This window comes from Mustela lutreola, chromosome 8 (genome assembly GCF_030435805.1).
Source record: "Mustela lutreola isolate mMusLut2 chromosome 8, mMusLut2.pri, whole genome shotgun sequence".
Taxonomy (NCBI): Eukaryota; Metazoa; Chordata; class Mammalia; order Carnivora; family Mustelidae; genus Mustela; species Mustela lutreola.
Window position 1 is genome coordinate 104255380 of NC_081297.1, and position 142822 is coordinate 104398201.

General features: G+C 38.4%; 1 long non-coding RNA gene across 1 annotated transcript; it reads right to left on the bottom strand.

Moving 5' to 3' along the window:
• Positions 1 to 3214: 3214 nt before the first annotated feature.
• Positions 3215 to 93743, bottom strand: LOC131839158 (uncharacterized). Its single transcript, XR_009356831.1, has 6 exons — positions 92750 to 93743; positions 28061 to 28160; positions 27032 to 27121; positions 24069 to 24284; positions 6320 to 6422; positions 3215 to 4435 (listed from the first exon to the last, which is right to left on the bottom strand). It is a non-coding gene; the product is annotated as an uncharacterized LOC131839158 (long non-coding RNA).
• Between the last annotated feature and the right edge of the window lie 49079 nt (positions 93744 to 142822).

The following is a 142822-nucleotide window of genomic DNA, read 5'->3' on the forward strand; positions in this document are numbered from 1 at the left end:
GGCTCTGCCTCACTGGTCTGAGCTGGTTCCCAACAGCTTTATAGAGAAGAGGGAGCAGCATCCCAGGAAACCTGTGCCTGAGGTGGCCAGGGAAGGTATTTGCACAGACGGGTTTAGGCGTTGCTGACCTGATGCAGCCATCTCCAGCTCCTCCTCCAGGGGAGCTCCTGGTGCCCCCACCGGCTACCACCACCACCATCACATTGTCTTGACTAACCCTTGCTCATCTTCCAAGGTTTAGTTTGAGCATCATGTTCTTAGGGAGGCCCGCCCTAAACACTGACCCTCTTTTCATCTCGCCATTCATTCAGCGAATATTTCCAAGGGCCAACTCGATGTCAGGCACTCTTCTAGAAGCTGGAGCACAGTATTGAAACTCCTTGTCCCTGTGATGTTTTCATTCTTGTTTAGATAAGCGTTCCCCACCGCATCCTAAAATTTTCGTTTATAACCTTGTGTGCTTGTGGTTATTTACTTGGAAGAATTTAAATCAATACCATTCATGACCCCAGAGTCCTGGGATCAAGTCCCCCATCAGGCTCCTTGCAAGGCAGGGGCCTACTTCTCCCTCTGCCTGCTGCTCCCCCTACTGGCGCCCCCCCTCTCTCTGAGAAATAATTAATAAATAAAATCTTTAAAAAAGAATTTAAATCAATTCCATTCTTTTCCATTAATTTCCAAATACAAAAAAAGTACAGATTACACGAGATTTTCTCCATTAGTTACGGAGCTTTGCACATAGTGGGTACTCAATAAATATTTGCTAAATGACTGATTTGCAATAGCCACATTAATTCGTCTTTTTTCCAGGAAGCAGTAGCAATGGGCATTCTCAGTACCAATTCCCAGCAGCTCTTTGGGGGCCTTGAGCTCAGGCATCCAGTCTAGGAGCAAGACACAAAGGGTCCATAGTCTAAAAGGGAAGGGCTCCATATTGTGACCTACTTCTTGAAAATGATCCCTCCCCTAGGGATGTGGAGACAGAGGAGTTTTCACACAATGCTAATGCACATATAGATTGGGACAACCATTCTGGCAAGCAATCTTGCAGAATTTGGTCAAATTAAGTATACATACAACCAGGGTTCCAACAATATAGTTCCTGGGTATCCCTCGGATACTCTCACACAGGTCTGTGAGAAGACATATGCAATAATGTTAACTGCAACATTATTTGTGGGTGTCTGTCCATCACTGGAAAGCAAATGGGTAACGTGTTGTGGAGGCAAAGGATTGGCACCTTAGGCAGCAGTCAGGAACAATGATATACACAGAGCAATATGGAATCCAGCAACACACAGCCATACTCATGTTTGGTGGAATAGCCAGAAAACAGAATGAGATGCTTAACATAACCATTTATTAAGTTAGAAATCCATGAACACAAAACATTGCACGTTTTGCAAAAATGCTTGCAATGAAAATATCCACAGTAAATACATTAACATGATTGCCTATAATGAAAGCAGCATGGAAGTTGGGGGAGTAGGGATAAATGGAAATTAATTTGTGTAATTATGGAGTTTATTACATAAATTAATGTATACATCAAATGCATGGACTATCAATGTCACTTGAATAGAAGATTCAAAAGCAAACAAAAAATGTTTTTCAGGGACACCTGGGTGGTTCAGTCGGTTAAGCGTCTGCCTTTGGCTCAGGTCATGATCCCAGGGTCCTGGGATCAATCCCCATATCAGGCTCCTTGTTCAGTGGGGAGTCTGCTTTTCCCTCTGCCTGCTGCTCCCCCTGCTGTGGTCTCTCTCTTTCTCTCTCTGATAAAATGAATAAATAAAAATCTTTTTAAATAAATGTTTTTCAGAGCCTCTGCCCTGTTTATGGCACCACTTGCCAGACTTCTTGTCTGTTGTGTTCATTCCTGATGCCACCTGTAGGTCTTTCAGCTTGCAGAAATACTTTGCTGTGTTTTAAATTTGTTTCTTCTTCTGTGATGGTCACCCTTGCTCAGTTTTCACCGTGGAAGCTGCTTGAGGTCTCTGAGTACCCCGTGAATGCTTCTGTCTGGCTCACAGAGGAATTCGGCACAAGCAGCTTCATGGTAGGAGACTCAGCTGGTTCTCTCCAGAAGTCACTGTGAGAATGACCCATCTCTGTCTTGCTGAAGATGCAAAACCTAGCCTGCTCAGTCATCCAGATGCAGCATCTGGGCAGGGCCTGGTCTCCCTGTCATATAGAAAGGTTGACAAGACTCCCACATTTAGTCTGGATCTTGATGTCATGTTAGTGCACCTATGGTTCTTGGGTTGTATCTGGAGTTTCCTGGACACAGACAGGTGTCTAACGTTCCTTCGTCCACCCCTAGTGCTGTAGTTCCCCATCATGGACATTGTTGTCCTGCCACAGCCCCCAAATCACTATTTCCAGAACTTTGGTTCTCCAGGGCGCAGAGAAGCCGCAGCACGGCATTCTGCTGTTGGGCCCTCCCCGTACCGCACCAGGCAGCCAGGCTTCTCAGGGGCCACACTCGCCAGTGCAAAAGCTGTTGGGTTGAAATAGCCCAGGGAGCACCTAGACTATATATGGGGAGCTCTAAGCCCAGAGCTTGAGAGTACAGCCTGGAAAAGCCAGACTGAGAGAAATGTGGGCTGGATAGAAGGGAGCACGCCATTGTACTGAGTCAGTCTAGCTTGGAACAGAGACAGAGCTCCTTATAGCGGTATCAGGAAGACCCGATGACCCCAGGCACACATTCCCAAATGGCCTCAAATTATGATTTTGGATATTTTGATTTCTGGTATTATCTCCAAAGGTGTACACAGCCAGGCAGTTGGAAGAGGAGGAACTTCACGATACCACTTTAAAGCTCTGGCCAACTGTACTCTACTCTCTACTGTACTGTATTCTCTACTCTGGGATAGTCTGTATACAGGGAGAGTAGACCTTCCCCATGAATCCTGTTTGTTATATACAATTATATAGAATGCTCTTCTTGATGAGAAAAGCAGTAATTTGTTACATGTAAACAATTCTAATAGACTACAAATTTTGGAACCCTCTTTAGTTATTTCTTTTTTAAAAAACATATACATATGGGGCACCTGGGTGGCTCAGCAGGTTAAGCCTCTGCCTTCGGCTCAGGTCATGATCTCAGGGTCCTGGGATCGAGTCCCACGTTGGGCTCTCTGCTCAGCAGGGAGCCTGCTTCCCCCTCTCTCTCTGCCTCCCTCTCTGCCTACTTGTGATCTGTCTGTAAAATAAATAAATAAAAATCTTAAAAAAATATATACATATATGCTAAGAGCTTCAAAAAAAAAATGGAGGTAACTGAACACCTCAACCTCTGAGAAGCCTATGGTAGAGGACCCATCACAGCAGATGTCATGAAGAAAAAAGTGATATCAAAAAAGAAAGAAAGAAAGAAAGAAAGAAAGAAAGAAAGAAAGAAAGAAAGAAAAGAAAAAAGTAGTATCAGAATTAACCAGAGGGTTAAAACTAAAGGAAGAAGATATCCAGCTCTCATTAGCTAGTTCTTGGAGAATTTTTGTTAATGTAAATTATTTTCTGATTAAGAAAATAATACATACTCATTCCTAGAAATTCAGAAAGTACAGAGATATATAAAGATTAAAATTAAGCTGACACCACTCAAAAATTATTTCTGTAAAAATTGTGCTGTTCAGATTTGCTCTATGTGCATGCTTACACACACACACACACACACACACACACACACATGCACTCACACACAAAGCCTACGTATGCACACACGTCTCCCACCGCTATAGAATCAAAGGTCACATAGTCTTTTTCCACTTACTAGTCTATAAACATCTCTTTTCCATGTCTACAAATATATAGCGTATCATTCTAATTCATGGTGTCATACTTCTCATTGTGTAGATATGCCATAATCATTGAATAAAATTCCTATTGATAAATGTTCAGTTCAAATTTATCAGTACTGCAAACTCTCTGGTAATTGACATCCTGTTTGCTTATGTTAACACATTAGTCCAACTATTTCCTTAGGGCAAATTTCTAGGGGTGGGACTTCTACATCAAAGACTTTGGTTTTTATTTTTTAATTTATTTTTTAACTTAAATTCAATTAATTAACATATAATGTATTATTTGTGTCAGGATACAGGTCTGTGGTTCTTCACTCTTAAATAATACCCCATGCTCATTACAACACATGACCCTCTCCAATGTCCATCACCAGTTACCCCATCCTTCCACCCCTTTCTCCAGCCAAGACTTTTAAAAAAGGCTTTTCTACATGTTGCCAAAGTTTTCCTCCAAGAAGTATCCTTCCCCCAGCAAGTTTGCACCGATTTACACAACCATCCGAAGTTCCCCAAACTTTCACCAGTGCTAGAGTATCAGTCTTCTCAATGATCAGTCTTCTTGATCCTTCCCACTCTGCAATCTGCTTCTTCTTTGGAAGCCTGGGCTCCATCACAGGTAGCTTGACCTTTTTCAAGGTTAAGCAGAGCATGGCACTTTATTATTTAAAGAGCTAGCTTCCCAAAGGGACAAATCAACTTTCTCTGTAAGCCAGTAAATGTTCATCCCGGTCTTCAAGGTTGAACTAAATTTTCCTTTAAATGTGTGCCTGGATTTCTGAGTTTTACTGGCAAGGATAGATTAGGCTTATTTCAAAGCTGAGTAAAATTAATGGCCAAGTGAAAGATCATCTGTGGTCAGGGCTGACCTAAACTGGAAAATCATTGTCAGAACACCACTCAATTGCACCCAGGTCACTATCCCTCTGATTTATCTTAGAACTCAAGATATACAAAGTTATTTATGCTCTTGAAAATCTGTCTATAGTTCAGTCACACTATTTATTTTAGGCATTTATCATTTTTTTTGTTAATAATAAAACATCTCACTTAGAGCTAGCAATATTAATAAGTTTCATCAGTTTTTTTATTAAAGTAGTAGTAAGATAATTACAGAAATTATGACATTTAATTTCCCAGAAATAATTTAACCTTATAATTTGTGTTTTTTTCTTCCATTGCTGAATATTCTGAACTATACCTCCACACACACACACAAATACACAACCTAAATACATTTTTTTCTTCCAGGAGTCACTGTCCTCTCTAGAGTTAATTTTGTGTGTCTCATTTTAAAAATGGTTAAAGCAGAGCTCCTAGCTTTGTCCTGCCAGCTCCTGAGACAGAGAAGACATTCCTTAGCTTGGACTTGTCCTATGTCCCTCAAGGATGGTGTCCAGTCCAGGGCTCCGCTGTTCCTCCTGGGACCCAGGTCCCTCTCCTTAGGCTGATTTTTGGCAATAAATTGCAAGTTCTATTCAAACTACTAGTGCTACTGCACATTTTATGGAGTTCCTTAAAAAAGATAAAGTAAATGTGGCCTTGCCCATCCTAGGGTGAGTCTGCTGGATGCCTCGCAGGGCCCGTGCATTGGGGGAAGAAAGGGGGAAAATGGACTGACTGTATGTGATGGCCGAAGGAGGATAAACACGGGAGTTGGTGTTCAGGATTATTTCCTGCACACAAGACCCAGAATTTCAAATGAGGGTCTTAGAGGCTAAGGGCATAGACTTTTGAATTAGGCAAAAATGAATCCAGATCTTAGCAAGCTCTGCCATGTTCCCGCTGTGTGACCTTGACCACGTTATTTTTCTTTTCCAAATCTTAATAATATTATTTACTTTTGGATCATTTTAAGGATTAAATGAGGAAATGTATATAAAGTTCTCAGGATAGCACTCAGTGCAAAAACTTCCCAGTAATGAGAATGTTATCGCTGTTCACTGGGGCGGGGTCATGTTTCCCATCTACTCAATGTGTTATACTTTGAGATAGCGCTGGGCAAAATGTAAGCCCACAGGCCAAGTCCAGTCCATGGTCTGATTTTGTACAGCTTGTGAGCTCAGCATGGTTTTTACATCCAGAAATGCCCGGGAAAAGATCAAAAGAAGAATAATATTTAGTGACATGTAAAAGTGATAAGAAATTCAAATTTCAGTGTCCATAAATGAAATTGTGTCAGAATACAGCCCCAGCAAAGGGTTACATATTATCTAGGGTTACTTCTGTGCTATAAAGTAGACTTATATAGTAGCAATAGTGACCAGAAGGCCTGCAAAGCTGAAAATACTGACTCCCTGGCCCTTTACAGAAAGTTTGCCAGCCCCTCCTTTAGGGAGTAGTTGAGCATATAGCATGTGAGGACTTTTGTCCCTGAGGGGGGCCAAAGAGGGTACCCGTCATCCCCTTACATATGTTTTGTCTCACTCTTGCTAATGGAACCATTTGGTCGAAGCTCTTCCCTGCAACCCAGACGGATCATCCTTAGTGATGGTGTGCTAGTAAATACTTACCAGCCAGCTTTATAGAAGGAGAGGAGCCCTGATATGTACCACTGGCTGATCTGGTTTCAGTAATCACACTGAGGCTGACTTTAAGCTACCAACATGTCATCAGCTGGTGAGAAAAAAAAAAAGAAAGAAAGAAAGAGGGGGGAGGAGTCAAGATGGCGGAGAAGTAGCAGGCCAAGACAGCTTCAGCTAGCAGGAGATCAGATAGATAGCTTATCTAAAGATTGCAAACACCTGAAAATCCATCGGCAGATCGAAGAGAAGAAGAACAGCAATTCTGGAAACAGAAAAACAACCACTTTCTGAAAGGTAGGACCGGCGGAGAAGTGAATCCAAAGCGACGGGAAGATAGACCCCGGGGAGAGGGGCCGGCTCCCGGCAAGCGGCGGAGCAACCGCGCACAAAATCGGGACTTTTAAAAGTCTGTTCCGCTGAGGGACATCGCTCCAGAGGCTAAACCGGGGCGAAGCCCACGCGGGGTCAGCGTGGCCTCAGGTCCCGCAGGGTCACAGAAGGATGGGGGGGTGTCTGAGAGTCGCAGAGCTTGCGGGTATTGGAACGGGAAAGCCAGCTACAGAGACAGAGCCGACAGTAAGCTCGCAGCTTGGGGTGACCTTGAACCGGTCACAGGCTCGGTGAGCTTGGAGCGTGGCCAAGGTCAGGCAGATGGGAGTAACTGGGCGCTGTTCTCTGAGGGTGCACTGAGGAGTGGGGCCCTGGGCTCTCGGCTCCTCCGGGCCGGAGACCAGGAGGCCGCCATTTGTATTCCCGTCCTCCGGAACTCTACGGAAAGCGCTCAGGGAACAAAAGCTCCTGAAAGCAAACCCGAGCGGATTACTCACCCTGGCCCCGGGTAAGGGCGGTGTAATTCCACCTGGGGCAAAGACACTTGAGAATCACTACAACAGGCCCCTCCCCCAGAAGATCAACAAGAAATCCAGCCGAGACCAAGTTCACCTACCAAGGAGTGCGGTTTCAATACCAAGGAGAGCAGCAGAATTCCAGAGGAGGAGAAAGCCAAGTACGGAACTCATGGCTTTTTCCCTGTGATTTTTTTTAGTCTTGCAGTTAATTTAATTTTTTTCTTTTTCATTTTTTTTTTTCTCGCCTTTGGGTAAAATTTTTTTTTAACTGTTACCTTTTTCTTTTTTAACGATTTTTTACTAGTTTATCTAATATATATGTTTCTTCTTTTTTACATTTTTCTTAGGTGTTTTCTTTTTTTTTTAAATTCTTTTCTTTTCTTTTTTCTTTTTTCTTTTTTCTTTTTTTCTTTCTTCCTTTTTGAACCTCTTTTTATCCCCTTTCTCCCCCCTCACGATTTTGGATCTCTTCTAATTTGGTTAAAGCATATTTTCCTGGGGTTGTTGCCACCCTTTTAGTATTTTACTTGCCCCTTCATATACTCTTATCTGGACAAAATGACAAGACGGAAAAATTCAACACAAAAAAAAGAACAAGAGGCAGTACCGAAGGCTAGGGACCTAATCAATACAGACATCGGTAATACGTCAGATCTAGAGTTCAGAATGACAATTCTCAAGGTTCTAGCCGGGCTCGAAAAAGGCATGGAAGATATTAGAGAAACCCTCTTGAGAGATATAAAAGCCCTTTCTGGAGAAATAAAAGAACTAAAATCTAACCAAGTTGAAATCAAAAAAGCTATTAATGAGGTGCAATCAAAAATGGAGGCTCTCACTGCTAGGATAAATGAGGCAGAAGAAAGAATTAGTGATATAGAAGACCAAATGACAGAGAATAAAGAAGCTGAGCAAAAGAGGGACAAACAGCTACTGGACCACGAGGGGAGAATTCGAGAGATAAGTGACACCATAAGATGAAACAACATTAGAATAATTGGGATTCCAGAAGAAGAAGAAAGAGAGAGGGGAGCAGAAGGTATACTAGAGAGAATTATTGGGGAGAATTTCCCCAATATGGCAAAGGGAACGAGCATCAAAATTCAGGAGGTTCAGAGAACGCCCCTCAAAATCAATAAGAATAGGCCCACACCCCGTCACCTAATAGTAAAATTTACAAGTCTCAGTGACAAAGAGAAAATCCTGAAAGCAGCCCGGGAAAAGAAGTCTGTAACATACAATGGTAAAAATATTAGATTGGCAGCTGACTTATCCACAGAGACCTAGCAGGCCAGAAAGAGCTGGCATGATATTTTCAGAGCACTAAACGAGAAAAACATGCAGCCAAGAATACTATATCCAGCTAGGCTATCATTGAAAATAGAAGGAGAGATTAAAAGCTTCCAGGACATACAAAAACTGAAAGAATTTGCAAATACCAAACCAGCTCTACAGGAAATATTGAAAGGGGTCCTCTAAGCAAAGAGAGAGCCTACAAGTGGTAGATCAGAAAGGAACAGAGACCATATACAGTAACAGTCACCTTACAGGCAATACAATGGCACTAAATTCATATCTCTCAATAGTTACCCTGAATGTTAATGGGCTAAATGCCCCTGTCAAAAGACACAGGGTATCAGAATGGATAAAGAAACAAAATCCTTCTATATGTTGCCTCCAAGAAACTCATTTTAAGCCCGAAGACACCTCCAGATTTAAAGTGAGGGGGTGGAAAAGAATTTACCATGCTAATGGACATCAGAAGAAAGCAGGAGTGGCAATCCTTATATCAGATCAATTAGATTTTAAGCTAAAGACTATAATAAGAGATGAGGAAGGACACTATATCATACTCAAAGGGTCTGTCCAACAAGAAGATTTAACAATTTTAAATATCTATGCCCGCAACGTGGGAGCAGCCAACTATATAAACCAATTAATAACAAAATCAAAGAAACACATCAACAATAATACAATAATAGTAGGGGACTTTAACACTCCCCTCACTGAAATGGACAGGCCATCCAAGCAAAAGATCAGCAAGGAAATAAAGGCCTTAAACGACACACTGGACCAGATGGACATCACAGATATATTCAGAATATTTCATCCCAAAGCAACAGAATACACATTCTTCTCTAGTGCACATGGAACATTCTCCAGAATAGATCACATCCTCGGTCCTAAATCAGGACTCAACCTGTATCAAAAGATTGGGATCATTCCCTGCATATTTTCAGACCACAATGCTCTAAAGCTAGAACTCAACCACAAAAGGAAGTTTGCAAAGAAACCAAATACATGGAGACTAAACAGCATCCTTCTAAAGAATGAATGGGTCAACCAGGAAATTAAAGAAGAATTGAAAAAAATCATGGAAACAAATGATAATGAAAATACAATGGTTCAAAATCTGTGGGACACAACAAAGGCAGTCCTGAGAGGAAAATATATAGCAGTACAAGCCTTTCTCAAGAAACAAGAAAGGTCTCAGGTACACAACCTAACCCTACACCTAAAGGAGCTGGAGAAAGAACAAGAAAGAAACCCTAAGCCCAGCAGGAGAAGAGAAGAGAAATCATAAAGATCAGAGCAGAAATCAATGAAATAGAAACCAAAAAATCAATAGAACAAATCAATGAAACTAGGAGCTGGTTCTTTGAAAGAATTAATAAAATTGATAAACCCCTGGCCCGACTTATCAAAAAGAAAAGAGAAAGGACCCAAATAAATAAAATCATGAATGAAAGAGTAGAGATCACAACTAAGACCAAAGAAATACAAACTATTATAAGAACATACTATGAGCAACTCTACGCCAATAAATTTGACAATCTGGAAGAAATGGATGCATTCCTAGAAACATATAAACTACCACAACTGAACCAGGAAGAAATAGAAAGCCTGAACAGACCCATAACCAGTAAGGAGATTGAAACAGTCATTAAAAATCTCCAAACAAACAAAAGCCCAGGGCCAGACGGCTTCCCGGGGGAATTCTACCAAACATTTAAAGAAGAACTAATTCCTATTCTCCTGAAACTGTTCCAAAAAATAGAAATGGAAGGAAAACTTCCAAACTCATTTTATGAGGCCAGCATCACCTTGATCCCAAAACCAGACAAGGATCCCACCAAAAAAGAGAGCTATAGACCGATATCCTTGATGAACACAGATGCGAAAATACTCAACAAAATACTAGCCAATAGGATTCAACAGTACATTAAAAAGATTATTCACCACGACCAAGTGGGATTTATTCCAGGGCTGCAAGGTTGGTTCAACATCCGCAAATCAGTCAATGTGATACAACACATCAATAAAAGAAAGAACAAGAACCATATGATACTCTCAATAGATGCTGAAAAAGCATTTGACAAAGTACAGCATCCCTTCCTGATCAAAACTCTTCAAAGTGTAGGGATAGAGGGCACATACCTCAATATCATCAAAGCCATCTATGAAAAACCCACCGCAAATATCATTCTCAATGGAGAAAAACTGAAAGCTTTTCCGCTAAGGTCAGGAACACGGCAGGGATGTCCATTATCACCACTGCTATTCAACATAGTACTAGAGGTCCTAGCCTCAGCAATCAGACAACAAAAGGAAATTAAAGGCATCCAAATCGGCAAAGAAGAAGTCAAATTATCACTCTTCGCAGATGATATGATACTATATGTGGAAAACCCAAAAGACTCCACTCCAAAACTGCTACAACTTATACAGGAATTCAGTAAAGTGTCAGGATATAAAATCAATGCACAGAAATCAGTTGCATTTCTCTACACCAACAGCAAGACAGAAGAAAGAGAAATTAAGGAGTCAATCCCATTTACAATTGCACCCAAAACCATAAGATACCTAGGAATAAACCTAACCAAAGAGGCACAGAATCTATACTCAGAAAACTATAAAGTACTCATGAAAGAAATTGAGGAAGACACAAAGAAATGGAAAAATGTTCCATGCTCCTGGATTGGAAGAATAAATATTGTGAAAATGTCTATGCTACCTAAAGCAATCTACACATTTAATGCAATTCCTATCAAAGTACCATCCATCTTTTTCAAAGAAATGGAACAAATAATGCTAAAATTTATATGGAACCAGAAAAGACCTCGAATAGTCAAAGGGATATTGAAAAAGAAAGCCAACGTTGGTGGCATCACAATTCCGGACTTCAAGCTCTATTACAAAGCTGTCATCATCAAGACAGCATGGTACTGGCACAAAAACAGACACATAGATCAATGGAACAGAATAGAGAGCCCAGAAATAGACACTCAACTCTATGGTCAACTAATCTTCGACAAAGCAGGAAAGAATGTCCAATGGAAAAAAGACAGCCTCTTCAATAAATGGTGCTGGGAAAATTGGACAGCCACATGCAGAAAAATGAAATTGGACCATTTCCTTATACCACACACAAAAATAGACTCAAAATGGATGAAGGACCTCAATGTGCGAAAGGAATCCATCCAAATCCTTGAGGAGAACACAGGCAGCAACCTCTTCGACCTCTGCCGCAGCAACATCTTCCTAGGAACAATGCAAAAGGCAAGGGAAGCAAGGGAAAAAATGAACTATTGGGATTTCATCAAGATCAAAAGCTTTTGCACAGCAAAGGAAACAGTTAACAAAATCAAAAGACAACTGACAGAATGGGAGAAGATATTTGCAAACGACATATCAGATAAAGGACTAGTGTCCAGAATCTATAAAGAACTTAGCAAACTCAACACCCAAAGAACAAATAATCCAATCAAGAAATGGGCAGAGGACATGAACAGACATTTCTGCAAAGAAGACATCCAGATGGCCAACAGACACATGAAAAAGTGCTCCATATCCCTCGGCATCAGGGAAATACAAATCAAAACCACAATGAGATATCACCTCACACCAGTCAGAATGGCTAAAATCAACAAGTCAGGAAATGACAGATGCTGGCGAGGATGCAGAGAAAGGGGAACCCTCCTACACTGTTGGTGGGAATGCAAGCTGGTGCAGCCACTCTGGAAAACAGCATGGAGGTTCCTCAAAATGTTGAAAATAGAACTGCCCTATGACCCAGCAATTGCACTATTGGGTATTTACCCTAAAGATACAAACGTAGTGATCCAAAGGGGCACGTGCACCCGAATGTTTATAGCAGCAATGTCCACAATAGCCAAACTATGGAAAGAACCTAGATGTCCATCAACAGATGAATGGATCAAGAAGATGTGGTATATATACACAACGGAATACTATGCAGCCATCAAAAGAAATGAAATCTTGCCGTTTGCAACAACATGGATGGAACTAGAGCGTATCATGCTTAGCGAAATAAGTCAAGCAGAGAAAGACAACTATCATATGATCTCCCTGATATGAGGAAGTGGTGATGCAACATGGGGGCTTAAGTGGGTAGGAGAAGAATAAATGAAACAAGATGGGATTGGGAGGGAGACAAACCGTAAGTGACTCTTAATCTCACAAAACAAACTGAGGGTTGCTGGGGGGAGGGTGTTTGGGAGAAGGGGGTGGGATTATGGACATTGGGGAGGATATGTGCTTTGGTGAGTGCTGTGAAGTGTGTAAACCTGGTGATTCACAGACCTATACCCCTGGGGATAAAAATATATGTTTATAAAAAATAAAAAATTAATAAAAAAAAAAAGAAAGAAAAGAAAAGAAAATTATTTATTTTTAGAGGAAGGAAGAGTGCACAGTGGGAAGGGGCTGAAGGAAAGAGAGTCTCAAGTAGATGCCATGTTGAGCACAGACCTGATGTGGGGCTTGATCTCACGACCCTGAGATCATGACCTGAGTTAAAACCAAGAGTCCTCCGCTTAAACAACTGTGCCACCCAGGGACTCCTGGTTTGCAAAATTTTTAAGACTCAAAACGAATGGGTCTCATGAGGCATGCCAGCCAGCAATAGCATAGCGCTGCCCTTGACCTCCGCTGCAGCTGCAGCCTGGAGTTCCAGGGGGCCATGTCTTTGCTGCACAGGGGGACTTGGATTGTTTACTTAGTAACCCCAGAAGAGGGCGTGACTTAGGTTTCTGTGAGGGGCTTATCCCAGAATACATGTGATTCAGAAATACGGATCATCTATGAGAGATCTGGTGCAGAGAAAAGCTGACACGCATGTGAACAAAGTGCTGTGGGTAAAGTTGGCAAGTAATATGGTAAGAGATTGGGTACATATGGTTTGATTGGAAGATCTCAGGGATGATACAAACCCTATAGATCCATCTATCTTACCTTCCTCTCCCTGATGCTGGCTTTTTCTGAGCATGGCTGAGGGACTCAGCCACAAGGATACCTCAGCAGAGAGCTCCAGCCAAAGGAGAATAGCAAGTGCAAAGGTCCTGGGGCAAACACCTCTTAATGTACTTCCTTCTCTATTATTTCTGTGGACCCTGAGCCTTCAACTCAGCTTTTACTTTGGGGAAGTATTGGGTTGATTGTTTTCGCACTGACTAGATGTGAACTTCTAGAGGCCAGAACTCTCGTATTTGTCTTTGTAGCCCTAGCGCCTCCCACAATGCTTGTTATTTAGGGTGTGCAATAAACAGGGCACATGATACAACACCTGATTAATCTGACTCCCTCTGTACGCCTAGTCTCTGTGTTCTTCCCAGCAACCTGTTTATGGTTTCTGAGACTAACCTCCGTGAAGAAAGCACTTCCACAGTCCCATGAAACCCATTCATTAGGCAGCCCATATCTTCCTTTTTACAATGTTCTTACATGTTGGGACTGAACTGTCCTCTTCACAGAGCCCAGGCACAGGTGTGGGAGTTAAGACGGAAGCTCGCCCAGGGTTATTAAACGAGTGTTTGCCAACAAGTGTGCAGAGCTAGAAGAGGCTTGAGGCTCTCTGGCAGTCTTCCACTTTCAGATCAAGTCAGAGGACGGAGGGTGCAAAAGGACAGGCTGCAATTTCCCCCTATTTGACCAGTGGGTGAAAATTCAAGAAGGCAACCCTGGCCAATGAAACCCATCTGAAGTGCCAAGCCATCTCACACTCATCTTTCTCTCTTGCTCCTGCCCCTCACTCTCTCCCTCTGGCCCATCGATTCATCACTTTCTTGTGGTCACTGACTAGATAGAGAGACAGGCAGCCTGGAGGGTGTGTGATGTGGCATCAGGCCCGGGCTGTTTCCCCCATGTTGATCAGGGCCGTGTAGGGCCAGCTATAGTAAGAACTTATTTGGGGCAGGAAATACATTGACTCACAAAGAGTTATTTTTGCAGTCCTTGTTTTTCTGATTATAACCATATTCCAAAACATACTTGGATTGAAGCTTTAAAAAGCTTGATGCATAAAAGCCCACAGAGTGTTCTGAAGGCAGGATAATTTTAGCTCAGACCACCGGTCATGCTAATAAGCAAGGGCACTTTCCACTTGAGGTTCCCATTCCTTCTCAGTCTGAATGGAAAGCAAACTTCTGATTTGCCTGTGGTTTGTGTGCTTGCTTATTTTGCTCAGAATACTCTGGAAGGCTTTGCCAGGTGAGGGAGGTGAGCCCTGGGGTAAAATGGGCAGGCCACACCAAATCAAAGATTTATTTCTTTGGAGCTGGATTCCAATTGTTGACTTTCTCAGGGACTCTTGAATAAGGATCTATACTGGGCCAGGAAATGTTTTTCTTCATCTTCACTTTTCCTAAGTGTGTGTGTGTATGTGTATATTTTTAGTGTTGGTGCTATAGAGAAGGGATAAAGAATGACTATAGATCCATCAAGCATTACCTAAAATTCACCATGGTTCAGTGTAAATGCTATATTTCACCAGTTCAAAGGCATATATTTCTTTTTTAAAAAAAAATATTTTATTTATTTATTTGTCAGAGAGAGAGAGAGAGCACAAGCAGACAGAGGCAGAGAGAAAAGCAGACTCCCCACCAAGCAAGGAGCCTGATGTGGGACTTGATCCCAGGACTCTGGGATCATGACCTGAGCAGAAGAGAGCGGCTTAACCAACTGAGCCACTCAGAGTCCCAAAGGCATATATTTCTTCACACTTTAATATTTCTAATATCAGAATGAGCCTCACAATCTATGATATACCATAGTTTAATCAGTAGTGATTAGTAATTTTCTTAGTAATACACAGAATTAACGGTACGTGTGGCAATCAGTGGTGTCTTAGACTCAATGGCATATGGTCTCTGACTTAGATACGTTCTCTGTGCCTGTGCCTGGAAAAGGCAGAGCACAGCCGTCAAAGTCTTCAAAAGTCATAAAGTCCATGTTCTTCACAAAAGCCCGTTTGTATCATCTCCGGCATTACTGGTCGAATGTTCCACTGTGTCTCTCTACATTATAAAGCTCACAGTTACGGTGTTCCTACCGCCGTCAGGCAATATTTGGAGCACATTAGATATCTAGCCTCGCAATTCCGTGAAGCAGGCGTTATGATCCTGTTTCAGTCGGGGTCTAGGCAGAGAAGGAAACCAAACTAGTTATTCAAACAGAGAAAATGGTGGACACCTGGGCGGCTCAGGTGGTTAAGTGTCTGACTCTTGATTTCTGTTCAGGTCATGATCTCAGGGTCGAGGGATCGAGCCCGGCACCCGGCTCTGCGCTAGGCATAGAGCCTGCTTGGGATCCTCTTTTGCTCTCTTTCTGCCCTTCCCTCCCCTCTCTCTGTGTGTCTAAAAATAAATAAACCAATAAATAAAATAGAGAAGATGGAATTGAAAGTCTTGCTGACTGGGTATAAAGCTGATAATTAGGGCACCTGGGTGGCTCAGTGGTTTAAAGCCTCGAGCCCCGCATCGGGCTCTCTGCTCAGCGGGGAGCCTGCTTCACTTCCTCTCTCTCTGCCTGCCTCTCTGCCTACTTGTGATCTCTGTCTGTCAAATAAATAAATAAATAATCTTAAAAAAAAATAAATAAAGCTGATAATTAGGAACTAAAAGGGTAAAAAGAGGACTCTCGGGTATCAAGGAGGCAGCAGCTATGGGAAGCAGGCACCACCCCACGACTGGGGCAACAGAGGGAAGAGGCTGGAATCCTCAAACTTCAGACCCAAATGTCAGGCCTCTGCTGCTGCTGAGATGTCCGAAGGGGGGCCCAGGGGTGCTGGAAAAACTGCAAACTGGGTTTCATGGCTGCAATAGGAAAAGAACCGCCTGTGGCTTGGTGAAGAAGCTTTGAGGAGAATGAGCCTCTCAGGAAGAAGCCCCTTCCTCCTCCAGCCGGCCAGCAGAGGTGCCATGTGGTCACAGCCCCAGCGTCATGGAAGAGTACGGAGGGCTGTTTGAAGAGAAAAATAGCTAAATATCCGGAACCTAGTCTTACTTTTACATACAAAGAACTGAGAGACCCAAAAATATTGAAAGTAGTGAGCACCTTACTCCAGATCGCATAAATCTAAAGCTAGAAAGCCACGATCTGAACCCAGATCCGCCTGCTTCCAAACTCTACAGACTTCCTTCCTTTCTCTGTGTTTCTCTGCCTTTTTCATTTATTTGGACAACAGCTATTTCTCGAGTCTACTCCCTGTCGGGCCCTGTGCTTGGCTCTAGGGAAGCTAATAGCCAACAAATCAGATGCAGTCCTTGTCCTCAGGGAGCTGACAATGTAGCTCGATTTCTGTGGGTAGTATTTTATTTTCTTATGGTGCGTGCTCTCTCTCTTAGCGTCAGTGCATCTCATGTGCAAGTGTATATTCCTTTCTTTTGCATCATTTAATATCTGCCTTCTCTGCCTTGCTGTCTCCATCTCTTTATATTTGTTTTAATCTGTCCTGGTCCCTTTTCCTTCTAATGCTATCATGCTTTTTCCTCCCTCATATTTCTCTTCCTATTAATGGCCACAAAACAGACCAAACGTAGGTTCTGTTTGTGTTTCCTCTTTTCACAATATTCACAAGCTCTATTGCTAAAATTTTTTAAGGGAATGCTTTTGCTTTTCAGCCTTTCATTTTCTTATGTGGCTAGCTTCTCCAAGGGAATCAGTCATGAAGAGACTAATGCAATAGATCAAAGAAAGTATGACATTTATAATAGTTTTTACAAGCAGGACTTCTAACCCACCAGTCATGCCAACAAATTCCTTTCTGTTTAAAGAGTGACCCTGTGCGTAGTGGTTAAGCCTGGGGAACCAGGCTACCTGGAATCTGGACCACAGGTCTTCCATTTCCTAGCTGGATAACATCAGACAAGTTACTCAGTCTCTGTGCCTTGATTTTCCTCGCCTGCAAAATGGGGACAATAATATTAGCACCTACCTCAGTGGGTTTTGGGGAGGATTAAGTGAATTAGTACATAAAGACATTCAGAAGAAAGGTGTAATAGATGTAATTAGCTAGATTATTAATTACAATGCCAATTATACTATGGAAATAATGGCCCCTATTCCCACAATCCTTTTATTCTGTTTCTCTATGTTCTAGAGTACTGTTCTTTAGCATGTTTGACTTATAAGCTCTCCTTTCTGTGGTTCTACTCCCATAAGTATGAGGAAATACATAATGCCAAACAACTACTAAGTTGGTCAATTCATTCTGGTTGTATATGACAGAAAACCAACTGGCCTCAGCTTAGCCCCAAAGGGTTACGTAACTGGGAAGTCTGGAAATAGAACTAGTAACCTCAAGTAGTTTCAGGGCCTCCAAGAAGATCATCAGGAGGCTCACCCCAAGGTAGTCTCTCATTGTAGTTTCCATTGGCTTCATTCCCTCCTACTGCAGCCAAGCTTTTGCCATGTGGTGAACATGATGTCCTCCAGCAACCTATGCTTTTCATCTTTCTAGTGGCCCTGTGATGTCACACTCAAAAGCAGTCCTCTAAGACAATCTAGGACTGAGGCCTCTCCTGGCGAATCCATGCTCTCCTGGTTAACTCTCTACCCCTGGGGATTGGGGCAGCCTTGGTCTCTTCTGTTTATCTGGGATGTTAATCCCAGTGTCCTGGCCCAGATAGCAAATGTCTCCTTCACTATTTTTTTTCTTTTTCAGATGGGCTTGGGTATCATCATATATAGAGAACTCCTGGTGGCTGTTCATGATGACCCAGTATTCCCATGATTGGCCAGTGTATTAGGTCTCAGTGTGGCCTGCCTGCACAACACTGATACTGTGCTTGCCTAGTGATGGGCTGCACTTTACAGATGGCCCTATATAGCAGCACTGGACAGGAATAAAGTGTAGGTAGGGAATCAATTTGTAAGCACTGGGGCATTTTATGCCAATTCAAATATTAGTGTCATCAAACATCATATCTCATTTCTGCCCATTTCTTTCCTCTCCTCATATCTCGGATCTGTCATTTTGCCTTTTTTTTTTTTTTAATAGACTCTTTTCTAGTTAAGCAGATGCTAGATGGCTGGTGAACATATTTTCCAAAGATCTAATCTCTGAGCCTCTTTAGTCACTGAATTCAGCTATATAAACAATTATATTAAATGCCAAATTCTCTAAAAATGTATAGAGCCTTGCCATGTGTTTAGATGGTTTCCATTGTTTATTTTAAAAAGTAGTTATTAAAGGGGGCAAGGGTTAGAATGTAAGTATCTAGTCACACAGTTCTTAGTTCTCAAAAATATCTGAAAAAGTTAGTGACCACCACTGTGTTTCTAATCCTAGAGGGCTGCTTGGACTTTGGGGACATGTGACCCTTTCCTGTTCGTGTCTTCACTGACACAGCCTGATCCCAAGACATGAGCTCCGGCCCAGCGGTTCTCAGTGTGCAGATCTCTAGCCAAGCGAAGAGGCTGGATTCCTCAGAGTGGGCCCGAGCCCTGAGAAACTGGGTGGAACCCAAGGAGCCTGTGAACCTCCAGTTTCTGGGGCTCTGGGAGCGGAGGGGGAATGGCTGAACTAGCTAGCAGGAGAGCTGGGTTATGGACAGCAGCATCTGGTCTCTGAAAGGCAGAAGCCTTGGCCAGCAAAGGCCAGGAGTTCCGCAAAGGCCCCTGGCTCAAGGAAGAGGAGCTGGGTGGCCGGCTGCGGGGAGCACTGAAAAGACAGGCCTTGCCAAGGACTTCCTGGAGAGCCGCACTGGACATGCAGGCCGAGGCTCCTGGGTGGCCCCCTGTGACACTAGCTGATCTGCTCCGTGACCCTGCGCTGATGCTTTGTGGAGTCCATCACTGCAGTGACCCCTGGAGTTTATTTCCGGTGGGAGTGGAGACTGACAGAGGCCCCTTGTACCCAGGGGGTGACCCTTCAGGAAGTCGGGACGCTGGAAGCTGGCCGTGGAGGAGGAGGACGGAGGACTAGGAGGCCCTGTTTTCCGAGCCAACTTGGCCAGGCAAGCTGGGGCAGTGTCTACGAAGTGGGCCTGTGTAGGAGGAGAACGCCTGGCTCTCTTGTCACTTCACAGGAGGTTGCAACGGTGCCTGAGGGAAGTCATGTTTCATTTCTGACAAAACTTGGTCAAGGGCCACGAGAGTAATTCATTTGGGGGATCTTTTTGGAAGGAAGAAATACAAAATGTTCTAATTCATCTGCTTTAAAATTAAAAGCAGGGACCATATGAGTGTCCAGGAAAAACAACAATTAATAAAAAACACATATAGCCGTTCCCCATATACTAAACTTTGGACAGGGATGACATGTCAAAAATTTTTTTAAAAGAAACAATTTAAATGTTCTAGAACACTTTTCTTTTAACTTCTACAAACAGGTATTTCTCTGACTGCTGAACCAGAGTATATGGAGTACTCTGGAGTATTTGAATCATATTTGGTGAATTGCCATTTATCGACATCACCTGCTCTCAGACTCCTACTTTTCCTAATTCTCTTGCCCTCATCTCTGTTGGTCTTTCACTTACTGCTGCCATGAGTGTTTTCTTCTACAAGCAGACTACATTCCTTCTTTTTTGTTGTTGTTTTTTTTTGTTTTCAGTTTTTTTGTTCCTACTGTAGGTGGGAAATTGTATGAGCTTATTGGAATTTTATCTAAAATAAAGGGTTAAGCAAACCATAACAGACTCTTAATAGGGGACAAACTGAGGGTTGCTGGAGGGAGAGGTTCAGGTGGGCTAGCTGGGGATGGGGATGGGTTGTAAAGAGGACACTTGTTCTGATGAGTCCTGGGATAAAAGACGAATCCTTAAACTCTACTCCTGAAACCACTCTTAGACTATATGCTAACTAACTTGAATTTAAATAAAACTTTGGAAAATAAACAAATAAAATAAAATTTTAATTTAAATTAAAAAGGGCTGGGGCACCTGAGTGGCTCAGTGGGTTAAAGCCTCTGCCTTTGGCTCAGGTCATAATCCCAGGGTCCTGGGATCGAGCCCCACATCGGGCTCTCTGCTCAGTGCGGAGCCTGCTTCCCTTCCTCTCTCTCTGCCTGCCTCTCTGACTCCTTGTGATCTCTGTCAAATAAATAAATAAAATCTACAAAAAAAAAAAAACTTCATAAAAAGGGCTAAGCAGGATGACCCCTGGAGTCACCAGACCCTGACTTCTAGATATAGGCACAGAGACAGACACCCACGGATATGCATTTTCTTTACAAATGAAATTTAGATTAATGCATTACATATTTATACACATCTTTTTGTATCCAGACACAGGAGGTCAAAAGGAGTTATCTTTGACTCAGTATCTTTCCTTGAAACACATACAGTTCATGGGGTGCTCCTGACAAAATAATCAAGTGCTGTACGAGAGTGCCAAAGAAATACTAGCAGACTATCAAGGAGGGCCCTTCGCCAGATGTGAACCTCTGGGGAGAGCCTCGTGGGTAAGTACTCCTCAGATCAAGTCTCAAAAGATTATAGGGACTAGAGGCCCTCCTTATTTTCCCTCCCCTACTAGAGCAATTTAGTTTAAATGTTTATAATGGGGTTTTCTCCCTTTTGCCCCGAAATTAGTTGAAGGCTGTATTAAATTAAAAGCAAGCTAATGTATTTTTAATACAACTTGACAGTTTGAGTTCAGGTGCAAATGCCATGTTTAAAAACTAAGAGGGTAATTGGCGTTTAATGAGGCAGAAGGAAGTCATGGCCCTTATAGAGAATGGTTAATGAGTAAGGGGCAGGGTGCTCCCATGGAAGAAACCCACCGAATCCTTAAAAATCACATTGTCGAAAGACAACTATCATATGATCTCTCTGATATGAGGAAGTGGTGATGCAACATGGGGGCTTAAGTGGGTAGGAGAAGAATCAATGAAACAAGATGGGATTGGGAGGGAGACAAACCATAAGTGACTCTCAATCTCACAAAACAAACTGAGGGTTGCTGGGGGGAGGGGGGTGGGGCTATGGACATTGTGGGGGGGTGTGTGCTTTGGTGAGTGCTGTGGGGTGTGTGGACCTGGCGATTCACGGACCTGTACCCCTGGGGATAAAAATATATGTTTATAAAAAATAAAAAATTTTTAAAAAATAAAAAAAAAAATCACATTGTCAAGTATCAGTTCCTTTCTCTTCCAGCCTGGTTGTTCTAATTCTTTACTTGATTCAGTGATCCACTCAATATGCATATAATTACATACAATTAAAAACAAAACAAATAGAAATCAATCCAGTCATACCATGCCCTCTTTTTTAAATTGCCAAAAGATAACAATCAAATATTCACAGAAGAATTACAAGTAATCCACAGGTATATTAGAAGTAATCGGTATTACTAAAAGTGAAAGGAATGCTTTTCCTAGGAACAAGGGTATCTTCCTTAATCATAAATGCTACGATAAATTCAGGAAATTCAATACTGATTTAATATTATTTATCTAAAAGACATTCTGCGTTTAATTCTGCCAGTAGTCCCAGTAACATTTTTAGAGCATCCTTTCCCCTCTAATCCAGTATCACACATTTACATTTCTTTGTCCTGTGTCTTCAGCCTCCTTTTATCTGGAACATGTCCTCAGCTTTTGTCTTTCATGACATTGATATTTTTTAAAAGTATATTTCAATTGTCTTGAAGGTTATCCCTCAAGTTGGTTTATTTTCTTTTTGTTCGATTCAAGCTCTCATTTTTTTAAAAAGATTTTTTTCATTTATTTGACGGAGAGAGAGCACAAGCGGGGGGAGTGGGAGAGGAAGAAGCAGACTCCCTGCTAAGCAGGGAGCCTGATGCGGGACTAGATCCCAGGACCCCAGGATCATGACCCGAGCCGAAGGCAGACACTTAACCGACTAAGCCACTCAGGTGCCCTTCAAGTTCTCATTTTTGATAGGAATGGGTTTTATGCATTTTTTTTTAAGATTTTATTTATTTATTTGACAGAGAGAGATCACAAGTAAGCAGAGAGGCAGGCAGAGAGAGAGGAGGAAACAGGCTCCCTGCTGAGCAGAGAGCCCGATGCGGGACTCGATCCCAGGACCCTGAGATCATGACCTGAGCCGAAGGCAGAGGCTTAACCCACTGAGCCACCCAGGCGCCCCTATGCATTTTTTTGAAGGTGAAAATCTGTGTCCTCTATCTTCACCCAACACCATGGGCTCTGGAGCCCATGAGACTTGGTTTGAAATCCTGCCTCTGCCGTTTCTTGCCTGTACCATTTTGGGCAGGTTACATACCTCAGCCAGCATCTATATTTTCATCAGTAAGAAGGATAAAGATAATACCGATGCCTGAAGGCTATAGTAAAGATTAAGATTTAATGAATTTAAAGAACCTGAACCAATGCCTACCCCCTAAAAAGTGCTTGATCAGTTTCATTTTAAATATCAAATGACCATGCAATAGACTATTATCGCAAAAATTGAGTGGCTTTGAAGAATTGTTTTGGGCAATGGTAGCGTTTTGAGGTAGTGTCCTCACCTAATATGGGAGACTAGTCATGAAGCCATCTACTAAGCCTTTCCTGAGAATCTCATATATCTTAATAGACAGATCCCTGGGACTCTATCCAATACACAATCTCAAGCTGATAGGCACAAGGCCCTACTGAAGATGTTGGTAGATTCCAGACAGGCAGAGTGGCTAAATGAGGTGACCTTGTCATTCAAAAGGAATGAAGGTAATTGGGAATAATCTGGTGTGGTACTTGAATGTGTGCAACCTTGCTTTTCATGGATAATGCATGAGGTCTTGATGGAAAAATTTTTAAAATAATAATAAGAAGAAAAACAGACATAGTAAGAAAAGGTATATAAATAGTTGTAAAAAACAGAAAAACTATCTGTAAAAAAAAAAATCATTCATCACCCATTTTTATTTATGATTCCTATGCCCTATGTGCCAGAAACTTAGAAGACATATAAGATACCAGGATATCAAGAGACATATACAAGACATATAAAGAAACATACAAGAAATCAGAATTAAGCTATATGTTTATCAGTGTATAAATGGACAAGTAAATTAAAATTTACCCAACAAAGAAATATCATCACATCATTAGATTGTTGACTAAAGAAGCTTTTTGCAAAAAACATCCAAAGTATGAGTGCGTTCATGTAAACTTTAAAAATGTAACCAATGTCATACATATTTATTGGACTACACAACTGCAGTAAGAGAATAAAAAATATAAACAGAGGGAAACACAGCAACCTCAGAAGAATAGTGATCTCTGGAAAAAAGTCAGGGGAATAGAATTAGGGAGAAATATAAGGGCTTACAACTCCACACGTAGTCTTTATTTCCTTATTATTATTATTATTTTTTAAAGAGATGAAGTAAATAGGCCAACATGTTTAACAATCACTGAATCTAGGTGGTCTGAATAAAGATATTTTCTCAACCGGCTCTTTACTGCTCCAAATGCTTCATAATAAAATAGAAAGCTCGAGGGGAACAAAAAAAGCCTTTCTATTCAAATGTAAGACTGTCCTCCTCCGAGTACCAGGGTCCTGGAACCTGTCCATATATTTCACTCAGCTGAGCTGTTGCTACAATGTGGGAAGCACTGCTATTTATATGTGTCTGGCTTTTTGGTAGGTTTATTTATGCCTGGACCATCTCTTCTCACTCACCCACTGTAACCCTCCGAAAGTAGGAAGCAGCGTGGTTCTGCACACAGTGGACTGGCTCCTTCAGAGCAGGTCCCCTCCTGGCTGCCAGAACTAGCAGTATCCTGGTCCCAGTTGGAGTTCAATAAAGCTCTGCTGGATGAGTGAGTTCAAGCCAACTTTCCCAGAGCTCTGCTATGGCAGGTTCATGCTGAGGGCTGCCTTCACGGAGTTTACAGACTAGAAAGGAGATAGAGACAAGGACCTCAATAGACGGGACAAGAGGATGCACAGCCGGAGCACAGCCCAGGTTATTCATTTTGATCAAGACGGCAGAACGGCCGACTGTGGATTTCCCACAGTCTGGTGTCTCTCTCTGGGGTGAGAGATGGCTTGCCCTGGAGGCTTGGCTAAAATAAGAATGTCTTTCCTGGGGGCAGTGACTCATCAAGCCCTCACCCCTCATCATCACATTGGCAGGCTGACTTTATCAGACTGGCCCCAAGACTTAGGTAGACCAAGAAAAGTCAGACTAATAGTGCCAAAGATTGGCTTCAGAGACAAGGGTAAAGTCTGGATATTCAAATGGAAGCTGGGAAGAATGGTTAGGGGGCAGGCTTTGGGGGGTCTTGGCTGAAAGGCACCATGAGGACACCAAGTAGGAAAAAGGAGGGAAAGAAATAAGGTAGACAATAACAAGAAGGTGGGACAAGGCCACAGCTGTAGGGCACAGTGCAGGGAAGACAGATGTTGGCTGGTTCGCCCATCAGAGGTTACACAACCTGTCCCTGTACAAAGGCCTCCATAACTTACAGGGTAAATTCTTTGTAAATGCCCACACATTGCCTGGAAGACAATGCTGCCCCCAGGAATCCTCTTGGTTTCTTCATTACCCCCAGTAATGGAGACAGCTGCCCCCAAGTTGGCCTTGGCAACTGTCTGTGCTGTCCCATGGTTGTTTAGGCTCAGACCGACCACACACTCTAATTGTGCCTCCAGTTGTCCACAATCCCCTCTAAGATGCCTTGCTTTACAGCTGTCTTGCCCACGTGGTGGATAGAAACAGTTTTGTTGAGGAGCTAGAATGGGTTTATAATCCTGCTCACACTTCGCAGAATACCTCACGCACACTCAGCATCCTTCCTTTCCTTCTGTTAGCTTATTCTTGGAGAGCTGTGTCACCTTCTCAAGGAAATCTTTGCCATGCTCCCTTCCTTCTTCCTGGATCAGCGTAGGAGGCCCCTACCCGGGGCTCCCACAAAACCTCTTTGTATGGCTATCCTTCCAATTACAACACAATATAGTATTTGTCTCTTTATGTGTCTCCTTATTCAGTCCCCCCGCTCCGTTCAGTTCCATCTAAGCTGTGTGTAGTACATGGGACAATGCTTATAATATTAGTTCAGTGGGAATCAAGCTAATGATAAGCTAGAGATTCCTGCTCTCTATTTGCTACACTCTGGCCCACTAGTTTTCTTTTTTCTGTTTTGTTTTGCTGTGTTAGGTACATAAGCAATACTTGAAAGCATTTTCCTTGTAGAAATTCAAGAGAAAGTTACAGGGCAAAAGGCACAAGTCTAAATGCATTTCCCGTACTCCATTCCCAACTCCCACTCTCTTCCCCAAAGGCTGCCACTGTTATCATCTGGGTTTGTAGTTCCTCAGAAGCTCTCGGTGCATTTCCCTAGGCATCTGCAAAGATACGCATAAATGAAGAAATGTGCCATTTTGTTTGTGATACTGCATTCTGTTTTTTTCACATAACAATGTTTTAGGTATTTCATGTCAGTGGGTTTAACCTATTGAATTCTTTTTAACTGCTACAGAGCAATCCAAAGAGACTGGGTAAGGGACTAGGACTGGTTTAAATAAGAAGGAACATATCACAAGATATTAGCCAGTTCACAGAATTTGTGGGAGGACGGGAGAGCTAGAGCCCGAAGCCACACAACAAGGAAAGACCCACCATACTCTATGTGTGCGTGTTTGTAGGATGCAGTGAAGACCCCCATTGCCACCACTTTCCAGTCGCCACGGTAACTCTGGGCCAGACTTCCAGAGCCCCTCCAATGCCACACTGAAGGACCCAGATGCCTCTACCCCACACTTGCTAGAAAATTGCTCCCCCAACCCTCAAAGAACGTCCTCCTCTAGCACCAGCATGGTCACCTTTCTATCCTCAAAGGGACTGGGAAATAGAGTGATCTTTAAGAGAAGATCAAACCTTGGGTTGCCCAAACGAGCCATGAAACTACAGTGGTATACATCAGCAGTAAAGAGTTAACCGTTACACAGAAAAATAGATCTCACGCACAATAGCAGGAAAAACTGAAAATATGTAGGAACAAGCCATGTAATTTAATCAGAATCCTGGCTTTCAATATTCAGGTCCCATATGGAAGCAGAGGGGGTAAAGTCACTGACCACAGAGTTTGTCTTTTTTTTTTTCCAAGTTTGTCCTTTGTTACCATGCCAGGGAAAATGGAACATAAGTCCATGTTAGCACCTCTCATAAGCAGTAAAACTTGTTGATAGAATCATAATTAAAATGACAGGTGTGTTCTGGGATTAACTGAATGCTCACTTTTATGGAGGATATACTACAACGTAGACCTTATTTTACTGTCTAACTATATTCATCCTTAGTATCCCTCTATTAACTAACCTCCACCCCATTTACACACACACACACACACACACACACACACACACACACGGGGGTGGGATGGGGGAGACAGACTCGCATATGGCTCTTACAGTATGACAGCATGAATAAAAGCTCAATTTTAAGAAGCATTTTGATAACTTCCAATGATCATAATACATTTACAGTGATCATATTTCCTGAACCCTAACTCAAATGCCCACTTTCAGAAAAAAAATTTCAGTACTTCTTAGTTTCATTGGTTTTCCTCTCCCATAGCCCTGAGTTCAGTAGTTTGGTGACAATTACTCGTACTGAGACTATTTTGCTGTGATATACATACCCTTTGAATTATGTTCACTCAAAGAACATCTGTTCCGAGTTGGGTGTGGACCTTGGACAATTCCTTTGGAATCTCCGAGTCTCTTGAAGACTAAAGAAATTACACACACCAAGCACAATGAGAGAACTGAGTGAGGTAATATATAAGAAAACATTTTGGGAGAGAGGGAGCTAAGCTGTCTGTGTGTGCAAAATTTCTTTCTTTAGGCAGAGCTCCTGGAGGCCTGGAGGACGGTTTTGTTATGATCATATCTGGTGGCTTGTCCCATGGCCTCACCCAGAACCTGGTACAGAAGCAAAACTGAGCAATAGTGCCACAGCAGAAGGCCGCCACCTGTCACACCCTCACACCCTCTTTTCATTTGTGGCACTGGGCTAGCTGTATGCATTGTCTCACTTGAAACCCTCAAAAATTCTTTTGTGTAGATATTATAATCTGCATTGTATAAGCTTAAAAATGATTTATTTATTAAATTAAAATTCTAAACACACAGAGTACCTCTCCCTACAAATCCCTCCAAAGAGAGTCTCATGGTACTGATGTCTGAAATTACACAACTAGAGAGGGTTTGGTTGACCTGAAGCTTTGATTGTTGTCTCTTCAGATGCAAATGCTTTGAGAAAGGAATGGACTGTGCCTCTCCCTAGGGCAAGCTGGTTTGTCAGAGCGGCTGGGAACCAGGTTTGACGCAGAAGGGCAGAGACGGTAAGAGAACCCTTTGCAGTAGGGGAGAGGGATTGCTTTGGAGGAATTTGGGGGGGGGGGGTTGATGGATAAATGGACTTTTTCTCAGAACTCCTTAATCAAATAACCAAGCCCACTGGTAGAAACAAAATGGGAGAATGGGAAGGGGGACTGGAAAGCAGACCAGATGTTGAAATGGCCTATGGGATAGAGGTAAGAAGTCATCCATACAAGGATAGAGACCCAGAGACAGCCTCTGTGCAAGTCTAGAGACACACAGCATGTATACAATTTCATCTCTGAGGTACAAAACCCATCAGTCTTTAGATCCGAGTCTGCACTCACTCAACCTGTTAGGGACTTAGGTCTTCATTTCCTGCTCGCAGACAAATATTTTCCTCTTCTCCCATTCCTACTATCTTCCATCTTCTGTCCCGTAGCCAGCCTGAAAACAGGATGGAGGTAGTAGGTCAAGTTCTACATTGGAGTTTTATCTACTCATGCACTAGGCCACCCGCAGGCCACTGATCTGCCTAATGAGGGAAGCACAGTTAAAACAAGTTCTCACAGGAGTAAGAAATGAGCAGTCTCACCTTGCTCAACACATTACTCAAGAGTCCAGCTGGATGGGAGGAACTTCTCTTGGACCCAACCTTCCCATGCAAAAGGCTTCCATTTCCTGTTATGGCCACACGTTCAATCTGAAGGTGCCACTGTCAGATTTGAAGGGGAAGGGATTGCTCATCACACACTTTAAAATGGGACGACTGGGCACCTGGGTGGCTCAGTGGGTTAAGCCGCTGCCTTCGGCTCAGGTCATGATCTCGGGGTCCCGGGATCGAGTCCCGCATCGGGCTCTCTGCTCAGCGGAGAGCCTGCTTCCTCCTCTCTCTCTCTCTCTCTGCCTGCCTCTCCATCTACTTGTGATTTCTCTCTGTCAAATAAATAAATAAAATCTTAAAAAAAATAAATAAATAAAATGGGACGACTCCACCATAGGCATTAATTTTTTAAAAACTAAAATCTAGAACTTTCTCACGGAGGACACAATCCCATTGCTCCTTTTTATGATGTTAAAAGCTTTATTTGTTACATGTAAACTGTTACAATATGCCACACTATGAAAAATCTCTTTGGGGGATTTTTCAATTTTTTATACCGAGAGTCTCTGAGAAGCCCAGCACCATACTTCGGCTGACTTCACTGTCCACTTTAAAATTAGGAAAGTGAGGGGGGGGGTGTCCATTTGTTTGTTTACTATTGTTATCATTTAATTTTTTTTACAACTCTTCTTTTTTCAAATTCTACAATTATTTCTTTATTTTCCTTTTCCCACCTACAGCTGTTCCAAGCCATTTTCACATCCCACCTAGTCCAGGCCTTTTCTTGGTTGTTAGCCAGAATATATGTATTTCACTGACTTTGTGATACTTCTCCAAATCTTTCTGAGGCATGGAGTCTTCAAGGGTCTTAAGCTCTCCCTCCAGAGATGGGCTAGCGTTCTCCATCTCTCTCCCCTACCGCCTTCTTGAAGCCCTACCGGCCTTCCTCCTTTAGACCCAGAGTTGATGTTGATGAGAATGTTACTGAACTGTGCTTTTACTGTTTGCTCTGCCAGTTGAACAATTACACAATGCTCAAAAGCAGAAGTTCTGTCCAATATTTCGAAGCCATTACATCACTCTTCCAGGAGGAGTAAGCTGAGTAAGTTAACTAGCAACAGCTGTTACTGAACTGAGTGTGGGCACAAACATCCTCTGTGGAAGGGCAGTTCAGGGCCCCTAGAGGAGGAAGGACTGGGAGAGGGAGTTAGACCCCAGGCAGCCTAGGAAGTGAGGGTGGAAGGGGAGAGATCCTAACTATCCCAGAAAGATTTGCAGGACTACTATAAAGCTACATACCTGTGTTTCTAATTTGTCATTGAAGATAAGATAGACTAGGTAGGGATGAAAGGTAGGGAGGGATGAAAATGGCCTGGGGCAGCCCCTCGTGGGAGAAGGTAAGTAATACAATAGTTGAAGGTCTTGATAGAAGAGATGTTACAAGTTAAATAAAAGCAGTATACAAACAAATCCTAGTTCTCCCTGCGGTCCTCAATACAGAGACAATGGAGACAACTGGACAATGGAATTATCCAAAGTATGTGGGGCTTCCCAGAGAAGCTCTTTGTAGAACAAAGTCAAATAATGGGAAAATAGGATCACAAGAGGTGTGGCCATATTGTAATTGTTGACACTTAACAAATGCAAACTCAAACAGGATGACTACCTGCTTAAAACAAGATTAAAGAGGAAGCAGAGTCTCTCAACATGATACTCCAAACTCCAGAATATAACTGAAATCACTTGTCATACAAAGAACCGAGAAAATCTCAACTTGAATGAGGAAAGACAAATTGACAATTGCCAAAAAGAAGATGAGACAGAGCTCGGAGTTACTGGACAGGATTTTCAAAAGCCATCATAAAAATATTTTAACAAGCACTTGTGAACATACCTGAAACAAATAAATAGAGGTAGAAAATCTCAGAAAAGAAATGTAACAAAGAATTAAATGGAAACTTTAGAACTAAGAAACACAATAGTTGGGTGTGTGTGTGTGCACACGCCCACGCGTGTATGTGTAAATAAAACTAATATAGTAGGCCTATTTTTTTTTTTTTTAAACTGGGGATGTGGAGAATTCATGAATATACAAAATACTAAGAGATAATGGGGGAAATAACAAGATGTACCAAAGCAATTCAGAGACTTACAAGGAAATGCTTTGGCTAGTACAAGGCTTGGATAAAACAAATTAGTTCCAAGGAAAATACAAGTTACCTAGGTTTTCTCTTAAAAAGAGATAGAAACTGGGGCACTTGGGTGACTCAGTCAAGTCAGACTCTTCATTTCAGCTCAGGCTGTGATCTCGGGGTCTTGAGATTGAGCCCTATGTGGGGCTCTGTGCTCAGTGGGGCTCTGCTTAAGATTCTTTCACTCCCTCTCCCTCTGCCCCTACTCCCCACCCCCGGCCCACATTCTCTCTCTCTCTTTTTCTCTCAAAAAAAAAAAAAAAAAAAAAACAAGACACAAAACAAAAAGAGATAGAAGAGATAGAAACTAGACCAATAACCTCAGAAAAAAGAATTGGCAATGATTTCAGATCCAAAAAAATGTTCAGATATCAAGAAAAAATGGACAATTAGCTTTAGAATGTGCAACAGGTGAACTGTTTTTAACCTTCAAGGAACAGATGCCACTTTATGCTCTACATCATTTTAACTATTCCAGAATATAAGGAATGCTATAAATACTTCCAGACTTCTGGGGTGCCTGGATAGCTCAGTTGTAGAGCGTGCCACTCTCAATCTTGGGGTGTGAATTCAAGCCCCATGTTGGGAATAGAGCTTACTTGAAAAAAAAGAAAATACTTCCAAATGTTTTACTGTGGTAAAAAATACATAATGTAAAATCCATCATATTGAAGTGTACAGTCCAATGGCATTAAGAACACACACCCTGTTGTGCAATCGTCACCACCATCCATCTCCAGAACTTGTTCATCTTCCCAAACTGAAGCTGTACCCATTAAACAGTGACTTCTTATTACCACCCCCCACACCACACCCCCCACACCTCTTGGCCCAGTAATCACTATTCTACTTTCTGTCTCTGCGAATTTGACTATTCTGGATACTTCATAGAAGTCGAATATCACACAATATTTGTCTTTCTATGTGTGCCTCGTTCCCTTAGCTTTTTGTCTTTGAGGTTTGACCTCATCGTACCATATGCCAGAATTTCATTCCTTCTTAAAGCTGAATAATACTCCACTGTATGTATTACTACGTTTCCTTTATCCATTCATCCATCGGTGGACATTTGCGTCATTTCTACTTTTTGACTCCTGTGAGTAATCCTGCTATGAACATTGATGTTTAAATACGCATGAGTCCCTACTTTTATTTATTTATTTATTTATTTGACAGACAGAAATCACAAGTAGGCAGAGAGGCAGATAGAGAGAGGGGGAAAACAGGCTCCTTGTTGAGCAGAGAGCCTGATGCGGGCCTCAATCCCAGACCCTGGCATCATGACCTGAGCTGAAGGCAGAGGCTTTAACCCACTGAGCCACCCAGGTGCCCGAGTCCCTACTTTCAATTCTTTTGAGTCTGTACCCTCCAGATTAGTTTTTAATATATTTTAAATTGACCTTCACGCAAAATATCTGAAGAATTCCTATGAAAGCTGGAGCAACACAGGGTGGCCACAGTCAAACATAAACATTGTTATTGTTTTGGAAGGCCCAGACAAGGCATATGGACCAAAACAGAAAAGAAGTATTAATGCTGAAAAAGAAGAAGTTGGCAAAATTGTTCATATGTGTGATGTTAATTTATAACTGAAAAACCTCAAATTGATTCAACTGAAATTATTTCAGGAAAAAAACAGATTTTCAGTGTATCCCAGCGGTAATAGAATATGAAATGAAGAAAAGTAAGCTGTGGACAATACCGGGGAGCAAACCTGACATATACTTAAGAAGAGGGTGATTTACAGGTTAACAGGTAAAAATTCTTGACTGAATGATTATATAACAGCCACTTTAAGACTTGTGCCTGTCTTGACTAGGTGGTGAACTGTGTTCCTGCACCACTCAGCTACCCTCTACTAGTGCAAAACCTATGGCACCAAAGTTATTTACAGGTTTGTGTCCTCCAATAGTCTGGGAACTCCATGGATAGGGATGGAATCGTATTTCTATTTGAACTGCCTGAATCCAAGAGTTTCAAACTGACTGAAGGGCCAGATTTGCTTACCAGTGTTTTGTTTGGCCTGCCCGCTCACTTGTTTTACATTTAAATTTACATTTCTTTGGGTAAGGTATGCATTCTGCATTTCACCATCGGATTGATCACTCTCTATTACAGCCTGATTCAGTCTTTTATATAATCAGCCTTATTTATACTACTTATTTATACTAGGATTTTATTTCTCCACCACTGCAGGAATCCATTGCACTTTCATATACAGTATACATGTTCAAAAAATGTTTTATACATTAATAATCACTGTTTTCAAACAGAACGCCTCACAGATGAATTCTGGCACTTAAATATGTAAATTAGACTTGGAGTTCTGGAAGGGATTATTTCCAAATCAGATTTCTTTTTTGCATTACCAAAAATTATGGAATTTTTGTTTTTATGTGGCCTTTTCCAGGTTACATTGGTGGGGACCAAACACCAAACTAAATGGACTACAACACAGTCTTAATCCTACTCCCTTTGGGCTCTACTAACTCTTTTTTTAAATTACATTTATCATGACACTTAATATACATAACTTTAACATGATTGAACTCTCATACAAATCTCCATGGAGTATATATATCTGTTCATGTAGCTGTCCTTCTGTCAAACTTTGATATAAAAAGTTAATTGTGAGATTGCTAAACTCAAGAGGATGTAGGAATTTGTCTTTTTGGGAGACGTTTCCGGCTCCTCTGGCCAAAGAAAATCACCCCCTCTGCTGAGTTCCCAAAACAATCTGCACGTATCTTTATACAACTTATACTACTATAATTATTTTCTAAGTCAGTCTTCCCCATAATGACCTTTCTTTTGCTTCCTAGTATCTAATATAGTGCTTGACACCTAATAAACACATGGTATCTGTTCAAGGAATAAATGAAGGAATTTAATGGATGAAGGGAAAAAAAGGTCTTTTAGACATGAGAAAAAAAAGGTGATAGTGCTTTTCTCATTTTATGATCTAGTCATATCTGTAAGGGCTGAGATTGCCTAGATGTTTGTTACAGGTGAAAGTTTGTCAAACTGAAAAGGCGATGGAGTCATAAACCCTCTTAACAAACATGAGATTCTTAAAAAGCTGGTAGATCTGAGTCCTGTCTGAATTCATAGCAGAGAGTCTGCTATTATTTTAGAAATAGGTTACTGTCACACAAGTGCATTGAGACAAACATCTTTATTAAACTGAACTCAGTGGGAATTTATCATAGTGAAAACAGCTTCAGATGATCCCTATGTTATTAATGAAAAAGGTCACTGTTAGATTTGACAGGACCCATTCAGTAAGGCTATGAGAACATACTAGCAAATATGAAGTTCGTGAGCCTCAGCTGTTGCTGGGAACAATGTATGGTCGTTTTACAAAGATGTGGGTATTGGGTTTCAAAAACAGCGAGAAAGGGAAAACCAAACCATATGAAAATGGCTCTTGAATCCCTTAAACCACCCTTGATCTGGGGTAAATAATCCTCTACCCATTATGTATGTGTGTGTGTGTGTGTGTACACATAGTTACCTACATGCTGGGATTTGGGGGGATAATAACATATCTTTTCCTTTACTGACTTCAGAGCCTATTGAGATACAAACATTAGATGAAGATCAAACACCACCTTATTATTGAAGTGATATTTGAAAACACAGGTGTATGGTTACAATGGACTTCCTCATATTCCTAATGAGTCCTAATTCAGGGGATTCTCCTGAATTAGACAATGTATACACCTAGTCAGAAGCAGGATGGACAGCCTACCCCCCACAGAGATAAGCCCCTAAATATGAGGCAGAGGAAAGATGAATGCAGCCTGCCTCTTGTGGCCAGGCTGGATGCAAATAAAGAGATGCTAGAACGTGAGGAGCTGAGCATGCTCAGTTTTTACTCATAAAATTCAGTCACATCATCTTCCTCCAAAGGGTAGGAATAAACAAGAAGTGAGAAGAGAGGCCAGGAGTATTATTCTAGGGAATGTTCTCTAAACAGGAAAATTAAGCCGGGAGAGAGTTGTTTAACCTCATAATACCACAGTATATAACTGCACAGATAGATTTTTTTAAAATTATATCTTCAGGGCACCTGGGTGGCTCAGTTGGCTGAGCCTTTGGCTCAGGTCATAATCCCAGTGTCCTGGGATGGAGTCCCGCATCAGGCTCTCTGCAGAGCTTCTCCCTCTCCATCTGTAGCTCCCCCTACTTATGCTTCCTCTCTCTCTCTCTCTCTCTCTCTGTCAGATAAATAAATAAATAATAAAATAAATAACAATTAAATAAAAATTAAATTACCAAGGTATTTGATATTTAGACCACTTTAGGAAATGTATTAATATCCTAACTTACTGATGCTACCCTTTCACAGTGATCAGTGTTATTACCTAGAGACAATTTAATAAGTTCTCCAACTTGTCCTTAGTTGATGTTGCCCTCTAGTATTCAATTAATAATTAAAAAATGTCTCACTCGGACACATAATACAGTATGATACAGTACTAAAGGAACTGGAGTTTCCAGATCAAAAGGTTTAGCTGAATGCATAGTGCAGGCGTAAAAAAGGTCACAGAGCAATGAGCATCTTTATGAGGAGGGTAAATTGGAAGACAGAAGAAGAATAGCCTAAATTTTTTTTTCATAAAGGTTTTATTTATTTTTTGACCGAGAGAGAGAGATCACAAGTAGACAGAGAGGCAGGAAGGGAAGCAGGCTCCCCAGTGAGCAGAGAGCCTGACGCGGGGCTCCATCCCAGGACCCTGGGTTCATGACCTGAGCTGAAGGCAGAGGCTTTAACCCACTGAGCCACCCAGGCACCCTAAAATTTCTGACTGAAAATTATTTCTAAGCTAGAATTCTACATGTAATGTGATGTCAAGGTATGGCAAGACATTTTCAGACAGCAAAGATTCAGTATGTACGTTTCATGCATCATTTTTCAAGAGGCTGATCAGAGCATGTGCTCCAACATAAAGATGAGATCAACTAAAAAATTAGAAAACATGGCATCCAGAACACAGGAATCCCAAACAGAAGAGAACCCATGATGTTAGCTGTGTGGCAGACTTGGAGGGTGAGTAGTGCAGTAGAGCAGAGAGAGGGAGACCTGGGGTGTTAGAGGGGAATGGAAGATATTTTCCAGCATGTTTGAGCATTTGAAATATTAAGTATTCAAGTAAGCAATTCCAGAAAAAGCAAAAGAATTTATAAAAATTTATTAACTTCCAGAAAAATTGAAACTTGTACCCAAAGTAACATCTTGCTTGATCCAAATGCAAGTAATATTTACATTGTCACTGTGAAGATAAGAGGAGGAGATTTGGGGAACAAAAGGAAGAAAGTTAAATCTTCACATCCCACAGTAGGAAGCAAGTACCTAATGTCTAATACCAACAAAGCCAAAGTGGCAATAAACTTCACATTTAGAAATGTCAAGTTAAGCAGCTGGAAGAGTTCACTGGGATTACTTTGAAAATAAAACAGCTGGGGAAAAAAAATACAGTGAAGGACAACACCTCGCAGGCCCAACAGAACACTTAACAGAATTAGTTAACCTGAGATCTACCATTTGGGACTCAATCCTCTTGCAACCTTCACACCAAGGCTTCCACTGAAACGTTCAGATGCTGTTCCAGGTGAGGGAGCAGGGGGTAAGGAACACGGAGCAGACAGGGCTCCAGACTCTTTACCTGCATCAACCAGAGCAATAACCTTTCCATCTAGTTTACCTCTTGGGCCACCGTGTAAGATTATATTTGAAGAGAGTCTTATGCTACCTTAACCAACAAATCTCTGAAAATGATTGGCCCAGAAATGTGGCACCGGAGGACACTTCCAAAGCAAATATACAAACCAATAAACCACCCAGTTTTTATTGCTGCTTTCTGGAGTGCAGCCGTAAGATTGGCTGGGGATACCGTGAGGAGAAAATATCTGCTCCTGACAGATAGAGGCAATAGCTGGCCCAGGATGTGAGGCTCTGGTGAGATACTATGCTGGCCCTCAGAGTTATCCCTGGCCAGGTTTAGGACTCTGGCTACAGCAACATTGCAGAGCCTTACGTCCTGCAGTGCACATTTTAAAAAAATGCAAAATCTACACACAAAAGGAGATTAAGCATCTGCTGCATCCAGGTAAAAAACTCATAAGGGAACCTATGGGAAAAAAGAACGATCTTTGAAATTCTAAAATGCAAGGGCACTGGGAAATATTTATAACCGTGGTATAAATAAAAATATTTAATGTAGTCAAAAGTATAAAAGGTGATGATCCATGAGAGACTGTGGACTGAGAAACAAACTGAGCGTTTTGGAGGGGAGGGGTAGGGGATGGGTGAGCCTGGTGGTGGGTATTAAGGAGGGCATGTATTGCATGGAGCACTGGGTGTGGTGCATAAACTATGAATCGTGGAACACTGAAAAAAATAAAATAAAAGTTTTTTAAAAAGTGTAAAAGGCCAATGTATACATGGAAGTTAAACCAGGACTTAATTAAAAGAGCATTATTTCAAACGTAAGTTAGAAGTTTGGAAATTTCCCGGGATAGTCCCAATATCATGGAACTTACTCTTTCTAGCAAAGGGGGTTTATTGAAAGTGCAATAACATGACTTAATTTTTATGCCTTTATATGATTTTTATGTAAACAGATCCATAAATTTGAAGGAAAATCCTTTTGTCAGACTAAGACTTGGAAGTTGGGGAAAATGTGGTTCTTTGAATTACTTCTTTTAGGGGCGACAGCAGCCAGAACTCAAATATACAGGAAGAAATTTTCATATCCTCTATATACAATAAAGATAATCCTTTTAGCATTAACACTTTCATGAGTGGTTAGGATGGCACTGGCAATTTGAGTTGGAGTACAAAGACAAGCAGCAGGTAAAATTGTCAAGGAAGAAAAGTCTGCAAGAGAAGTATTTATATAAGATGGTCAAAATGTGTAAATTTCCCGTTATAAGATAAATAAGTTCTGGGGACGTAATGTCCAGCATAATAACTATAATTAACAACAACGTGTTGTGTATTTAAAAGTTGCTTAAAGAGTACATCTTAAAAGTTCTTATCATAAGAAAAAGACTACAACTACTGTGTGGTGATGGATGTCAGTCAAACTTATTGTGATAATCATTTTGCAATATATACATATGACAAATCTTTATGTTGTACATCTAAAATGTACACGATGTTCTATGCCCGTTATATCTCAATAAAACTGGAAAAATATTTAAACTAAAATGCACAATCATCACACATTAAATACGTGTTGTTACTATACACTTTTTGAAAGGATTTTCAAAATATTTATAATTTTGGGGGGTTATGGACATTGGGGAGGGTATGTGCTATGGTGAGTGCTATGAAGAGTGTAAACCTGGCAATTCACAGACCTGTAACCCCGGGGATAAAAATACATTATATGTTTATTAAAAAAATAAAAACTTTAACTTAAAAAAAACAAAAAAAATTTATAATTTTTAATTTTGCTCAGAATAAATTATTCAGTATATTCTTCTGCAAAGAAAAAAAGAGAATTTATAGAATTAATGTGACAAAGAATAAACTCTATAACCAGCTCTATGGTTGTGGAAATGCAGAAAGTTCAAAGTACTACTTCTAAAAAGCTCTCCTTTTAGATAATTTTGTAATAGCTTCATATTCTTCACACAAACTATGAATCCACTCTAGAACTCTTCCAGATGCATCATAAGTTAGGTCAGTTAGAGATTGCATGTTGTGAGAACTTACTGATTTTTTTTAAAGAGAGTATATAGAATTTGTGTTGTGATAAACACATTTTTAAAACCTTAGTCCTGAAAATGCCATTTAGATTCCTAATGCCTAAGGGACATAATTTTTCAATATTAAAAACTATATTGATATAATTCAGTCTATTAAATGGTTAAAGGAGAAATGATATGACTATCTCAATAAATAATTTGACCAGATCTTATACATATTCTATTAAAATGTTAATAATAGTATTTCATATGTATATTCTTTCTTAACATATTTTTAAAATCTCTACCTCAAACCAACAGCTATCATGCTTAATGATGAAACTTAAGGGGCAATTTACTATTATTACTATAATTATAGTCTATGATGAAGAGAAATAATAGAAAAGAATAAAAATACATCAAGAACCTACTATGTGTCAAGTATTCCATTAAGATCTTTTTATGGATTACTTATCTCATTGAATCTTCACACCTTTATGAAATAGATGCTATTGAACACCAAGTTACTGATGAAAAAGGAATCTGAAACTAAGAAAATTTAACTCAGAGATCAGGTAATATAGCGAACAAGTAGCAGTCAGAATTCAAACCCAGCCAGTCTGACTCCAAAGCCTGCTTTGCACTATTAATTTAATCGACAAATGTATATTAAATGCCTACCACATGTCAGGCCTGTGGGTACTAGAGCTATAATAGTACATAAAAGAGACAAAAATCCCTGCCCTTGTGGAGCCTACAATATATAAATAATAATTTAAAAGATTGATATTGGAAAGAAAGGCAAAATTTGTTATTTTAAGTGGATGATGTAAAGAAAATCTAAAAATTTCAAATGCATAATTTCAAGAAGCAAGAACTCTTGGTCACTGAATAGTTTCAAATTAAAATACAAGCTAGGGATGCCTGAGTGGCTCAGTTGATTAAACACCTGACTCTTGATTTCAGCTCAGATCTTGATCTCAGGGTTGTGAGCTCAAGTCCTGTACTGGGCTCCAAGCAGGTTGTAGAGCCTACTTAAAAAAAAAAAAAAAGTGGGAGGGCTCCTGGGGGGCTCAGTGGGTTAAAGCCTCTACCTTGGGCTTAGGTCATGATCTCAGGGTCATGGGATTGAGCCGGCATCAGGATCTCTGCTCAGCAGGGAGTTGGCTTCCCCCCTCTCTCTCAGCCTGCCTCTCTGCCTGCTTGTGATCCCTGTCTGTCAGGTAAATAAATGGAAATCTTAAAAAAAAAATTTATATGTATACTTATAAGCCAATTTATCTCCGACATTCAAGAAGCAATATACTGGAAAAATAGAACACTAATTTCTATTTATAATAGCAAAAATGACAAACTGTTCATGTAGATTATTCATGTAGAACTTTCCAAGGACTTACATAAAGAAAATTTTAAATGAATGAGGTACATCAGAGAAGATAAATAAATGGAAATTTTCTTCTAAATTTTCTGTGAATTTTTTTCTAAATTTAGATTGAAAAGTAATTTTTGATTAATTTGATTGTCCCAATCAAAATACTAATAGTAAACTTTTTGTTATATGTCAAAATTGTATAAAACTTCATGTGAAATTCAAAAATTGGCAGAGGCATCCTAAAAAACAAGAGACATGGGAGTACTAGCTTTACCATATAGTAAATGTATCATAAAACTACTCTAATAAACCATTTTGGAACTGGTAAATGAATAATAGGAGATTCTTAAAACATAATAAAAAAAATTAAGAAATAGGCCTACAAAAGAAAATTGAATGTTTGATAGAAGTAACAATTCAAACGAGTAGAAAAACGATAGATTCATCAAAAATCTTGGGGTAGCTGGTCAGCTGTTAGAGTTGTGTACTGATACATAACAAACTACCCTAAAACCAATAGCTGAAACATCACCATTTTGTTATATCTTGTGATTCTGAGGGTCAAGAATTCAAGTAGGATTTGGCTGGGTGATGATTTCGCTGCATACAACAATGACTATGTCACTTAGTGGTTCTCAGCCAGCCGCTGAGCCCATCTAGAGTGTCTGGCACTCCAGCAGAGATAACTAAAAGACTACCAGATTTAGCAAATAAAAACAGAGAATGCCCAGTTAAATTTGAATTTCAGATAATCAACAAGTAAGTTTGTAGATGTTCCAAGTATATTTTATCTGGCAACCCTAACTACAGGAGACAAAACTGAAAAATGACCAGAGCTTGCACTTGGCTGGGAGACGTTCAGGTTCTAATTAACTTAGGAGGAGAGATGGGGGGATGTCTAGAGACTTCCGTCAAGACTCCAGAATACTCACTGCTTAAGGACAATTACCTTGGTCAATCTAGACCCATGCTAACAAAGCGTAGAGAAGCTGTATGAGAAATATAGTCCAAGGTAATAAATGTAGATTTAAAAAAAAGGAGAAGAGGCCCACAGATTGAGTCAAGGATCTTCCAGTGTTCTAAAGTCTAGGCAAAAAGATAGAACCAGTAAAGGACAATAAGAAGTGACTAGTGAAGTGTGAAGAAAACCAAGAGTAGGTAGTATCCCAGAAGTTAGGTGAAGAAGGTGCCGTCAGGGAGAAGAATGAGAATAACTCTGCCAAATGCTCCCGAGACTGACCACTGAATTAAACCATGTAAAAGTCATTGGCGAAATTGATAAAATCAGGCCCAGTGGCAACACCTGGGTGGCTCAGTCTATTAAGCATTTGCCTTCGCTTCAGGTCATGATCCTGGGGTCCTAGGATCAAGCCCTGCACTGGGTTCCTTGCTCAGCTGGGAGCCTGCTTCTCCCTCTCCCTCTGCCTGCTGCTCCCTCTGCTTGTGCTCTCTCTCTCGCGCGCGCTCTCTGTCAAATAAAAAATTTAAAAAAAAAAAACACACTTTTTAAAAAGATTAGATCCAATGAAGTCATGGAGTCAAAAGTCTGACTGCTTTCGGTTATTCAAGACAGAACGAGTAGAAAAAAACCTGGAGAGAACAGGTATAAATACCTCTTTTGAGAAATTTTGCTGCTGAAGTAACAAAGAAATGGGACAGTAGCTGTAGGACATGAGACGAAGAAAGTTGTTTTTTTGTTTTTTTTTTTTTTTTTAGTGGGAGAAATATAATGCTATAGGAGAAGGAAAGAAATTAACAGGAGTGATGTCTTTGCATATGTGTGAAAGGGACTGGAAGTGCTGGCCTCAGGTGCGTGGATAGTTCATCTCCAGTAAGAGATACATGAATACATGTGCAGATCCTGCTACAGGGTACATGTGTAGCCGGGCACTGAAGAAATTCTCTCACGAGTGCTTCAGTTTTCTTTTTTTAAAGATTTTATTTATTTATCTGTCAGAGAGAGAGCAAGCGAGAGCGAGCACAGGCAGACAGAGTGGAAGGCAGAGTCAGAGGGAGAAGCAGGCTCCCTGCGGAGCAAGGAGCCCGATGTGGGACTCGATCCCAGGACGCTGGGATCATGACCTGAGCCGAAGGCAGCTGCTTAACCAACTGAGCCACCCAGGCGTCCCAGTGCTTCAGTTTTCTTAAGGAAGTAGGAAAGGTCTACGGCCATACCACCCTGAACGCGCCCGATCTCATCTGATCTCGGAAGCTAAGCAGGGTCGGGCCTGGTTAGTACTTGGATGGGAGGAAGTAGGAAAGAAGGTGATCATTTGAGGGCAAGGATGGAGGAGGAAGTTTGTTAGGGAAAGTGGACAGAGTTGTATAGGAAAGTCGGACGGATGCACGGATGTGTACCTGATGAGAGTGGTGGTCTTAGACTTTAAGAGGGGAAGGCATGGGGGCCAAGGGTGGAGAAGGACAGGGAAAATGTACCAGGATCAACGGACTAGAAATCCCGATGAAGTTAAAGAATTGTTGAAGGTGAACTTTAGAGGAAGTGAATGGGAATGATGAGAAGTGTGCATATTAAATTCAGATAATAAATAAGTGAGAATTCTTGGTAATAATAGGATTTACAATGTGATTGTGGGAGTGAGCGGCTGAGGTAGGATAAAGGACAGTATCAGTGGAGAAAAAAACCTCAGAGGAACTGAGCAGTCAGGCTACTGGAAGCGTCACCTTTGTTTATAATCAAACCACCAAGAATTTAGACAGAAGCATTGGAGAGAACAACTCTGAGCTGTGAAATAAAGACTTTTGACTTGATCAATTTCTTTTGATCGGTAGGATGACAATATGAGTACTATGGGCCAAGATATTCGATACGTTGGCAAGGACCCACCCAAACACATTCTGATAAGATGTTCTCAATTCCAGCTGGTCCTTAGAGGTCTTCAGGTTTATGCTGCAGGGAGAAGTAAAGGTTAATTTATCTGAGACTAGCCCCTGGACGGCCTCCCAGAAGGAGGGAGGCTTCCTGCAGGGCGGGACTGTTTGGCAAGCATCCTGTGAGAGAGCTGGGGTGGAGGAGCCGGCCAGGAAGCCAAGGCTCCATGCATTGGAAACCTGAAACTGCAAGACTTGTGTCCGAGCTCCTGTACACGCCAGAGAGGGTCTGGTATGGCTGTAAACATGAGTGGCGAGAAGGTATGACAAAGGGAGTCCAAGGCTGGGACTCTAGGCCTTCCTCATACCACAGCGGATGCTGATCTTCTTTGCATGCGGCTTATTAGCTTAGAGTTTAGACTGCAGTCTTGCTAGAGCACTTTGCACTGTCTTAGAGAGCAACAGGCAAAGGAGAGACTGCACACCTGCTTCTTCTGTAGGTTTCTCTGAATAAATGCTATTCCAGGTCTACTGTGCATGGTGTGAGGTCACCCCTCCCATGCATACTCTATCAGCCACCATTATCAAACGCCCCTCTTTTCTTCTTCCTTCCTTTGTGTTTCAAAAACAAAAAGAAAGAAGATTTGTTTTTTCCCTAAGATACATCCAATATCATGTATTACAATGACCTGTTTTGTAAGGGTTGGAAGAACTAGACCAGGAAGTCTAATAGAAGAAGGAAACACAATGTACACTGTGTGGCAGGGAGGGCAGGTATAAATTTCCCCATGTGTCCATCATACTCCAAGGTCATGGCAGATGTCAAGGCACTTTGTTCTGTTGATTCCTTCCCAGAAGAATTTTTGCACAATACTCCCAAGATCCACGTGGTTAGTTGTAGTTAGCACCAAACATCTTCATACGTGCCTTCTGTGATAAGGAAGGTGTTGACCATACTCAAAGAGGAAGGATCCGAGCATCAAAGACTAGCTGGGGGCTGGTGCAACATATCTGAAATCTTTTTTTAAAACAACAACAACAACAACAACAGGCTGGCCCAGTTGGTAGAGCACAGGATTCTTGATCTCACGGTTATAAGTTTGAGCCCCATGTTGGGTGGAGAGATTACTCAAAAGGAAAATCTTTCAAAACCAACAATAACAAAAACCAAGTTTTTGAAGAGCTACTGGCTTCCCCCAATAAATCCACAAATCAGTAGGATCTAACACCCTTTTTGCTTCTACTTCATTGCCACCAGTCACAAATTAGAGGTCTTGATCAATTACTGTTGATATTTAAAGCTGAATATAATTCATTCCCTAGTTTTGTAATGCTTAATTCCACTCTGAAACTGAGCTATTATGAGATTATTGACAAAAAAGGAAATACTGTATTATAGCACAATATTATGAATGTAAAAGTCAAACAGATGTGAACTTGTATCACATTACTCTCTTTGACCTTCAGTAAGTGCCCCAATACTCCCAAACCTTCATTTCCCTTCTACAAAAGGAGAAAACAAAACTAACAACCTTGAGGGTGATTTTGATTTATCATGAAAATTTATTGTTATTTGTAAAGTAACTAGTATGGATACTAGAACAGCATTGGTTCCTAATTAATGATAACTATTATTATAAATATGTAAGCCATGTGCGATTTTCCTGTAACAAGGGTAGACTTCTCCACTCACTATAGTTAGCCAAAAAAAAAAAAAAAAAAAGAAAGGGAGAGAAAGGGAGAGAGAGAAAATTCAGGCAGCTGCTTCCATGTGGATTTCTGATTTTGTGAGTCACTGTTAAAAACCTTGGCTGCCCTGACCAAAACTTTAATGGCTTCGCAAGCTGTTCCAGAAATGGGTTACAGGATTCTGCCCCCCGCCCCTTCTTTTTAGTGGGAAAATGGACGGGGCTTTAATCTGTGAATGCTGCAATTTGTTAGCCTTGCTATTTCTTATAAACTTACAACCTTCTAGAAGGAAGCAATAGGTTGATTGTAATCACCCCTTGCCCTGTGGACAAGTAGATGCCACGAAACTGTAAGGATTGTGTCCCTGACCAATTACCTTAGTTCCAAAATAAAGGACGGGGGTTATTACTAAGTTTTACTCAAAGCCAAAAAACTCTAAAGCCACGGAGAAGATATCACCACTGCTGGAGAGGCTCTCTTGAACCAGAAAAAAAAGAGACAGAAATATGCTAGCTTCTCCCTGTTGCCTCCCTTCCAATCTACCAGTTCCTTCTGCGGGCCCTGTTTAGTAGAGCCATAAGACAAGACAGCCTGACATCTGCAGGGATGAGGTCCGTGTACCACGTGCCCGGACTTAGGGGCATGGGCAGGGGCCGGGTCCTTAACCAGGAGGAAGACAGCACATTGTTTTTTCAGTTCCGTAGAAAGGCCAAGGTGTTTCCAATGCCAAGGTAGCTATGTATTCTGTGGCCTCTGCCTATACCTCTTTCCCTAGCACTATTCACCTGACTCTTTCTTTCTCATTCATTAGGTCCCAGCTTAAATACCATTTTTTTCAAGGAGGTTTTCCCTGATTATCAATCTAGAGTAGGTCTCCCCTCTTACTCTTTCTTTAAAATCCTTTCTTCTTACCAACCTTTATAATTATATACATATCTCTGTAATTATCTGTTTAATATCTACCTACTTGGGCGAGACATACCTGTTTTGCTTCCTGCTGCATTACCAGAAGCTAGCACAATGGCCAGGGTATAGTCAGCACTCAGTAAGAAAAGCATTATTACCTATTATTTTTTAACAATAAGCAAATATTCAGACGGCAATATCAGCCTTTCCTGGAGTACATGGCAATTTTTTTCTGATACTTTTTTTCCTTCCTAGTATTTAGTTAACACAAGTTGTTTCAGTTCCATGAATACTTTTAAACATTGCCTAAAATTTCTACAGGGAGAGGCTTCAAAGGCCATTAAGGAAAGTTGATACATCCCTTGGACTGTCAAAACAAAAACCATGTTGGCAAACTTGGAATAAACAAATCTTTTTCATTAAATGATCTGTAACTGAAAAGAGAAAAATGTGTCTAGGAGAGCAATTTATCATCTGCAAAATCTGTTTGTGTTTCACACATTCCTGGTTTGGATCTTTGGATTTTTGCCCTTTTAAACTACTGAATGATACATTTTCCTTGACACTTCCTGCGAGATCTTTATTATTTTTCTTCTACAATATATTTTTTTCCTCAATAAAATTCAGCTCTCTTTTCTTTCTTAGCATTTTATCCTGTTAGCTTCATGTTAAGTAGAGAAACTTCGCATCCTTTGTAGATCAAATAAATCTGGATTCTACATAAGGAAGGGCTGTTTTGTCTTCAGAGAGTTTGTCTCTAATGTTTGTTCCCAGGCTTCCCGACTCCATCTGCCACACTCCCCCCATGTTATCAGATACGGAAAAAAAAATGCCTGCCAGCCCAGGAAGTGAGAAGTTAAGAAGCTCAACAAGCTGGCAGGGGGAGGGGGAGTACTCAGGTGACCATCTAGGGGCAGGTAGCATGTATGGAGCTACAGAGTCCACTTCCAGATTCTATTTTGCTGTCACTCTTAAGATGACTGAATGCCTACTGTGCATGAGGCACTACGCCAAAGCTAGAGATTCAATTATGAATTAGCTGTGGTTCCTGTTCTCCAGCTCACTGCAAAGACAGGCAAACAGAGAGACAGACAAGCAACAAAAAAGCATCATTCATTGCCAAGTGCTCTGAGAAAGGTAAACACAAAACACTGTGGGAAAAGGTCCTTAACCCAATCTTAGACAAGTGTTAAGTGGGAATGCTACATTCCTGAAGAAAGTGATGCTTGAGCTGAAAACTGGAATTTTGAGGGGGGAGTAGGAATTGCTCTAACGAAGAGTAGAAGAATATTCTAGAAAAAGAGAAGCAGTATACTTGCAGAAGTCCACAGCAATGTGTTATGGGGGAGTTATAAGTAATTTAGGGCCAAGTCGAGGAGAGAGAAAGGAGTGGAGATGAGGTGAAGAGGTAAGCACAGGACAGGGTGTTGACATCCTTTCCACCAGGTGTGAACCTGTTCTCGATGATCGGGTCCTTCTGAATCAACTCTGGCTAAGAGGAACACATGAGAGACAGTGGAAAGAAGCCAGAAAACTTGGGTTTGAAACTTGATCCTGTCACTAGTTTGTGACCTTGGGCAAACTTACTTAGCCTCTCTACTCTGTTTGTTTCGCCAATGGAATTCAAATAAGATCTGCTCTAAAGGTTTATTATTGAGTCAAAAACAATATAATATATGTAGTATCCAGTACATTTCATGCTGTCGTGTTAAACCTCAAATATTATAGAATAAACTGCTGTAATCAAGAATATTTACGCAAAGCCTTGAGTCACATAGTTAAGTGAACGTGAAGCAGACTCTGGGTTTGTCTCTAGTTGTCAGAGACCCAGTTAGCCTGCCTGGACTTGTTTGGATACTTTTGTTTAGTCTCTTTGGCTCTTTTATTTTAATGGTAACAGACTTATTTCACAATTTGGTGTTATTTCACTACCTAATAAATGAGTTGTTTGGAAGTGAATTATCATGTCCTCAGACTCATTTCATTTTCTTCATGCCACAGAATTTTTGAGGTAAAAGAGACTGTACAACTCATCTGTAGAAGTGGGGAACAGAGAACCACATCGGAAGAGAAACATGGGCTCCCAACAAACAAACTAAATATGGGTCAGCAGGGGAGTGGCTAAAGAAGCTTGTATCTCTTTGCAGAGAGAGTCAATTATCATATGGTTTCACTTATTTGTGGAGCATAACAAAAAGCATGGAGGACATGGGGAGTTAGAGAGAAGGGGGTTGGGGTAAATTGGAAGGGGAGGTGAATCATGAGAGACTATGGACTCTGAAAAACAATCTGAGGGTTTTGAAGTGGCGGGGTGTGGGGGGTGGGGGGGGAGGTCGAGGTACCAGGTGGTGGGTATTAGAGAGGGCACGGATTGCATGAAGCACTGGGTGTGGTGAAAAAATAATGATACTGTTATGCTGAAAATAAATAAATTAAAAAAGAAAGAAAGAAAGAAAGAAAGAAAGAAAGACTCCGCAGCAGCTAGAAGGAATGAGCTCTTTATGTACTAGCATAGCTAGAGTTGCAAGACCTATTGTTAAATGAAAAGCAAGCTGTCAAAAGATATTTGGAGAATGATACTATCATTTTTTTTGAAGAAAAGTACACACACGTATAAACACATTACATGCTTTCTATGGTTGTATGCATAGTGTATAAATGCACAGAAAAACTCTGGAAAGATACACACTAAAATGCTTTGAGTGGTTATATATGGTGACATGAGGAGGTATGTCCAGATGGAGCAGGGTGGGGTTGGGGAGGGACGATAGTCTAAGGAGACAAGAGTCTTTTTATTTATTATTTTTTTTAAAAGTAATGCTCTTATTATTTCTTATTCAAATGTTTTCAAAACAGAAATGAAGAAAGAACAAGGCCTTTGAAACTGGATGAAACTGACTCAAATCCTGACTCAGCAATTTGTTAATTCTATGATGGGGGGGAGGAAGACTGGCCACTTTGTCTCAGTTTCTTCATCAACAAAATGTCTTACAGCCTTTTGTAAAGGCTGAAAGCAAAACTCCTTGTACATTGCCAGTACTCCCATGGGTTAGTTTTCTTTCCCCTATTTTTAATCCCTTGGCTTTTTCTCCCTTCCCTCCCTTCCACTCTCCTCCCCTTCATTCCCCTTCCTTCCTTCCTTCCCTCTCCTTTCCACATTAGTCAACCAAACACAAAGTAGTGAAGTTACTTCCTCAAGATCACACAGTTGGTTAATATTGGTTAATGAAAGCAAGGGCTATAGCTCAAGTCTTCTCTATCATAATAAATCAGCATTAACTCTACTGGAGAAGTGGATAACGATGTGTGATGGAGTTGTTTCTGCTAGTGGTTCCAATTTTCAGATCCCATGTACAGACTTGACACGCAAACCATCATATTCCAAGCTTGAGCAGCTATGGGCCCCAACCAAACCAAGAAGTCCAGACAAAGGGTGCCAGGTAAACCTGCAAAATTATTTCTGTCGTGTCTCTTTTTTTGACTGTGCTATCAAGGAGGTTTAGCGGTAAATCTCAAGGACATACGTACAAGGAGAACATTGGTACCAGGCAAAGAATCCATTAACAGGAAAGGGGAAAGGGAGCAAAAATGGATATCTGACTTCTTGGCTACCTAGAATCTGAATCTTCTCCCTATGTTTGGGTAGTTCTACCAATTTGTGAGGCAGAGATTACTACCCACTATATTAGTTAAAAATGACAGATGTTTTCCCAGTTGCCCTTGCACTTAGGGTTCAGTCAGGTGGCTTATGCTCTAAAAAAAAAAAAGAAGACCTTCCTTATCAGGGTCCACTTTCCTTAGAACGATAGAGATTAGTTCCGGCCTATGGAGAGCTATCTACTTTTATCACTAAAGGCCTTGAATTTTAATTTTAAGTGAAATTAATCTTAACTGTCATTGACTCTAGGTGGGCTTGTGGCTGTCAGTATCTTGCTGAGTCCAAAACAAAGGGGATTTTGTTTTCTGAAACCATTGCATAGGAGCAAGACATTTTATCAGACTCTGCAGATCAGGGAGCTATACAATGGCACTTAATGCAGTTCGATGGTCTTAATCCAGATGGTCCAACCAAGATGAACTCACACTTAGGTGGCTGCACTTCTCACTCCAGGAAAGAGGGTATATTCCTCGGGAAACTTGAAAACTGACTGTACCCCACCCCTAACCCCAGTTAATTTTATAGAAAGAATCAATGACTAAGTGGATATTTTCATATCCCTCTCCTCCACTTTTGGCCATTTTCATGCTTTGTACCTGCTGTTGTCCAACATGCCTCAAGACTGCTTTGCAGCGTAGGGCAAGAGAATTTACTTCAATGTCTACATGAGACTCCAAGCTAGCTTTCTGCCTCCTAGTTATTAATAAGCATCCCCAAACCACTTATAACACTCTAGAACTGAGTTGCTTCTTTCTATCCTGCAGGGAACAAAAAAAGACACAGAGGTCTCAGATACCTCTGAGGCAACACTTCAGATCTTCTTAGCCACATCCCACTCTTGTTTCAGTAGCAGCAATTCTATATGGGTTCCTGCTGAGAGTCTCACTCAGGCTGCACCATGTGCCTCTCATCTCCCACCCCCGGGAGATTAGGTTAATGCCAAGATACAGAATGCCACAGGATTCTCTTTAGGACTCCTATGTGAATCACTGAAATATAGGAAGTGAATGCCCCATGAGGCAAACATTTGACGAAAGGAAACAGCTAGTAGATAAAACCTCCCCCCTTTCTCCCTCCAGATGGACTTTTTGAGATGCAGTTTATATATCTTCCTGGAGGACGATCCTGTGCATTTGAAAAATCTAGTCTCACTTGGCGGCTGCCTACTTGATCATCTTGTCTCACAGTGGCTTCTCTTTTTCTGTTTTATGCCCCTCATCCCTCACACCTGGAAATGCACTCCCTAATCGAGTAGACATACCACAAGCTCCTTGCCTCAGGCTCTGCTTTCTGGGTAACCCAGACTAAGACAACACCACAGAGTTCATAGACAAAATTATGCCAATTTCACTGTTACTGATCACTTTTTCTCACTTGGGAGTCTTCTCCGGCTCTTTATTCAGTTCTATACTCAGCGTGTGACTTTGCAAGTTACTTAATCTCTGTGAGTTTCATATTATTTAACACAATACGGAGCTAATAATAAATGATGCCTATCTCATCAAGAGTTAGAGGAAGTGAGAGAAAAAATGATTGTAATCAGTAAATACAGTGCTTGGCATGTGGTCAAAATGCAGTAACTGTCAGTTGTTAATATTATTACTATAAAAATTAGTTTTACTTGCAGCATAATGGATGTCTAGAGGAGATGGAAAAAAGAAAAGGAGTTCACCTACAGATACTTTGTGGAGGTTGGAGAGATATGTTCACATGCCTAAGAGCACATATCATAACACTATACAATAAATCGTCCAGGTTCCATTCTATTATCCCCCCAAAATCGATTAAGAAATCGAGCCATAACTCCTTCCAGAGTTAGGCTTTTGCAGCCATAGTGAAATGATCATTTTGAGCATTTGAGCATTTTAAAAGGCTCGGTAAGTTGTGGCCCGAGGTTTTTTTTGACATTTTCATCTGTGGCTTCCTTCTCAAGGGGCCGCCACAGCCAAGGGATGGCCCACGCTTCTCTCATCTGAAGCTCTCTGTTCATCGATTCTGAGCCGTGCCTGGGACTTCTGACAGGAGATGGCCTGCTTCTCACATCTTGACATTCTTTGATCCCAGAGTCTCAACTGTGTTGTTTTTGGCTTTTATATGCTGATGAAGAGATGTATGTGGACTTAATTTTCTTTAGTCTCTGGCTGCCAAAGATTTTGGTGTTTGTAATTGCACAGGGAACTATGATCAACTACAGCCTTTTTTTTTTTTTGCTGGGTGTAGGTTTTCACAGTAGCGGGAAGTCAGAAGTGATTTGTAGGTTACTAAATCTTAGGCTTTGTTTAACATATAATTTTTATGGTCAGCGAGAGTGAATAAGGTCCTAATATTTCAGAACTTCATATAGGACGTAAGCCAGTATGAAAAATTACACTGTCTACCAACAAAGCTAGCTATTGCGTAATGTATCTTCTCAAAAAACTAATCCTGACCTCTCCTCCCATCTTGTCTTTGTCCTCCAAGTCCAGAATTCTTATTAAATGAAGGCCTGGTGCTTGTTTTTCTTTGGTAATACAGCAGATACAAAACGTCCCTCACACCGCATGCAAATTTACAAAGCGGATGCAGCTTCCTTGTGTCCCTCTTAACTGATGTTCTCTCCCAGAGGATCCCTTAGCCAGCTAGATAATGGAAAGTTAAAAGCCCAGTTGTAATATAAATATGGAACCTTAGTCTGAACCAGTTATTTAAAATCTCTCTAGGTTTTTCAATCTCTGGTCTCTTAACTCTGGTAAATCCTAAATGCTTCAGTGTTCTTTTGCTCAACTCCAGGCAGCTGGATGTGAAGAATAATATAGGCTGGTTAGGTGGCAAGACGGGGGTCCCCAAGTCTATGCTGGTCTCAGACGCCTCCTAGTCTCAGAAATCCAGTGGCTGGAAGAAATGTTTCCTCAAATGGCATTCACCAAGAGGCTACTGGCCCCATTTGTCTGCAAATGCCTTTCTATCCACCACTCTCTCAGTACTCAGACTCAGCCTTTCTGGGGCTAATAGTATTTCAGAGGCCTTCAGGTAAGGGGAGTTAGGAACTTTGCCTCACCCTCACTGTGGTAGACATAAGGAGCACTGCCCAGGTCCCCCTTCAAGCCTTGGTAGCTGAGAGAGTGATCAGCACATGGTCTCTGTCCTACAGCGCCTTCAGGATCTGCTTCAGCTACAGAAAGACATCTTGCCAGTGGCCACACCCTTCCCAGAGTGACCCTCATCTTACGATTGACTAACTCTGGGGGTATGAAGGCCTGGCCCATTTAGCAGTTTGCCATTCAACACTGACTGGTAGTTCTCGTTCCAGAGTTTCCCTTTGGGTTGGCTGAGATTCTGTTGGTCTCATCACAATCTCACCAATTTCTCTCTCAGCCCAATCCTGCTCCTTCCCTCCCTTTTTCACAGGGGTTAATCCCTAATAAACATCTTGCACCCCAAATTCTGTCTCAGCATCTGCTTTCAGAGAAGCCAACTAATACCACTGATCTATTTACCTGCCTTCTGCCACTACCTTCATGCCGTCATAAGTGGAAATTAACTTTGTGGAGGCTCTTTCCAAAGGTTCTCAGTCTCCTTCTGTACAAAGGATATCCAGCAGTAAGCCCAGTGCTCCTGGACTTCCATAAAGACTCCTGTCTTCAGATACTTCTAAAGACAGTCCCTAACCTCTGCTTGAAGCCTGGTGTTCACAGAGGACAGGACAAGGTCTTGGGTCTCTCAGCTTCTTGATTCTATCTCTCTTTCTTATTATTCACAAAATTACTCAAGTCAGAAGGAGTAGCCTTTTGGCTTCTCTTTATCTCTTTCTTCCATCCTGGATATAGAGTAAAATTCTATGATCTGGTTCACCAAGTCTGTCTCTTAATATGATAAAGGTAGGTGTTAAATTTAGGAAATCTTTTTATTTCTTTACTATTATTAACATATAGTGTATTATTTGTTTCAGGGGTACATGTCTGTGATTCATCGGCCTTATACAATTCACACCGCTCACCATGGCACATACCCTCTCCAATATCCATCACCCGGCCACCCCATCCTTCCCACCCCCTCCACTCCAGCAACCTCAGTTTGTTTCCTGAGATTAGGAGTCTCTTATGGTTTGTCTCCTTCTCAGGTTTCCTCTGATTTCATTAGTCTTTTTATTTCTTAAAAAAAAAAAAAAAAAAAGGTCTGACTTTCAAATCTACTCTTTTGTTGCATATTCAAAGAACCTATTTTGAAGGCCAGATTCTATATACTCTTTCTTTCTCTCTGCATTTCCATATGACAATCAAATTTAATTCCTCCTGTCTTCGTTTCCTCATAGATTCATGGATCTGCCCTCAAGACAAATTTTAATTCTAATTTTAATAGGGACCATAACCAGTCCTTGGTGTAAACACAGGCTATACTCTGTTTTGTTTTGTTTTTTTAAGATTTTTATTTATTTATTTGACAGACAGAGATCACAGGTAGGCAGAGAGACAGGCAGAGAGAGGGGAGGAAGCAGGATCCCTGCTGAGCAGGGCTTGATCCCAGGACCCTGAGATCATGACCTGAGCGGAAGGCAGAGGCTTTAACCCACTGAGCCACCTATTCTCTGGTAGGCACCCCTATTCTCTGGTTTTTAAGCATCCCACATGGACTCTTGTAATACGAAGCCAGATATGTAAAGAAACTGTACTTCATTATTTCCTGTATCTTATCTGTTCCACCTCTGAGGCCCTACCCACCGAGTAGCAGAAGAAAATATACTATATTTTGGTACAATCCAGTAATGTCATCTGACCTATCATTTGATGTCTACAATCTCTGCATGGATGCCCCAGGAAAATATTCAGTCTTTTGGAATTCTGCTCTTTCCTTTGCTCCTTTTCTAGCTGGCACTAAGAGAAAAGGGGAGGTAGGGTCTACTGGCTTACTTTAGGCTGTGGGGTCACTATCACAGTGTGTAAGGAGACGTACCAGTATTCACTACTGAGATCCATGTTTTCCATTCCTAGTTAGGGAAGTCCCTGCTCTCCACTCTAACCTTAGGCTTCTGCTGATCTCTGGCTACTTTAGTGCTTCTGCTTGCTTTCTTGCCTGTGTTCACCACCTCTGAGCTCCAGGGAACCACAAGTTCTGCTATTTGTTGACGTGGCCTTCTCTTACCATCACCTCCATACCCTCGCTACCACACCATATGGATGTAGCAGTTAACTTCAAATTGGACTTCCCATATTATGCCTAGACGGGGGAAGCAGGCCATTAGCCTTGATGTTTTTGGAGGCTTCCTACCTTACTGGGTGTTTCTGAAAGTGCTTCTTTCTACCTGCTCTCTTGAGATGCTTTCTGGTGCTCCCAATCCTAAGGAGAAAGGGCTGTTTAAAGGACCCTGCTAGCTGACTTTCTTAATCTCCTTTTGCTATGCTTCTTCCTCTAATCCGTGCTTCCTCTATGCTATATCCTTATCCTAGTCTAGACAGAAAGCCAGTGGAGAGAGACTCCAAAGAAAGAAATTTGTATTTTAGACATTCAGGCTTAATTCTCTGTATGTTAATAAAGCTAAAAGAAATTTAAAAATCATTTCTTTCTTAGCAAAACTTGGTTTTGGAGTCTCAATTCAGTCTCACACAAATAGATAAACAATGATCTTCTTGTTTTAATAGGTATTTATCCTTTTCCTGAAGCATTTAAACCCTTTCTTTATAGTGTGAGAAGTTGCCAGCTAACAAGATTTATCAGACATGGAAAAGTATATGACTAATATTCAAATGAATATTATGTCTGTTGTATAAAAATAATAAATACTTGTTACCTACGCAGCAGCGATTCTGCTTTGCATGTATTATCTCACTTAATTTTCACAATAACCCTGGGGGAAAGTATTATTATCCCAATTTTGAAAATGATTAATGAGGCCCAAGAGGGCTAAACAACTTGTCTAAGGTCACATAATTAATAAGGGTTGGACTGGTACACAAATTCAGGTCTGATTCCAGACCTTGCTCTAACCACTAGAATTTCTCCATTAGAAAAAGTCATGTTTGATCACAAAACACAATCATAATTTTGATCTCAGACAATTCTCATTTGGTGGCTTAATTTTTCTATTTAGTGAGCAACAACAGGCTTTGAAGATGATCTGTGTTTCTCTGCTTCTTCACCAGTAAAGTGGAGGTTATGCTACCGTTAACCCACAAGATTGTGCGAGGTTTAAGTTAATTAATATATGACCAGCTTTTGGCACAGTGCTTGGCACGTAAGAGGCTTCAGTAACTGTTAGCTATTGCTGTTACGAGAGTCTCAGGATTGCCCTGTCTTTATCTTCAGGCTGAAGATTTCAAAATCAAACGTTAAAAAAAAAAAAAAAAAAAAAAGGAGGTTTTAATTTCTGACATTCATAAGTATTTAAATTGGGTTCTGTTTTTTCTTTTCTCCCTTTATCGCTTAGAAATTAACCTCTATTCAACTGTAGGAAGGAAAATCCTGCTGTGAATGTTTAGGGAAAATGGAGTCACCCTGTCAGAAATATCACCTATTGCTTTGTTTGTTGTGTTGCTCTGTGCGAGAAGGAGCAGTTGCTTTAATGAAACATTTCCATGAGTTATTGTTGTTGTTATTATTATTATAATTACCATTATTATGAATATTGTGCCTTTGCAGAGAGTCCAGGAGGGAGTAGAGGAAAGTGTGCAGGCTTTGCAGTCAAACATACCCAAGCCTGCATCCAGTTTCTAACTGATCCTTGGAGAGTGACTTAATTGAGTTTCAGCTTTTGTCATTTGTGCCTACCTCCCTGATATAACTGATATCAGATAAAATGATATAATACGCTTCAGATGCCTAATATTAATTGCCACAATCCAAGAGCTCAGTGAAAGTTATTTTACTTTCTTATCTCTTGCCTTTTGTCCTTTCCCACTGCCTTTAATTTAGAAAGTTAGCCCTACGTGTATGGGGGGCGGGGGCAGGATTAGAATTTTGGAGATCTTATTATATAGTAAATGGTACGGGTTAAACTACAGCCTCCACCAGTTCACTTGTTGATGTCCTATACACTGGAATGTGACTTTATTTGGAAAACAGAGTTGTTGCAAATGTAATTAGTTATGATGAATTCATGTTGGAGTAAGCGGGACCCTAATTAATATGATGAGTGCCCTAATATAAAGGGAAAATCTGGACACAGACATGCACACAGAGAAAGCACTATGCAGAGACTGGGATAATGCTTCTACCAGCTGAGGAATGCCAGAGATTGTGAGCAAACCACGGGAAGCTAGGTGAGAAGCATCAAACAGGTTCTAACAGCTCTTGGAAAGAATCAACCCCTGACAACACCTTGATTTTAGACTTTTAGCCTCCAGAATTGAGACATTGCATTTCTCTTGTTAAGGCCACCCAGTTTATCAGGCTGGGTTATGGCAGCCCTAGCAACCTAATAAGAAAACAATGATGACTAGAGCCTAAATTAGAGACGTTTAGCTTAGAAATTCTAAACGTTGGCTTATTAAACTTTTACTCATTTAAAAAATTAAATTCTTCATTCAAAATCGAGAAGTCAACTGTTTATCCAGAGAAGAAGTTACTAAAAATGAAGAATGACAGATAAATCCCCCAAGGGATTTCATAGAACGCTACTATAAAAAATTTAAGAGTTAACATTTGTAAATGGCTTCTGATGAAACTTTTACCAATTCCCATTAAAATAATTAGAAATGATATGGGAAGAAATGTGACAATTACAATAATACAAAAATTGAAGACTCGCAATCAACCTTTTGCCAAAATTTAGTATACATATAAACCACAAGTGGGGCGCCTGGGTGGCTCAGTGGGTTAAGCCGCTGCCTTCGGCTCAGGTCATGATCTCAGAGTCCTGGGATCGAGTCCCGCATCGGGATCTCTGCTCAGCAGAGAGCCTGTTTCCCTCTCTCTCTCTGCCTGCCTCTCCATCTACTTGTGATTTCTCTCTGTCAAATAAATAAATAAAATCTTTTAAAAAAATAAATAAATAAACCACAAGTAGATGGAACTGGCCTGTAAATACGTACTGCGGAAACTGTCGGCCTGAAGGACAGTGAGAAGACCCTTCGTTTCTCTCCCACGCCCATCTCTAGGCTATGTTGTTCAGGGTCTTGGCCCTAAGAAAAATGCACAGCCATAGGGTATGATTTTTGATATGTCTGGATTATTACTCAGCATTCTCCTATCCCAGTTAGTGTCTAACTTTCCATATCTGTTCAGAAAGTGGATTTCTTGAACCTAAGAGTGCAAAAACTAGGTGATGGGAATGGCTCATGATCTCAGGAAACACTTTATTTACATTTACCAATTTATTACCAAGGATACAATTCAGGAACAGCCAAATGAAAGAGATGCTTAGGGCAAGGTATGGGGGGAGGGATGTGGAGCTTCCAAACTCTCTCCAGAGAACCTCAGAGTGTGAACTAGCCCCAAACTCATCAAACCTCCTTGTTAAAGAGTTGCTGTAGAGCTTCATCTCCAGCTCAGCCTTCCTCTCCTGCCCTGAAGTTAGGAATGAGGCTGAAATTTTAACCCTCTAATCACTTGGTCTTTCTGGTCACTGGCCTCATCCTGAGGCATGTAAGAGACTCGCCCACCCCCCCAGCCCCCAGCCTTAATCATCTCATTAGCATAAACTCAGGTCTAATCTTAAGAGGCTTGTTATGAATAACAAAAGATATTCCTATCACTCAGGAAATTCCCAGGGTTTTAGGAGCTCTGTGCCAGGAATCTGGGATAAAAACCAAATATATTTATTATTATTATACCACACCCCTCCATAAAGACTGTACTGTTTTGCATTCCTACCAATATTGTATGAGAGTACCCTTTCCTCTCAGCTTGCTAAACTTGTAAATTTTTGCCAATCTGACATTTGGGTATAGTATTTCAGTTTCTTTTCAGTCTATATTTCTCTTATTATAATAAAATTGGACACTATTTAAGGGCTATGTACACATACACATATATACATAGAAATTGTTTATATCTCATGTCCATTTTTTTTTCTGTAGGAATTTTGGTCTTTTTCACTTCAATCTTTACAAGTTTTTGATATATTAGGGAAATTAGTGCTTTATCTGTGATTTATGTTGCAAATATATACTCTCAGTTTGTTGTTTGTCCTCTAACTTTGCTTATTGTGGGCTTTTTTTTTTTTTTGTCTTTTTGGCCATTAAAATAGTTTTAATTTTTATATAATCAATTTATCAACTTTCTGAACTGTATCTGAATTCTAAGTCATCCTTAGATTCTTTTCCCTCCACCTAGACTATAAAAAAAAAGATTCATGTTTTCTTCTGGCATTGCAGAGGTCAATTTTTTCACATTTAGATCTCTGGTTCACTTGAAGTTTATTTTTGTGTGTGGCTGATGAACTGGTAAGATTTTACGTTTAAAATAATTTTCAAAGATGTGGCAAAATATACCTAGTAATGATTTAAAAAAAAAAAAAGGAAGATACAAAACTGCATGTTCAATACGGCCTCCACATACATAGAAAACACACTAGAACAAAATACACCAAAATGTTACAAATGGTTACATCTGGTTAACAATGTTATGGGAAATTTAAAATGTTCTCTTCTAAAATACGCTTTCACACTTTCTATAATAAACATGTCATACTTCAAAAGGAGAAAGAAAAGAAGTATGTGGTTTTTCATTTTAAAAAAACAAATAAGTAAATAACACTTGGCCCTGCTAGTTTTTTGGTAGTCTGAAACAGAGAAGTAGAAAATACATATTTAGTTGAAACGGAGAACAGGGGAGCAATATATACTTCCCTCTCTCCTCTTTCACATCTCTCTGCGCTTCTTCGCATTTTTTTCTCTCCCATTTTCTCACTCTCCAAGTCTTCGTAGCAGTAAAACACAGGCAGAAAATGAGCAAGGCTTCTGTAGCATATTATTTTATTTCTGCGAAAGCTACTTGGGGTGAATGCTTTCATAAAACACGTCGCAGGTTATGACAAGAACTCGGAGAGACCACAGTGCTAATGGAAAATGTAAAGCCTGTGGCATACAAATCTCCCCTCCCCACTCAGCTCACAGTCTTGCAACCAGGAACCAAGGGGGAAACCTACTATACAAGGCTTTCTGTGTTATCCTAGAGGGTGTAAAATACCAGGTCCCTTCATTTTAGCAGTTGGATGGTCAGAGGAGAATTATGGCTTCCTTTATTTTATGGCACTAGTGATGTGCAGCTTGTTCCCAGGACGTGCAGCTGAAAAATCAATGCCAGATGGCTCAGTAGGAGACAGGGCTAATGGTCTGTGCTGTTCTCAGTCGCCCCAAGAGGAAAGCTATGCAGTGGGGGTACTCAGCATTATCACATCCAGTGGTTAACGATGACATTTGTTGAGTGTTCATCATGTGCTGAAGTCTGTTTTACGTGCATTGTCTCATGAAATCATCATGCAACTGTGCAAGGAAGCCATTCCTATTAAGGCATATATATATATACGTCTCACAGGTGTAAATAAATAACTTTCCCTAAATCAGACAGCCTGGGGATGGCAGAACCAGAATTTGAAAATTTGAACCCTTGCCTGTTAGGCTCCAAAGTCAATGCTTCTAAAGTCATTGGGGGAAGGGTCAGTACCAAGAAGCAATAGCTTAACATATCTTTATCATATATTTATCAATGAAACTTGTAACACATCCAGATAGCACAAGACTTTCTTGGAAGACATTTTCTAACAGCCTTTCTCCATGCAGGTTCCACAAGAAAATTAAACTCTACCAAAAAATGAGTTGAATATTATCTTTCCATTTCCAAGAATGGTGGCACATAGTAGCATTCCAGTTGCAAAGAAAAGTTAATTCATTACACAAAATGGTGACTTAGGACATTAGGTCTTATTTCTCTCTCCCCTTCTTCTCTCTTCCCATCTCTCTCTCTTTCTCTGTCCTTCTATCCCTCTTTGTGTGTGTATGTAGGTGTTTCCCTCTCTAAAGAAAGGTTGCAAGGGAGAGAGTTGCCTGGCTAACTAAGTCTGAGGGGCATGCGACTCTTGATCTTCTGGCCATGGGTTCAAGCCCCACGTTGGGTGTAGAGATTACTTAAATAAAGAAAAACTTAAAAAAGAAAGAAAGAAAGAAAGAAAGGTTGCAAAGATAATAGACCTACAGTACAATTTACAGCAGAATTCTCCCCAGTTATGAATTCTCCATTATATATGAATTCTCCATTAACAGTGTCTCTGAAGGGGGTCTTTTACTCAGGATTTTATATTGATTACAAAAGGATAAATGCTATATTGCATAGTAGTACTCCACTATCAATCTAAGCAATCATTCATAGCACAACACTACAAATAATACACTGGGTGCTTCTGATACTTGCTCAAACCCTTGTTGAGGGATAGGTGAATCCTGAGCTTGGAGGATCAAAGAAAGAATCCCTGCCCTCCCCTGTCTAGGTCTCCTTTGTTTGTCTTATTCTTCTTTGCTTGGACCCTCTTTGGAGTTGCCCACTCCCTACTGGACTGGGATTTACACACTACTATTTATGTTAATACAATTGCTTAGAGTTCAAACTCTAATCACAAAATTTTTATCAATAGTATTTTATACCTCTAACCAGTGTTGCTTCTAATTTGAAATGATGACACCATGGCACTTGGAATAGTTTGTTTCACTGGTGTATATTCTTTATATAACAACCAGAATTTCTTTTTCCTCTTTCTCTTTCTTACTGTCCTTAAACCTTGCCTTTTCTTTTTCAAAAGAGATTAACATTCAGATTCAGTACTAGCTGAAAAGTATCTTTCCTTTTGGTACTGATGTTCCCATAATTTATTGAATCTCATGGTTCAATAAATGGCAGTTTGGTGGCTTCATAGTGGCTTTCATTTAAGCAAAACCAGAATTGTTAGCTATCAATGATTGTTTGATGTTCCAGAAAATATCCTCATGTTGGATGTTCGATGCCAAAGAACATCTTTTTTCAAACATAAATGAAATGTTTCAGCAATGTTTGCCTTTTTGTGGGAAAGAAAAAAAGCATAACATTCTTGAAATGTTTTGAGGGAAATTGTAGATGTCTTGTAGACTACAGCTTGGGCTGAGTGATCTAAATACCAGCAACACTGGTGACAACATGAGAAATGTCACAATGTGTCATAAGTTCTCTTGTTTTTCACTCTTGGATAGCTGAGAATATAGAATGGTGCCAGAATTCCTGAACTCTTTCTTTGGTTCACCCTCTCTTAAACCTCCAGCCATGGGGGGATGGTGATTAATAAAAGTAAGGGTGTACAGTAAAAGCTCCTCTATTCCTAGGTAATACTATTGCCATGGGGTGCTGGGAAGACAGAGGAAGAAAGGGACCACTTAGCACAGTGCCTGTACAAAGACATATTAATAATCACTCTAGTTACCATCATAACTGACATTTACTGAATGCTCAGTAAGTGCCAGGTATTACATTAATAATTTCTATGGATTTTTTTCATTACCACTCACAACCACCCACCAACGTAGGTACTATTATAATTATTTCATTTTATACGTGAGAAAACTATGGTGAAGAGAGGCTGAATAATTTGTCTAAGGTCACATAGCCCATGTGATGGAGCCTGGATTAAAACTCAGGCAACTCGATTACACTGCACTACATTGATCTGATAAATAAATGCTAAATATTAGCAAAATGTGATGCTTCCTGTGTGATTCTTTCAAACAGCCTAAAGCGCTGGCTATTCAAGGAGAAATTCCTAACTTAAAGAATTAAACTCAGAAGATTTTTAATGGTGCTACATGTTGGGGCTACAGGAATATCATCCATAATCACTTGCCACTATCCTTGGGAAGGTAAAATATGACAAAAAAAATTTCCACCAAAAGCAGCAATGAGTTCATTGAATTCATTCATTGTCTGTGTATTGGAATTGAAAATTTATACATTGCATCTCAGATGTGCGAAAACGCCACTTTACATTTCCGTACCTAGATGACATCTCCCTTCTTATACTCACAGATGGCTCTAGGAAACTTCTGGATGTCTTCTATGTCAAAGAGGCGCTCATGAAAGTTTGGTAGTGCTAGCCCAATCTCTCTGTCTCTGCCTGATCTATGAGATTTGGAATTGTGAACTACTTAAATCCCCATTCAAGGACTCTAAAACTCCTCCATACTCCCCAATTTCTTTCTTCTTAAGATGGCATCTGATTGCAAAGGGCCTTTAACATCCTAATGGTATTGAGTCCACATACCAATGTTCTATATGTGGCCCTCTATGTTTTAAAATGTTCTAGGATTTGTTCTAATCAGGTATGGTAAGACTTGCAAACATGGAAATGATTGTCAACAAGGAATAAGTTTATATTCACAGATCCCTCGACATAAGAGGCATGGATACCATATAGGGCCAAATGCAGAAGCACCAGGGTCAGTAAGGAATCAGAGGGAGCAAGAGGAAGGCATGGGTAAGAACTTTTATTGTGGTTTTTGTGGGAAGGAATGGGCCAGGCCAGGGTAAACAAAGACATGCCTAGCATTGGCTAGTTTGAAAAATGTTGGTGGGTTCTAAGACGTAGGAACTGCCCCTACTTGTCTGATGCCTGCCCTGGGATGATTAAGGCAGGGTTATGGTGGCTTGGCCCAGTAAGGAGATGGTTGCTGATATGGGCTCTGGATTGGTTGACTTGCATTTAAAGATTATGCTCTCAGGTGAATGTTTGCTATCTCTAGAAGTTATCTTATCCTGAGAGGGATAATCTCTACCTATTAAGGCCCTGAGATATCATAGCATCATAAAATACAAAAAATAAAAAATATTATTAATATACTCTAGTTGAAGTGTCTCATCATATTTGTCTCAGATATTGCCCTTGGTCTTACTAATTCTACTCAAGTGTCTATAACTCATGGAGCCTAGGCCTCGTCCAAGCAAGAGAAGTTGCTTCAGGTAAGTCAGCTTTCTCTTTGAGTAGGCCTCTCTGTTCTCCTTTGCACCAATGATTCTTTTAGTTTTAATTGCAACTTCTGTGCAGTCCCAAGCTTATGCAGGTGGTCAGCAAAGGGCTTGAGAGCAATGGCAAAAAGAAGGCAGCTTGTGCCCTTGTAGGATCACTAAAGAGCCATCTTGCAGAATGCTTTCATGCCAATAGCACTCAGCTGCTGAGTAGAGTCAAAATGGCGGCATGGTGTGGTCAGGCAGAGACAGAGAGATTGGGCTAGCCCTACCAAACTTTCACGAGCGCCTCTTTGACATAGAAGACATCCAGAAGTTTCCTAGAGCCATCTGTGAGTATAAGAAGGGAGATGTCATCTAGGTACGGAAATGTAAAGTGGCGTTTTCGCACATCTGAGATGCAATGTATAAATTGTCAATTCCAATACACAGAGTGTATTTGGTAATAATATTGAGAATAATAACAAAATAGACAAACTTATAGGTAGACTAATCAAAACAAAAAGTTACCTTAAGTAATGGTCACTTTGCAAATGCAATCATTTTAAAAATAATTAAGCATTGTAAATAACTGTATACTGATGAACTCGAAAATTTCAATGAAATAGACAAAATTTCTAGGGAAGAAATTGCCAAATTATTCTTTAAATATGTCAGCAGTGTCCCTACTTTAGAATCGCCTAACTTCTGTTTCTTCTGCTTGGAATATTCTTTACCAGTTAACTGTCTAGTGAGGTCTTCTCCTTTCCTACAGGCCTTTCCTCAGATACACATTTTTATGAAGACTTTCTTAGATGCTCAATTTAAAGTCCAACCCTTCACACACATTTCACATCCCTTTTATTTTTTTATTCTTTTCTTTAATAGCAATTGCTATCTAACATGCTATATATTTTACATACCAATCTTGTTCATTGACTGCTTTCGTAAATGTAATCTATGAGGGGAAGGGTTTTTTTTGTTTTTTTTAAATTTATTTTGTTCACTACTGTACTCTGTTGCCTAGGTGCCTGGCACATGGAAGTACTCAGTGAATATTTGTTAAACGAAAGATATAATTAACTAAAAAGTTCCCAAATTGCCATATGGAATTGAATGCATAGATAGACAGATAGATAGATAGGTAATGATCAAATACATGAAGACTGAAAAGGCAAATATAATTTAACAGGAGAAAAATTCTTCAAATTAAATCATAGCATTTACTGCATTAAGAGATTAATAAGGAAATGCCATATGTTCCTCCCAATAAAGCAGAAAAAAAAAACTAAAAAAGATGTGCATAGAAGGCAATTTCTCCTACCTAATCAAGTAAATCTATCAAAAACTAACAACAAACATCAGTCTAAATGCTGAAATATTTTTAAAGATTTTATTTATTTATTTGTCAGAGAGAGAAAGCGAGAGAGAGCAATAGTGCACAAGCACGCAGAGTGGCAGTCAGAGGCAGAGAGAGAAGCAGGCTCCCTGCCAAGCAAGGAGCCCCATGTGGGACTCAATTCCAGGACTCTGGGATCATGACCTGAGCCGAAGGCAGCGGCTTAACCCACTGAGCCATACAGGCGTCCTTGAAGTTGTTTTTTTTTTTTCCCTAAATATTTATTTATTTATTTATTTGACAGACAGAGATCACAAGTAGGCAGAGTCAGGCAGAGAGAGAGGAGGAAGCAGTCTCCCTGCTGAGCAGAGAGCCCGAAGCGGGGCTCTATCCCAGGACCCTGAGATCATGACCTAAGCCGAAAGCAGACGCATAACGACTGAGCCACCCAGGCGCCTCTAAACGGTGAAATTTTAGAAGCACTCCAAGTAAAATAAGAAATAAGACAAGGATGCCTAAAATCATCCTACTATACAACATTGAACTGAAGTTCCTAACCAAAGATATAATACAAGATAAAAGAGGTTAAGAACTGGAAAAGAAAAGACCAAAATTTTATCTGTAGAATATATGATTATCTTCCTAGAAAATGCAAAAGAAACCTCAGATAACTTGTAAAATTAAGAGAATTCAGGAGATTATCCAACCTAAGATTGTTGGACAATAAAAAACAAAACAAAACATATTTAAATACTAACAATAAAGATTAGAAAATATAATTAAAAAACTTTAAATCAGGCAAGACACTTAAGGAGAATATTACATAACTCTGTTAAAGAACATAAAAAAATATAACACAAAAACAAAAATGTAATTGGGATACATACACCAGATGATGCTAACTTTGGAAAGGGAAGATAATGGGCCTGGCAGAGAAAATGTAGATATTTTAATGCTTTACTTAAAAAAGAAAAAATAACTGAAAGGAATAAAATGTAATACTTGTTCATTTTAGTGGCAAATATTTATCATAGATGTTTATTATATTTTCTATGTTTTGGGCCCCCCTGTCCCCAAACATAAATAAAGGCAGAGAGGGATCTCACTAATCTGAAAAAAGAATTTTTAAAAAAAATATTTAATTTATTTATTTGACAGAGAGAGAGAGCACAAGCAGGTCAGGGTTAGGGTTAGGCCAGAGATAGAGGGAGAGGAAGAAGCAGACTTCCCACTGAGCAGGGAGCCCCATGTGGGACTCAATCCCAGGACTCCAGGATCATGACCTGAGCCAAAGGCAGACGCTTAACCGACTGAGCCACCCAGGTACCCCTGAAAAAAGGATTTTATTAAAAAAATAATAATAATAACAAAGATGTCTTCATTGGTTATTGAATCTATTAGCATCAAGTGTGCTTGGTTTTTTATAAATATTTTTAGAAATATAATATCTTTAAAAACCCTATCTTGGGCTTTTTAGACATGCATGATACACTTCCTGGACTTCAAAAGCATTTGCGACCAGATAGTATAAACTACTGCAGTGATTCCTGGGCTTTATTCTAATAGATTTGAAAACGTTACTCTCAGGTGGGTTTTTTGCAGAATCTGCACCCTGGTTTTGAAGCTACAAGTAGAGCATGAATATTCAATGGCCAAGCAGGACTTGGCACGCTTGGACATGTAGGGAGAGCTTCCAAAGCTTGCATTTTCTGCTTCTGCTGACCTATTTGGCAAGAGAGCTATACCAAATATTAAAGAAATACTTTTACTGGAAGAGATTAAAAATTCTATGGCATAGTGAGGCGATCTCATGTGTTTTCAGAATCTTGTGTTCTTTCTCCATTCTGAATTACGGTAAATTCTAGTGTGTGCGGAGGTTTTATTTTATCTAATTGTTCCAGAGTTTACACACTGTTCAGAATATAATTTATAAGTTAATTTCTATGTTAATGACAACCACCCAAAGGGCAAATTTGATATACAAATTATTAAATCATTCTGTCTGCATATTCTCTTCTTTTGGACAATTACTTTTTCCAAATAATACCAGCCAATTGTACAACTATAATTACTTTGTGCTCTGCTAATAGAAGTCTGGTAGAGAGCTAGCAGTTAAAGAAATTCTTATCTGTAGCTACAAAAAAGATGGGTCCTTGGAATGCTTATAGACACATGTCCCATTTAAATACTGAAAAAATTACTGGGTTTCTTCATCAGAGTAGTATAAACGTTTTGACCTAAAATGCAAACATTTTGGTTTATTTTGAATTCACTGATCTACCTTGGAACAACTCTAAGCATGAAACTGGAAATTGCTTCTGTGCATGCAGAAAGCAGGCAAACGCAGATGTGATCACAAAGAAAAAGCATTCCAAGCAAGCATCAAAGTGGGGAGGGGAATAAATTCAGGGTGTTTCTCCCTAATCCTCTACTAAAGGGTTTAGCTCTGAAACAGAGCCGCTGTTTGGCAAAACTATGAGACAAACCGATCCGGATTTGGTGCCCTTTTCGTCTCTTCTCTTCCCTTGTAGTCCTGATTCTCACAGCAGCTGGCCTGCCCTTCACAGTGTGCTATATAGACCTAGGTCGATATAGACCAGGGCCTCAAAATGATCTTACCTCTTCCGCCATATCAAAATCCTATTTCTGCAGTGCTATGCTCTGAGATAATAGCTCCAGAATAAAGCAATTCCTTACTAAATTGCTAGTGATGGGGTATGACTATATGGGTCTGCATATAGAGGGCTACTCTATCTATAATAGCTGCCTAAGGGTCCTCTGCCTGCTCTGCTACCTCTCCTGGTAATCAGGTCACTTTAGGGACCCACAAGACTGCAGGTTTATGAAGCAAATTCAGGACCAGACTCAGACCTAAGAGCCTGCTCGTATGATGGTTACCCCTAAGTAACAGACCTCAATATGGGAGCCCCAAATATTGAGAATGGGTACATGTTACTGTCAGAGTTACAAAGGGCCAGCCAAGCCATGTTTGTCTAAAGCCACACATTTCTTTGGTGTCTCTCATGGTAAGTGGTACAAAGGGGAAAGTGTATTATTCACTTTTCAGATCCAAAAGGTGTCTTCTCAGAACAAAACAAAAAGTACCCAAGAATAAGCCATGCTGACTTTGTCTTCCTGAGTATTTTAGAGGACATGGCAGTAAAAAGATTACAGATAAATTATAATCTTGAAAAATACTTTCTGTGGCTCAGAGCCCTGAGAGCACTCTGAATGTCAAAATAAATCTATAAATTCTTTCAAGCATCCAGAGGGGATTATCCTAGGATTTGAGGGAGGGAGACACAGCACAGTTACTGACTATGCAAGAAGTCACTCTATGGAAATAACATTAGAAAAATAATTCCAAAATTTGTAAGCATCTAACAGTCACAAGGAATGCCGATAATATTTTTTAAAGTGGACATTGGAAGATGAGATGGTTCTTCTTAAAATTTAAATCATGGGGAGGAGTCATCTCCTTAGAATTCAGAATAGAGCAGGAGTAGTCTATTTGTATTTTAGGTTTTCAGTGGTGGTGGTGGTAGTGTTGGTTGTGTGTATGTGTGTGGGTTTTTTTTCCCCTCCTTCAGTTAAAGACTTTAGAGTCTATCTTTGAGAACTAAATCCGAAGTAAATCCAGTAGGAGGATTATGTGGTAAATATACAGATGTTTGTAATAAGGACTTTTTTTTTTTTGTCTTTAAAAGTAATTATGTACAGGAAAGAGGATTGGCCAGCAAAAGGACATGGTTTTGACCTTCATATTAAAACTATCTGTGGAATATTGTACTTTCTTTCTGTAGTGTGTGTGAACGCACATGCACGAGCATATTGGATAACACTTAATGTACTATGAAGTGAATGGGAATTTTAAAGAGCTTAAGGAACTTTATTTTCCTCCATTAGAAAGTGATAGTCACCCAATTTCCACTATAAACTTTGATTCTGAGATATGAATAAATAAACATCTAACAGAAACTACCATTAGGTAACAAAAGTCTATATTTTCTATTGCTCCTTTTGAGAAAAGAGGGTATAAGACATGTGGATGAGAGCTTTAAGTTATCTCAGGGAAATTTTCAAATGGGTAAAGTATTGATCTATATGTCTGCCCCATGAATTTATCTTAATAGTAGACAAAAACCAATCAAGAGGCTTAAAAATTCTCATTGGGACTTAATCTCTTCATCTATATGTTTTTCCAGCTCATGGCTTTTTCTACTTTTTCGACAAAGGTTGGTTTTATTCTCAGGTAGGTTCTCCCCTTGTGATATCAAGATGGCTAAACTGACATCTCTATCAGCACAAGAATCCTAAAGGAACAAACAATTCTAGTTTTCAATAGAATGTCCCTAAAAAACCCCAGTATTGAGTCTCATTAAACCACTATGAAACTATTAAATTCACTAATATATCCATTACAGAGTTACCATATTACATAGTACATACCGAGGAGCTTTTTCATTTAACTGAAATGTTTAGTTTGAGTCCTTGTTAAGTGGTGGCACACAGGTACTTAGCTGTCAATCAATTCTTGGGATTCAGGCATTGTATTTAATAAGGTGACAACATTCAGAGTCTTGGAAGGACAACCTTGAATAAGAATGTGCTGACTTGACTTTGAGGCCTTAAGTAGCTTCCTCCAAAAAGGTTCTAGTTCAACTTTCAGCTGAACTACAAATGGAGAAACACACACATCTTTGCTCCTAAAGCTGGGAGAAACAAACTATTGTTTCTCTAGTGAACTGGAGAGGTAGAGAGGACAGTATCGAAAAATATATATACTCTGTTCTAGACTAATGTTAGTGCCAGGATAAGCATGGAGTAATAAAAAAAAATTTGATGGAGTAAAAAAAATATATATATGATTGAGAAGCTGGGAAATATTGTAGATATGACTATGGACCCCCAAGGATGTCCACATCCTAGTTTCCAGAACCTGTCCATGGCAATACTTTGCAGGAGTGAATAAATTAAAGATCCTGAAGTGAGGAGATTATCCTGGATTATACGTGGACCCAATATAATCACAAGGATCCTTATAAGAGAAGGAAATATTATAGAGGATGGAGTAATTGCAGGATTGTGAGCCAAGGAATGTGGATAGTCTCTAGAAATTGGAAAGGCAAGAAAATAAATTCTCCCCTACAGCTCCTAGTAGGAATAGAGCCTCACCAACCCACTTCAGAATTCTGACTTACTGAAATGTAAAATAATAAATGTGTGCTATGATAAGGTATCAGGTTTGTGGTAATTTGTTATAGCAGCAATGGGAAACTAATACATGACAGAAGCAAATAATGTAAATGGAAAAAGAAAGGTAAATAGAAACCTTAGGATAGAGGCACCTGGCTGGCTCAGTGAGAAGAGCATCAGCTCCTTATCTCTGGGTTGTGAATTTGAGCCCCATTTTGGGTGTAGAGATTACTTAAAGAAATAAAAACTTAAAATAAATAAAATAAAATAAATAAAAACACATGGAACACATGGTCTAACTAGGAAACAAACTAAAGTGCAGCTACTGGTTAATAAAGATCAAAGGGAGTTAATAAAAGTGTAACAAAGAGTATACGTTTTCCTTCAAAACAGCCAGAGGTTATTATTTGAATTCATAATGAAGGAAATACAATCTTGGCACAATAAATTGGCTTGGCACTAAATAAAATTTTCTATCATAACAATATAAAGATTATGTATAGCTTTTCCACCTTTAGAGTTAACTTTGGGTAAAATACCCAAGACAGTTGTGTTTGTAAGACAAAATGCAATTTTCAACATCTTTGACAGTGAAAATGTAGTTTCACTGACAGAGTGTAGGTTACAGAAAGAGAATGAAAAATGAAAAAAAAAATGTGTTCATGCTATCATCTTAACATAATGGGGAACTAAAAGAGATTGCTGAAAGTTGATGGATCAAAAAGTTAGAGATTTATGAATGTATATTATAGCTATAAAGATGTAGAGTAGAAGAACTAAAAATAATATAAATATTAAACATATGAAGGAGAAGAGAAGATGGGACTAATGCAAATGAGATAAACTCCCATTTTCTTTTCAAGTTATGACTAGTTTTTAACTTATCAATCTCAGGCAGTATCCATTTATCAACAAATAACTTTTGGTTAAGCTAATATCCAGAAGAATTCAGGTCAGAAAGAGTTAAAAGAGATTAACTATGATAATGGGATGAAAATTGAAATCAGAAGGAGCAGAATTTCACTGGTGAATTTTATCATGCATGTAAGGGGGAAAAAATGGTAATCTCACACAAACATAAAAAGTAAACAACAAAGGAATACTTTACTACCCTTTTTATGAGGCCACCTTATCCTAATACCATAGACATTATAAGAATAAAGAAGTATGAAAATTTGAAATATGAAATTAAATCCAGCAACATATAAAAAAGAAATGCATCATGATGATGTGATTTGCTCTAGGAATGCAAGGTTGGTTTAATATTCAAAAGTCAATCAATGTAATTTACCAAATTAAAGTAAAAAAGAAAAAAGCATATGATCACCATAACAGCTGAATAAGTATCTGACAAAATTCAAGAGTTGTTGTGATTAAAAAAATCATTGGTGATATCTATGGAAAACTTGAAGCTAATATCACACTTATTAATGAAAGAATGAAAACTTTTTCCCTGCAATTAAGAACAAAGTGAGGATATTCACTCTCCCTACCTATATTCAATATAGCCAGTGCAAAACAGGGCAAGGAAAAGAAAATAAAAACAACAACAAAAACCAGCATACAGATTGGGAATAAAAAAATCTTTTTGATTTCAAACACAATTGTTTAGGTAGAAAATAAAAAATAATCTACAAAAAAGCTACTAAAATAACTGTGGGTTTAGCATGGCCATTGGATACTAGGTCAATATACCAAAAAATCATTCATACATGCAACAAGCGTTGGAAAATAAAATTAAAAATTAACATTTCAGGGCACCTAGGTGACTCAGGCAGTTAAGTGTCTGCCTTCAGCTCAGGTCATGATCTCAGTGTCCTGGGATTGAGTTCCACGTTGGGCTCTCTGCTCGGTGGAAAATCTGCCTCTCCCTCTCACCCTGCCTCTGTGCTCTCCCTCTCTCTCTCAAATAAATAAATAAAATCTTTTAAAAAATTAACATTTCAAATAGCATGAAAACGTGAAATATTTAATGATAAATTAAACAAAATATGTATAAGTCTTGTACACTGAAAAGTACAAAACACTAGCAAGAGAACTTAAAGAGAAATCTAAATAGAGAGATAAAATGGGTCAGAAAAATTAATAACATTAAGATGTTACTTCTTCCTAAATTCATATACAGGTGCAATACAATTCCATTCAAAATCTTTGCGGTCTTTGGTAGAAGTTAAGATGTGAATTCTTGCACTACCTGGGTGGTTCAGTGGGTTAAGCCTCTGCCTTTGGCTCAGGTCATGATCTCAGGGTTCTGGGATAGAGCCCTGCATTGGGCTCTCTGCTCAGCGGGGAGCCTGCTTCCCTCTCTCTCTCTGCTTGCCTCTCTGCTTGCTTGTGATCTCTCTCTCTGTCAAATAAATAAATAAAATCTAAAAAAAAAAAAAGATGTGAATTCTTAAATATGTAAAGAAATGCAAAGAGCTTGGAAGAGTCACAACAATTTTGCAAAGACCAATGGTTTAGGACTTAGACTACTATTTCATAACACTTCAAAAATCAAGACACTGTGATCTGGCACAAAGATAGACATATAAATCAATGAAAAAGCAGAGATCATAAGTGGACCCAAACATACAGCTATTTTTTTTAACAAAGGGGCCATTATTGGAAAAGACAGTTGCAAGAAAAATTGGGAAAATGTAGCAGCATTAGGTGAGATATTAAAGATGCTGAGTGACCGCAGAGAGCAGTAGAGGCAGAGAGAGAAGCTGCCTGATGAGTTCTCAAAGCCTGATTGAACAGACCATTTTCCTGTTTGGATGAGGCCCAGCTATTCTTGAAATCCCTTATGCCCTCTTAGCATACAGAATTAGGTTATGTGTATGAAACCACAGATCTATAATCATCTCTGTATCTATCCATTTATGTACATATTAAGCTAATACATAAGATGTCTCCACCGCTAATCCAGTACCACAGGATTCGTTCTAGCCTTCTCTTCTTGCTTCATCCTGTAATGTCCCTCTCCATCACTGAGAAACCTGACTCTTACACTCACCATCCATTTTCTTACTTGTTCAACCCTTTCAGTCATTTTTTAATTGGGTTGTTTATCTTATTATTGAATTGTGAGACTTCTTTATTGTTGTGGATAAAAGTTTTATCAGGTGTACTTGTAGCAAATATTTTCTCCCATTTCATGGTTTGTCTTTTCATTTTCTTTCAAAGATCAAAAGTATTTCATTTTGATGAGAGTCCAATTTACTGATTCTTTTCTTTTATAGTTTGTGTTTTTTGTGTGTCCTAAGAAATTTGAGCTTAACCCAACATCTCAAAGATTGTCTCCTATGTTTTCTTCCAGATGTTTCATAGTTTTAGCTCTTACATTTAGGTCAATGATCCATTTCAAGTTAATTTTTGTCAATTTCATTCTCACAAAACAACTTTACTTTTGCATTTGTATGTATTTTGTTATATAATATTCAAAACAGTAACATGTGACACTATCATAAACAACTTGGGAAAGCACAACTGAGTCTTGGTAAGTGTACTACTCAACTGAGAGAGAAAACATGTAGAATACTAGCGAATGGCCTCCTTAGTCTTGGATCTTTAGCACTGTGGGCTTTAGTGGGTATGTTTTACTGAAGGAATGGAGAGTTTGGGTTGATCCAGCAAAGAGGTTGGGTGGAAAAAAAAAAAATCTGCCAGATACACACGAGTGAGTTTGTAGATCAGCTTTATGCATACCAAACTAGCCCCAGATTATGTCTCTATTTTTGGATGTCACAATGGAAGAAAAACTGACAAACTAAAATAGTGCTCTATGAACTTTTCCAGAGTTTATGATTTCATGGAAGCTACCTCAGTAATACTCAAGTAAGAGACGTTGTTAGTTGCTTTTTTGTTTTTGTTTCTGTTTTGCACAGATTTCTATTTTTCTTTTCTAGTGGCCCTGTAGCTTTAAAGGAAGGGAGAAAAAGTTGGGAATCATGATTGAACAGGTACCCTCTTTGAGGAACTTAATCATTTATGAATATATGAATTCATATATTAAATATATATATATATGAATATTATGAATGCTGGATAATATGTGTGGAAGTCAGTGTTGCCTAAGAAATAGCTACTTTCTTTCTCTTCCCTGGAAACAACCCTGACTTTATACCAGTAACTAGGTACCCAATGTAGCAGACACTAACATGGCTACAAGGGGTTGCCAGCTGCAAAGACCCAGTGCTCAGCCTCTATCTTGCTAGAGTTCATCTCAAAAAAAACTTTATAGCCCTGAGGCATTTACCTGAGTGATCACTTCTTTGCTCATTTGGCCTTTATAGCAGCCAAAGAAGGGTGACAGGCTAATGAATAAATGGTGACAAGGTATATGATATCATAGGGAGATACTGATTCACTTTAGTTACTTAAGGTTGATTCATGAATTGCCTCACTAGGCTGATTCACATTTACATGTCTCAAGGGAGACACTTTCTCCAGTGTCCTTGAAGACAGTTTATCATTCTTACTTGTTTAGTTCCCCTAACTTAAATTTCTATCTCTAAACCTGAGCTTAGAATATTGCTTTGCTTACCTTCAAAATATTTCTAAGCTTGAGTGATGATGTGCTGTTGAAGAAAAACCTTATTTGATCTGGTTTAATTAAATCAGTAGTCTCATTTTATGATTTAGATATACATAATCTTAGAATACAATCATTTTGGTTTATTATTGATTTGGGCTATGTTGAGAAAATCATTTTTGCTATTAAAAGAACCTACTGAATTTATTCCCTGAATTGTGAACAGGTAGATTTATCAGTCTCTTTAAATTTCCTTTGGAAATGTCCTTTCAAATAGCAAATCATAAAAGCCAAGATTGATATTTTGACTAACCTAAAATGCAGTGATCAGTAGACGCATAAAGAACAATTTAAAATGCTGTTTCAGATAAATTTGAGGAGACATAAAAACGTAACAAAAAGAAAATACTTACCTCAACTCCATCATTGGAAGGCATGGCTGGAACAAGAATCAGCAATAATGACAAACAAGAACATGGAAGTCATTTGGTGCCAACCATAATTTCACAAAAGTCAAGACTGAGGCTTAAAAGGCTGGGTGATTAACTTTTGATCATATTTCTTGTCATTGGCAGGAGTCTAAGATCCAGGTTTCTTTACTTCTAGTCCTGTGTTGTTAATGGTTGTTGTTTCCATTAAATTTCCTATGGTAGGGCTGATCACATCTGTTATGGATGTCAATGGCCAATCTAACTGGTCAGTCATCATTATTCAGGTGATCAAAATGATTAGGAAGGTTGACCTTTCTGTTTCATTCACTTCTGATGAATAGACCTTAACCTTGTCATAATAACCCTAGCTTTTTGGCTTGATTGTGTGAACCTAAGTCCATCAACCTTTCTAGTTTTCCATTTTAATCCTGGAGAAAAAGAATTAACAGAGCTTAATGTAGTATGAAGGGTTGTGTAAGTTAGTCAAAGAATGAGAAAATCTCACCTTTGTAAAGCACTTCACAGATGATGAAGTGCTTTCATCTATATCACAACCCCATGAGATACTATGCCTACTTCGCAGATAAGGGATATGAACTATCCAGTTGAATTGCAGAGCAGGACTAGAAATGAGTTTTTCTATATTCAAATCCAATATTCTTTCAATATTCTACCTTTTGAAAATCACTTAAGAAATTATTTACTTTCCATTATACTGGATTATAATTAACTCATGTCCAGAAAGAAAATGAGTGAAGACCAAATGTTTTCCTTGTCTATTACTGTTCTAATACTTTGAAAATAGGAACACTTAAACATTTATAACAGAATGTATTAATTCATAATAAATATATTGTAAGCATTGCTATGTACTACAAGCTGTTAGTTATGAGGGGACACACCTGTTGTGGGGAGTAATCTGTAAACTGTAAACACTGGTGTCAAGTGTTATTATTTTAAGAGGAAACTCACAAAGTAGAGCTTATAAATTCTTGGATATCACAAAACAAAGGCCCAAGTTAAAGACTCAGAAATGCTTGCTTAAAAGAAATCTCCCAGTCACTTGTTTCAATAACCACCTCCTCAAGATAAGGATAACTTAGAAGGGAGAGGTCAACTGACTTGCCAAACATCATTTCACCCATTAGAGTCAAAGGAAGATAATTGTTTAAGGAAAGGTTAAAGTTTCAGGATACAAAGAGAGGTCTTGAGACTTTTTTTTTTTTGGAACTTTTGCATCCAGTAATCTAACAAGGGTTTAACTTGTCTGCAGCAAGTAAATATAAAACACAAAAGAAGTTCCTAGTCTCTTTTTCAATAATACAGCAATTCCCTGGTCCCTCCTTCTTTCCCCCGTGCAACTGCAGAAGGATGACTAATGGGTTTCATACATAATCGCTATCGATATTGGAAGCGGCCTGATACAATGATCAGGCAAAATTAGAGCATTTACATTTCAACTTTATCGTCATTGTTATTGTTATTGTTGTTTCATAAAAGTGAAAAATACTGATGGTGTTGATATAGTCCCCAGGAAAGCTCAAGTTATCACTTTCAACTGTTATACTAGGATACTTTGAGCTGGGAATTTTTAAAAGATGCTTTTTCCTTTGCACATTATCTGATAAAGACAAAACAGTCAGTCAGAGAGCATGACTTTGTATGGAGTTCATGGAATGTAGATAAATGAGATGTGATCGGTAAGTGAATGCCTTATTATCAGTAAACCTTATTCATATCAAAGTTTCCTCATAATTCAAAGCAATCTCAACTATCTATCCTTAACTTCCAGTGGAGGAAATGGAGAAATCCATTAAATTACATAAGCACTACTTGTGAAATGGAAATCTTTTAAATCAGTGAAACACTGTAGGCATAGAACCTAAGCATATGTGACTATTATCAAGCAACTGGGTGTCCATTCACTTTGCTGAGTGGCAAATAACAAAGGAATGCAAACAGATACCAAGTACTGGCCCAACTCAACTGCTCTTTAAAAAAAACCTGTCTCAAAATGCCTGCAAAGTGTATACAGGAGGACAAAAGGAGAATGAGACAAAGGAGGAAATCAGGTGTCAGCTCTACTTAGCTGTAACACCAAATTGGCCTTTCCTTAGTCGGTCTACTCTGGAAGTCAAGGTCCTGGCTACGCATGTTAATTGGGTCCACCAAATTTGAGTATTTCACCTAACTAAAATTTTTGAGGATTTGTTTGCAAAAGCACTAAGTTGAAAGAATGAAACCTCCTCTGTGGAGGTGTAACCAACAGGCATAAATACACTCAGTGAATTATAAATTGAATAATAGGAATAAATATTCATAGCAAATTACAAATCCCTCTTCAGTGGGCATCAGTAAAACACAATAAAATTACTAATATGGGTAGATTCTTTATCCTCTATGTTAAAGTATAGCTTTTAAAAAAGGAAAATCATGACTATGAAGCAAATATAAAATTAACACATGTAAATGATTTTATTTAACTCACTAACTAATGAGAGAACCAGTAAGATGTTATGACAATTCAAAATGCACTTAAGAAGCTGGGTATTTATAGGGAATTTAACAAAGCAATGTTAAGATTGCTGGTTTAGATATAAACTGATAATGACCAATGGGCCATAAATCTCTGGGGTTATCTGTTTTACCAGTGTCCACCAATCATCTCAACCTGACAAAGTCTTTAAGTTAACAGAGCAAACTCACTAAGTCTGGGCCTTTAATCAATAGCAAGCATTGCTACGAACAATCCTTGAGTGGCCTTTGCCCCTGTTTATATTGAAAAACATGCTGTCTGTTGCATATGTGTGTATGTGTATGTGTATGTGCATGCACGTGCCTTATTTCAGGTTTTGAAGTTTGGGGTAATTTTTCTGACATGTTCTTTCCTTACTTAGCTTCTTCAGGACCATTATCTAGGTGGGTCCAAACCCACTTGAGTTCAGGATAAATATTCTAACCAACCAAGAGTTTTTATTTTCTCTGTCAGCTTTATTTAATAGTGAGTCATTAAAAGTACAACTTTTGGGGCACCTGGGTGGCTCAGTCAGTTAAGCGTCTGTCTTTGCCTCAGGTCATGATCCTGACTCCCTGATCATCAACCGGTGAGCCTGCTTCTCCCTATTTTTCTCCCTCTCCCTCTGCCCCTGTCCCTCCCACTCATGCTCATGGTCTCTCTCTCTCTCACTCACTCTCAAATAAAGTCTTTAAAATTTTTAAAAAAATTTTTGAAGTATAATAACTTTCAAACCCAGTGATATAGATTTCATCAAATATATTTTAAATTGCTCTAGGTTTTCTATTTCTACTTAATTTTGCATAAATCCGTGGAATTAAGGAAATGTTAGAGAAGCACCCATTATATGTGAACATTCCTTGTTCAAGCTTCCTGAAAAATGTCTGATAGTGCCTTCTGTAATTGTATTTGGGGTAACTCTGGAGATCCCACTAGCTCTAGGTAGCAAGGAGAAAATCGTATGTCTCAAGCTAACCTCTAACTTAGAGGAGACTTTCTCTCATTACTCAAAACCCATCTCCTCTGTGATGATTTCTTACTTTTTCACTTTGTATGTTCCCTTCCCACTCTATTTCTTTGCCTTTATCCAAGTGCAACCTGATAAAATCTAACCATTTTTCTATAATTTTTATGGTTACCTATTTGACAGCCTCTTACATGTATATCATTTAAAAATGGAAAATAGAGCGCCTGGGTGGCTCAGTGGGTTAAGCCGCTGCCTTCGGCTCAGGTCATGATCTCAGGGTCCTGGGATCGAGTCCCGCATCGGGTTCTCTACTCAGCAGGGAGTCTGCTTCCTCCTCTCTCTCTCTCTGCCTGCCTCTCTGCCTACTTGTGATCTCTCTCTGTCAAATAAATAAATAAAATCTTTTAAAAAAAAAAAAAAGGAAAATAAACAATGTTAATAAATGCAACTGTAATTCAATCTGAAATCACTCCTCACTCTCAAAATGAAGATTAGCAGAAATTTGAAAAACAGATAACTGAGAGAGTCATTCTTCTACTTAAATTCATAACTTACTTTCTGGTTATTCCTTTATGATAGTTTTACTAGAAATAGAATTATAGCTTCAAAGGCAATGAACTCTAGAGTCAGACCCAGAATTATGTCCCCTTCTCTCTATTTCCCCCTCTCTTTCTTTCTTTCTTTCTTTTTTTTTTTTAAGGTCCTATTTATTTATTTGGCAGAGAGATAGAGCCAGAGAGCACAAGTGGAGGGAATGGCAGGGGGAGAGGGAGAAGCAGGCTCTGCACTGAGCAGGGAGCCTGATGTGGGGCTTGATCCCAGGACCCTGGGATCATGACCCGAGTTGAAGGCAGACGCTCAACTATCTGAGCCACCCAGGTGCCCCTTTCGCCTCTTCTGACTGGCTTTGTAACTTTGGTAACTAAGGCCTTATATGTTCATCTGTAATGTGGGCATCATATTATAGGGTTATTAAATAATATATTAAAAAATTTAGCCCAGGCCTATAGCTCAATAAATGGTAGTACCCAAAACCACCACCTCACCCCACCCCACTTCATCATGTATTCTATTTATTTATTTACTTTTAACGATTTTATTTATTTATTTATTTATGAGAGAGAGAGAAAGAGTGAGCAGGAGGGAGAATCTAATGTAGACTCTATGTTGAGTGCAGAGCCTGATGTGGGGCTTGATCCCACGACTGCAAGATCATGACCTGAGCTAAAACCATGAATTGGGACGCTTAACCGACTGAGCCACCCAGGTGCCCCTATGTATTCTACTTAAATGTTATCTCTTCACAGAGGCCTTCCTTGCCCATCATTTTACCCTACATTTTCCCTACCAGAGTTCTCAGTTTCTCACAATTCATGGTTATTTATCTTTCCTGTCTTGTCCATGGGACTGGAAGCTTCAACAGCAGAGGTAATAGATATCTCATTCACCACTATGTATCCAGATCCTAGACCAGAGCCTGGCATATAGTAGACATTTAGGACATATTTGACAGTAAATGAATCTAAGCCCCAAATAGGACTTTATCACTTAACATTATAGAACAGGAGATGTCTTTAAAAGAATGTGGTCACTCTCCTTTTCCCTTTAGCCTTTGCCACTGCTAGAGAATTGAGAAAAGGATATCTGGATGCATAAATACTGCCAATTTTCTTTATGTCATGTGCCAAAGGTATATTACAAGGACATAGAATATTTCTGAATACTGCATACTTAGTGGATATTAAAATGTACAAACTTATTCAACTCAATAACAACAACAGCAACAACAACAACAAAACACAACAATCTGAATTTAATATAGGCAGAGGAACTAAATAGACATTTTGCAAAGATATCCAAATGGCCAACAGGTATATAAAAAGATACTCAACATCACTAAACATCAGGGAAATGTAAATCAAAAGCACAATGAGGTATCATCCCACACCTGTTAGGACAGCTACCACCAAAAAGATGAGAGGTAACAAGTGTTGGTGAGGATGTGGTGAAAAGGGAACACTTGTGCATGCTGGTGGGAATGCAAATCATTCAACTACTATGGAAAACAATATGGAATTCCTCAAAATTAAAAACAGACCTATCTTTTTTTTTTTTTTAAGATTATTTTTATTTACTTGACAGAGATCACAAGTAGGTAGGCAGAGGCAGGCAGAGAGAGAGAAGAGAGGAGGAAGCAGGCTCCCTGCTGAGCAGAGAGCCCCATGCGGGGCTTGATCCCAGGACCCTGAGATCATGACCTGAGCGGAAGGCAGGGGCTTTAACCCATTGAGCCACTCAGGTGCCCTAACAGACCTATCTTTTGATCCAAAAATTTCATTTCTGGGTATATATCCAAAGGAAGTATAAACAGGATATCAAAGATAGTATGTACTCCCATGTTTACTGCAACATTAGACATAATAGTCAAGATATAAAAACAACTAAGTAGCCACCTATGGATGAATGGATAAATATATATATACACACACATATACATATACACAAAAATATTTTATATATATAACAGAATATATATTTCATATAATTTATAAATTATATATGTATATATAACCTTGACATTTGCAACAACATGGATATAACATTATACTAAGTGAGATAAATCAGATGAAAAAGACAAATACTGTATGATATTCAATAGACTCTAAAAAGACAAACTCATAAAAACAGAGATTAAAATGGTGGCTACCAGGAAGGGTTGGAGACACATGTTATTTAAGGGTATAAACTTGCAATGAGTAGTAAATAAGCCCTAGAAATCTAATGCACAATAAAGTGAATATAGACACTAATATTGTATTATAATCATCAAACTTGCTAAGAAACTTAGCAAATTAATTATTATAACCATGAAAAAGTAATAATAATTATGTAGCATGATAGAGGTGCTAATTATTGCTACAATGGCATCCTATTATAATATATTAATGTATAAAATTAACATTTTGAACACCTTACATTTACATAACGCTATATATCAAATATATTTCAATTTTAAAAGATGTACAAATGTCCATATATACCTAAATATAAATGAAATTGTTTAACTTACAAGCATTCTTAAGTGCAAGATATTTATAAAGGTAGCTCACTCCTTAATCATATAGTATGCTTTTCTACTCAAGGATGATAGATTAGATTCGTAGAGGTAAAAATTATAGACATCTATCACTCTCACTTGTCACCTAGCATTCAGATATCTTTCTTTCCTGCATTTCATTTAACACAGCCTTTAGCAAACTAAAAAAAAAAAAAAAAAAGCATCAATATTAAAAAATATATATATGCTTATATGAAATACATGCTATAGGAAATGTACTGGGTGTGGTGCTGACAGAGTTTAGTTTTCCAAAACATACTTAAATGACATCCACAGAATTACTTTTAAGTCTACTAATCTGATAATGCCTGTCCTCATTATCCATATTCAGTCTTCTGGGAATTCTAGATCACTTTATCAGACTAAAACTAAATGGACATTCTGTTCTCATCATTTCTATCCTAACAAGAAAGGTTTTTGTTATTTCTGCACTTAATTGTTTCAAGTCGTCAAACTTGGGCCCACGATTGAGCTTACGGTCAAAACCAGTGGGAAAGACAAACACCTTCAAAACTGAAGGTAAAGTGGCTTAGATAAGGCCTTGAGTTCTGGGTTGAAGGAAAGCACTGAATTCATGATGGAAAAGTCAGTATGAACTCTTCTAACATAAGTATATTTGAGATCAAGTCATAGGAATTCAAATAGATATAAATCTATATGCATCAATTTATCCTTTTATTTTCTACACTGTTTAAACATGAAGGGACTGTGTTTTATAGTGTAGTTTCATTTAGTTACTCTTTGTTTTTAACATATTTTTCCATTTAAACAACTAAAACAAAGAGCCAAATAGACAAAAAAGTATAAGCATTGTAGTATGAAATAATTTCAGGCACAACTTCTGCCCTAAGTGGTTCCATATAAATTAAAATGACACATAGGACAGATGGTGCAGAAGTTTCACAGGGGAATTTTAAAACTTGGTGATATGAATTGGCTGAATCTCATGTGCTTCTGTTGATAAAATATTGGAAAGATACAAAACCTTGAAAGTAAACATTAGTCACTATGTGGTCTTGGCCTAAAAAAATTGAACCTAGAGAATTTCATCTAGCAGATGGAAAAGCAATACCTTCTAAAATCCATTTAAAATAATTTTGTTTCCTAGTGCAGCCACTCTGGAAAACAGTATATTCCTCAAAAGGTTAAAAATAGAACTACCCTATGATCCAGCAATTGCACTACTAGGTATTTATCCAAAGGATATAAAAATACTGATTCGAAGGGGCACAGACACCTCTGTTTTTAGCAGCACTATCAATAATAGCCAAATTATGGAAAGAGCCTAAATGTCCATTGACTGACAAATGGATGAAGAAGATGTGCTATATAGATACAATGGAATATTACTCAGCCATCAAAAATAATGAATTATTGCCAATCGCAACAATGTGGTTGGAGCTAGAGAGTATTATTTTAAGTGAAATAAGTCAGTTAGAGAAAGACAAATACCATATTATCTCACTCATATGTGGAATTTAAGAAACAAAACAGATGAATATAGGGGAAGGGAAAGAAAAATAAAATAAGATTAAAAAAAAAAAGGGAGGCAAACCATAAGAGACTCTACAGTTAAGAGAACAAACTGAGGGTTACTGGAGGGGGGGGATGAGCTAAATGGGTGATATGCATTAAGGAGGGCACTTGTAATGATGAGCACTGGGTGTTATATGGAAGTGGTGAATTACTAAATGCTACTTCTGAAATTGATACTACACTATGTGTTATCTAACTTGAATTAAAATAAAATCTTGGAAGAAAAAATAAATAAAGCCATTTTGTTTCATCAGATTCAAATATATTATGAAACAAAGAGGCCTTGGTGTGATCAGAAAGCCCTAGGTTGAGAGAATCAGGAGACCCTGCTTCTAGCCATACCCTATTATTCCAGGAAATTGTAACCTCACCTCCCTAGGCCTCAGTTTTTTATCTGTAAATTGAAGAAAATAATTAGATCATACTATACTTAACATAGCTCAAGATGCCAGCTGTAATGTTTTAGAGGTCAATATTCCCTATGAACATCTTAATGTTCAAGCCATCCCACTTACCTTAATAGAGAAAGCTTTTCATGGATACTTTTTTTTCTCATCAAACACTATTTGCAAAAAGGCCTCCTATTGGCTGGGCATCAAGAGCACTAAACACATACTTATGTCTTCACACTTTTGTCCAGGCATGTCTTTTCTTTGGTCTTATATGTTGAAGTATCACAGTGGCCTTGAGATCAGATAGACCCAAGCTGCAATGTTGGCTTCACCGGTAAATAACTCATGGCCGTCTTGAAGAAGTAATGTAATGTCTCTGATATTTAGTTTCCTCATCAGTAAAATGAGCATATTAGTAGTATCTTTATCATAAAGCTTTGTGAGGATTAAATGAGATGACACATGAAGAGCTTTAGATGTGGTACCTGCCACATGTGTTCAAATATTATTATTGACTGTCTCTACCTACTTGGAAATATGATATGGGTTTGTGTAGCTGTGGGAGCTTTGGACTTACACTTGAAGGTGAGCACAGGATGGTATAGTAGAGTGAGTTAAAGGGAGTGGGACTGAGAAGCAGCAAAAGTAAAATACATCCAAGCTTCAAAAAGAAAGTCTGCGGGACAATTTTTTTAAAGATTTTATTTATTTATTTGACAGACAGAGATCACAAGTAGGCAGAGAAACAGGCAGAGAGAGAGGAGGAAGCAGGCTCCCCGCTGAGAAGAGAGCCTGATGCGGGGCTCGATCCCAGGACCCTGAGATCATGACCTGAGCCGAAGGCAGAGGCTTTAACCCACTGAGCCACCCAGGTGCCACAGGACAATTATTTTTAAAGTCTATTTGTAAAAAATTAAGAGTTGCTAAAGGAACTCTTACCTTGTTTCTATTTAGCAAATTGGTGACCAAAAGCATGTTCAGAATTAGAATTTCCAAACTAGGCTCAGTAAATCCCATATTTGGGTTATTGCATTAAAAACCATCTTCCACAAATGAAAAGATATATACCAAAATATTAACAATGGATACTTCTGGGTGGTAAGAGTATAGGTAATCTTATTTGCTCCTTTATATAGATTCATTTATTTTTCAGGTTATTATTTTCTAAATAAAGGTATCATTTTATAATTAGAAGATTAATCATTATAAATTATGTAATAACTGAAGAAAAAGGATATGGATCTTTCATGGATCTGTTCTTCAAATATCTTGGATTCTCTAGCAACTGTTTAGTATTTGCAAATTTTTCCCTGTTAATAAAGTAATTATTTAACCCTCCTCTAGGCTTGTAACATCAAAGTCACTGCTCCAAGACTGAAATTCTAAAATCATTTCAATACATCAAGCACTCGCACTGGATACAGTACAGAGATTCAAGTTAGGAGTGAGGGTCGGGAAAGTGGGCAGAGGAAACAATTAAAAAAAAAATGTTATGCACTTACTCTTAAAAAGACACACATATACCTATAAACATACACATAAATACATACATATTCATGTCAACACATATGTACATAAACTGCCCCATCTCACTTCCTGTTGCTTTTTATATTGGTTTTTATATTGGTTTTTATATTGATTATTGCTAATGATACCCAGCTGTGCCAGTTCCTTGGGCTCTTTACCTATGTTTTCCTTTCTCTCAGATGTAATTTCTCTTGCATTTAAATAGTCTTTTTAAATGAGGCCATTCTGACAGACCCTGATCTGGCATATGGCTGGGAAATATCCAATGAGTTTAGGATGCTTAGCCAGATAACTCAGACACCACAGATGTGGCCTCTATTAAAATGACCTTAAATGGACTCCAAGGCCTAAGGCTGAAGGCATATTAAGAACCAAATTAGAAGTCATAGTTAATGGGAAAGTGGATTAGTCCCCAACCTATTCACCTAGGAATGGGCAAATGCTCAGAATTACTAAAGACTTCCAAGGAGAGCTAGCCTCATATATTTGTCTCTTTTTAGAGTTAGAGGGGAAATTTGAAACCATGCAGTCTGACCACTTCCTCTTCACACATTAAAAACAACAACAACATCAGAGATGCTAAGATGGCTTTCACAGAGAGCCATCATGCCTCCTCACACCTTGAGTCAGATGTGGGTCTTTGGCTGTAAACAACAGAAGCCTCCCAGACTAATCTAAGCAAGAAAGAATGTGTTGGGAGACAATGAAGTTCTCACAGAAGGAAAGCAAAAGCCTGAAGTGGCAAGATGAGAAAGGACAAAAACCAGAAAGTTGTAGCGGTCTCAGGAATAGGAACTGTTCAATTGTTTTGACAGAGAGCCTTGGTAGAACAGGAGGAACCAACCATTGTTTTTCGCACATCCCTGAATCATTCCCCTAAAGAGGCAAAGAAACAGGAAGAGTCACACTGACTCTTGGGTTGTCTGCCCACTCCTCAGCAGGCACCTTGATTTATAGTCTCATCAAGTTTTCACTTAATAGCAGAAAGGTAATCCCACAAAAAGAAATTGGAATACCATTATACTATTACTCAAGAGGTGCCTGGGTGGCTCAGTTGGTTAAGCATATGCCTTCAGCTTAGGTCATGATTTCGGGGTCCTGGGATGGAGCTGCACCCCCTCCCCCTCCCCCACCCCCATGTGCTTAGCAGGGAATCTGCTTCTCCTTCTCCCTCTGCCTCCTCCCCTCTGTTCTTGCTCTCTCTCAAATAAACAGAATCTTAAAAAAAAAAAAAAAAAAAAAAGAGGATGTTAAAAGGTATGAAAGGAGAGGTCAGGGACACCAAAGAAAAACATTATCTTTTTCACATTTTTGTCTAGTCCTGACCCAACTATAAGGCAAATACAGCTTTCCATTTTTATTCCTCCTAACTTGCAGACTTTACTAAGCGGCTGAAGATTAGTTCATTTTTACAGGGACCTTAATCAGGGGAACCAGTTTTTCTCAATTTATGACCATGAAAAGGGCACGGAAAAATTCAGTCAGAGGAAAAGAAAACCCTTACCATCGGTGTCCTCTTCCCTCAAAGAGCTCTTTGAAATGGGAAATAAAAATGGAATAATATCCTTCAATTTACCAAGAATAAAGCTTGTTTCCAAAATTTTTGCACAGTGCCAAAAATTTATAGCAATACTCATGTTCAGGACAGAAACTGTGCAGATTCAGAGTTTCTCATTGTTATATAATCCTTAAGTAGTTGAAAACAGGCTCTTTATTTTCATTTTCTCTCATTCAAAAACCATATTCAACATATAGTTTCTGAAAGAAGAAGAGCACTAACGTTGTTTGACTACCACACAGGAACCCTTCTGTCCCTGTCTCCTAGGAAGAACTTTCTCAATAAAACACTTTTTCAAGAAATCACTCTCAGGCTTTGCTTCAAGGGAGAACCCAACTTAAGAATATAGGCAGACAGAGAGTAATGTGTTAATATTTCTAATATATATCTTTGATAGAAGTAATCAGGGCCTGAGCCAGAAGCTGACATTCTGTTCAGAAACGTTTATCCTTATTTCCAATATAGTATGTACTTCCTCCACAATGACTTTTCAACATAAAGTGTAACTACAGAATTTGTGTGGCTTCCTAAGTGGGGGAAAAAAAAAAGAGAGAGGGAGAGAGACAATTAAGAAAATTAGATGAATTACTACCAAAAATGCATGGACTAATTCTGAAGCATGGTTTTTGGAGCTAGACTGAGCTGGGTTTGAATCCAGCTTTAACATTAGTGGCCATGCATTCATTAAAAGGAGAAGAATAAGAATATCTTTTTGGGGGGGGGTGGGATTTTTGAGAATGAGATTTATTTTATTTTATATATTTTTTAAAGATTTTATTTATTTATTTGACAGAGAAAGATCACAAGTAGGCAGAGAGGCAGGCAGAGAGAGAGAGAGAGAGAGAAAATCAGGCTCCCTGCTGAGCAAAGAGTCCAATGCAGGGCTCAGTCCCAGGACCCTGAGATCAAGACCCGAGCCGAAGGCAACGAATTAGCCCAGTGAGCCACCCAGGCGCCCCGAGAATTAGATTTATTTTAGATAAAATACTTAGACCCAAAATATACTGATGACCAGTGGTATTATGGGGCCCACCCCCAACAGCTTACAATAGGAACTTCTACTAATTTCTTCCCAGCTCCACACTCAGTGATATCACACTGATTGCTTAAAGCTGGCTACGGTGGGAGTATTACATCACAGAAATTGGCTAATGCTAGAAATCAAGACTCCCACTCATCCCAGAGCTTCTCGTTAAACATATACAAGCACATCACTGCCTTCATCTATAATTCTAGTCTAGACAGTCCCTTGAGCTGTAGACTCACATTGCCTACTAAAGTTCTCCTGAATGCCCCACAGGAATTTAAAACTAGGTGTGCCTGGCTGTTTCCATTAGAAAAGCATGTGACTCTTGATCTCAGGCTTGTGAGTTTGAGCCCCGTGTTGGGCATAGAGATTTCTTAAGTAAATTAAAAAAAAATTTTTTTTAAATAAAACTCAATACTCCACAATTAAACTCATCTCTTCTATCCTTCTGTTCATTTCCATTGGTGGAATAACATGGCCCCAGAAATGCAAACTAAATCCAAGAGTTATTCCTTTACATCTTCCTCACCTTGATCCCCACAATCAATCTAAAACAAAACAAAACAAAAAACTAATTTAAAAAAACCTTGCAATTTTATGCTTCCTAACAATTTCTCTAACTGTATACTATTCCCCAAGATCGTACTCTTTTCTTCTTTTGCCTGGAAATTCCAACAGCCTTCTGATTACTCCCCTTAAAATTCACCCTTCGTATCACCTCAGATAAAGCTTTTTAAAGGTAGGTGTTTTGTTGAGTGAAATGCGTAAGCCTGATGATTCACAGACTTGTACCCCTGGGGCAAATAATACATTATATCTTAATTTAAATAAAGAAAATGGGGGTGCCTGGGTAGCTCAGTGGGTTAAGCCTCTGCCTTCAGCTCGGGTCATGATCCCAGGGTCCTGGGATCAAGCCCCACATCAGGCTCTCTGCTTAGTGGGGAGCCTGCTTCTTCTTGTCTTTCTGCCTGTCTCTCTGCCTCCTCGTGATTTATCTGTCAAATAAATAAATAAAATCTTTAAAAAATTTTTTTTTAAATTTTAAAAAGAAAATGCATATATATATATATACCTTGTTTTTTAAAAAAGGTGCCATTCTTCTGCCTAACAGCCTCCCAGGTTCTATATTGTTTATAGGACAAAATCCAAGCTTCTTAATTTTATCATCAAAGTCCTTTATCACCGTGTTTTAGTTTATATTTCAGCCTCATCACTTACCATTCCTACTTTGGAGTTTACATTTCAGTCACCGACTACTCACAGCATTGATTCATGCTCTGGGGATGAATTTCCTTCAGTATATAACCACCACAAGTATTGAGCAACTAAGGTAAACTATGGGTAAACATTCTTTTTTTTTTTTTAAAGATTTTATTTATTTATTTGACAGAGAGAGAGAGAGAGAGGCAATGAGAGAGGGAACACAAGCAGGGGAAGCAAGAGAGGGAGAAGCAGGCTTCCCAATGAGCGGGAAGCTGGATGCAGGGCTCCATCCCAGGATGGTGAGATCATGACCTGAGCCGAAGGCAGACGCTTGATGACTGAGCCACCCAGGCGCCCCTAAACATTCTATTTTTATTTTAAAAATCCAAAGGTATAATATTTATTCAAAATTGGAACGTATTTAATGTATCTTCCATCATTCCCATATCACTATTATAAATTGCATTAGACTGCATAACTGGCAACGAATTCCGTCCATCCTTGTATACACAACATTTTGCAATGTGACTTCACAGCTCCTTCCATTAAGAGGCGGAGTCTATTTCTCCAGTCCTTGAAATTAGGCGTGGCCATGTCTGTTGCTTTGACCAATGAGACATACACACAAGAAGCAAGCAGAGCCTTGAAAGTGCTTATGCATTAGGGCTGCTCTCCTGTGGCTCTTAGGAACCCTATGACCATTATTGTGTAATAAAGCCAAGATCGATGCTGGATAATGAGAGGCTTGTAGCCAAGTCAGCCCTACTGCCCCAGCTGACATCTAGCCCACCTCCAGACATGTAGTGAGAGCATTCTACATCTTTCAGCCCCATCAAAGTACCAGCTGATTCCAGCTCAAGTCTGCCCAGGCCAGAAACCACAAAACCATGAGAAAGAGTAGTTATTTTAAGCTTCTAATTTTGGGTGGTTTGTTATGGAGCAAAAGCTGATTCCTGAAAAATACTAGCTTTTCTTTGTAAGAACCACTTCTGCATTTCAGCAGAGCCTAAAGCAGCAAAATATAATAGTCCTAAAAGTTATTAATGTAGGCCAACTTTCAATAATAAACTATGAATTTGCCTTATGTGTAAAAGAATGTATAGTTCACTGATGAAATGAAAAAAGGAGTTAAACACGTGTAAAGAGATTTAATCAGAAAACTGGCAGTGACAACGCCATACTACTGGTTATCTATCAAATATTTGTGTTATTCCATACCAGCCACTACTGTAGATTCCTTATATACAAAGATAAAACAATATATTAATGTAAAATGTACTTATAAATTAACGTATTAATTACCTCTATCATACAAAGGGGCCTGTAATCCACCTAGATGAAGTAGCCATCTAAACAGGTAGATGATTTTTAAAATAATTACTAATTCTCTCTGACTATAAAAGTGATAATAGTATTACGGAAAAACAAAGATTATCAGGTATTCTACCAACTAAAAGACAATATTAAATTGGGTTAATATTCTTACAAGTATATATCTTTTCATTCCTTTATGCATTTGTATATTTAAAAATAGGATTATATATATGCAGTATTTTATAATCTGCTTTTTAAAATTACAGTACATTGTCAATATCTCCTCTTTATATTAAATATTCTATAAAATCGTGTTCACAGATGCATTGTATCCCATTATATAGATGTATCATATTATTTATTTAATCAATATTTTATTGTTAGATGCTGATTTTTTTCCAGTTTTTCTTTCTTTTCATTGTTGTTACAATGAACCTGTGCAACAAAATCCATGGGCACATACGTGATTACTCCTGAGAATTAAAGAGTGTAATAGACATAAGTTGTCAAGTGAGCACAAAAATAGCAGGAAGAAGGGGAAAAAGTGAATAGAAGCTTGCGAAGCACATAGGAAGGGAAGTTTGAATGCAAAGGTCCTGAGGCAAGATCACAGCATATCCTCAGAAAATGGCAAGAAAAACATAAGACTTGAGCAGAGATCTCTTGGGGAAGAATAGTGCAGAGGAAGTTGGTAAGTCAAAACAAGACTATCATTCTAAAAATTTAGATTTTATTCTATAGCTTATGGGCAGCCTTTGAAACTTCTGTCTACAAAAGAATTCTTTAGCAGTAATACAGAAGAGTTGTTTTATTTTCTTGAGGCTATCTTCATAATATTTTCCTTTAAAATGGTTACTGTAGGGGCAGTGGCTCAATCTGTTGAGCATCTGCCTTTGGCTCAAGTCATGATCCTAAGGTGCTGGGATTGAGTCCCGTGTCCGGCTCTCTTCCTCTGCCTGCCATTCTGCCTCCTTGTGCTCTCTATCTCTCTGTCAAATAAATAAATAAGGTCTTTCAAAAAGTATAAAAAATGGTTATTGTAAAGGATCTGCTGCTTCCTTAAGACTGACTTTATTATTCCTTGGGGCTAAATTGATTTGAAATCTTTACATAAAAGAAAAATTGATTTGAAATCTTTACATAAAACACTTAAAAAACACATCTATTCCTCATATAGAATAGTATCTATTTTCATTGTAACCACGGTTATCTGGGATAGATTCCGTGGTAATTGTGAGAATTTTGATTTATAGCTTAGACAATAGAGTAACAAGGACAGAAGTGAGAAGTGATAGCTAAATGGATAACCTACAAAAGTTATATCTTTAGACAAAGCTTTACCTTTGCAGTATTTTTGATCCATATGGGTTAAATCGAGAAGTACAAAGTAACTATTGTACAACAGACTGGAGGGACTGGTTACATTGTCAATCCAGCTGCATACCTTACAATCAGTCATGAAAATAACCAGTGTGAACAGGGAGGCCATGCTTTGGCTCTCTGTCTGCACACTCACACAGCCATAGCATATAGCCACTCTGCTATTCCGGCCTATATAAATTCATTGTCTTGATTATACCCAATAATAAACGGAAAATAATGTGATGGTAAATGCAAATACCCTCGCCTAATCATGGCACATTGCTGAAAATCGCTTTAATGCTGTACTGAATGTTCACCATTGCAAAATTACAAGGTCTCCCAATTACAGTATTCACCATTATCAAACTGCTATTTGATAATTGTTATAAATCAAAGACCAGAGGCAAAGATCAAAGAATGAGAACCACAGATGTCAGCCTGCCCTTTCAAGCCCATCTCAATTTTCTCTGACCTTTTGTCTCTCTGGCACATTATATTAAAGTAACTTCAGTGATAAATATCTCCAGCATCTAGATATGAATTGGGGGAAGCTAAGGGGTTTTTTGTGGACTTATTTACTTTGTGAAGAAGACCATGTTATATGTAGATCTTATTAATCCTCCTTTATATAAAGTTCTATAGGAAATGCAAGGATAAAGAAAAGGTAGTATCTTGCCTTAAGGAGATCTTGACCCCCACTCCTGGACCTTTCTGTCAATCATTCATTCTGGATTCTGCCATCACAAAGGATCTTGCCATTTCTATTTATTTTTTAAGATTTTATTTATTTATGACAAATAGAGACTGCGAGAGAGGGAACACAAGCACAGGGGAGCTGGAGAGGGAGAAGCAAGCTCCCACTGAGCAGGGGGCCTGATGTGGGACTAGATCCCAGCATCCTGGGATCATGACCTAAGCCGAAGGCAGACGCTTAATAACTGACCAACCCAGGCGCCCCACATCCGTGTGGCATATCTAATAGTCCAGCCTATGTGACCAGGTTGCTCTTCTTTAAAGATCCTATATGTGTGCATATGAAATTCCTTCCTCACCACAATCCTTGCTCCTCAGCACAGATACCCACCGAGCAAACTTCCTGTTGACCAAGAATGAGCACAAAGTCTCCTTTTCTTTTTTTTCTTTCTTTCTTTCTTTCTTTCTTTTTTTTTTTTTAAGATTGTATTTATTTATCTGACAGAGAAAGATCACAAGTAGACAGAGAGGCAGGCAGAGAGAGAGAGAGGGAAGCAAGCTCGCCACTGAGCAGAGAGCCCGATGCAGGACTCCATCCCAGGACCCTGAGATCATGACCGGAGCTGAAGGCAGCGGCTTGACCCACTGAGCCACCCAGGCGCCCCCAAAGTCTCCTTTTCTAAGACAACTTCATAGGAGAATTCTATTTTGTATTTACCATTCCATGTCTGTCTTAGTCAGTTTGGGCTACTTGCACAAAATACCATAAATCTGATGGCCTTTAAACTATATAAATTTATTTCTCACAGTTCTGGAGGCTGATCAGTCCAAAATCAAGGTATAGAGAAGCAGGCTTCTCTCTCTCCTACTCCCCCCTGCTTGTGTTCCTCTCTCGCTGTGTCTCTCTCTGTCAAATAAATTAAATCTTTAAAAAAAAAAATAGTCTATTTAAACTTTGAATCGCTGGAAGAAATAAAGGAAATTCTTTGATTATTATAAAAGATTATTCTGTGCTTGAGGCACCAGTCTTCACGTTTCTTATTCGCATCTAAGCTTTGATACTTTAATTAAACGGCTATGCCCTTAAGTTGTGCCTATTTTCACAAAAAAATTATTCTCTACATTCACAAAAGGAACCATTGGTCAATACAGGGTCAGCCTGGACCAGAGTAGAGAAGTAGGCATGGTTTGTTCTGATGTTCCCTTTTCTTCCATATGAGGGAATTTTCCAGGCCATCAATAAAAAAGCACAAATAATTTTTTAGAGAGAACCTAAAACAAGAGAAAAATAATTAAAAGCAACTAGCTGAGAAGGAACTAAAAAAAAAAAAAATAGGTAAACACAAGTATATAGCAAAAACAAGTCTCACAGAGCCTATCACAATTAAATACAATAGTAAGCATTAAGCTTCCTGGTAGCCATGGCAAAAAAGAAAAAAAAAAAACATGGGGGGAAGTCTAAACAATTAAACAAAACACAAGATTATTAAAATAAACACTCTCAGAACTCTTGAGAATTTACCTCTTAGTCTTCGTAATATTGGTATTTTCAGAGATGCTCTTCCTTTGGCCATTTATATCAGTCCATTTCCTCATTCAGTTCCACACACCTATATTCTCTGAACTTTCATATCTTTCTTTCTACATGCTGTTTCCTCTGAGTTTCATGCCCCTCTCTCTCTACCTTTGCCTAGTCTACTCCTTACTGATCCTAAGGTGTCCGTTACTGACAGAAGCCTTTACCCACCCATTTCCCTTCCTAGTCTGTTCACCGCGGTGCTGCGGTCTCGCTCTGTGTCTGTCTGTCTCTCTTTCTCTTTCACACACACCCCTCTGTTAAGGTTCCCTCCTCATTCTATCATAGCACTTCAGACATGCTTCTGTCCTAACACTTACAGATGCTGAATAGAGAAGTAGTTTAAGAATGCAACAGAAGAAAGTTAACTATTGCTTGTGGCATTTAGTCCTTGTGACGCTCCTCTCAGGAGCCCTTAGATTCTTTGTCTCTACAATGAAGAATGTGTTGGGCCTAAGGATCCTTAAAAATCTCTTCCAGTCCAATCATTAGACGATAATTCATTGTTTTGTTTAAAGGTTCCAAGTTCATTAAAATAGCAGCAAGGAAACTAACAGAAATAATAACATCAAAACAAAAGCAGACACAAACAAAACAACAACTACAACCCATTTCATCTATGGCCATAAAAGAAACAGACATCTGGCCTAGCCGACAAGATTTTTCATGCTCTAAGATTAAATGAACTATTTGAAGTGCCTTAACACCATGCTTATTGGTTCCTTATCTCTTTCTCATTCTCTGCATGATAGGATTGGCCAACAGTTTAAATGGAATAGGGATCACACGAAAGGTGTAAGGAAGCCTTATAAATAGGAAAGACACCAGGAAAAGTAAGATTAAAAATTTTTTGAAATTACTATTTTATATTTGCACAGCACTCTATATCTTTCAAAGTACTTTGATATAAATTATGTGTTTTTAACCGTTTTAACCATGAAATATGGATATCTTTGTTAATTCCTTTAATTTCTACATTTCCTAAAGAATATTACATTGGCTTATTATCAAAGATCAGTATATAGAGGTGCCTGGGTGGCTCAGTGGGTTAAAGCCTCTGCCTTTAGCTCTTGTCATGATCCCAGGGTCCAGGGATCGAGCCCTGCATCTGGCTCTCTGCTCAGCAGGGAGTCTGCTTACTCCTCTCTCTCTGCCTGCCTCTCTGCCTACTTGTGATCTCTCTCTGTCAAATAAGTAAATAAAATCTTTAAAAAAAAAATATCAGTGAATAGATCATATTTTATAAGGAAGTTTTTATTATAGCCTTGGAAATTAATTAACATACTATATGCTATGCAACCTTCTAGATGAGAGTTAGTAACGGAAAGCTAAAGGAAAGAGCAGTATGCCATTATTTTCTACTTTGCTAAAAATATAAAAATAGTTGGACTCTTACTTAGCTTTAATTTAATCTCTTAATTCTAGATAAATATAGAGTAGAGCAATTACAAAAAAAACTGATCATTTTCATATTTGTAAACTTTCTCATTTATCTATCTTCTTTTATCAATAGCAGCTTTCAGATAAAATATTTGACAGTATCTTCTCAGCTTTCAAGTTGTTTTTTTTTTTTTTTTACAAATATATATTTATGGGAGGCTTTAATGTTTATGTATGGCAGAAATAACCCCATTATCAGACCTATTTCAGTTGAGAAAAATAGGTGGCAAAGACACAGGAAATACAAAGTCTTTCAAAATAAAATTTTAAAAAACTAAAATATTTCCTGTTGGTTTTAGATTACTTTTGGTGGTAAAACTAGACTCATATTTGTTTAGATCTAAATTGTTCTCTCTTCCACTGAGATTCATTTAATGATACAACAATGATTAAATCATTTGCCATTTATAGTCTTGAAACACACAATTTTCTATAAATTTCTTAAAGTATATGCACATCATATTAGAGGAAATAGCAAGTTAATTGTAGTTTTAGATGCAATTTATTTATTAGCAAAAGATACTCAATGACAACATCTACTATCTAAATCTAGCAAAGGATAAACAGAATACGAATATGCTTACTTTTAATGTTGAACAATATAATCTGATTTAAATTATAAAAATATAGTGTAATAAGCTTGAAAAATTTTATTTCACATTCTTTGTTTAAGCTTCAAATCCTCTAAGTCATAACAATAATTTTATCCACAAATAAAATAACGTTTTGCAAAACTCAAACATTCATCCTTTCCTTCTGTTTTGACCTCAGAACATAGGGAAGATAGAATTCTGCTCAAGGGTGAGAAGGGAATGCTGTGAGTCTTGAGAAAACACTTGAGTACCTCTGGGCTTACAGTGACTACTGGGGTGGGGAGTTATTCATCCCATCAGTCAGAATCTTTTTTGGGCAAGGAGCCGAATTTTACTAGTAGGGAGGGACACCATGTTAAAGATCAGTGTTCATGCACTGATCTTTCGATTACAATCGTGCGATACATTTTTAAATCTTATTTGGATCTAAGATTGAAAATTTATTTCTTAATTTCATTTCCTAAAACAGAACAGTTATTTATTTATGGCTGAAAAAAAAACATTTTAAAAACCATAAACATTGAAATATGCTCATACAAGCACTGGGTATTATATAAGACTGATGAATCACTGAACTCTACCTCTGAAACTAGTAATACATTATATGTTACTTAACTGAATTTAAATTTTTAAAATACTAATAAAATAAATAAAATGTGCTCACACATTTTGCTTTATTATTTACACAGAGTAAATCTCTATGTAGTAATTGAGCATTAAGAAAATCATAAAAATAATTATATCAGAAGATACCACATATCTACTATTGCTTTAAAAGGTTACTGGATTATGGAAAAAGCAGATCTATATTTCTTCCAGAACATTAATATTATCTCTTATGCCATAAAATTGCTCAATTCTAGGAAAAAAGTAAAATCTCACTTCACTTCTAAACAAATACTTACTGTATTTTTGGAAAATAAAAATATGCAGTTGGCTCAAAATAATGCTATTATTACTTGAACTTCTTACTTTAATCACTGCAAAAAAATAGAAAAGTGATTTCTTTTTTAGCTTGTTCCACTTCCTCTTTATGAATCCTTTGAACCTGCAATTTACATATTTCTCATTTTTTATGTCTATTGCCAATCACAGTGTTAAAAATCACAAATTAAGTATTTTCTGGATAGATATGGATGAATGGAACAGATGAAGTGGATAGATAGGCTAATGGAGTAGATAAGCAAATGGATAAAATTGATGGATAGATGGGAAAGATGGATGGAATAAGTGGATAGGATAGATAAATAAATGGGTGGAATGAATGCATAGCTGAATAGTTTAGAAGTTTAGGGGTTAGGTAAGTCAAGGTACATGAACAGTGCAACATAAGTGTCAGTTCATTTAACACACGTTTACAACTCAGTTCTAGATGCAAAATATGCGATGGTGATCAGGCTCATAGTAATGTAAGGGACAGAGGCAGACAAAGTAATAATATAATACAATTAGTACATGAACAGAGGTAAGTAATAAGTACCTAGAAGAGAAAGAGCTTTACAAGAAGCATAGTAATTGATCGGGATCTGATGAAGGTGATCTTTGCTAGTATGACCTGAAACACTGCATGACAAAAGCACATATGCACTGTATTAGCTCACTGGGAAGAGCTAATAGACTAGATAGATAAAAGTGATAGAGAAAAGGGAATTCCAGGAAGGCGATAACAGCATGTGTCAAGATAGAGATATAAAACTTCATGGTATGGCCAAGAAACTGCAAGTAATTTAGTACGGCCTGAAATTATAGCAAAATAATACATTGAGTCATTTATTTTGATGCTATAAACTCATTTATCTCTTATGGCATAATACAGTATATTTCCAATTTATACTTCACACAGCCTGACTTACTATTTATCTTTTATTCCTCAACTCTGTATCTTGAAAGGAATTTTCTTTTGTGACCCATGCCACTGAAAAGAATAAAAATTACCTGACTTCTTAATGTATGAACTCCAACTCTACAGTTAAGGGTTAAAAGCCTTAATAAAAAGCTTGGAACCAATGAGATTCTGATTAGAATATTAGAAAGAAGTAAACAGTGTTATAGAATCAATCTCAGAGTTCACTGTTTTCCTAAGATTTTATATTTTATTGGATCAACTCAAATTAAAATATTGACCATAAACAATAGGATATCAAATAATGCCTAGGAAAATAAGAACTGTGGGAATAGAAAAAACAGTATGCACTAACTGACAAACTAGAGCTTCTTAATCTCAACAACAATTGTTCAACAACAGTCTCTATGGGGTAGTTATTATTAGTAGCATTTTATAAGGAGAAAACTAAATCTCAAAAAGGTTGAATAATTTTTACACACTTACACATGTAATAATTGGTAGAGTTGGGACTCAAATCCAGGTCCGTCTGGTTTCAAACCTCTTGATGACAATGCCATATTACTACTTATTTCAGAAACTTAGATTATCATGTGTAAAGATTTATTTGAAATTTGGTTTGGACTCAGGCAAGGAATAAAGAAAAAGTCACATTATTAGGAAAAATTTTTTTCAAGAGCGTAATACAATACGCTATAGAGTATACAGGTTATTAACATAAAATCAATAGCAAAGATGTGGGGCTGGATCCCAGGACCCCAAGGTCAGGACCCAAGTCAAAGGCAGACACTTAACCAACTGAGCCACCCAGGTACCCCAATAGCAAGGAGATTTTATAGAAGCTGTTCTACTTCTTTTTGATGTCCATAGAATTAATGATGAAAATCAAACCCAGGTCCAGTGTAAAGAAATATGTTGACACTTGGGAAGAAATGTTCTTTATACTTTTAAAGTAAGGAAATAGTGCTATGGTAAAAATTCTGCCTTTACATAAATCTAGGTTTTTGTTGTTTGTAACATGTCCTTTAATAGTCATTAGCATTTATTAAAGTGCTTTTTTAAAATTTCTAGCTCTATTTGAGCCAGAATGTTAAAGTAGAAAAAGTATATTCCAGGGGGCTAGTGTGTGGTGGTAATAGTGGAAATTCGATAGATCACAAAAGGTAAGTAAAATCTAGTTAAAATAGTCAGAAACATGAAGTCTTTTTTTAAATCTCCAAGGGTAAGAGGTGGGAGAAAAAAACCACCAAATTGTGTCTCCTACTACTGATAAGAGAGTCTGAAAGGAGAAGAATATAAAGGGATAGAAGTTTGCCTGTCAATAACTATTAGTAAGTTAATAACTTACTAACTGTAGTAATTGCTCTAGTAATTAATAGGTAAATAATTACTTATTAGTAAGTAAGTAATAACTATTACTTAAGTTAGTAACTATTAGTAAGTTACATGCATAGGCAACCTACAGAAATAGATAGCTTTCTCGCACACTACCAAAAACATGTTTTAAAATTATAAATTAAGGGCGCCTGGCTGGCTTAGTGGGTAAAGCATGCAACTCTTGATCTCGGGGTCATGACTTCAAACCCACCTTGGGCAAAGAGATTATTTTAAAAATAAATAAATAAAATTTTATAAATTAAATATCCCATTCACAGTAGCAACAAGAACTATAAAATATTGACAAGAAAATGAAATAAGAAATGTACAAAATCCATGTAAAAAAATAAAAATTTTACAAACATGTAAAACAACCCAACTAAATTGGAGATATATGTTCCTGCATGGGAAGACTCAATATTTACTATAAAGTAAAGCAATTCCAATCCAAATCCCCTAAGAATTAAAGAAAAAAAAAAAAAACTTGGTTAGCTTATTCTAAAAATTATACAGAAGAAAAAAATGTATAAACATTATTAGCTTTGGGATACCTGGCTGACTCTGTCATAGAGCATGCCACCCTTGACCTCAGGGTGGTGACCTCAAGCCCCACACTGGGTGTAGAGCTTACTTAAAAAACAATGACTAAACACCCAAAGAACATTATTAGCTCTTAAGAAGAATAGCAATAGGAAAGACAATTTTCTCTACTAGAAATCAAAACATACTATACACTAGAATAAAACAGGAAGATATTAACTAGTCTTAGACTAAATAAATAGATCAAGGAAAAGAATAGTTTAGGAGGAAAATTCTAAAGCAAATTTCTACAATTCTACAGGATTCCTCAGAGATTCTCCAACAGGATTAAGCTTCAACTACCTGCGATAGTAGTAATTAATTTTTCTGGAATTTCTTCTCTTTCCTTGTCACTTTCTTCACTCCTTTGCCTCCCTACTAAAATACCTATTGTGATGTGGTGATTTATAATGGGAAATATATATTTGGTATTCATACTTATTCCTGGCACAAAGTCCTATGTCCTTGGACTTTCCTAAGTGTAAGGGAGATAACGGTGTCATTTGTTATTTGTAACAAGCCCCTTTTAATAGCACGTCAATTTATGTTAATTAGGTTTTTTTTTGAAAGTTCCTAGATGACCACAGAATAGGGACTAGTTGCCAGAGGAGCCAACCATAAGACCAGAAGATTAGAACTTTCAGCCTCATCTGTCAACCTCTGGGGAGGGGCTAGGGACTGGAAGTTGACTTAATCATCAAAGGCATATGATTTAATCAATCATGCATATGTAATGGAGCCTCCATTACAGACAACCAGGTTCAGAGAGCTTCCAGGTTGGTAAACACATGGAAATGCTGGGACAGTGGTATGCCTTGAAAGGGCATGGAGGTTCCACACACTTTCCCCCCATACCTTATCCTATGCATCTCTTACACCTGCCTGCTCCTGAGGTGTATCCTTTGTAATAAACTGGTAATGTAGTAAAAACACTGTTTTCTTAAGTTTTGTGAGCCATTCTAGCAGATTATCAAACCTGAGGGATTATGGGAACCTCTGATATACATCTAGTCAGTCAAAGCCTGGGTGAACTTGTGATTAGCATCTGAAATGGCACAGCAATCTTTTGAGATCAAGCCCTTAACTTGTGGGATCTGACGCTGTCTCCAAGCAGTGTCAGAACTGAATTGAATTATAGGATACCCACCTGGCTGGTGTCCACAGAAAGTTGGAGAATTGCTTAGCATGGGAAAACCACCCCCACACAATACAGAAGTATTCAGTGAGTGGTGAGTAGAAGAGGAAAACAGAAGTTTTCACATTATACCAAACTCTCAAGTCATTTTCTCAGAGTTGGCTTTTGGACGAACTCAAACAAAGATAAGAGATGCTTGAGTTTTTATTCTGCATTGCTTTTGTATATTAATTTTTCACAATGACAACATATTCATGTAGGACTTATGTCATTCAAAAAATATAATACAAATATTAGCTTGCCAGATTATACCTATGAATTTGAAATGTTGTTTTAGGGTTTTATGTTTTGTTTTACTACGGGAAGACCTTATAAATGGTAACCAATGTCTTCAATACCCATCTAAATCTTTCAAAGTTAAGCGCTAGCATCCTACCAATATTTCCAGCCCATTCTGCTCGACTTCACATTTTAGACACTGATAACATAGAATCATAGAAAAGGATTTCTTTTTTTTTTTTTTTTTTTTTTTTTATTTTTTATAAACATATATTTTTTATATACATATATTTTTATCCCCAGGTCTGTGAATCACCAGGTTTACACACTTCACAGCACTCACCAAATCACATACCCTCCCCAATGTCCATAATCCCACCCCCTTCTCCCCAACCCCCTCCCCCCGGCAACCCTCAGTTTGTTTTGTGAGATTAAGAGTCACTTATGGTTTGTCTCCCTCCCAATCCCATCTTGTTTCATTTATTCTTCTACCCACTTAAGCCTCCATGTTGCATCACCACTTCCTCATATCAGGGAGATCATATGATAGTTGTCTTTCTCTGCTTGACTTATTTCGCTAAGCATGATACGCTCTAGTTCCATCCATGTTGTTGCAAATGGCAAGATTTCATTTCTTTTGATGGCTGCATAGTATTCCATTGTGTATATATACCACATCTTCTTGATCCATTCATCTGTTGATGGACATCTAGGTTCTTTCCATAGTTTGGCTATTGTGGACATTGCTGCTATAAACATTCGGGTGCATGTGTCCCTTTGGATCACTACATTTGTATCTTTAGGGTAAATACCCAATAGTGCAATTGCTGGGTCATAGGGCAGTTCTATTTTCAACATTTTGAGGAACCTCCATGCTGTTTTCCAGAGTGGCTGCACCAGCTTGCATTCCCACCAACAGTGTAGGAGGGTTCCCCTTTCTCCGCATCCTCGCCAGCATCTGTCATTTCCTGACTTGTTGATTTTAGCCATTCTGACTGGTGTGAGGTGATATCTCATTGTGGTTTTGATTTGTATTTCCCTGATGCCAAGTGATATGGAGCACTTTTTCATGTGTCTGTTGGCCATCTGGATGTCTTCTTTGCAGAAATGTCTGTTCATGTCTTCTGCCCATTTCTTGATTGGATTATTTGTTCTTTGGGTGTTGAGTTTGCTAAGTTCTTTATAGATTCTGGACACTAGTCCTTTATCTGATATGTCGTTTGCAAATATCTTCTCCCATTCTGTCAGTTGTCTTTTGATTTTGTGAACTGTTTCCTTTGCTGTGCAAAAGCTTTTGATCTTGATGAAATCCCAGTAGTTCATTTTTTCCCTTGCTTCCCTTGCCTTTTGCGTTGTTCCTAGGAAGATGTTGCTGCGGCAGAGGTCGAAGAGGTTGCTGCCCGTGTTCTCCTCAAGGATTTTGATGGATTCCTTTCGTACATTGAGGTCCTTCATCCATTTTGAGTCTATTTTTGTGTGTGGTGTAAGGAAATGGTCCAATTTCATTTTTCTGCATGTGGCTGTCCAATTTTCCCAGCACCATTTATTGAAAAGGCTGTCTTTTTTCCATTGGACATTCTTTCCTGCTTTGTCGAAGATTAGAAAAGGATTTCTGAGATGGAATTTTATAGATCAATAAATCTATAAAAGTCTGCCAATTATAAATCTGCTATCCCTTATGAAAAAGCATTAATGGAATTCATCTTTCATCTTAAAATGTTTAAAGTCTCAGGTACTATAATACTATAACTAAAGGACATTTAGAAACGTTAACTCTTAAGAAGATGTGAGTGTTAATCACTAAAAAGAATATGGGTAAAAGTGCAGAGCAGGATATTTAAGGCAGCGAATGAGCAGAGCATAATTTCAACAACTGACTGAGTTCAGGAAATACCATTTGTTTCTACTCTAAACTGAGAACTGTTTTTCAAATAAGAAGCAGGAAGTTGAGTGCCTAGTCTAAAAGGGAACATAGCTTAGGAACAGAAAGAGAGTGGTCTAAAAGGGATATGACACCATGCAGAAAAGCTGGAGTTAAAAATGAAACTGGCTGAGGTATTACATGGTCAGTCTAATATTTGAGAGACTAGTGTACTCCACCTGCTTGAATAAACCACACAAATCCCAGTGGGTCAGCAAATGGATAACTTTGACCACAGTTGATGCTGATGGGAAAGCAGAAAAGGGATATTGATTGAATGAAATACAAATAACCATAGAATGGTGGAACTATGAGTAGCAGTGGAAGGGTTTTCAGTAAACACTCCTATCAGTAACTGATTACTCATCAAACATCATAGATCCTTAAAAAACTATCATAGTAGCAACAACAAGAAAAGAAGGTGCCTAAAAGGAACTGCAGCAGGCATCTTTCTGTAATTGAAGAATTATTGAGATTGGATCTGTTCAGTAGCAAAAAGGAATAAATGTAGCCATAACATTGGAAAGCCATAAAGACAGGTCATAACCAGTGCCTTCATATCCTTCCATTTCTTAGTGGAGTGGAAGCAGTAATTAAGGCCACAGCCAGATAGTAGGCTAGAACTATGTACGATTCCTTTATTAATCTGAGCTCCATTACTCTCAATTATATCTTTATAATGTCCCAAATCAAAATCGTCCCTTTGATACTTGACACACTAAGAATCTATAGACAATTAGTAGTCAAGATTCTAGTGCTCAGGACACTAGACATCTATACTTGGTGAGTAGCCTAATATAGAAAAGTTTCCTAAACTGGGAATTTAGAGCATGGGCTAAAAGAAAACAAATGTTTGGAACAGTGAGAAAGGACTCTGAATCCATCTGTTCAATTTAGCACTGTCATTTGTCCATAGGTTCAGGATAATAAGTTAAGAATACTTTATCAGGGGCATCTGGGTGACTCAGTGGGTTAAGCCTCTGCCTTCAGTTCGGGTCATGATCCTAGGATCCTGGGATCGAGCCCTGCGTCGGGCTCTCTGCTCAGCAGGGAGCCTGCTTCTCCCCCTCTCTCTGCCTACCTCTTTGCCTACTTGTGATCTCTCTCTCAGTCAAATAAATAAACAAAATAAAATCTTTTTAAAAAATAAAAAAAAGCAGAATTAATCTTTCTGCTGATATACATACTTAAAATAATTTGAATTTATGTCATTTGAAAAAGGCATGAAAGATTAGTAGAACACGTTCTAGCACCTTCCAAGAGAACTCTCAAAGGAGCATTCAGTTAGCAACTTCAGGTCAGAGCAAGATAACATGAAGCCCAGAAGAAAGATCTTCAGAGCCTAGCTAGTTTCTTAATGATCTACTGCTGCATAGCAAACTAAAGGCTTGAAATGACAACCATTTTATTTGCTCATAATTCTGTGGGTCAGAAATTTGAGGTGGGTTCAGTTGGATGGTTCTTCTGCTGATGTCAATCATTCTGCTGACGGTCACTCACTGCATTATGAGGCCATTAGGGATGCATGATCAAAGCTGGCCTGACTCTTTAAAAGTATGGTAGTTGGTGATGCCTTGGCTGGGCCACTGTCTCCATGTGGTTTCTTATTCTAGAGGAGACTGACTGGGACTTTTTTATATGGATGGCAGCATCCCAAGAGGACAAGAGCAGAAGCTCTAGAAGCCTACACTCACAAATCTGACAATATTACTTCAACAGCATTCTATTGGAAAAGCACGTCACAAGGCCAGCCAGATTCAAGGTTGTGGAGAAAGGGTTTTATCTCTTGATAAAAGAAGTAGTGAAATCACTGTTGTAAAGAAACATTTGTACACAGATGGGATGAATCATTGCAGATGTCTTTAAAGCAATTACTTAGGGTAGAGTAACACCTTTCTCCTTTAGGACCTGGGACAGAAGCTGAAAAGGACACAAGAGGCCTCCACACAAGAGCCCACCAACTATATTTATAGTGAAACCTTAGAAGCAGACTGGACCACTGAGTATCTAAATAGTAAAAGAGTTAGGGGATACATTAAGACAAACTGAAGCTCTCTTTCTTTACCAAAATACTGGCAATCTTTAAATAGTCTAGAACATACGTATTTAACAATCAGAATATTTCCCCAATATTTACTTTGTTTACCTGAAATGCTTTTCTGCCAGATCTTCAAATGGCTGACCTATTCACATAATTTGAGAATAAGCTCAAATTTGCTCCTGCAGGCAACCACCTAATTAAAGTTAACCTCCCCCATTTCATCTTCACATTTTCTCCATAACAAAATCACTATCTGAAATTACTTTAATATCTGTTTACTTATGATCTGTTTCCCATACTAGAATGTAAGCTCCATGAGATTTGAGATTCTTTTCATTAGTTTAGCATTGTAATATCAGCAACTGATTAGTAGTGCTTAAAAAGGTAGCAAGGCGAGGATAAGATTTTGATAATTATTTCTCCACTAATATCCCGAGTTTGGCCCTAGTCTTAATCTCTGCTATAAAGCACAAAGTAGATAACACCATCTCATCATCACTGGTCTCAGAGTTTACTAAGTTCTTCCTTACAAGTATGCCTGCTTGGAACTTCCCATTTATTTTATAGATTCTAGTCTTCAGAATGCATCTAATTAACCTCAATTTCCTTCATTCACAGACATGAGAAAATACTCACCTTGTTTATTATGTAAATTAAATGAGGTTCCCTTTGTAAAGTGCCTAATACAACACCTGGTATAGAATAAGAACTCCATCGGGGTGCCTGGGTGCCTCAGTGGGTTAAGGACTCTGCTTTCTGCTCAGGTCATGATCCCAGAGTCCTGGGATCAAGCCCCACATCAGGCTTTCTGCTCCATGGAGAGCCTGCTTCCTCCTCTCTCTCCCTGCCTGCCTCTCTTGCCTACTTGTAATCTCTGTCTGTCAAATAAACAAATAAAATCTTAAAAAAAAAAAAAAGAGTAAGAACTCCATAAATGGTAGTTATTATTATTATTATCCATACTTCACTTGTGAATAATGGTCTCTACACATTTCCAGCCCATGCAATATTCTATTCTTTTTTTTTTTTTTTGTCTTAAGTTACCAATTCCAGTCTTCTATTTCTGAAGGATTCTCTAACTCCTCAGAAGGTCCTAGAAAAAGTCTGACCATCGATTTTACAATTTTATAATGCTCAAAAAGAAAATACAACACCAGAGTCAGAAAACACATAGAGTATCGGCGAAGATGTTCTTTTAACATGTGGCCCCTAATGTTCTTCCCTGCCGAGCTAGCAGTATTTCCAGTTTTCTTCATCTTCTGATATTCTAGCCATCCCCCAGCCCCTTCTCCACAAAACCCAGAGGCTCCTTCACCCCACTCCACTCCTTCACCATCCAAGTGGTGGTCTCCCTGCTTTCTCCATTCCTCACAGTGCCATAGTACAAGGTGAGTTACTGCTGCTAGTAACGACTTTTTAAAGACCATCCATGCCCTGGACATTTTATTATCTTACTGTTATTAAGGATTTCCAGTCACATTTTGTAGTCACAGCATGAAATCCTTTTCATTAAGCTACAGTTGCATTAATGTTAACAGCTGAACCATTCTGAATCTGAAAAGCCTGCTGTGTTTATCCTAGGAGGGTGTTTTCCTTAGAAATAAGAATACTGGATTGCTCAAATCACAGGCTCCTTCTCAACCTCCCATTAAAATACTTCCTGTTTATTCTTCTTGATACAATAGGTACTATCCCACTGGTGAGGACAGCATGTGATTATAGTCTCATCACCTTCCTCACCATTGATTGGTTCCTTCAAAACACCTGCAGCATTATCCTGAACTCACTGGACCATTTCACTGCTTGCATATCTAATAAGAAAGATTTTTCTTTGCATTTCTCAACTGTTCTCAAACAGTCCCTTTTTCTTCTTTATTCATCCCTGTAAGGGAGCGATTAATGAACAATTAGGTTCAGTTATGGCACTTAGCTGATGTAAACAGGTAGTGGTAGGTCTAATGACATAACCCAGTATTCTTGATTCTCCACACAGAGCTCAACCAACTACCCTCAGGAAGAGAGAAGGAACCTTGTTGGCTATTTCAGAGGAAAGTTCCACCAAACTAAGAAAAATGAGGTCTGTTAATAAAGTAAATTTTTATTTTTTTTTCTTGGTGAAAAGTCTGGCATAGGGATTTTTATGTATATGTAATGATGACTGCACCATGATAGTCAACAGGAGATCCCTATCAATGATACCACAGTTTAAATTAAAACACTAAAGAAAATATGTGACTTTGGTGCCTTAATGAAAAACATGGTCTGCTTTGAAAACTTTGCATGTTTTATAGACTATAAAAGTTATACAAAAGTACAGCATCTGGGTGGCTCACTCAGTTAAACACCCGACTCTAGATTTAGACTTAGTTCATCTCAGGGTTTTGAGATCCAGACCCAAGTCCCACCCCAGGTGACAAGGCCCAAGCCCTAACCCCTGAGGAGCCCTATAGCCAGGCCCTGCCCTAGGGGTGGAGCCTACTTAAGATTCCCTCTCTCCCTCTGCCCTTCCTCACCTTAAAAAAAAAAAAAAAAAAGTTGGGGCACCTGGGTGGCTCAGTCAGTTGGACATCTGCCTTCAGTTTGGATTGTGATCTTGGATCCTAGAATCGAGTCCCACATCAGGCTCCCTGCTGAGCAGGGAACCTGCTTCTCCCTCTCCCTCTGCCTGCTTGTGCTCTCTCTCTCTCTCTGTCAAATAAATAAATAAAATCTTTTTTAAAAAGTTATACGGAAGAGTTTTTAAAACTTAGGAGTATATTGGGGTGCCTGGGTGACTCTGTCACTTAAGTGTCTGCCTGGGATCAAGCCCCATCACTGGCTCCCTGCTCATCAGGGAATCTGTTTCTCCCTCTGTCCCCCTCTCTCAAATAAATAAAATCTTTTTTAAAAAATTAAATAAAACTCAGGAATATGAAAAGCTATGTGACTGGCCTCTGACTGTAATTCTTTTTGGTACAATACAGGAATGAGCTGCAGCATCTAAGTTTCTTTTTAGTTCTGATAAAGAATTATTTTTCCTAGGAGTGCCTGGGTGGCTCAGTGGGTTAAGGCCTCTGCCTTCGGCTCAGGTCATGATCCCAGCGTCCTGGGATTGAACCCCGCATTGGGCTCTCCACTCAGCGGGGAGCCTGTTTCCCTTCCTCTCTCTCTGTCTGCTTCCCTGACTACTTGTGATCTCTGTCTGTCAAATAAATAGATAAAATATTTTTAAAAAAGAATTATTTTGCCTAATAGTCTTTTTAAAATTATTTATTTATTTATTTATTTATTAGAAAGAGATCACAAGTAGGCAGAGAGGCATGCAGAGAGAGAAGAGGGGAGGCAGGCTCCTCGCTGAGCGGAAAGCCCAGTGCAGGGCTCAATCCCAGGACCCTGGGATCATGACCTGAGCTGAAAGTAGAGGTTTTAACCCACTGAGCCACCCAGGCACCTCTATTTTGCCTAATAGTCTTATCTTTTGCAAGAAAAAGAATATGTTTAATGATAAGTTCTGAAAAAGAAGAAAAAATGAAATTGGCTAGAGAGTTATGTAAGGGACTCAAAAAGATTTCTTAAAAAGGTCCATTTGTTCAGTTGAGCATTTTATTGGCTTTGCATAGGCTGAGATGTATCTCAGTCTGACTTTGGCAGCAGGAGACATAGACAGCTAAATGACTCTCCATTTAAGAGTGGGAAAAACTGAAGTTTTCTTCCCTAGAATAGAGTACAGAAAAGAAGAGTAAGAAAAGTACAGGAGACTGACACCAAGTTGAGTTGTTTTCTGTTACTACGATATAAGAATCCCTGCATATTGCCACCTTCAGCAAAGTCATCTCTACATGTCTCTGCCTCTGTGAATGTGTCTAGTGGCTACTGGGATAAAGACCAAAATCAACAACTGGGTTAACATGATAGGAAACAGGCAAAATGAACAGAAAGTTACATGATCTATAAACTAGACTAAAAGGAAATAGGAGCTCCAAGCCAGAAATGATTATGAAATCACAAGGTTTCAGGGAATACACATACATCTTGAGGAAACTTTTGAACAACTACAATCCACCGGATAATGTTGAAAAGTCAGTCTCATCCATGTCTTAAGTGGCCCAAAGAACAAAGATGGTATCTGAGTTAACACAAGTTATGTTTGACAATTTCATTAAAGAAAAAATGTTAAGTATTGCCTATAATCTGAATTATTCTTCAGTTGAGTTCTAAAAACAGTAAGATCCACACACATAAGAAAATGTCAGTATAGCATTAATCCACCTTCTTTATCTTTTTATCCTTGAAGTTAGATAGCTCTTGGAAGACATTTAAAGAAAGTATGCCCAAGAACACTTCAAAATCTGAAATATTTAGGCATATTAATGAATAATTTCATCAGTTACATTGGAAACCTCACCATGCCCTGGCAATCCTCTTATGGCAAGTTCATATTGTGCTTGGCAAGTTTATATTTCCAGTCTTTACAATTGGTTCCAAATCTTCACTGCTCTTTTCAAGCCCTCTTCATAGTTCCCTACTATTCACCCTCACGGTTTTTGTTTTTGTTTTTGTTTTTTTTAATTTTATTTATTTATTTGACAGGCAGAGATCACAAGTAGGCAGAGAGGCAGGCAGATAGAGAGAAAGGTGGAAGCAGACTCCTTGCTGAGCAGAGAGCCCGATGCGGGGCTCCATCTCAGGACCCTGAGATCATGACCCGAGCCGAAGGCAGAGGCTTTAACCCACTGAGCCACCCAGGTGCCCCTCACCCTCACGTTTTGCAGATGATTTCACTTCCTAATTAATAAATTTGAAGACCTCAGATATTAATTATTTCCCTAAACTTTTGCCCACCCCTGCATATATACTTATATCTACAGAGATCTAACTTAATCCCAGAGGAACCCTCTCACCTATTCCAAACCTTGCTGCCTTTTCTCTTTCTACTACATACAAACTTTTGTTCCCTACTAACAATGTGTTCTCAGACTGCAGTCAATTTCTCTTCCACTAAAAATATGTTCCTTTAACTCATATTCCCTCAAATCCACCCATTATCTATTTTCCCTTCTCATGAGGACTTCAGGTCAGTATAGTCTTTGTTTTCTCACAGAATACTTATTTTTCAATCCAACAAATATTATCTTTAGCAACTACTATGTCTTCAGCACTATGCTACATGCAACAATTACAGAATTGCTCTCTGCTCACTATTCTACTGAAACCGTACTAGGAGATTATCATAGACCTCCTAATTGCTAAATCCAAGGGGTATGTTTCTTGACCTCTCTGAAAAACATCTGATAATTTTGTTCATTCTTACCTTCTTGAAATTCTTGTAATCTGTGAAAACTCATTCTCCTCTTGTACTTCTTTGACAGTTTTCTTTTTTATATATTCTTAGTGGAAAAAGCTACAGAGAAGGGAAAGTGAAAATTACTATGGGGAAAATTATTCTGCCAAATTTTCCCTTGGCAAAAAGTATAGGACCCCAACCTACGTGCAGTCTGTTAGGGACACAAACTTAGATTCAGCAGACACATCTATTTTGAGAGCTGGGTCTTCAATGTCTTCACTACATTAACTCCCAGCACTTAGAAAGGTTTCTGGCACAGAACAAGCAGTCAATAAATATTTTTTATAACAAACTTATTGAGAAATAATTCACAAACATAAAATTCACCCTTTTAAAGTACACAATTTGTTTTTACTATATTCACAGAGTTGTGTAACCATCACCACTATATAATTTTATAACATTTTTATCATCCTCACCCAAACTTCCTCACCCATTGGCAATCCTCTTTCCTCCCATTGACTCCTAGAAGCCACTAATCTATTTTGTATCTCTATAGATTTGCCTGTTCTGGACATTTATATAAATGGAATTATATAATGTGTAGCCTTTTCTTGCTTTGGTTTCTTTTACTTAGCATAGTATTTTCAAGTTTCATCCATGTTGTAGCATGTATCAGCACTTCATTCCTTTTTGTGGCTGAATAATATTCCATTATATGAGTCTATGACATATTTTTTATCCATTCATCAGGTGATAGACATTTGGGTTGTTTCCATTTTTTGGCTATCATGAAAATACTGCCGTGAACAATCATTTATAAGGTTTTATGTGAACATATGTTCTCCACTCTCATGGGTACATGTCAAGAGATGGAATTTCTGGGTCATATGGTAACCCTGTTTTTAACATTTTGAAGAACTGCCAAACTGTTTTTGGAAAGTGGTTGAGCCATTTTACAATCCTACCAATGAATAAGAGTTCTAATTCCTCCATATCCTCACTAATGCTTATTTTTGCTTGTCATTTTATGTTAGCCATGCTGGTAGGTGTGGTGTCTAATTGTTTTAATTTGTACTCCTCAAACAGCTAATGATGTTGAGCATCTTCTCAAGTGCTTATTAACCCTTTGTCTAGTAAATAAATATTTTATAAATAAATGTAGACAATCACAGAAATCTTTGAGGCAGTCTCTCAGGGACACCATCCAGAGTTTTTTGGAGAGTTAAAAATAGCAATGAATGATCAGCAGAGATAGAGAGCATGTTCAGGTCAAATAACTGCATACTCAACCACCTTAGTTAATGTAGCTGAATGATGCTTCATTCAATATTGACATTTGATTTCTAAATGATCAATGATGATCAGTGCCTCTCATTCTGATCCCAAATTCTTTTTTCTTAAGATTTTATTTATTTGACAGACAGAGAGTCAGCACAAGCAGTGGGAGCAGCATGGTCCCCACAGGGCAGGGAGCCAACATGGGACTTGATCCCAAAACCCTGGGATCATGACCTGAGGTGAAAGCAGATGTTAAAAGACTAGCCACCCAGGCATCTCTGATCCCAAATTCTTTCCAGCAAATGGGAAGAGAAGGTGTTATTTAAAGGGAGTTATAGAGGGGGGAAAGGTGTTATAGAGAGGGAAAAGTTGTTATAGAGGGGGGGAAAAATTGTCACAGGAGATGATTGGCTTACATCATTTGGAGAACCAAGACTCAGAAGTTATCATGGTCCTAATCTATCTTGACTTACCTATCCAAAATGCTAATAAGAATATGTGTAGAGAATAATTTTTGAGATAATTATCTATTTTAATGTTAGAATATTATATATCTCAGATGATCATTTAAAAAATACTCCAAAAAGCTTATATAGATTTAGTAAACAAAGCCATGTTTTATTTGTAACTAGAAACTACCATATTTATTCTTCTGAAATACTAATCTTTTGAAAAGTTTATATTTTTGTCATAAATAATGTGTTTTCCTTAGCTACACAGATCATTTTTTTTTTGAAATTTGTTAGTTTCTTAGCTGACTGAATTTTAGAAACTTCTAGGTTTTTTTGCATGTTATATAATGTTATATTATATATAATAATTCATAGTAATATCTTATGAACATTTGTATTTCTGTGGTATCAAATGCAATCCTCTTTCATTTCAGATTTTATTTATTTGAGTCTTTTTTTTTTTTCTTGATGAATCTGGCCAATGGTTTGTCAGTTTAATTTATCTTTTCAAAGAACCATCCTGGATCTTTTCTTTTACCTTTTTTCTCTATTTCGTTTGTTTCTGCTCTGATCCTTGTTATTTCTTTCCGTAACTTTGGGCTTTATTTGTTCTTTTTTCTAGCTCTTTGAGATGTGAAGAAGTTGTTTATTTGAAACTTTCTTGATTCTTGAGATAGGCATTGCTATGAACTTCCCTCTTAGAACTGCTTTTGCTGCATCTAATAAATTTTGATAGTTACCTTTACATTTTCATTCATCGCAAGGTATATTTTTATTTCTCTGTTGATTTCTTCTTTGACCTTTTAGTTGTTCTACACCATGTTGTTAATCTCCACATATTTGTGAAATTTCCAGTTTTCTTTATGTAACTAATTTCTAGAGTCATACCACTGTGCTCAGAAAAGATGCTTGATATTATTTCAGTTCTTTTAAACTTATTAAGACTTATCTTGTGGCCTAACATTTAATCTTGGAAAATGTTTCAGTGCACTTGAAAAAAAGAAATGTGTATTCTGCTGCTTTTGGGTAGAATGTTCCATAATTGTCTGTTCAGTTTATCTGGTCTAACGTGTTGTTTAGGGTTGATGTTTCCTTTTTAATTTTCTGTCTGGATAATCTATATATTGATCCAAGTTGGGTATTAAAGTCCCCTACATTATTATAGTACTGTCTATTTCTCCCTTTAGGTTTGCTAATATTTTGCTTTACATATTTAGGTGCTTTTATGTTGGATATATGAATATTTACAACATTTATATCTTCTTGTTGGAGTCAATCCTCTATCATTATATAATGCCCTTCTTGGTCTCTTATTACAGTCTTTCTTTTAAAGTCTATCTTGTCTAATATAAATGTAGCTACTCAGCTTTCTTTTGGTTTCCATTTGCATGAAATGTTTTTCTATCCCTTTCTTTTCTTTTCTTTTAAAGATTTTATTTATTTATTTGACAGAGAGAAATCACAAGTAGGTAGAGAGGAGGCAGGCAGAGAGAGAAGGGGAATCAGACTCCCTGCTGAGCAGAGAGCCTGATGCGGGGCTTGAACCCAGGACCCTGAGATCACGATCTGAGCCGAAGGCAGAGGCTTAATGCACTGAGCCATCCAGGCACCCTCCATCCTTTATTTTCCATCTGTTTGTGTCCTTATATCTAAAATGTGTCCTTATAGGGGCGCCTGTGTGGCTCAGTGGGTTAAGCCTCTGCCTTCGGCTCAGGTCATGATCCCAGGGTCCTGGAATGGAGCCCCGCATCGGGCTCTCTGCTCAGCGGGAAGCCTGCTTCCTCCTCTCTCTCTGCCTGCCTCTCTGCCTACTGCCTACTTGTGATCTCTCTCTCTGTCAAATAAATAAATAAAATCTTTTAAAATGTGTCCTTATAGACTGTGTATAAATGGGTATTTTTTTAAAAATCCATTTAGCCACTCTATGTCTTTTGATTAGAGAATTTAGTCCATTTGCATTTAAAGTTATTATCAATAGACATGTGCTTATTACCATTCTGTCAATTGTTTTTGTAGCTATTTTCTGTAGTTCCTCTCTGTTCCCTTTTTCTCTTGCTTGCTTTTTTTGTAAATTGATGACCTTCTTTAGTGGTATGCTTATATTCCTTTCTTTTTATCTTTTGTGTATTTACCATAGGTTTTTGTTTTGTGGCTATTATGAGGTTACTATAATAACTTATAACAGTCAATTTTGAGTTAATAACAACTTAAGTTTGAACCTGTTCTAAAGCTCAACATTTTTACTCTCTACACATACATGCATGATTTATATTTTTGATTTCACATTTTACATCTTCTTATTTTGTGTATCCCTTAACTAATTATTTTGATCATAGTTATTTTTATTACTTTTTTCTTATAAACTTTGGCTTCTTTAAAAAATTATTTTTATTAACATAAAATGTATTATTTGCCCCAGGGGTTCAGGTCTGTGAATCATCAGGCTTACACATTTCACAGCACTCATCATAGCACACACCCTCCCCAATGTTCATAACCACCCTTTCCTACCACTCCATCCCCCAGCAAGCAAGAGTCTCTTAGGCTTTGTCTCCCTCTGGATACCATCTTGTTTCATTTTGATTTTAGCTTTATGAATAATTAAACCACTACCTTTACTATATATTTACTTTTCCAGTGGGATTTCTTCTTTCATGTGTGCTCTTGTTACTAATTAGTGCCTTTTCTCTTCCACTTAAAGAAGTCTCTTTAACATTTCTTGTAAGACTAATATAGTGGTGATGAGGGGATGAACTCTTCTCGCTTTTGTTCACCTGGAAAACTCTTTATCTCTCCTTCAATTCTGAATGATAACTTTTCTGAGTTAGTCTGACTTACAATGGTTCAACTTACAATGGTGTGAAAACAATACACATTTCTACTGAATACAATACACATTTACAATGTTGTGAATCTGTACTTCAAATTTTGAATTTTGATCTTTTCCCAGGCGAATGATATGCAATACAATACTCTCTCATGATGTTGGGTAGTGACAGTGAACTGTAGCTCCCAGTCAGCCATGTGATTGTAAAGATAAAAAACTGATAAACTTACAAACATTCTGTACCTATGCAACCATTCTGTTTTTCATTTTCAGTACAGTATTAAACAAGTTACATGAAATATTCAACATTTTATTATAAAATGTTTTGTGTTAGATAATTTTGCCCAACTGTAGACTAAAGTAAGTGTTCTGAGCACATAATGTAGGCTAGATTAAACTATGAAGTTTGGTAGGTTGGATATAGTCTATGCATTTTTGACTTACAATATTTTCAATTTACAATGGGTTTATTGAGATGTAACCCTATCATAAGTTGAGGAAGATCTGTAATGTGTCTTAGGTCTCTTTGGGTTCATCTTTTTTTTAAGACAGAGAAAGAGAGCGCACGTGCATGAGTAAGCAGGGGGTTGGGAGGAGGGGCAAAGGGAGAGAGAGAGAATCTTAGGCAGGCTTCATGCCTAGCACAGAGCCCGACATGGGACTCGATCTCATGACCCTGATATCATGACTTGAGCTAAAATCAAGAGTTGGATGCTTGACTGAGTCACCCAGGTGCCCCTGAATTCATCTTATTTAGAACTCTCCAGTCTTCTTGGATCTGGATATCTGCCTCCTTTCCCTCGTTAGGAAAGTTTTTGGCCATTATCTCTTTGAGACCCTTGCCCCTTCTCTCCCTCTTTCTGGAAGCCCTATAATACAACTGTTAGTCTGTTTAATGTTGTTGCATGTCCCGTGTTCAATGAGCTATCTTCATTTAATCTTTTTTCTTTTTCCTTTTTTTTTTTTTTTTTTTTTTTTACTTTGTGCTGCTCTGATTGAGTTCCATCGCTCTGTCTTCAAGTTGATGGATCCTTTATTCTGCTTCCCTTAGTCTGATTTTGAACCCCTCTAGTGTATTTTTAGTTTGGTTATTGTATTCATCAGCCCTATAACTTCTATTTGCTACCTTCATATATTTTTCATCTTTTTGAAGTTCTCAATGTGTTCATCCATTTTTCTCCCCAATTCAGCCAGCAGCTTTATGACCATCACTTTTAACTATTCATCAGGTTAATTACTGTAATCTTTCCAAAACCTCAGTGGGCAGGCACAATCTTTATCCTCAACCTTTGTCATGCTCTAGAGTGTCAGTCTCTTAGTGGGGAGCTTTACATGCATCTAGTGCCTGGTGTTTGCAGCTGATGCCCAAGAGATGACCCTTTGATTGCCTGGTTTTGGTGAACAGAAGGGTTTGCACCCTTGGTTTGCACGGGATTGTAGCAATAGACAGACAGCTCTTGGCAGGCTACTACTTCCAAAGCATGGCACAGACAGCAGACTGAGGCACACTCCCCATTTTCCTGTGAAGGATGCCACATAGCTTGTCCTGGAGCTTTGAACTGAGGAGCAGGTTTCAGGTTTGGCACACATTTAGTGACCTACACAGCTGCTCTCAAGGAATGTAGGCTGTGGATGCCATCTTTGTACTTTTCCTCTGTTTTCCTCTAGCTTGCCAGTATCTCCCAGAAACAAGTGTTTACACTCATCTGAAGACCGGAGTTTTGTGATTGCCACCCAAAGGATACTTCCAGACCACCTAACTCTGGTGGCCAGTGGGGCTTATACTTGTGGCCCCTTGGGACTATATATATTTTCATAATTTTAAAAGCTGCGGGGGCGCCTGGGTGGCTCAGTGGGTTAAGCCGCTGCCTTCGGCTCAGGTCATGATCCCAGGGTCCTGGGATCGAGTCCCACATCGGGCTCTCTGCTCAGCAGGGAGCCTGCTTCCCTCTCTCTCTCTCTCTGCCTGCCTCTCTGTCTACTTGTAATCTCTGTCTGTCAAATAAACAAATAAAATCTTTAAAAAAAATAAAAATAAAAAATAAATCTTAAAGCAGACAGAAATAAAAAGACATGGAACATATAGCAGAACAATAATACAAGTGATAGATAATTTTTCATAACAAACTGTGGCAGGCTACAAAATCAATGTACAGAAATTTGTTGCATACCTAGACACTAATAATGAAGCAGCAGAAAGTGAAACTGAGAAAACAATTCCATTTACATTTGCACCAAAAACAATAAAATATTTTGGAATAAACTTAACCAAAGAGTTGAAAGACATGTACTCTGAAAACTATAAAACACTGATGAAAGAAATTTAAGACAATACAAATGGAAAGACGGTCATGTTCAGGAGTTGGAAGAACAAACATTGTTAAAATATCTATGCTACCCAAAGCAATCTACCAATTTAATGCAATCCTTATCAAAATGCCAACAGTATTTTTCACAAAAGTAAAACAAACAATTTTAAAGTCTGTATGGAACCATAAAAGACCTTGAATAGCCAAATCAATCTTGAAAAAGAAAAACAAAACTGGAGGTATAACAACTCAGATTTTAAGTTATATTACTAAGCAGCAGTAATTAAAATAGTATAGTATTGGCATTAAAATAGACACATGAATCAATAGAACAAATTAAAAAACCCAGAAATAAACCCACAGTTATAGGTCAATTAATCTTTGACAAAAGAGTAATGAATGTACAATGGTAAAAAGACAGTCTTTTCAATAAACAGTGTTGGGAAAATTGGACAGCTAAATGCAAAGGAATGAAACTGGACCAATTTCTTTCACCATACACAAAAACAAACTCAAAATGGATTAAAGACTAAGTGCAAGATGTGAAACCGTATAAGTCCTTGAGGAGAACATAGGTAGTATCTTCTTTGATACTGGCCATCGCAACATTTTTCTAGATATGTCTCCTGAGGAAAGCAAAATAAAAGCAAATTAAACTATTGGGACTACATCAAAATGAAGTTTCTACACAGCAGAGGAAACAACAAAGCTAAAAGGCAACCTACTGAATGAGAGAAGATATTTGCAAATGACATATCCAATAAAGGGTTAGTATCCAAAATACATAAAGTATCCAACTATATAAAGAACTTATACAAATTAATACACAAAAAACAAATAATCCAATTTAGAAAATCGGCAGAAGACACGGACAGACATTTCTCCAATGAAGACCAACAGATACATGAAAAGACATTCAACATCACTCAGCATCAGGGAAATGCAAATCAAAACTAAAATGATACATCACCTCACACCTGTCAGAATGGCTAAAAGCAAAAACACAAGAAACAATAGGTGTTGATGAGGATGTGGAGAAAAAGGAACCCTCTTGCACTGTTAATGGGAATGCAAAGTGGTGCAGCCACTCTGGAAGACAGTATAGAGATTCCTCAAAAAACTAAAAATAGACCTACTCTACAATCCAGTAATTATGCTACTGGATATTTATCCCCAAAATACAAAAAACACTAATTCAAACGGATATATGTACTCCCATGGTTATTGCAGCATTTTTTACAATAGCCAAACTGTAGGAGCAGCCCAAGTGTCTGTTCATTGTTAGATGAATGGATAAAGATGTGGTATTATATATATATATATATATATACATATATATATATATATATGTATATATATATATATATATATAAAATATATGTATTATTCAGCAATAAAAAAGAATAAAATCTTGCCATTTGCAACAACATGGATAGAACTAGAGAGTATAATGCTAAGTGAAATAAATCAGTCAGAGAAAGACAAATACCATATGATCTCACTCATATGGAATTTAAGGAACAAAGAAATAAGCAAAGTGGAAAAAGAGAGAGAAATCAAAAAACAGATTTTAATTATAGAGAAAAACTGATGGTTACCAGAGGGAGATAGGTAGGTATTAGGGATTTAAAAGTATACACTTATGATGAAAAAATAAAATAAAATAAAAAGAAACTATGGAAACCAGAAGTTTCTTCCTCACTGAGTCCCATTTCTCAAGAACACAGGTCATAATTGCCCATAATTATTCATTTGTTTTATCCCCCATACATACACAGTAGCTCAGAACACCAATACCAACACCAATTAATATTAGTACAGTTAAAAATGTTTGTGCTGTGCCAGTTTTCCCCACATCTTATATGACTATGGTACATAGCACAATCTATATACAATATAGATTGTTGGGCTATAAAGGCTTTACATAATGGATCTTCTTTACTTGTCTTTAATATTTGTCATTTTTTCTAATTTTATTTCCCTTTTTTATTTCTTCTTCCTTTCCAAAATTTGTACCCTTTGTACTTCTTTTTCTACTAAAGAATTATTTGATATATTTATTAATGCTTATGTTGCTTTTATCTATTTCTTTTTTTTTTTTTTAATTTTTTATTTTTTATAAACATATATTTTTATCCCCAGGGGTACAGGTCTGTGAATCACCAGGTTTACACACTTCACAGCACTCACCAAATCACATACCCTCCCCAATGTCCATAATCCCACCCCCTTCTCCCAAACCCCCTCCCCCCGGCAACCCTCAGTTTGTTTCGTGAGATTAAGAGTCACTTATGGTTTGTCTCCCTCCCAATCCCATCTTGTTTCATTTATTCTTCTTCTACCCACTTAAGCCTCCATGTTGCATCACCACTTCCTCATATCAGGGAGATCATATGATAGTTGTCTTTCTCTGCTTGACTTATTTCGCTAAGCATGATACGCTCTAGTTCCATCCATGTTGTTGCAAATGGCAAGATTTCATTTCTTTTGATGGCTGCATAGTATTCCATTGTGTATATATACCACATCTTCTTGATCCATTCATCTGTTGATGGACATCTAGGTTCTTTCCATAGTTTGGCTATTGTGGACATTGCTCCTATAAACATTCGGGTGCATGTGTCCCTTTGGATCACTACATTTGTATCTTTAGGGTAAATACCCAATAGTGCAATTGCTGGGTCATAGGGCAGTTCTATTTTCAACATTTTGAGGAACCTCCATGCTGTTTTCCAGAGTGGCTGCACCAGCTTGCATTCCCACCAACAGTGTAGGAGGGTTCCCCTTTCTCCGCATCCTCGCCAGCATCTGTCATTTCCTGATTTGTTGATTTTAGCCATTCTGACTGGTGTGAGGTGATATCTCATTGTGGTTTTGATTTGTATTTCCCTGATGCCGAGTGATATGGAGCACTTTTTCATGTGTCTGTTCGCCATCTGGATGTCTTCTTTGCAGAAATGTCTGTTCATGTCTTCTGCCCATTTCTTGATTGGATTATTTGTTCTTTGGGTGTTGAGTTTGCTAAGTTCTTTATAGATTCTGGACACTAGTCCTTTATCTGATATGTGGTTTGCAAATATCTTCTCCCATTCTGTCAGTTGTCTTTTGATTTTGTTAACTGTTTCCTTTGCTGTGCAAAAGCTTTTGATCTTGATGAAATCCCAGTAGTTCATTTTTTCCCTTGCTTCCCTTGCCTTTGGCGTTGTTCCTAGGAAGATGTTGCTGCGGCAGAGGTCGAAGAGGTTGCTGCCTGTGTTCTCCTCAAGGATTTTGATGGATTCCTTTCGCACATTGAGGTCCTTCATCCATTTTGAGTCTATTTTTGTGTGTGGTGTAAGGAAATGGTCCAATTTCATTTTTCTGCATGTGGCTGTCCAATTTTCCCAGCACCATTTATTGAAAAGGCTGTCTTTTTTCCATTGGACATTCTTTCCTGCTTTGTCGAAGATTAGTTGACCATAGATTTGAGGGTCTATTTCTGGGCTCTCTATTCTGTTCCATTGATCTATGTGTCTGTTTTTGTGCCAGTACCATGCTGTCTTGATGATGACAGCTTTGTAATAGAGCTTGAAGTCCGGAATTGTGATGCCACCAACGTTGGCTTTCTTTTTCAATATCCCTTTGGCTATTCGAGGTCTTTTCTGGTTCCATATAAATTTTAAAATTATTTGTTCCATTTCTTTGAAAAAGATGGATGGTACTTTGATAGGAATTGCATTAAATGTGTAGATTGCTTTAGGTAGCATAGACATTTTCACAATATTTATTCTTCCAATCCAGGAGCATGGAACATTTTTCCATTTCTTTGTGTCTTCCTCAATTTCTTTCATGAGTACTTTATAGTTTTCTGAGTATAGATTCTGTGACTCTTTGGTTAGGTTTATTCCTAGGTATCTTATGGTTTTGGATGCAATTGTAAATGGGATTGACTCCTTAATATCTCTTTCTTCTGTCTTGCTGTTGGTGTAGAGAAATGCAACTGATTTCTGTGCATTGATTTTATATCCTGACACTTTACTGAATTCCTGTATAAGTTCTAGCAGTTTTGGAGTGGAGTCTTTTGGGTTTTCCACATATAGTATCATATCATCTGCGAAGAGTGATAATTTGACTTCTTCTTTGCCGATTTGGATGCCTTTAATTTCCTTTTGTTGTCTGATTGCTGAGGCTAGGACCTCTAGTACGATGTTGAATAGCAGTGGTGATAATGGACATCCCTGCCGTGTTCCTGACCTTAGCGGAAAAGCTTTCAGTTTTTCTCCATTGAGAATGATATTTGCGGTGGGTTTTTCATAGATGGCTTTGATGATATTGAGGTATGTGCCCTCTATCCCTACACTTTGAAGAGTTTTGATCAGGAAGGGATGTTGTACTTTGTCAAATGCTTTTTCAGCATCTATTGAGAGTATCATATGGTTCTTGTTCTTTCTTTTATTGATGTGTTGTATCACATTGACTGATTTGCGGATGTTGAACCAACCTTGCAGCCCTGGAATAAATCCCACTTGGTCGTGGTGAATAATCTTTTTAATGTACTGTTGAATCCTATTGGCTAGTATTTTGTTGAGTATTTTCGCATCTGTGTTCATCAAGGATATCGGTCTATAGCTCTCTTTTTTGGTGGGATCCTTGTCTGGTTTTGGGATCAAGGTGATGCTGGCCTCATAAAATGAGTTTGGAAGTTTTCCTTCCATTTCTATTTTTTGGAACAGTTTCAGGAGAATAGGAATTAGTTCTTCTTTAAATGTTTGGTAGAATTCCCCCGGGAAGCCGTCTGGCCCTGGGCTTTTGTTTGTTTGGAGATTTTTAATGACTGTTTCAATCTCCTTACTGGTTATGAGTCTGTTCAGGCTTTCTATTTCTTCCTGGTTCAGTTGTGGTAGTTTATATGTTTCTAGGAATGCATCCATTTCTTCCAGATTGTCAAATTTATTGGCGTAGAGTTGCTCATAGTATGTTCTTATAATAGTTTGTATTTCTTTGGTCTTAGTTGTGATCTCTACTCTTTCATTCATGATTTTATTTATTTGGGTCCTTTCTCTTTTCTTTTTGATAAGTCGGGCCAGGGGTTTATCAATTTTATTAATTCTTTCAAAGAACCAGCTCCTAGTTTCGTTGATTTGTTCTATTGTTTTTTTGGTTTCTATTTCATTGATTTCTGCTCTGATCTTTATGATTTCTCTTCTCCTGCTGGGCTTAGGGTTTCTTTCTTGTTCTTTCTCCAGCTCCTTTAGGTGTAGGGTTAGGTTGTGTACCTGAGACCTTTCTTGTTTCTTGAGAAAGGCTTGTACCGCTATATATTTTCCTCTCAGGACTGCCTTTGTTGTGTCCCACAGATTTTGAACCGTTGTATTTTCATTATCATTTGTTTCCATGATTTTTTTCAATTCTTCTTTAATTTCCCGGTTGACCCATTCATTCTTTAGAAGGATACTGTTTAGTCTCCATGTATTTGGGTTCTTTCCAAACTTCCTTTTGTGGTTGAGTTCTAGCTTTAGAGCATTGTGGTCTGAAAATATGCAGGGAATGATCCCAATCTTTTGATACCGGTTGAGTCCTGATTTAGGACCGAGGATGTGATCTATTCTGGAGAATGTTCCATGTGCATTAGAGAAGAATGTGTATTCTGTTGCTTTGGGATGAAATATTCTGAATATATCTGTGATGTCCATCTGGTCCAGTGTGTCGTTTAAGGCCTTTATTTCCTTGCTGATCTTTTGCTTGGATGACCTGTCCATTTCAGTGAGGGGAGTGTTAAAGTCCCCTACTATTATTGTATTATTGTTGATGTGTTTCTTTGATTTTGTTATTAATTGGTTTATATAGTTGGCTGCTCCCACATTGGGGGCATAGATATTTAAAATTGTTAAATCTTCTTGTTGGACAGACCCTTTGAGTATGATATAGTGTCCTTCCTCATCTCTTATTATAGTCTTTGGCTTAAAATCTAATTGATCTGATATAAGGATTGCCACTCCTGCTTTCTTCTGATGTCCATTAGCATGGTAAATTCTTTTCCACCCCCTCACTTTAAATCTGGAGGTGTCTTCGGGCTTAAAATGTGTTTCTTGGAGGCAACATATAGATGGGTTTTGTTTTTTTATCCATTCTGATACCCTGTGTCTTTTGACAGGGGCATTTAGCCCATTCACATTCAGGGTAACTATTGAGAGATATGAATTTAGTGCCATTGTATTGCCTGTAAGGTGACTGTTACTGTATAGGTCTCTGTTCCTTTCTGATCTACCACTTGTAGGCTCTCTCTTTGCTTAGAGGACCCCTTTCAATATTTCCTGTAGAGCTGGTTTGGTATTTGCAAATTTTTTCAGTTGTTGTTTGTCCTGGAAGCTTTTAATCTCTCCTTCTATTTTCAATGATAGCCTAGCTGGATATAGTATTCTTGGCTGCATGTTTTTCTCGTTTAGTGCTCTGAAAATATCATGCCAGCTCTTTCTGGCCTGCCAGGTCTGTGTGGATAAGTCAGTTGCCAATCTAATATTTTTACCATTGTATGTTACAGACTTCTTTTCCCGGGCTGCTTTCAGGATTTTCTCTTTGTCATTGAGACTTGTAAATTTTACTATTAGGTGACGGGGTGTGGGCCTATTCTTATTGATTTTGAGGGGCATTCTCTGAACCTCCTGAATTTTGATGCTCGTTCCCTTTGCCATATTGGGGAAATTCTCCCCAATAATTCTCTCCAGTATACCTTCTGCTCCCCTCTCACTTTCTTCTTCTTCTGGAATCCCAATTATTCTAATGTTGTTTCGTCTTATGGTGTCACTTATCTCTCGAATTCTCCCCTCGTGGTCCAGTAGCTGTTTGTCCCTCTTTTGCTCAGCTTCTTTATTCTCTGTCATTTGGTCTTCTATATCACTAATTCTTTCTTCTGCCTCATTTATCCTAGCAGTTAGAGCCTCCATTTTTGATTGCACCTCATTAATAGCTTTTTTGATTTCACCTTGGTTAGATTTTAGTTCTTTTATTTCTCCAGAAAGGGCTTTTATATCTCTCGAGAGGGTTTCTCTCATATCTTCCATGCCTTTTTCGAGCCCAGCTAGAACCTTGAGAATTGTCATTCTGAACTCTAGATCTGACGTATTACCGATGTCTGTATTGATTAGGTCCCTAGCCTTCGGTACTGCCTCTTGTTCTTTTTTTTGTGTTGAATTTTTCCGTCTTGTCATTTTGTCCAGATAAGAGTAAATGAAGGGGCAAGTAAAATACTAAAAGGGTGGCAACAACCCCAGGAAAATATGCTTTAACCAAATTAGAAGAGATCCAAAATCGTGAGTGGGGAGAAAGGGGATAAAAAGAGGTTCAAAAAGGAAGAAAGAAAAAAGAAAAAAAAAAAAAAAGAAAAGAAAAGAATATTTTTAAAGAAAGAAAACACCTAAGAAAAATGTAAAAAAAAATATATATATATATTAGATAAACTAGTAAAAAATCGTTAAAAAAGAAAAAGGTAACAGTTAAAAAAAAATTTTACCCGAAGGCGAGAAAAAAAAAAAAAAAAAAAGAAAAAGAAAAAATTAAATTAACTGCAAGACTAAAAAAAATCACAGGAAAAAGCCATGAGTTCCGTGCTTGGCTTTCTCCTCCTCTGGAATTCTGCTGCTCTCCTTGGTATTGAAACCGCACTCCTTGGTAGGTGAACTTGGTCTTGGCTGGATTTCTTGTTGATCTTCTGGGGGAGGGGCCTGTTGTAGTGATTCTCAAGTGTCTTTGCCCCAGGCGGAATTACACCGCCCTTACCCGGGGCCGGGGTGAGTAATCCGCTCGGGTTTGCTTTCAGGAGCTTTTGTTCCCTGAGCGCTTTCCGTAGAGTTCCGGAGGACGGGAATACAAATGGCGGCCTCCTGGTCTCCGGCCCGGAGGAGCCGAGAGCCCAGGGCCCCACTCCTCAGTGCGCCTTCAGAGAATAGCGCCCAGTTACTCCCGTCTGCCTGACCTCCGGCCGCGCTCCGAGCTCACCGAGCCTGCGACCGGTTCAAGGTAACACGGAGCTGCGAGCTTACTGTCGGCTCTGTCTCTGTAGCCGGCTTTCCCGTTCCAATACCCGCAAGCTCTGCGACACTCAGACACCCCCGATCCTTCTGTGACCCTGCGGGACCTGAGGCCACGCTGACCCCGCGTGGGCTTCGCCCCGGTTTAGCCTCTGGAGCGATGTCCCTCAGCGGAACAGACTTTTAAAAGTCCTGATTTTGTGCGCGGTTGCTCCGCCGCTTGCTGGGAGCCGGCCCCTCCCCCCGGGGTCTATCTTCCCGTCGCTTTGGATTCACTTCTCCGCCGGTCCTACCTTTCAGAAAGTGGTTGTTTTTCTGTTTCCAGAATTGCTGTTCTTCTCTTCGATCTGCCGATGGATTTTCAGGTGTTTGCAATCTTTAGATAAGCTATCTAGCTGATCTCCGGCTAGCTGAAGCAGTCTCAGCTTGCTACTTCTCCGCCATCTTGACTCCTCCCCTCGCTTTTATCTATTTCTAAAATTATATTTTTTGTTTTTAATTTTGTCTTGAGAATGTCACTTCATGTTTGACATTTTCTGATTCTGATTTATGTTATTTTTCTTCATGCCTTGCATCATTTTCTTAATGTCTTTTAGCTTGTTTTGAAATAGAATATTACAGTACTGATCTGATTTTTGTATGTGTTTTCTGTGATTCATTGTCTATAAGGAAATTATCTGTTTCTCATTCTTCTTTATATTACAGTAACTTTGTAAGGAATTTGACTGTGATTCTTTATTATTCAATTTTATATGAATTTAATTTTCCCAAACTACAAGAAGGAGGGTTGTTGCAGATAGCTTGTCTAACTACATAAAGCTCGCTCTTTCTTCTCTCAAAATTTATTTATTTTAGAGAGAGAGCAAGGGGGTTGAGGGGAATAGCAGAGGGAAAGTTAGAAAGAGATTCCCAAGCAGACTCCACACAGGGCATGGAGCCCAACATGGGGCTCCATCCCAGGACCTCCAGAAAATAACCCCAGCCAAAACCAAGAGTCAAAGACTTTAACCAACTGAATCACCTAGGTGCCCCTACATAAAGCTCTTTCTGTTGTTTTATCACATACTGTTTTTAAAATTAAAGGTTTACTTACAAGGTTTTCTGGCTGTCTCCCCCTCCCATTATTTTCTGAATCTTGCCCTTTTTAAGTCTCTATTGCCATTATTTTCAAAACATATGTTACTCTCTGAAGTTTCTCTTTCATTGTGTGGCTCAGTATTGCAAGAAAACTCTGGTAAATTAATTTTGAGAATTGGAGATAGACTATTCCAGGAGTCCTTATATCATGCTTTATCATCTACTGGATTGGGTAAAATTCTTCCCAGTCGCAGCTGCTGTTCTCAAATTGATCCACTGCAATTTCCAGAAATGCCTGTTGGCTATTCAGGTATTGTGCTGTTCTTTGTTCTGTCACGTGCCTCATTGCTCTGGCTTGCTTTCTTCTACCAAGGCAGTGATAACACACAGACCTACAGATACTGGTGTTTTGGGGGTTGGGAGGACATCTTCTCACCTAGTTCTGTTAAAAATCCTCCCCAAATAGTTTTTCTATCTAGTTCCTTGCTCTATTTTTGTGTAAGGATTTGAGAAAATTCTGCCACTTTTCTCCCTGAATTCCTGAAATTCAAATATTGAATGTACTAATTAAGGTACTGAAAGTAGTTGAATTCACTCATCTCAGTGGAGGTATCCTAACTAAAGTGTTGCTGATAAAACCCCATATAGTTCTTTTTCTTTTTCTTTCTTTCTTTCTTCCTTTTTTTTTTTTTTTTTTTGTAATTTCAAGTTCTTATTTAAATTCAAGTTAGTTAACATATATGGTAAAATTGGTTCCAGGTGTAGAACTTAGTGATTCATCACTTACATAGAATACCCAGTACTCATCACAAGTGTGCTCCTTAATATCCATTATCCATTTAGCCCATCCTCCACCCACTTCCCCCCATCAATTTTCCCTATAGTTCTTATTAATTAATGCTCCAGAGCTCTCTTCATTCTCAATATAGTTCTAACCAATACTTTTTTTTTTTTTTTAAAGAGAGTGAGAGCATGCAAGTTGGGCAGAGGGAGAGTGAGAGAGAATCTTAAGCAGATGCCTAGCACAGATGCATGCCTAGCATGCAGCCTGACTTGGGACTCAATCTCACAACCCGAGGTCATGACCTGAGCTGAAATCAAGAGTTGGACACTTAACCAACTGAGCCACCCATATGCCCCACAAATACTTTTTTATGTAACTTAGCCAGTGTTAGTTTCTTTTGTTTGAAAACAAAGTACCCAAACTGCAATGAAAATGTAAAAGTCAATAGTGAAATCTTTTTTGTTTTGTTTTGTTTTTGGTGAGCTCGATGCCCAATTTGGAGCTTGAACTCACTACTCTGAGATCAAGAGTCACATGCCCTACCCACTGATCCAGCCAGGTGCCTAAAAGGTAAAACTTTTTTAAAAAAGATTTTATTTATTTATTTATTTTAAAGGAGGGGGGAGGAACAGAGTGAGAGGGACAAGTAGCCTTCTTGCTGAGTGCAAAGTCCAAAGTGGGGCTTGATCCCATGACCCTGAAATCATGACCTGAGCCAAAATCGAGTTGGACAGTTAACTGACTGAGCCACTGAGCCACTGAGCCCAATAGTGAAACTTCTAACTTCAACTCTGACGTGTAAAGAAATTGGAAGATGTCTCTGCCATTCCTTACCAAAAAATCTGGACAAACTGAAAAATCAGTGACTTTTCTTGGATCCAGGTGAGAACTGATGCCTTATTACGAAGTGATACCCTGTAATCTTGAAAAGCAGGTACCAGGGAGAAAGAGCAATCAACATCTGCCTACCTAAAGCAGAAACTAGTGGAGACATAAACTGGTAGTAACACTTAAGTGGCAATTCTGACAAATTTCTGAGGGTCAAGTTTGCACTAGTATGAGAGTGAAAAACCCCTAGGGACTGCAGTCTTTTTTTTTTTTTAAGATATTTATTTATTTATTTGACATACAGATCACAAGTAGGCAGAGAGGCAGGCAGAGAGAGAGAGAGAGAGGAGGAAGCAGGCTCCCCACTGAGCAGAGAGCCCGATGCGGGACTTGATCCCAGGACCCTGAGAACATGACTTGAGCCGAAGGCAGAGGCTTTAACCCACTGAGCCACCCAAGTGCCCCAAAGGACTGCAGTCTTGAGGGGCTCCCACACTTTCATGGGTTATCTATCTATTCAGGAATGCCACCAAGTGCTCATGGCAAGGATCCCACAAAAATTCATCCTTGGTTTTGGCAATGGGTGAGTGAGGGGTGGGGAAAGCAACAATTGCAAATCACACCCAGAGTCTTCTCCATAAAAAAGGCCTACTCTCTAGGGAAAAAGTTGCTGCTAAAGCACAATTTTACAAACTTATCCCAGGAATGGAAAGGGAATTCTTCCTCTCTCCAGGTCCCTTTTGTTTTCTGTCTTAAGGAAACAAACAAACAAATAAAAACCCTACTCAATAAGGGACAAGGCTTTAAAGAGATAGACTGAAAACGTTATAGCCAGAGAGGAGAGAATATGTGGTAAAAGCTATTCAACTGAAGAAGGAATAGAAACACTTATGAAGGCCAAAATTCCCAAGGCATAGGCTCACTTTAAAAGATTCAATTAGATGAGACTCAGATGATTATAAAATGCTCCTCCTCCCACACACTCTATCACCATACCAGTAAAGCTCTAGTATAATAATTATGGATTACAGTTGAAAAAAGACTTCATAGACTGATACTGCCTCAGAAGAACATATAAGAACACTAGAGAAATTTGAACATTAAGCAGCACCTTCTCCTAGCCAGAGTAACATACAATCTCTCTCTAAAGATCTGTCTGCCTCAGTTGCAATTACCCAATACAACATAAAATTATAAAGCATGCTAAAAGGCAAGAAAAAGCACAGTCTGAAAAGACAAAGCACCCACTAGACCAGACTCAGATAGGTCATAGATGTTTGAATTATAAGATAGGGAATTTAAAATATATGTTAGGGATGCTAACAGAAGTAGACAACATGCAAGAACAGATGAGTAACATAAGCATAAAAATGGGAACTTTTAGAAAGAATCAGAAGAAGTGATAAAAATCAAAAAAAAAAAATAAAGTAATAGAAATGAAGAACACCTTCAGTGGACTCAACATGGCTGGGGAAGGAATCAGTGAAATTGAAGATAGGTCCATAGAAACTTTCCAAACTGAAAAGCAAAGAGTAAAAAGAATAAAAGAAAGAGAACAGAACAATCTAAGAACTGAGGACAATAGCAAAAGGTCTAACATATGTATAATTTTAACACCAGTAGGAGAAGAAAAAGAAAACAGAGCGAGAGAAATATTTGAAGCAATAATAACCAATAGTCTTCCTAAATTAATGACAGATACTAAACAACAGATCCAGTAAGCTCATAGAACACTAAACAGTAGTGATACAAGAAACAAATCAACCAACCAACCAACCAACCCATACTTAGGCATTTCATAATTTAATTTCAGAATGCCAAAGACAAAGAGAAAATCTTGAAAGAAACCAAGGCAGGATAAACCTTGCTTACAGAGGAATTTCACCAGTCTACTTATTAGAAATTATGCAAGCAAGAAGAGGGTGGAGTGAAATATTTAATATGTTGAGAGGAAAAAAAATCAACCTAGAAGCAATTATATATCTAGTGAAATAATCCTTCAAAAGTGAAAGAGAAATAAAAATGTCAGTAGTATGGCAATATGGTGTATTAGAGATCTTAAAACCTTCCTGCCACAGAACAGCTAAAACTGTTCTCTAAAATTAAAGATAATTCATTTAATATTATTGAATGAGTCTGCAACAAAATAATAGAAATCTACTGAAGACAGGTTTAAGCAAGGAACACAAGATTAGAAAGATATGGGAACCCTAAAGTCATCAAATTCTTAGCCAATAATATGAGTCATAGTATTTTAGAACTACTATGCAGAAGAGTTTGTAGGAACAGTCTTGAGTAGATCAGAGATCATACTGTATAAAGATGGAATCCTGGAAGGCCTACGCTTTCAGGGTAAGAATGAAATTTTTAAAAATGAAAAGAAACCTGACCCTGCTGATAGTAAAATAAATGATTGGTCTCAGAATGGGCTCTGGGTAGAAGTTAAAAAAAATAAAAAAAGTCTCTCCACAATATTGTGGCCCTTCACAAGGGTTTGGAGCTTAAATTTATTCTAATGGAATGTTGAAATTTAAGTGGAATTGGTGTGTTGTGTTTCTAGGCCCCTGGAAAAGAAAACCCTCCCTGGAGGAACAGGCTCTTTATGCTAGCCCAAATTTCTATGATAGAATTCTAAATATTATTTAATAATATCTTAAAAATCACAAACACTAAAAGAGGCGATCCACCAGAAATGAAAGCAAATAACATACCAGAGAACCAGACCCTGATAAACCTCTTGTATTGGAATTATCAGACAAAAATATAAAATAACTATGCTTAATATGTTTGTAGAAATATAAATGAGATTGAAAAACACAGAGATTGAAATACATGAGCAATGAGAAAAAGACAACAGGAACTAATCAGGAAGATTTGAAAACTAACCATACTGAGCTTCTAAAAGTGAAAATGTAATGAATAAAATTTAAAACTCAACCAGAGGATTAAAAAGCAGATTAGATGCAGCTGATTAGAATAAATAATGGGGTTATAGAACTGAAAAAAATATTCAGATTGCCAGCTCAGAGAGAGAAATAGTTGTAAAACACTAAGGAGAGTTTTGTAAACATAAAATATAGAGTGAGAAGGGCTAATCAGAATTCCTGGAAGAGGTAATTCAAATAAGGAAAAGCAACATGCAAAAAAAAAAAATAATAATAATAAAGGCTAAAAATTTTCTAAAATTGATGAATGACATCAGTTGTCACTTTCAGGAAGCCCAATAAATCCCAAGCAGTAAAAAATAAAAATTAAAACACACACACACACACACACACAACCCATGCAGACACATAGCATGAAGCTGCAGAACAACAAAGACAGGAAGAAGATCTTAAAAACAACTAGAAAGAAAAGATAGATTCCCCACAAGGAAGTAACCCTGGCAGCTAATGTCATAATAATGATAATGGGAGCTAGAAGATAGTGAAATAATATATAATTGAAACGATCTGAGAACAAAAATGAAATATACTATATTAAAAAAAAAAAACTGAGAGGATTTACCACTATACTGAAACAGGACACTAATGATCCCCAGGGCCATGTCCAAGGAAAACTGCTTATGTCTTCCAAGTATGGTTTTAGATTTATATATATTTGGTTTTGTCAACAGGTTAAAAAGTGTCTGTCGTTAAGAACTTGGAATGCTACATACTTTAAAAAGGCTACATACTTAAAAAACAAAACAGTGGTTTTCTTAAATGTTGTTAGCTGGGGTGAATTTTATATTTCTGTAGTCCAAGGTACTCACTTTTGGCTAACAAGTACACTTCTGGAACAGACTGCTCTGTCTGAATCAGAAAGCAGAGAAAAGAAGCAGTCAGATCAGCAGGAAGAACAAATGGTGCAAATGGAAGAAAACACAGACAGATGGTTGAATACGTGTTAGATCACACTGAACCATTGTGAAGGCAAGTAAGGACATGAATTGTTCAGAGCAGGCATGTAGTGAAATGGGAAATTATTCAATATGTGCATATAGAGTTCCTGCTACACAATATAGAAGGACCAATGATATACATGTATGATGTTGTCCTGGAGGAAAGGAAAAGATTTGGCATTTCCCCCCAGAACCCATCACATTTCCATTTCAAATTGCCTTCATTGGACTATTTACCCTTATGGTTGTTTTGCTTGATGGGTTTTTTTTTTTTTTTTTTTTTGGTCCCAAACTGGTGAATATTCGAAAAATTTGAAAAGATTTGCTTACTAAAAAGTCAGGTTATAAGTACTCATTACTTCAGTTGGTGTCAGATGGTCTCCAATTATCGTCATCTAAAATGTGAGAATTTTGCCTATGAAAGACCAAATTGTAAAGAAGGCAATAGTTTCTTCTACCATTTCCTAACTTAAAAATCAACTTTTTCTTTCATCATCTTCTTCCTTCAGAAGATTTGACCTCCAGAGCCAAAATTTCTGTTCTTGGATACATTTGTGGCAGGTGGGTATTAAGAACCCAACATTAACTAATTAATTTACACTGTAGTGTTTCTAATTGGTATTCCTTCCAGGGTTGGATTTTTAAAAGAATTCTTATTCAGAATGAAACATTAATTGGTATGCTGTGTAGCAACATGGCTAATTTCTGAACATCAACTATATCAAGGTGGCAAGTCAACTCACTAACAAAAGAACATATTTTTGGAATAACTGGCTAGCCATTTGGAGGAAATATAAAGTTAGATCCCTACCTCAGACCATAAACACACATAGTAAAAGACTCAAGATTAATTATCATAAAGTTAAAAATGAAAGCTAAAACTTCCAAATAAAATACAGTAGGAGAATATTTTTTATTTTTTAATTTTAATTTCAGTATAGTTAACATACAGTGTATTTTTCTTTCTTTAAAAAAAAAAAAGATTTTATTTATTTATTTGCGAGAGAGAGAGAGAACGTGCAAACAGGGGGAGAGGCAGGCAAATGTAGAAGCAGAAGACCCCCTGAGCAGGCAGCACGATATGGCACTCAATTGTAGGACCCTGAGATCATGACCTGGGCTAAAGGGAGATGCTTAACTGACTGAGCCACCCAGGCATCCAACATATAGTATTATATTAGTTTCAGGTATACAATATATTGATTCAACAATACCACACATAACCCAGTTTTTACCATGACAAGTGTGCTCAGTAGAATTTTATTACCTTCATACTAAGCCTTTCTTGATATGAAACAAGACCGAGTAAAATTTTTTTAAATATTGAAAGTATGACTACATAAAAATGTTAAATGTCTACACAGTGAAAGATACCATACACAAAGTTAAGAGGATAAATGAAAAATGGAGAAAGTATTTGCAACATACATCATAGGCAAGTAAAGCCAATATAGGCGGTATTTAAGAACACAGGCTCAGGAACAAGATTGTGTGAGTTTAAATACTAGCTACACCACATTCTAGTGTTCTGACCTTTGCAAGTTACTTGACTTTTTTGTACCTCAAGTTTCTTTGTCTATAAAATGGAGATAATAAAATCTACTTTCTTGGGTTAGCTGAGAGCTATTATTATTGCCCATAATATATAAAGGATTTATTAAATCAATTTTTTATTAAAAAGGGCAACCAATCCACTAAATGCTCAACATCAATAAAAACCTATCTACCCTCTGCATTTTATTTTCAGCTATTTCCTGGCACTGTTTCAATATATCAGTCAAATTGTCTTATCAATATTCCTTATATTTGCTCCTCACTTTATGCTACTGTTACCTCACTCTAAAATTTCTCCATCTAGTCTCTTAACATGAAAATATTAACCATATTTTAAGCCCAACACAAATCCTGCCTTCTCTACAGTGTTCCTGATTAGTCAGCCAAAATGATTCATTCTCTCTGAATTTTTTTTTTAAAGATTTTATTTATTTATTTGACAGACAGAGAACACAAGTAGGCAGAGAGGCAGGCAGAGAGAGAGCGAAAGGAGCAGGCTCCCCACTGAACAGAGAGCCCGATGCGGAGCTCGATCCCAGGAACCTGGGATCATGACCTGAGCCCAAGGTAGAGGCTTTAACCCAATGAGCCACCCAGGCGCCCCTCTATGAATTTCTAAGGATGCCTTATAATCTAATTTTTACATATAATCCAACCTTGTTTTGTCTAGTGTAATGTATGTACATGCTTTATCTCCTATAAAAATTGGTACATTTCACAGGCTAGCATCACATGTTCTGTTTCTGTATCCTAGAAGTGCACAGTAAGTATTCACTGTATAAATATTTCATTTTTTTGTTTGTTTTCCCCCATACCATAGATCTACTACAGGGCAATCAGAAGATATATGGAATTGTCACACCCATAATCTGTTCACCTATCCTCTCCCCCAACCCATCTCCATCCACCCCATACACAGGAAGTAACAAACATTTTACAAATAGCACATAGCTCCTTTATTTATTTACACTTAACTATAGATACATGAAATGTGATCTGAACTGTGTTTTTAAAGGCCACAATGTGGAATACAGTTTGAAGGGGGGATGATGGATGGAAGAATTAAGGAAACAATTTCAGTCAGCCTGGTGAGAGATGATGGTGATTAGGACAGGATGGTAGCAGAGGAGATCAAGAGAAGGTATCAGATTCCAGATCCATTTTTAAGGTAGAAGCAGCTTTGCCTACAGACTGAAGATCGTGTGAGAGAAACAGGTCAAGGATGATGCCAAGTTCTAGAGTATCAGCTGTATCACAGACCTCAGAGAATAAACAGTTCAGATCAGAACAGGATGATGGAGAGGTGAGGGGCATAGGATCCCAAATGGGCTGGACACAAAATCTCATAGTTGGATATTTTGAAAATTGTATTAATAAGCATAACAGATATAGAGGAGTATGTATAAAAATAAGAACAGATACATAGAAAACAAACCAATAAACAACCAGGCAATTATTAGCCTCAGGAAAAACAATAACTATGTAAGCAAAGGCATACAAGCATAGATTTATTCAGGCTTTCCAGGAAACATTTTATACTATTAATAATGTAAATACAGATTGATTGGTTCAGCAAAAAATTACGACATAACTCTATTAAGGATGAGGGCAGGAGAAAAAATACATAGAACTAAATAAATTCTGATTTGCCATAACAGGAAGTTAATGGGGAAGTAGAAAATTGTCAAAACAAGAAAGAGGATTATAAGCATTTTCAGAGATGGAGGTAAATACAGAGGAATTCACTAAAAGTAGTTGAAAATGGAAGTCTATGGGGTAGGGATTTCCAAATTTTAACATGAGTAAGAATCATAGCTTACTGGGTCCCATCCTCAAAGATTCTGATTCAGTAGGTTGGGGTGGGCTCCATGGACATGCCTTTCTAAGAATCTCTTAACAATGCTTCTCATCCTAGGCCCAAATTTTGAGAACTACTATAGGAAGAGGACTAGGGAATTAGAAGGAGTTAGGCAAAAGATGGCCGTTTTTCATTATAATTATTATAATTATTTTTGTACAGAGATTCTCGAACTTGGCTGCTCATTGCAATCACTGGGGGAAACTTGAAAACTAGTGCTGCCTAGATCCCCCTGGCAGACATTGTGATATAATTGATCTGGATACAGTCTGGTGTTGGAGTTTTAATAGCTCTTCAGCTAATTTTTTTAAGGATTTTATTGATTTATTTACTTTAGAGAGAGAGTGAGCAGGGGGAAAGGGCAAAGGGAGAGAGAGAGAATCTCAAGCAGGCTCCAGTTTGAGCTTGGAGCCCAACCTGGGGGCTTGCTCTCACAACCCTGAGATCATGACCTGAGCTGAAATCAAGAGTCTGATACTCAATTGAATGAGCTACCCAGGCACCCCTCTACAAATAACTTTAATGCATGTCTAAGATGGAGGACTACTTTTTAAGTATAATTTTAACTATGCGCATGAATTAATTTTTAATATAAAAGCAATTATCTGCTGGGTGTGTATGGGAATGGGAAGAATGTAAAACTAAGAGTCAGAATGTGGGATCACATTTGGTATGATCTTTTGCCATAAGTTAGCTGTGTGTTCTTGGGAAAGTCACCTAATCTTTGTGGCCTTTAGTTTCCCCATATGTAAAATTAGGATGTTGGACTAGTTATTCTCAAATGTTCTTTTCAACTTCACACTTTTTAGAGTTCCAGCTGTAATATTCTATGCTACAGAATCTGAAATTTTAAAAAAGTACACAGCAACCAATGTTCTCCATATGATGCTGAAAGGAATTATCATTAGTTCTGAAACTGTATCATTAACTTTTCATTATTTCTTTTTAACTAATTGCTTTTCATATATACATTTCACTTTTCCCCAGTTACCTATTTGTTATACTCAGTACAATAATCAATTCGCCCTGGAAAAGAAAAACGAAAACAGTTGAGATGAATTTATATTTGATAGCAAAGCAGTAGGTCACTGCCATTTCTTCAAAACATCATTCGCTAAATTGCATTCAAGAAAATAGCAAAATAGTCCATCTTTTGCTTATTGTGAGTTATTTTCTCAATGGTAGTGATCCTGATTCTTCTACAGGCTGTATACCTTTTCCTACAAGCAGCACCAACTTCTAAGATATCTTTGTTCCTCAGGTGCCTGGCTGGCTTAGTCAGTGGAGTAGGCAAATCTTGATTTCAGAGCCTTAAGTTCAAACTTCATGTTGGGAGTAGAGCTTATTTAAAATATATATATATATCTTCTCCAGGCTAATTTTAAGGGGGCAATGTGTGGTCATAAATCCAGGCCAAACAAAGTAATTGATTAGAGTTATGGCTAAGTTCCCTAGTGACTCCTTATCCTGATTGTCCTAGAGGCTTAATATATAATTGCTGTCAACAGTCAAGAATACTAATAAAGGGAAATTTGGAATATGAGGATTGATACAGGTAATCCAATCTATTGGATTGACTTTACAATGCATTATATAGAGAGAACTTCCAATGTCTTCATAATGAGGTTTTCTTTAGAATAATTTAAAATCTGTTTTCATTCCTTCAGTCAGTAAGTCAGTAGAGGTAGCTGTTATTATGTGTAGAGAGGAGAACCTGGTCTGAAAAAAAAATCAGTTGCCCATTATTACAGATGGATTATGAAGAGTAAGTTGTTTATAAAAGGAAATATATTCATGTGCTTATGTGTTTGCCCATGACTTTGACCTCCTGCCTTTTGAGGAACTTTTTTTGCCCAGATGGAAATCAGAAGCTATAGTGATGTAGTGCTGAAACAAAAGGTGAATTCTAAAATGAAATGAGGGGGACGCCTGGGTGGCTCAGTTGGTTAAGCAGCTGCCTTCGGCTCAGGTCATGATCCCAGCGTCCTGGGATCGAGTCCCACATCGGGCTCCTTGCTCTGCAGGGAGCCTGCTTCTCCCTCTGACTCTTCCTGCCCTTCTGTCTGCCTGTGTTCGCTCTCACTCTCTCTCTCTCTTACAAATAAATAAATAAAATCTTATTTAAAAAAAAAAAAAAATAAAAATAAAATGAAATGAGGTCAGAGCCATGTGCCATGATTTTGCAGGTAGTTAAAAATGAACTGAGAAGTCACCATCTGGTGGGAGGCATCTTAGGGAAGCAGCCACCTTCTGTTGGACATAAATAGAATAAAAGCTTGTTGAGCTATTTATTCTTAGATGGTTGTGATCATGTTTTGCTCTTCTGGTGAAATGTACCCATCTTACAATTACACACTTGTAGGATGGATGCTTTTAGCTAACTCTGGGCTAGTTAGTCAATTAATTCTTTCTGGGAAGTTTTAGGAGACAGTACACTCTCTGAACTCCTAAGTTTGCCTTACCTTTCTAGGTAAAATCTGAATGTGTTATCGGATATTAGACCTTTCTTACCCATCTTTCTAGAAACACTAATCAAGAAATTTCAGGTGAGATAAGAGAGTAGCTCAGCACCAAGAAGAAAAACTGAGAGGCTAGTGGGATCTTGTACCTCTTCGGCAATCACAGCATCTATGTGTGAGGGCTAGAAAATACACACCTACTTTTACAAAGCAGCTTATATGTGAATGGAGATTTCAGCTCTGTTTTCTTACAGAAAAATATTGAATATCATTCAAAATCATTTGAAAGAATTTTATAAATAATATAAAAATGAAGTAATCTGTACAATAAACAAGAATGCTAACTCATATTTGTAGAGGGTTTCATAAGTATTTCCACAAAAACGATCTTATTCCTCAGTAACAACACTGTGAGGTAGGTAAAGCAAGTAAAAACCCTATTTTACACGAAGAAACTGAAATTCAAAGAGATTAAATGGAGCACTAGCATGGTATATAGCTAGTTCGGAAGAAAGAAAGTTGAAAGTGTTTGCTTTGAAGTGACCACAATTACAACTACCATTTATTGAACACTTACTATGTTCAATCATTTTAAGGATATTATTGCATTATTAAAAATATTATTATTTTTTAAAGCCCAAATATGAGTATCTACTAACAAAAGGAAAATGAAAAACGGACTTGCTAAAAAAACTTAACTCAGCAAAAAAGTTTAGGCAGATGATGATGATGATGATGGTGGTAGCGGTAACTATCATTTGCTGAACAGCTAGTATTTGCCAGATACTGTTCTAAGTACTTAATCTACCCAACGAGACAGATGTAATTTTTCTCATTTATACGTGAAAAAATATAAGGCACAGAGAGATTGATTTGCCTATGATTACACAGTTGGTTAAATGATGGAACATTCTAGTATATCTCAGGGGATGCCAGGTACCTGTTTAATAGAATTTTTCACCTTTAAATGATTCTTTAACTATCATGAAACCTCACCTATTATAGAGCTAACAAGATACCTGGTATTTTAAACAAATTACTTGTTTCCTGCCACTCTTTTTAAGCTTTCAATGTGAACTGTTTTTCTCCTGTCCTTGGATTAAAGCTCAGGCAGGCCCCATGTATTTTCCGACAACCCTTAAGTAAAGTCCTATAATCATGTTAGGTCACAAATAAGTCCAAGTACATTATTATAAATGACCAGATTTGTATTAACATAAAAATCTTTCCACCTCTCCCAACAAGGGCCTGCTGTAGGCTGGACATAAACAAGTGGAGAGCGAGAGAAGTCCTTCTTTTTTTCCCTGCTCCTCTTTCCCTGGTATATTAACAATGGTTTCTGATTTTCTGTGTCCAACAGAGTTGGAGGTGGGATGGGAAGGGGGAGAAGATATGAAAAGAATGAGAAAGAGCATATATGACTAATATATGACTAATACTGTTGGGACGTAGCTTTGCGTTCTCTGGGCCTGGAAGATGTGTAACTGACTTTTTTCCCCACGGGACATTTTTATTGGCTATTTGGAAATCTCTGACCCCGCTAAAGGCTTCTCAACTTTAGTGCTCTTGATCTGGGTGAATGGATTTTATTCTGGCAGTGAATTACTCTCTCCCAGCTCCTAGAATCCCACAGCACATCTCCACTCCCTTCTTCTGAGGTCCTTATTACCCTTCCAAGTAGCAATATTGAATAGAATCTAGTACAGATGCAGTGCCGGCTAAGGCAATTGCTTTTAAAGCTAGCGTTAACATTCACTCCTCATCCCATTTCCCTTTTGCAATGTCACTTTTCCACTCCTCCCGTGAAAAAAAATGGCGTCTATTTTTCTTCCTTTTGAAACTGGGATGATCCTAATAAAATGAAGCAAAAGTGATGCTCTGTGACTTCCAGGCCTAGAATTTAAGAGACCTTACAGTTTCCATTTTTACACTTTTGAAGTCTGAGTCATCATGTAAATTAGTCCAATTACTCTGCTGGAGAGAGAAGCTCTGCCAGACCCCAGGTAATCCAGTCATACCAGCTGAGGCACCAGATACAGGAGTGAAGACATTTTAGTTTCTCCAGCAACACAGAGGGGAAACACTCCAGCCAACACAACAGAGACAAGCCAGCCCTGAGTCTTGTCCAAATTGCACAATTATATGCAAATATATTACTGCTTCTTCTTTTAAAGCTCCTGTATTTGGGGCTGGTGTTTGCATTTGGTTTTTGTTTCAGCAGTAATAAATAACTGATACAAAGGTTATCTGATTTACAGTAAGTACTCATGTATTCCTTAACCCAGCATACTCTGGTAGAGCAGATAGCACTCCTTCATTCTCCTGTTAAAGCTACTGAGGAACCCACCTGGCAGATTTCCCAAGCAGAGTCAAACAGCAATTTAGTAAAGTTAAACATATACTTAACATAGTGCCCCCCAAAACCCCACTTCTAGCCCAAGAGAAATGAAGACATGTTCACACAAATATATCTATATGCAAATTCTTAAAACAGCTCTATTTATAATTGCCAAAGACTGGGGAACAACCCCAAAATAATCAACTTGTGATGAGGACAAATTCTTCAATAATACTACTGATACATGCAATAACACAAATGAATCTCAAAAGCAGTATGATAACTGAAAGATGGCAGATACAAAAAGCTACATTCTATATGATTCTATTTATATGATACTCTCCAAAAGACAAAACTATAGGGACAAAAATCTACAAAGGAGCACTTTTGGGGGGGTAATGATGTGGTGTTATTTATATGACTATATATATTTGTCAGAGCTCATAGAACTGTATACCTAATAAAGAAAGGTGTGTTTTACTGTATGTATATCTCAATAAAGCTGAATTAGCAAATAAAAAAGACTAAATAAAACTTCTTGTGCTCTTCAATAATGGGAAACATATATCAAGCTAGCCAAATGGTCCCATTGAGGCCCCTTTCATTGGACTTAGTGTCAGGTCCCCTACTCCAATCTCTTTGTATGGTAAAAGTTGGTAATTACAGCACAACATAGCTATCTCTAAATTAATCATTGTTAAAAATCTTTCAACCTTCCAAAATTCCAACCTTTTATAATTTTTTTTAAAAATTTGAGAATGCAGTGCTTTTTAAAAATTTTTTCTAATTTATTTTATTTCTTTTCAGTGTTCCAGCATTCATTGTGTATGCACCACACCCAGTGCTCCATGCAATATGTGCCCTTCACAATACCCACCACCAGGCTCACCCAACCCCCCACCTCCCTCCCCTCCAAAACCCTCAGCTTACTTTTAATATGGGTGAGTCATCTAACATATTCTCAGCTATTTCCTTTGAAAATCTGCATCTAGATTACCATACCCTTTGGAATGTGGCCTCTATTGTATCTTGGTGTCTCCAGTGAAAGTTTTCATCTATTAGTCTTTCACATATATTTATATACATTATTATAAAGTAACACCAAATTGAGAAAAAAATATTTTCATGTCAATTGCTAGGAAATACTTACTTACCTACATATTTACCATTTGAAATGTTTTTCATTCTTTCCTAAAGATCTGAATTTCTATCTGGAAAATTACCATTTTCCATCTATCTGAAGAACTTGCTTTTGCATTTCTTGTAGCTCAGGTTTGTTAGCAATGCATTCTCTTGGTTTTGGTGTTTGTTTTTGTTTTTAATCTGAAAATGTGCTTATTCTGACTTCATTATTGAAAGATATGTTTGGTTGACTATAGAATTCTAGTTTCTGTTTTTTCTTTTAGCAGCTTAAAGATATTGTTCTTCTGTTTTCTAACCTCCTTATTACTGATGAGTTTGTTTAAATTGTTTGAATTCATCTGAACATTTGAATTGTTCCTCCTTATACCACGTGTCATTTTCTCAGCCTTCTTTCTCAAGATTTTCTGTTCATCTTGGGTTTCACTATGATATGACTGGGTGCGGCTTTTCTACAGACTTACCCTGATTGGGGCTTTCTGAGATTCTTGAAGCTATAAGTTCTTTATTTTACCAAATTGAGAAAATTTCAGCTGTTATTTCTTCAAATATCTTGTTCTCTCCATTTTTCTCTCTTCTCTTCTTCTGGGATTCCAATTATATAGTGTTATGCCTTTTGTACTGTAAATTTTTTTCAATCTTTTCTTTCTGTAATTTGTATGATTTCTATTGCCTTTGAGTTAATTTTTTCTTCTGTCATATGCATTCTGTGCCCATCCCAATCAGTGGTATTTTTGTCATGTATTGTGTTTTTTTTTCAGTTCTAGAATTTTTATTTTTTATAGTTTCTATTTCCCTATAGCACTTACTTATCTTTTCATATGTTGTGAGCATATTTTTCTTTATATCCTTAAGCATAGCTATAACAGCTGTTTTAAAATCTGTGTGTGATACTTCCAACATCTATGTTTTCTTAGAAGTCAACCTCTGATAATTGTCTTTTCTCTTTAAACTTTTCATGTTTTCTGTTTCTTCATCAAGCAATTGTGGATTATATTTTAGACACTGTGAGTGATATGTTGTAGAGACTCTAGATTCTTGTAGAGTTCTTTGAAAAGTGTCCATTGTTTTAATACACACTTAAAATAGAGGGACTCAAGCTACCAACTCTCCAGCTTAAATCTCAGTACTGTTCTTTAGTTTTAGTTGGCCTGTTTGAGTCTGCCCCATATAGGTAAGATTTAAGGGTCAGCCAGAAATTTGGGAAGAGTTTGTTTACACATATAATTTGGAACTTCCCCTTTCTAGAACTCTCCTTTCTTGGATTTCCTCCTTCACTGTCTAGTGGCTATAGTTGTCCTAAACTGTGTCCTATGGTTCTTCAGCCAGTTAGACTATAGGATTTTTAACCTCCCCATTTGGTGAAAACCAAAGTATGTCCTCAATCCAAAAGCTACAAAAATGAGAAGATTACCCAGTGCTGTTCTCTTCATCCAGTTATTAACTCTACTCCACTATCTGCCTGCTTTGGCTCATTATGCAATTCCTTCAGAGAGTTGATTTTAATATTTGGTCATGAGTTTAGAGCTGTTATCTATAGGAGATTTGATTCAACAGGTACTACTCAGCCATACCAGAGCTGGAAAGAGTCATTAATATATTGTGCTAAATATAAATTCAAATTTTAGAGACCCCCCCACCAGAATATCCATATATATAATCTCTGTACAAAAAATGTTTGAGGGAGGTATTTTCCCCCTCATTTTAGAAAATAAAAAGTTGAGCTCCAAGTTGAGCTTCCAAGCAGGAAGAAAACAGAATTTAACTCAGTGGTTCTAAATAATGGACTACCTACAAAGAAATGGGCAAAGTTAGGGAAACCGAAAAGGTTGCTGAAGCACCCAGAAGTTAGCAGAAAAGAAAGCTGTTGCTCTTCTAACACTGAAGGAGCAATGGGAGGAAAAAGGACCAGAACCTCAGGAACGCTGAAGTCATATAGGAGGAACTGTCAGGCATGACTTGTAGTTACAGAGGAATACTGCCACCACCAACAATGCTTTGCTGAGGTATGGAAGAGGCAAGGAAGAAAACCTAACCTCTCTCCCCTCATCCTGTCGACCCTCCTTCCAGGTCCTCCCACTGACTGAATTCAACACAAAACCACCTGGTAAGGGAGTACAGGAAATAGATATCACAGGAGCCAGCCTCCAGGAGGGACACAGAGCAGAAAAGGATGGATGGACTTGGCAAACCAAAAATAACCAGCACGTTGCCTAAGATAGGTTTGCCCAATTTAACAAACAGAAACACAGAATGCCCTGTTAAATTTGAATTTCAGGTTTTTTAAAAGTAATTTTTTAGTGTTTGTCCCATGTAATAGGATATACTTAGGATTAAAGATTCATTCGTTGTTCACTTAAAATTCAAATTTAAATTACTGTCCTGTCTTTTATGTGGCAACTTAATCTAGACCAGTAAGAAAAACTTACTTTAAGTCCAAGCTTAAGATCCAACCCCAGCAGTCTTCTTTCTATTATCTGACAGTTTTTTAAAAAATATATTTCTTATGCCTACCATGTATGAGTGTATCTCCTTCACTAGAGTAGAAGTTCCTTGTGGGGACAGGCCATGTCTTATTTATCTGTATATCTTATTACTTTTTTAGATGATTTTATTTATTTATTTGACGGCGAGAGACCCATCGAGAGAGGGAACACGAGCAGGGGAAATGGGAGAGGGAGAAACAGGCTTCCTGCTGAGCAGAGAGCCCAATGAGGGGCTTGATACCAGGACTCTGGAATCATGATCTGAG